The sequence below is a fragment of the Capsicum annuum genome, chromosome 7 (assembly GCF_002878395.1).
Source record: "Capsicum annuum cultivar UCD-10X-F1 chromosome 7, UCD10Xv1.1, whole genome shotgun sequence".
Taxonomy (NCBI): domain Eukaryota; kingdom Viridiplantae; phylum Streptophyta; class Magnoliopsida; order Solanales; family Solanaceae; genus Capsicum; species Capsicum annuum.
The window spans coordinates 143,770,496-143,914,674 of record NC_061117.1 but is presented as its reverse complement, the minus strand read 5'-3'; the positions used below and the strand labels follow the sequence as shown (position 1 = coordinate 143,914,674).

The 144,179-nt window shown below is 35.3% G+C and overlaps 1 protein-coding gene across 9 annotated transcripts in view; it reads right to left on the bottom strand.

Annotated features, from left to right (window-relative positions):
• The window catches only part of LOC107876454 (isoamylase 3, chloroplastic), a 128,619-nt gene extending 122,656 nt beyond the window's left edge, over window positions 1-5,963 (bottom strand). The window contains exons 1-4 of one of the 9 annotated variants that reach the window (XM_047393760.1): window positions 5,623-5,963; window positions 5,498-5,555; window positions 5,259-5,330; window positions 2,859-3,016 (exon numbers count right to left, since the gene is read on the bottom strand). In XM_047393760.1, the coding sequence (XP_047249716.1) occupies window positions 2,859-3,016; window positions 5,259-5,330; window positions 5,498-5,555; window positions 5,623-5,717 (383 nt within the window). In that variant the 5' untranslated portion in view covers window positions 5,718-5,963. The remainder of the gene's footprint in view (window positions 1-2,858; window positions 3,017-5,258; window positions 5,331-5,497; window positions 5,556-5,622) is intronic. The other 8 variants (XM_047393753.1, XM_047393754.1, XM_047393752.1 and 5 more) reach the window with 8 other exon arrangements.
• Window positions 5,964-144,179: the final 138,216 nt, after the last annotated feature.

Sequence of the window (144,179 nt, the reverse complement as noted above, 5' to 3'; positions counted from 1 at the left end):
ACAGGAATGATGAAATGTAAACCTGTTGACACCCCTATAAATCCAAATACTAAACTCCTGCCAGGATAAGAAAGCCCCACTCAATGATCCTAGCAGTAGGCGTCTGCGTGGTAAGTTGAATTATCTCATAGTGACCAGACCTGACATTTCCTATCATGTGAGTGTTGTAAGTCAATTTGTGGATTCTTCCTGTAATAGTCATTCAGATGCAGTTGTTCACATTGTGCGATACATTAAGTCAGCCTCAAGTAAAGGACTACTCTTTGAGGAACGAGGTCATAAGCAGACCATTGGATATACAGACGATGATTGGGATGGATCACATTATGATAGACATTCTACATTCGGATATTGTGTTTTAGTAGGAAGTAATTTGGTGTCTTAAAAGAATAAGAAATAGAGTGTGGCTACTCGATCTAGTGCAGAAGCAAAATATCGAACAATGGCACTAGCCACTTGTGAGTTAGGTTGGATCAAACAATTGTTGAGAGTTAAAATTTGGAGATATCGGTGAAATGGAACTTGTGTGACAACCAAGTAGCTCTTCATATCGCATCAAATCTGATATTTCATGAGCGGACTAAACACATTGAGATTGATTGCCACTTTGTGAGAGAAGAGATACTTTCCATAGATATTGTTACAAAGTTTGTGAGATCGAGTGATCAGCTTGCAGATATTTTCACCAAGTCCCTCACTAGTCCTCCTATTAATTACATTTGTAACAAGCTTGGTACATGTGACTTGTCAGGTTGATGGGAGTGTTAGAATATGAGTAGGACTAGGAATATTATATAGAATCCTAGTTGAAAAAGGAGACTAATATAGTGTCTATAAATAGGGTCTCAATGTAATAATTTAGATACAACAACAACAACAAGCCCAGTGTATTCCCATACAGTAGAGTCTGGGAAGGGTAAAATGTACGCAGTCCATACCGCTACCCCGAAGAAGTAGAAAATAATTTAGATACACAAGTCAATAATATTTTTCTTTAATCTCTCTCACAAAAGGCAAGTCCTACAGAGTGGTAGTCCGACCGGCTATGTTGTATGGAGTGGAGTATGGCCAGCTAAGAACTCCACATCCAAAAGTTGAAGGTGTCGGAATTGAGCATGTTGAGATGAATATGTGGATTACTAGGAGAGATATGGTTAGAAATGAGATTATTCGAGAGAAGATGGGAGTGGCTTAGAAGAAGACAAGATGCGGGAAGGTTGAGATAATTCGGCGGATGCCCCAGTACGGAGGTGTGAGAGGTTGGCTAGAGAAGGTTTCACGCGGGATAGATGTAGGCCGAAAAAATATTGGAAGAAGGTGATTAGACATAACATGGAGCAGTTACAGCTTACGGAGGACATGACCCTTGATAGGAAGGTGTAGAGAACGCGAATTAGCGTAGATGGTTAGCGGGTAGGAGTGTGTCCTTACTAGTAGTAAGGAGTGAATTGTTTGTAGCGGTGCTTGTAGTTGCAGTGTTATGCATATGGTGTAGTTTCTTGTTCGTGGTGTTTTGGGGATGTTTGTGATTGCGGATAGATAGTTTATAATAGTACTTTGGGGGTGTTTTGTTTCTTTAATTATTATCTAATGGTGTGTTATCCCATTTTGTTGTTTGTTTTTCTATTTGTATGTTCTTTATATTTTTATGTTTGTCATACTATTATTTGTCCTAGGCCGAGAGTTTATTGGAAACAGTCTCTCTACTTCATCTGAGGTAGTGGTATGGACTGCATATACCTTTACCCTCACAAAACCCCACTTTGTGGGAATATAGTGGGTATGTTGTTGTTGTTGTTGTAATTAGAAAAGACCAACATCCACGGCTCAATTCAAAACTCAAATTTGATGGGTAATAATCTCTTTTAAAGAAAAAAAATAGTTGAACAAATACAAATTCATTCAAAAAAAAACCGACCAAAATCTATATGCAAAGCTAAAATACTAAAAGCTTGATGAGTTTGAAAAAGTTATCACAAAATTTTTAACAACATATATATTTTTTAAATTGATTCATTAATTATTATTATTCAACCTTTCATATTCCTTATTGTAAACCAAACCATATATGCACGAACTGATTTTATATTCTTATTCCCCATTAAATGCATTTATTAAAGTAGATGATAATTTAACAAAGGGATTTGAACTGTAATGGCTCGATAAGGAGAAACTTTTTGAGTCTCTAATAAGAAAGAAGGAAAAGATTCAAAAATGCCCTTAGCGTATCACAAATGGTTTTAAAATGCCCCCACTCTAAGAAAAAAGGGTTTAAAAATGTCCTCCTTCCACCTATTAGATCAAAAATGCCCTCAACGTTTTTTTAGATCTAGAAATGCCCTTTTTAACACTAACATGGCAATTGATGAGTCAATTAATTAAATAAGTGGCTCCATCTTATTGATCCACATAATTTTTTAGATCCGATTTAAGTACCCGACCCGTCCAAGGTAAAAGTATATATAAAAAGAAAAAAGAAAAAAAAAACACCCAATATCCCATTTTTAAAATTAACTAAACATATACTTTACCTTATGAGTCTGATACCACATTGAACACTGGGAAAAGAATGAGAAGAAATGGAAAGCTTGATTATTCCTCAAGCTTTGGCTGGGATTATAGCTACTACACTGTATACATTTTTGGTTTGTGTATGGTTACAAAATCAAATCCTAATTACATATTCAATCCTAGTCATATAAAATCATTCTGATCATGCAAATCATATAGTATCTCAACATACACAAAATTTAATAGGTAGGATTAGCAATAGAAGAACTTAACAGCTTGAATTTGCAGCTATGACCAGAATTGAAGAAAACAAAATATATCATCCAAAAGCATGATTTCAGTCTAACCTCTTTGGAAGAATTATGCACAGTGTAACTGCAGAAGCATGCTGAGAAAAAATCGCAAAATTTATTCCACTTTCAACTTCTGATACTCCTAGTGGATGAGCCAGACCAGGGGAAAATTCGAATGAAGGGAAAGTGTCCAGCATTTGAGGAGCTTCTTCCTAAAATCACGAGCGCACACAAAGAAATCAAATATTTGAGTTCCAAAAGGACAGTAGTAATCTTGTTTGCTTTCAAGAACAAAGGTCGCCAGGAAAGGAAGCAAACAAAGAAAGCAAAATTGGCCATTGTGTGCTTCACAAAATTAGGATAAGTTAGGATATCCCATTTGTATTGTATAAGATCATAGGTGCGACACAGAAATTTTCTTCCAATGTTTGTCTCAACGTATTATGCAGTAAATAAATGACCATAGTAATTTTACATGCAAGATCTCATTCATCCGAATTTAACCACACGAACTATGCGACAAACCAGGGAAAGAATTACTAATTATACAATAATTCAGGGAAAACAACATACTTGGGGAGATTGGGGAGAGGGGAAGAGGAAGAAGAAGAAGATAGCCGTATAAATCCTGAGGGGAGGTGGTCATTTGTCTGGCCTCAGGTTCTAGCTTCTTAGAAAGAAAAGATATAGGAAGGGGAAAATGCGAGAACGACAAACCCTTCACCATAATACTTGAGGGGCTCATGTCCCTGCATAAAGGAAATGACAACTATGACAACTCTGCAGAGCGATTGGCTCCATCATTAATTCTTACATAACACTGTTGACGCTACCAGAAAAAATGAACATGACAAAAATTATAACAGACATGAATTGTGATTTCAGTTAGTAACAAGTACTGGATGTGTGTGGGGGTGTGCGCACTTGGGGGGCGGGTACCATGCCTTATAATTTAGAATATGAAATGTTAAAGTAGACCACTAACTTAAAGAAAGCACTGGCGTAGACCTTAGTGGCCCAACTACAACATTAAACAGGTGGAACTTTTTGTGTGCATGGTTAGAAAGGAAAGCTGTAGGAATCAAACCTCATCTCTGGAAAATTAAGTCCAGCAAGAGTGCAGGAAAATGGAAGGAAAGTCGTGACTAATAGCACATACATTGATCTTAGTCAACGGAGTCCTCCTTTTGATACTAAATAATAAGTGCTAACTTTCTTGTACTTCAACTTTCTAGGATTACATATGTAACTTTCTTTGAAACCAAAGAGAACTGCAGTGAATATGTGCATTTCATGCTTACAATCCCAACTTCAGAAGCTTAGACAGAATATTTTATGATCAGCAAGTAAAGAATTTGCAACAGATTTGTAAGTCCTTAAAACAAACGTCAACCAATTAGAATCAAACCTCATCTCTGGAAAATTAAGTCCAGCAAGAGTGCAGGAAAATGGAAGGAAAGTCATGACTAATAGCACATGCATTGATCATGACTAATAGCACATGCATTGATCTTTCTCAATGGAGTCCTCTTTTTGATACTAAATAATAAGTGCTAACTTTCTTGTACTTCAACTTTTTAGGATTACATTTGTAACTTTCTTTGAAACCAAAGAGAACTGCAGTGAATATGTGCATTTCATGCTTACAATCCCAACTTCAGAAGCTTAGACAGGATATTTTATGATCAGCAAGTAAAGAATTTGCAACAGATTTGTAAGTCCTTAAAACAAACGTCAACCAATTCACATTTCCTCTCATAAACCTTCCTAGTTGATACAGCATCTCTTGATTATTCAAAATTGGAGAGCCAAAAGTACAGCAATCTCATTTCCACGTCTAAACGGGGACCAAAATTAGCTCAAAGAAATCACAAACTTGATAGTAATAAATTAGATAACCACCATTAGATTGTTCAACGCAATTCCTTATAAAATGACATCTCTAATTACCAACAAAAGGACATCTCTAATTACCAACAATGAGTTACGAAACAAGGTACAAGAACTGATGGCCTTTCAATGCTTCCCGCTAGACACGCTACACTGGTATTAATAACTATTAATACAGGAGAAATTGAGCAGTCATTTATTGATCTCAAAAAGAGCATACCCGAATAAGCATACAAAATTAATATGACTGAGGGTGTGTTTGGTACGAAGGAAAATGTTTTCCATGAAAAATATTTTCTTAGAAAATGTTTTCCTGGAAAACAAGTTGATTTCTTACATGTTTTCTTTATGTTTCGTTGGTGAGTAAAAAATATTTTCCGAAAATGGTTTCTAGTGTTTGGTTGGTGGATGAAAAAATGTTTTTCAGAAAATATATTTTAGTGTTTAGCTAAAGAGTAAAAATACATTTTAGAAAAAAAAAAATTGACCCCGAAAAATACACACAATAATGAGAAGTTGTCGATGCACAACCATACGCACAGTAATGAGAAAAATAGAAAGTACCTGGATGACACGCTGCTCTTCAGCTCGAAGAGAGTAGACCTTGGCAGCTCTAATGTTATAACGCTCTCCTGCCTAACATAAAGCCAGGAAAGAGAATATAATGTAATGGTTGAGTTTTCAGCAATCAACATTTTAGAAAATTCCCATGATATTCTTAAGATCCCGTGAAATTCAAAGTAGCATTCTTCGAATTGACCATTGGGCACTATTGAACAGAACAAATAGGGTATCTTACCTACCTTACTTATACTTTTCTGGCCGAAGACTTCTGGAAGAGGTCTTCTACTCGAGTGCAATCTGTCATACAAGAAGAGTGATATTTTTGGAATTTAGAATTTGCTACAACAATGGCAATTACGATTACCTCAGTAAGGAAGACGAATACAATGATGTATAGAAGGAACTGTTGAAATTAGTTGATGAACTTTGAAGTATCGCCACCGCGGGCGATGCCGTCATCTTATATCTTTATTATACTCTAATAATTATAAGAGCAGGTATTGTATGTTTGTATGTATGTAAGGAAGAAGAATGTTTTTGTAAGGTGTTTTTGTAAGGAGAGTGGAAGTAGAAGTAGAAAAGGGCGGTGTCAGATGGACGGATGTAAGAGGAGAGAGGTCAGGTAATGTTTAATTTTGTCTGCCACATGAAAGGCAGGCAGCCGTAGCCCGTACGTAAACAGCCCGCATATCCCTCTTGGGCTTTAACTTCAAGTTAAAAACGGGTAATCTTACGAATAGACTGGGGACGATGTTGTCATGTTGCTGCAGTAGCCTTTTATCTATTAATTAATATTTTTCTGATGAAATTATCTCCGAATAAATGATACTATAACAACTTTATATTTATATTATTCAACATTTATTTTTTCTCTTTTTAATTTTATTTTTATTTTTTATTTTTCTCAACCCTTCACTTTTTTTTTCCTCTCTTCTTTTTTTTCTTTTTTATTTTACTTTGATTTTTTTTCCTCTTTTTTTTCTGTTCATTTTAGTTTTTCTCAACTCTTATTTTTTTCTTTACACCTCTCAACGTCTACTTTTATAAAATAAAAAAAATATACTTTTCTTTGAATTTTATTTTTAAAAAAAAAATTCTCGACCTTTATTTTTATTTAATTTTTTTTTATTTTTATCAACCTTTATTTTTTTTCATTCTCTCTCAATTTCTATATTTTCTTTAATTTTTATCTTTCTAATATTTTTCTCATTTTCTTCTTTTTCGTAATTTTTATTATTTTTGTTCTTTTCTTCGATTTCTTCCATTGAAGTTATATCTCATGAGTAAGAGTTGACACTATCATATTATAAAGGTAAGACATATGACTTTCAAACAACAAGCAACGTTTTCTGAGCTATATGACTTTCAAACAACAAGCAATGTTTTCTGAGCAAGAATTGACACTACCACATTGTAGAGGCAAGACTTATGACTTTCAAATAACAAGTTATGTTTCATGGACAAGAGTTGACACTACTCCATTATGTTTTCATTTATGAGATGTTCTACAATTATTGTCTTAGAGGCAAGACTTAGCTCAAGAAATTTCAAGCTACAAATTATGCCCACGGGCAAGAGTTAACTCTACCACGTTATGTTTTCATTTATGAGATGTTCTACAACTATAGCCTTAGAGGCAAGAATTAGCTCAAGGATTTTCAAACTACAAATTGTGCCCCACGGGCAAGAGTTGACTCTACCACATTATGTTTTGATTTGTGAGTTCTACAACTATTGCCTTAGAGGCAAGACTTAGCTCAAGGACTTTCAAACTACAAATTATGTCACTCGGGCAAGAGTTGACTCTACCACGTTATGTTTTCATTTGTGAGATGTTCTACAACTATTGCCTTAGAGGCAAGACTTAGCTCAAGGACTTTCAAACAACAAATTATGCCCCACAGGCAAGAGTTGACTCTACCACGTTATGTTTTCATTTATGAGATATTCTACAACTCTCGTCTTAGAGGCAAAGACTTAGCTTAAGGACTTTCAACCTACAAATTATGCTCCACGGGCAAGAGTTGACTCTACCACATTATATTTTTATTTATGAGATGTTCTACAACTATTGTCTTAGAAGCAAGACTTAGCTTAAGAACTTTTAAACTATAAATTATGCCCCACAGATAGGAATTGACTCTACCGCATTATGTTTTCATTTATGAGATGTTCTACAGCTATTGCATTAGAGGAAAAACTTGGCTCAAGGACTTTCAAACTATAAATTATGCCCCATGAAAAAGAGTTGACTCTACCCTATTATGTTTTCATTTATGAGATGTTCTACAAGTATTGCCTTAGAGGAAAGACTTGGCTCAAAGACTTAACAACAAATTATGACCCACGGGCATAAGTTGACTCTACCACGTTATGTTTTCATTTATGAGGTATTCTACAACTATTTTCATAAAGGCAAGACTTAGCTCAAGGACTTTCAAATTACAAATTATGTCCCACGGGCAAGAGTTAACACTACCACGTTATGGCTTCATTTATGAGATGTTCTACAACTCTTGTCTTAGAGGCAAGACTTAACTCAAGGACTTTCAAATAATAAATTATGCCTCACGGGCAAGAGTTGACACTACCACATTATGTCTTTATTTATGAGATGTTCTATAACTCTCGCCTTAGAGGCACGACTTATCCCAAGCATTTTCAAACAATTACATATATTGGGCAAGAGTTAACACTAACATATTGTGTTTTACTTATGAGATGCTCTATAACTCTTGTCTTAGAAGTAAGACCCATCCTAAGGACCATCAAACAATAAGTTATGTCCCACGGGCAAGAGTTGACACCACCACATTATGTATTAATTTATGAGATATTTTATAACTCTTCCCTTAGAGGCAATACTTAGACCAAGGACATTCAAGTAACAAGTTGTGCCCTATAGGCAAGAGTTGACATTACCACATTGTGTTTTGATTTATGACATGTTCTATAACTCTTGTTTTAGAGGCAAGACTTAACCCAAGGACTTTCAAATAACAAGTTATGTCTCATGGGTAAGAGTTGACACTATCATATTATATTTTGATTTATGGGATGTTCTATAACACTCGCTTTAGAGACAAGACTTAGCCCAAAGACTTTTAAACAACAAGTTACACTCCACGGACAAGATTTGACACTACTACATTGTGTCTTAATTTATGAGATGTGTTATAAATCAAGGACTTTTAAACAACAAGTTATGTCCTATGTGTAAGAGTTGACACTACCACATTATGTCTTGATTTGTGAGATGCTCTATAACTCTTGCATTAGAGGATCGAATTAGTCCAAGGACTTTTAGACAACAAGTTATGCCCCATGGGTCAGAGTTGATACTAACACATTGTATCTTGATTTATGAGATATTCTATAACTCTTGCCTTAAACGCAAGACTTAGCCGACAAGTTACGCCCCATGGACACGAGTTGACACTATCATATTGTGTCTTGATTTATATGATGCTCTATTAGTCTTGCCTCTAAGATAAAACTTAATCCAAGAACCTCCCAAAAGAACAAGTTACGCCCAATGAACAAGTGTTGACACTGCCACATTGTTTTTGATTTATGAGATGTTCTATAATTCTTGTCTTAGATGCAGGACTTAACTCAAGGATTTTCAAACAAGAAGTTATGCTCCACAAGCAAGACTTGACACTACCACATTGTGCCTTGATTTATGAGTTGTTCTATAATTTTTGTCTTAGAGGGAAAACTTATTCCAAAGAACTTACTAACAATAATTCATGCCCTTAGATTTGCTTTGATGTCAAAAAAAGATTCCTTTGCGGATTATCCATTTTTTTATTTATTAGCAAAATATAATAGAAGTTGAGAAAAAAAGAAAAAACGATCAAACAAAATAGAGAAATAAAAAAAGAGATTGAGAAAAAAAAGGCAAGAAAAAAAAATATATTAAGAAAAAAGTAAAGAATTAAAAAAATTGAGAAAAATAAAAATGAGAGGAAAAAATAAAAAAAAAGTTTGAGAAAAATGAGAGGAAAAAGAGAAATGATAAAAACCAAAAATAAAAAAAATAAAGGTTGAGGCAAATGAATTAAAAAAATTAAAAAAAAATAAAGAAATAGATAATGTTTGAGAAAAAAGAAAAAGGAAAAAAATAAAGATTGAGGCAGATGAATTAAAACATGAAAATAAAATTAAAGGAAAAATAAAAAAGTGAAATAATAAAATAAAAATAGAATTTGAGAGACAAATGAGTATGAAAAGTTTAAAAATATTTGAGGTGTAGAGGACAAAATTGTATTTGTACTATACTAAAAGAGAAGGAAGGCTAGTCTTTAAATACTTTTCTTATTGGGGTAAAAAATCTAAAGTCACCCACTATTGAGGCTATAACATGTAATTTCCTGGTTAAAAACCACGTATGACCATTCTGACAGTTCCATCAGATTTGAAATATCGATTTTAGGTTAGGAGGACCTTTGATTTGGATACTAAAGCTTTTAGACTCATTTCGAGCTAATAAGAATAAAAAATATATAACATTTATTTAAATTTTAATCATAATTAATTAATAAATTATGATTTTTCAAAATTACTTAATTTATGTTAGATTTTGAAAAATTCTGATGGGCCCACTACATTCAATGATATTTTCTCCATGAAGGGCATCATTTGTAATTTAAATAAAAAATAGTGGTCATTTTTAAAGGGCTTGATTTGTAATTTAAATGAGAAGGATGAGCATTTAATGGAAGTTGTTGTAAAGTACAAGTTTGAAAACATAAAAGACAATTCCATGTCAACTATAAATCATTTTAATGACTATAATACCCTCATTCTTTTGTTTAAATGGCCTTAAGCAGCCATGTTGAAGTGGTTCTTATAATATATAGAAATATATAGAATAATATAAAAAATATTATTAATTTTTTAATGTTTAGATGACCATAATAATTAATTAGGCGTGATATAGTAAAATTACGATTGAAGCAGTAAACCAGACATATCTTAAGTGACTTATAATAACTAATTAAAAGTGATATAGCAAAATTACTATAAAAAAATAATTGTAGAGAAAATTTAAGTGAGTTTCATATAAGATGTCAAGTTAATTTAAAACATCAAGAGATAATTTATCACTTTATGTCTATTTTATTTTTTTATTAAATATTATTAATTTTTAATAATTAGATAATTTATAATAATTAATTTAGGCTGATATAGTAAAATTACGATTGAAATAGTTGAAGCGGACATATCATAAAAGTCTATTTTACTTTTTTTATATTAAATATTATTAATTTTTTAATACATAAATAACTTATAATAATTAAATAGGGGTGATACAGTGAAAAATTACGATTAGTAATTAAAATAAATTATGATTTTTCATAATTATTTAATTTATGTTAGACTTAGAAAAGTTTTTATGGGGCCCACTGCATTCAATGATATTTTCTTCTCGGTATATATTGACTTGACACAAATCTTAAAAAAAGATTTATTAAAAATTTATTTTACTGATTAATTTTGTTAATTATACATTGAAAATTTAAATTAAGCAAAATTTTTGTACTTAATAATATTCACAAATAGTTCATTTGAGACTGTTATCAAACATATTGTGGACATAACAAAAATAGTATAAGAATGGAGAAGAATCTGTTCTGTTTTTAGTGTGTTCTAAAGTATGATAATATCTGAAATATTATAAAAGAAATTGCAACACGTATTTTATGTAAACATTTCTTAGAATTGATATAATATTATCTGCTGACATTCATTGCTCTAAATAATACTAAATAGTGCACTAGATTATATGTTGAGTTATTTACTTAGAAACAAGGATTAATTCTCACTTAAGTTTAGATTAGCCTCAAGGCATGGACTTTTATCAATAGTAAAAAATTCAAAGAGGAAAGTATAAGCCAATTGGGCTAAGATCTTACCTTATTAATTCCTCACAAGTATATAAGAAATATGAACCAGGAAGAAAATCAAATAAGATGTAAACATAATATTTATAGCACACCCTTTGATGGTGTACAAATAATGATGCTAAATTAATAGTACAAAATAAATGTAAGAAAGAAAGTGGAGTGTGTATACTCACACTACTTTCTTATCCACGTGATATTATTTTGAAATAGAAATGGTCCTATCAAATTATTTTACTTTAAAGTAACTTGATGATCTTGCACTTTGTTTTGCAGAACAATTAAATAAATTGCACCATTCTTGGCATATGGTCATGTTGGGAAGTTGCACCTTTCTTGGCAAGTTGCCTTAAACAAAGGGATCTTAGAGCAATATCAAATCTCTTAGAGTCAATACACCTTGACATGTTTCTTTTACTGTTACATCAGGAGTTACTTCATATCGCTTAACGTAAAATGGCTAGTGGATTCTTATTTGATGGTCTAGGTAGATGCTCGGGTGATATATCCATGTTGCTATTGAATAATTCTGAGCAACAGATTTTTTATCCTCATCCGTACCCTTCCTGTATTAGATTTTTAATGAACATTTAAAGAGTAACAGCTAGATAATCTCTCTTGTAGAGCTAACCGCAACATCAATTATATTCTAACATTGTCAAATTAATTGTATTTCAGAAAGCACTAAACAATTGACCAGTTCTCTCTCTATATAGTTATATTGAATATCAGACTCTTTACCTGATTATGAAACTGAAGATAACACACTTGGAATTAACATACAAAATAATGGTCAGATAGAATTTCTTGAAACACTTACTATAAGCATCAGGGTCTGGAGGAGATAAACTTCTTGAAATCGCCCTACGTGTAGTATGTGCTTGCTACCTTAAACTGGGGCCATAATCTAGTGTCTGCTTAAACTTCACCTCATTAAGTTTTTTATTCGAGTTTGTTAACCAAATTGAATGACTTAAAGGTGCCACCTGCAGTAATGAAACCATGGTTAGAAGATATTAGTGATAAAAATAAGATTACCCAAAATTTGAGGTTTCATTTTTCCTTTTCATAGATCGGATAACTCATCGAACACGTATTATTTAAATTATTTTAAAAAGTTTGTTTTGATTAGTATAGGATGCACGTGCGTTAGTGTCCAATGACTAATAAAATTAAAAAACGGAAGTACTAAATTCATTTGTACTCACATAAATTCATCTTTATCCTCACTGTTCTAAGAACACTTGAATAATTCCGAGCAACGGGTTCTTCATTCCCTTCAAAACCTTCTTGCATTAGATTTTGAGATAAGTATCTACTACCCTCCTCTCCCTAACTATGGCTAAAGTTGTTATGACACACTCTATCTTCACAGAGGTCTATTACCTCCCGAACTCAATTTTAGTATATTTTTGTTACCCTTTTGTGCTGATATGACACCTTTATTACATACAATATGGCCCACAACAAAGGTTTCATGTCGCTAAAAATTTGACAAAAGATGTCACGTCAGCTAAAAAGATTAACAAAAATACGCTTAAATTTAGTTCAGAGGGGTAATAGAACCCCGTGAAGTTAGAGTGTGCCATAGTAAATTTGTTCAGAGTTCAGGGGGTACTAGATGCTTTTTTCTTAGATTTTTAATGAGCTTCTTGTTTGTTGTTTCACAGATACCAAAACAAGAGTTGTTGCTAAATTATCAACAAATGTAGAAGATTAGCAGCAACAGTGCTTCAAAAGTACTAAAAAATTAACCATAACAGTTGTATATATGTATTCAAGATCAAGAATCCAATGTTATAATTCCATATTATGAAATCGATGATAAATTTTGCAAAGGAGACAGGGGATAAGAAAACAAAAGTTTAATATAATCATTTATTGATAAAAGTCAATGAGCAATAACATACTTACACATTATACTTATTGACAAACCAGAGACAATGCAGGTAGCAAACTTCAAAACAACATAACAACATAACTATTTGCATTAGGGTTCTAAAGGATATAGGCTTCCACTACTTTCTACATTGAGCTTAAAATCGCCATCTACATAGTATGTGTTTGTCAGTTTAGAGTTGGAACCACCTTTTAGTGACTGCTTAAACTTCACCTCATTAAGTTATTATTTTGACTTTGTCAATCATATTCTTATGGACACAAAGGTACTACTTGCAGAAAGAAATTAACCTTAAGAAAAGGCGATATTCTTAGCACCTTATTACCCTGGACTTATTCAATTCCCATCAATCAAGGTATTAATAGGCACAAGAGGATTTTTAATAACACCTACAGTTGCACATGAGCCTAAATGTTGTATAACATCACCTATATAAACATCTTGATTATTAAATACATCAGCCTTCAACACTAAACGCTTATCGATAGTTGATTCCACCAGCCTGCATGACAATTATAACTCCTTATAGGCAGAGATCCCATTTTTTTGTTGCATTGGATTTTCTCAATGACTTCAGTACCTTAAGAGCTTTCACATGTTTGTGATGATGGTATTTTCGAAAGACTTACAGAAGATTGAAAAAAACTGAGATATAGGATAACTTTCATAAAGTAAAGAGGTTGCCGACATTCTGTTTCACTTACTTTTTTCCCAATAGCAAAGAGTTGGAAACTCCATGTATGTTTCAAAAAGATACTTACAGTTGAAGTGGCTGGTGTTCGGTGGAAGAAAATTCTCAATGCAAGGCATAGCAGCGACACACCTACTAGGAGGTGAATTGAGCATGGAGGGGGAGATGAGGGCAGCAAGGAAGGGTTTTGCTTTTGACAGGGATAGATAATGTAGTGTGAAAGAAAGAAACTTTTATTATTTATGCTTCAGATTAAAAGTTCTTTAGATATACATATGGAAACAATATGAATGACTATTGTATGACGTACCGATAAGTTGTTTGCTTCCTCCTCTCTTTTCTCCATTTTCCCCTCTTTCCATGATTATACTTTCCAAAATAACTTTTCCTACCCTTCCTTTCTAGTAGTATTTCATAGAACAAATAAGGATGAAAGTAAATTATATTTTTGATATGAAATGTAAATAAAGAATAAATGTTTTAATTATTATTAATTATTACAATAAATTATTATTTTATTAATTAATTTATTTAAATATAATAAATTCAAAATAAATAAAGAATAATTTTCTTAATTATTAATTATTACAATAAATTATCATTTTATTAATTAATTTACTTAAATATAATAAATTCAAAATAATTTTATACAAATTTAAACAAAATAGTACTTAGGTACTTTGGAAATGAATCCAGGTGTGCTACTTTAACTTCGGAAATGAATAGAAGACTACAAGGAACCACATATTATGATATTTTGATTAAAAAAATTTATGGCAAGTCTTGTAATTAAATACAAAAGAATGGGCTTTTCTTTATGGCAAGTCTTGTAAGTAAATAAAAAAGAATGGAGTTTCCTTATAACTTTTAATGTGGTGAAATAACAAAGCACTAAAAAACAATCAAGTTAATCTTACAGTTTCTTTTAAGGACTTTAATACTCTCAAATTTAATTTTAATACCAAAAAATAACAATGTTGAAAGTGGCTCTTCTATAATATAATAATAATAATAATAATAATAATAATAATAATAATAATAATAATATATTCCTTTTGTTCACTTTTAACTGTAACTATTTTTTTAATTAAATTTTTGTTTTTATTTATTATTTTTGATATGTTAAGAAAACATTAAAAATATATTACTCTACATATTAATAATAAAATAATTATATCAATAATTATTTTTTTAAAATGTATCATATTAAAAAGTCAAACAAAAATATACGAATGATTTTTTTTATTTCTACTATATAAAAGCTGAGTGTGGAACGACCAAGGGCAAAATAGTCATTTTGCCCCATGGTAAAAGAGTTCCAGAACAATTTACCTCTTCAATCATCACTCTCACTCATCTTTCACTCTTTAATATTCATGGATGGCTTCTCATCTGGGTTAACGTTGTAGCTGGTAGATTATCATTGTATCTCGGTACGATTTACGACCTTCATGTTTTTTCTTCTTTCTTTTTTTTGCTTATTTATCTAACTTAACTGTTTATTTATCGAATCCTCCATTTTCCTTCTCAAGTTTTCATTCTCAGAAGCTAATCAAGCCCCCTAAAAAATTGTCTTGTATCTGTGATTTCCATGAACCCTAAAGGTACATTCATTAAAATTTCTTTCTAAAGGAACAATATCTTTTACTATTGTTTTGTTGAAGCTTTTTAATTAACTTTTCTGTTGTCAATCGCTTTGCTATTTTTTTTTATCTAGGCAAGGCTTAATGCTACTGATTCTTATTAATTTGCTCAAGAACATAATCTTGAATATTAGAGCATTTTTACTTCGATGAAAAGACCAAAAATTAGATACATTCACAGTAATACTTTGAAGCTGTCATTTGTTTCTGGAGGGAAAGAGTAAAAACATAAATCTTGTCAACATCTAATGAAGGTATTTTTATATGTGGAAGGAACAAGTGTTGTGCTTGTTTAAAGTAGTATAGGAAGAACTAAAAGGAACATCTTCTCCAACATATGAAGAACTATTATCATTTAGTTCATGACCCTAAAAGTGCTGTCTCTAATAAATATTGCTAATTGAATCACAAAAGGAGCACATTGCTCTTCAGTTGTTGTGCTTTGTGTATTGAAAGTAATGTTCTTTAGGTGTAAATGCTCTCTCTCTTGTCCTCCCTAACTTTTCTTCTTACTTTAATATTTAGGTCCATTCTCCTAAGTGAATCTATGTCGCTCGTACTATATAGAAGAGTGAGTATGGAGGACGATCAAGGGTAGTTTCGTCATTTCAAAAAAAGTTTACGTTATTAGCTTATGCTATAAGCTTTAAAATTTGTCCATAAACTTCTAATGACAATAAAATCAAGCTTCTTTCAACATATGCCAATTGTATCCTAAGTTGTAGATATCTTAGTGGACCCACGTTGTCCATTACAGTTCTCCACAAATGTTGTGTCAGTACTAAATAAATGATTGATCTATATTTAAGTAGAGTGTTTATAAGGTGAAAATACTATTCATTTCTATTCCCTTTTTGAGTGAAATTTTAATTTTATTTTATTCAAATAAAAATATTCACAAGAAAGTAAAATTATCCCCCCCCCCCCCCAAAACATTCGGGTACTGTATATAATAATTAATAGAGTAGGGTAATAAAAAACAAAAGAGACCTCATTACATCAACACTATTCGCAAGTAATTTTAGATTTAAGCTTTTCACAATGTCCACATACATTTTTTAAAATATAATTTGTTAAACTTTAAAAATTAAATTAAGTGATGAACTTTCTTCATATTTTATAATGATACTACAATCTGTATACTAATTGATGTGGAATTTAATTTAAGTAACATACAATGTGAAATACTTTTTGTATCCGTGTTTACTTATCCATTTTGACTTATTACTTTAAGAAATAATAAATAAAAGAATATTTTTACTATATTATTCATATTAATTATAAGTCATCTAAGTGTTGAAAAATGAATAGTATTTGATAATAAATATGCACAAAATGATAAATTATCTCTTGATTATTCAAAATGGACCAATAAAATTGAATAATTATTTTTAATATAGTAAGCAAAAAAAAAATGAATGGAGGGGGTAAAAATCTTTTTATTATCATGTTATATAAGAATATTTATAAGTAATAAAATTGAGATTTGTGGTTCTTAAATGAAAGCCTGACTACATGCTATAATAAATAAACGTTCCTGATGCTAAAAATTTATTTACACTAATAATACATGCACACACACATACATACATATATATATATATATATATATATATATATATATGTATATATATATATATATATTATATATATATAGCAAATTATAATCATTTATTTTTCTTAAACTTAAAGTATCGGGCCCGTAAACGAGCCCTTCAATATCTAGTATATAATATCTCGCGTGTGTCGGGAGACCATGCCCTCGTTCTCACCATATCATTCAATTTAATTTAACAAAATTATTTATTTTTATTTTACTTTAGTGAAATCACTTTACCTCTAAACACCTTTAGGGGTGTGCGAAAATCGAACCGACCGATAAACCAAACCGATAAAAATGTTATTGATTTATTATTATTGGGTTAATGATTTTGTTAATGGTTTTATAAGAAAAAAATTATTGGGTTATTGGTTCGATTCGATTTTTTCTTATTGGGTTATTGGGTAAAGCGATAATCCAATAAGAATATATATATATATATATATATATATATATATGTATATATATATATATATATATGTATATATATGACATTATATATTTCTCTTTAATTTTACCCATTAACAAACCTATTATTTCAATTATACAAACTCTTAATTTCTCCTAACAACATTTAGTTCAAACTTGAAGATTCTTATAAATTAAAACACATTATGTAGGATTTTTGGTTGCAACTAAGATTCGATTTTTTTTTCATGTTAGTTACTACTATTTCTATTTTATGAGTATTTTCTTATCGGTTAAACCAAAAACCGAACCATTAAGGACTAAAAATCGATAAATCGATAAAAAGTATCTTATTGGTTGATTATTGGTTTAGCATATTTAAAATCCGAAAACCGATAAACCAAACCGATAATATATAAAACCGAACCGAACCGACTGATGCACACCCCTAAACACCTTTGTCATTTTCTCTCTGTTGTATTAGTTTTCTCTTTTTTTTTTTGTTTTTAATTTTGATAGGTATTTTTGATATACGATTTGATTTCATGTATGTAATATAAAATTATGTGATAAAATTCGATTTTAACTGTGTGATTTTATCTCATAATTTTATTTGTTGACATTGAATTTCAAATCTAAATCTATATCTATTATATAATCTATATCTATGTTTATATCTATAATCTACATCTACATCTATATCTATATCTATATCTATATCTATATCTATATCTATATCTATATCTACATCTATATCTACATCTACATCTACATCGACATCCACATCCACATCCACATCCACATCCACATCTATATCTACATCTACATCTACATCTATATCTAAATCTACATCTACATCTACATCTACATCTACATCTACATCTATATCTATATCTATATTAAAAGTGTGAAGGACCTTAAAAATGTTGTTTGAACTTTTTAACCTTCATTAAAAGTCTTTGTTTTAGATAAAATCATATTTTCACTATTTTTTTTTAATATTTAGAAGTTGAAAATTAATTAAATATATTTATGGTAAAACCTTTTCTTATTAGAAATCATCAGAATTAGTGATTTTTCCTAATATTTAAGTGTTGAAAATTAATTAAATATGTTTATGATAAAATATTTCCTTATTAAAAGCCACCAGAATTAATGACAATTAAAAGTTTTTCCATTAATTTAAGAATTATCAATCAACTAAATTTGATTTTAAGAAGATTTGCAAAATCTAGAAATAACTATAAAAGTGTTAGAATTAATAAGAAAAAATTAATAAGTATCAAACTTTAAAAGTTTTAAGTACGTAATAAGAATGTAGGCAATGATTTTGTAAATATTTGACTTTAAAAACAAGAAAAAATTTTAAATATAGGAAAAAAGAAAAATAATCATACCACAAATATGAATTTTTCCTAGTATTTAAGTGTTGAAAATTAATTAAATATATTTATGATAAAACCTTTCCTTATTAGAAGTCATCAAAATTAATGACAACTAAAATTTTTTCATTAGTTTAAGAATTCTAAATCAACTAAATTTGATTTTAAGAAAATTTAAAAATTTAAAAATAAATATAAAAACTTTAGAATAAGAAAAATTTAAGAAGCGTCAAATTTTAAGGTTTTAAATACGTAATAAGAATGTAATGAATGATTTTTTAAAGATTTGACTTTAAAAACAAGAAAAGATTTTAAATGTACAAAAACAAAGAAAAATAATCGTACCACAAATATGGTTCAAATTGACGTGTCTCTCTTAGCACCCGGCAGCAAGGGAAAGAGGTACTGGATGACAAACGCAAAAGTGATGATTGATCAACCACTTAAAACTTTTGGTGGTAAAATATATATATGTGCTTACACTAAAATATATGTTTATGTTTACATTATTATATTAAAATACATAAGATATTTGAAAAGTGAGTTGAACTTTTTACACTTCACTAAAAATCTCTGCAATAGACAAAATCATTCAATTTTAAATAATCAAATGTTACATGTGCAAGGAACGTGCGGTTAAACTAGTTCTACAAAAAGCATGATTTGAAAATTTCAAATCATGATTTAGGATTTTCAAATACAAAAGTTAACTCACCAGTTTATATTTTTTTAAAAGAACCTCAATATTTATATTTACCAATCATTTATTTCATATGTAAATAAAATTTATAGTTCATATAATTACTTTTACCAATCTTTAAACCATGTATATTTCATTTAACTATTACTCTCACAAACATATAGCCTCATTTGGTTATTGAAAATATTCATTTTTTCAGAAAATCTTTTCATTTTATTGAAAAAATGATGTTTGGCCATAGAAACTCCAAATACAACTTGAAGTTCTATTTGGAAAAGTGAAAACAAGTCTCAACTTGTTTTCATTCTTTTTCTAATTTCAACTTCACCTTTGTAGTTAGAAAAAATATTTTCATAAGATTTGACCAAACACAACTACGACTCCAACTCCAATTACAACTTCAATTTTTTTTGCATGGTCAAATGCCTATAAAATTTATTATTACTTCAAATCAACTCCTACTTTATATTTATTATTCATCAAAGTTATCATTTGATTAATGAACGTATGTTTTTTAGAATTATTTTGTGATAGTATATTATGCTTTTGTTATGAACTTTTACTTATTTGGTAAAATTATAATTGGGGTAATTTTGACAGTTTTCACAACTGAATTTTTTTTGTATCGAAGAAAAACATACAACTTAAAATCTCAAATTGCATGTCCAAATAAAACTTCGAATTCATTTAATATAATTTCATATCATGATTTTATCTCACATGGTCACACGAACCCTTAGCTTTCCTTTTTCAGTTTTAGGTTGGGTCCATGTGGGCCCTACAATTTTTTTTTTAAACTCCTCTATATATTAGAAGAGCTAGATTTCAACATGTGTATTTCTTGGCAATCAAATTGCAATCAAGGACCTTTTAGTCATTTATTCATTAGCTTACGTAGTTTCATTCACTTACACGTCATTTGTTCCAACTGTCACTACATAGTTGTGTAGAGATTTCTTGTCTCTTCTTAAGATATATATAATTTGCCCTTCTAATTTGATACCGCTGCACAATTTTGTTTTGTGTTCTGGTAGAAATATTTGAAACAAAAAATTTATATTTCTAGAACTCAAATACTTTTTGAAACAATAAATTGGGTGTTGGCCAACCTTTTAAGGTAACCACTTATTTTAAAGAATTAAATTTTAGACTGAATCTCTGATTATAGTGATTCGAATATGCGTGTGTGGGGTTGAAAAATTATTTCTTCTTTCATCATAAAGAAAACAACAGAAGAAAAATCCTTGTCGCGAGGATAAGGGTATTAATTTGTGAATTTTATGATGGCGTTAATATATTGTCGTTTGGTGGTTCTTTCTAGCTAAATTTTTTCAAAAGAAAAAAAATCATGCTCTACTTTTTTTTCACAATTTCTTCAATTAAAACTCCAAAGTTATTTAAGTCTTTTTGAATATAAGCAAAGTTTGTCTTTAGCTTAGTTTATTTTCATGAATTTAGGGCAAAGCTTTATTTTTAATGATTTTACTCCATTGGAGGCTTGCATTCTAATTTTTAGTTTATGTTTTTTAAAATATGAAAGTTTGTTCATGGGTTTTCAACTTGTTGCCTATGTTTCTTTAATAGAAGGAAAGGAAAGTTGATCGTTTCGCACATTAAAGTTTCAGTAGTGTATATGGTAAATGCCAGTTAAAAATGTAATCCCTCTATTTTAATTTGTTTGGTCTAGGAAAATAAAGAAGATTTTTGAATTTAATAGGTTCCTTAAATTAAGGATCTGTCAAATGTATTTAAGTGCATTTTAATCTTGTCGTCCTAAACATGTCTGTGAAAACTTGAAATTAAAGTGTGGCTAAAAGAAGGAATGAGACATTCTTTTTGAAATAGATTAAAAGGAAAAGTAGGCCAAACAAAAAAATAGAGAGAATAAAATATACTGGAATGTAATGATTTGGAATCCTGTATGTGGGAGGTACAGGATATAGTCAATGAGGTAAACCTACCTGCTCTTTAATAATGTAATAGATAGAGCTTACTTATCAAGTCCAGAGTTTCTTTTATGTGCCACTGTATGCTCTATCAATTTCTTTCCCATGATTGGTTCATCTAGAATGTTGTTTGTTGCACATGCAATAGTCGCTCCTGACATGGATGTAGTGTGATCTAAATCATTTTATTCTTTTGCTTCAATATCAAACAAATATTTAATGGATAGGATAATCCTGAACTTCCAACTACTCCCGTCTACTCAAGTATCATGGTGGAGTTGTTAGTTTGATTTACGATGAAGTTGAGATTAAAGACTACCATCTTCTAGAAAACTATTCCTCTCATGAGAAACATTTGCTCATCCTTCCAATAATTCAGAGGCATGGCCATAATACGACGTGCAACTGTACCCGCCTTAATTCCTTTATTCAAGACAAATGAAAATAGATGGTAGCAGGTTATTGATCTATTCAAGTTGGTTGATTATTAATGATGATTATTTGTTAGTTGTGTAGCTTTCATTGTTAGACAACCCAGAGATTCGCATCTAGTTGAAAATTTTATTACCATATATATCAATATTGTTTAACTTTTTATGTAACTATTGTTAGAGCCATGAAGAAGAGTGATCAGTTCCAAAGAAGAGAAAGCAGCAGTAAAAAGGGAAATAATATTGAGGTATGTCACTAATGTGGAAGTACTGAGCATTTTACTAAGGACAGTCTAATGCATAAATTGGGTTATCAGGAATACCTCAAGACTGGAGGTGACAAAGGAAAAAACAGGGACCAGGTCCTTGAAAGTTTAAGAAGAAAGGTTACAGTTGATTATGTAGTAAAGCAAGCTCTGTTAGTATGGGGAGATTCTTCCAGTAAATCTGATGAAAATAAAAAATCTTGAGATGTGCCTATGCTAGCAGTGGAAGACAGTCCAGTTATCTATAATTCCTTGTTTGCATTCATGGAAAACACAGTAAAATAAAGAAGAAAAAGAGGTAACTCTTTCTGAAATTAAGGAAAACCTAGATAACTACTCTGTTAGGAATATAAAAAGGCTTGCAAGTGTGCTAATAGACTTTATGTGTGAACTAACTATTAAGAAAAATGCTTTAGAGGATAAAGTAGAGAATTAAGAACTTGAGTTGATTGCTTTAACTCTCCAAATATTTAAAACTGAAGAAATGGTCACTAAATTAAAATCTGAGAATCTAAGTTGCATGAGTCAAGTGGAAATTTAAATACTTTAGATGTAAAAGAAAGAAAGAAGCTTCAAGGCTTCAAATTAAACTTGAAGAGAAAATGAAGGACTTTCAAAAGCATCTTATATCTGCACTCCATAAGAATAAAGAGTTAGAAAGAGACTTGGTCCGTCTAAGAGAAGAGCTTAATAAATCTCTTAAATGGACTACATCTTTACAAATCCTTTCTAATGTAACTAGTCAAGGTGCTTATAATGGAAAACGTCTTAGTTATCAAGGAAAAGCCCAAGTTCTTGGGTCTCAAGGGAAGCCTGCTCATGATGCTAAGAACAAGGTCCACAAACCTTTATGCACTCACTATGGGAGAGATGGGCACATGAAGAAAAATTGTTAGAGTTGGATTAGAGCTAAAATGAATGGTTTCAGATATGTTCAGCAAGGGAATTCACATTCTAAGGGTTTCAAGCTTCTGAAAATTGTGAAAAGGAATTATCTACCTAGATTTCTTATCCAGGAACTCCCCATTCTCCGAAAAATTCAAAATTATCTGTAATTTCCCAATTCCCTTGTTCATCTGAAAAATCCAAAAAAGCTGAACCCTCTGAAATACAACAAGTACCTGATTCTCCTACTCTCTCAGTTTTAAACCCTATTTTGCTTAGTTATTTAGTGAAGAAATATCGGTAAAGAGGGTTGATCTTTCATGTAATGAGAGCTGGGTAGCTGAGAATTTACTTCTGCTTGTATATGATACCAAGAAAAGCTTAGTTAGCAGAGAAAAAAAGAAAGTAGGCGATAAAAATAAAGCGAATAAGAGTAAAGAAATGTTGATACATCTAAATGAGGAGGATAAAGATAATTACCCTTAACATAGAATGTAAAGAAAAAGAGGGGAAACAAAGGTAAGAAGAAAGTGGTGGACTCTGATGTAAAAGTGTCTAGATCTTATTCCATAAGAGGATATGAAAAAATTATTGTAAGATGCTATGAAGGCTAGCAAGTCTTCAACCATAAAAAGAAGAAGGCTCAAGAAAACTGTTACAGTAGAAGAGAAAGAAGATATTGTTGTTGTAGAGGTTGAAGGAGGGAAGGACATTGATTCAGAGGTTGCTGCTACAACTAAGAAAGGTTAAAAAGTTCATATTATTGAGGGGACCCGGTCCTCCAGTTTAAAGTCTTGTAGCCGTGGAGGAAAGAGAAGAAACAAATAGTTGTAAAGAAGAAGAAAGTCTCTAAGGGACCTGGTCCCAAGAAAAGAATAATTTGATTGAAGAAGTGTGTAGTAGTCCCAAGAAAAGCAGAAAGGAGAAAGAAATAAAGAATGTATCTAGAGAATGAAGGAATAAGGTACTGATGAACCAAAAGATTCTGTCAGGGAGAACTTTTGATCCTAAGATATATGACAAGTTCAGAATGATAGAGTTGGTCGAGTATGCTAGTCACCAAGGTTGGCTATTTCTATTTGAGTAATCAACTCCCATAGTTTTTGAGATTGATGTTAGAGAACTTTATTACACCATGGATTTCTCAGAAGATGGGTTAAGTTTGAATTCCCAAGTGAAAGGAAATCCTATCAAACTGGATGAAGAGACATTGGGAAAGATTTGGATGTACTTGTTGTAGGTGTAAGAACTGTAGTAAAGCAACCGCCAACAACTGCGTTTATGATTAATGTATCGAAGGTGGGAGGTACTTCAACAACTGCAGTGAAAAAGAAGTTTCTAGTAATTGATTTTCAGCAGGTATTTAAGTTTATTCACAAGGTCATGTTGCCAAGGTCTGAGAAAAGAATTATAACATCTGCTTTTGACCAATTTTTGATTGAATGCTTGAGCAAATTTGAACTAATAAGTATGCCTGCTCTAATGATAGAGCATATGCATAAGGTTCTTAATAAAAAGGTAGGAAAACATGGGATGCCATATAGATATTTCTTGAACAAAACATTTGAGCATTTTGGTGTGGTTGGAACTAACGAAATACCTAGAACTGTCAAGCAGATATTCAGTCTGACAACTCTGGTGGAAAATAAATGTATTGAAGGTAAGGTTGGAACAATGTCTAAAGTGTTAGAGTTGCTGAATATTCAAGAAAAATTAGGCTAGGAAATAAAAAAATTGAGGATCAAGTTAGCTACAAAAGATGCATAGATAATGCACTTAAAAGTGAAAAAACCAGCAGCTATCCTCTGAGGAACCAAGTGCCTTTGAAGCACTTATGACAGAAAATGCAAAGCTTTGTATGAAAGTAGCAGAACTGATTGGTGAAGTTCAATGACTAAATGCAAAAGTAAAAAATCTCACAAAGCAGTTGTTGGATGCTCATGCTGCTGAAAATACAAAAATAGAGATGTTGATTAAGTCCCTTTCCCCCAAATCTCCCTCTACCTGAATCTTTTTATCCCTATTCTCTCATCAACCTTGTGTCAATTTCATATCCTAATTATTATAGTGGCTTTTAAAGACAGTTGTTTTTATGTTGTTATTTTAGCTTGCTGTAATGGTACTGACTTTTATGGATGAACGAATCTTGTTTGGTGTGTTACATTTGTTCTTTTATTTTACAAACTGTTCTTCATATTACTGTTGCACCAGTGGCCATGAATTAACTAACCTTTGCTTATCTTACTTTTTATTTACTGTCTTTACTTTTCAATAATGCCAAAAGGGGAAATACTGATTTCATATGGTAGGGACCAGGTACCAAGTGTAAATGTTGAATATTGAAGATGTGATATTGCAGATTTGTATGACATGTTGATAAAGGAAAGTATGATGAGCCACAATGACAGGGGGAAGTGAGTATAGTGACAGGGGAAGACTGGTTGGTAATTTTTTATATGAATTAACAACAAGGGACCAGGTTCCTATGTTGCATAATGATGGAAGCATGATGATTGAATGATAGGGGGAACATTCATCTTCAGAAGCGGTAATCACTTTGATTCAATATGATGAATGAATAATGATGCTCAAAGCTTTCTGGTTGGTTTGTCATCATAAAAAAAGAGAAAATTTCTATATCTTGTTTTGATGATGAACAAGGCTAAAGTACAGTTGGCACGCGCCAGAAAAGTCTTGTCATCTAGTGTAACAAACTGTGCAGGTGCTGCTTAAACTATTTGGGACACCTGGTCGAAATGCATTTTAAACCTATTCATTACTCTACTATAATTGGTAAAGGATGCTTCTCAATTGGTAGTTTTTGCAAATTTAAAAGAGTAAATAGAGAAAAAGGCAAAAACTCAATATTCAACTTTGCTCAAGATCTTATTTCTTATGTCTGCTAAAATAACAAGTGTTCTTGAGTCCATCTTGAGTCTATAAATTGGATTACTCATTTTATAAGAGTAATTCTTTTTTTTTTTTTGCTCTAAGAGTGCTTAGGTAGAGTTTCCTAAGCTTGATACTGATTAGAGTTAATCAGTTTTGAGGTATTCTTGACAGAGTTGTTAAGGTAGGCTTGTAGTAGAGTTATTACAAGCAGGAGGAGCCTAGACTTAGGTTAAAGTTTGAGTATGTAATCAAGAGATTGATTATAGTGAACTTTTGAGAGCTTGTGAGGGCAAACCATGGTTTTTTCTACCTTGAGAAATGAGGTTTCCTTATTATTTTTGGTGTTTTTTACATTTCCTACACTATGTTGTGTTTCTGGTTGGTTTATAGTTTTATTACCTGTGACTGAATTTAAGGGACCTAGTCGTTCACTATATGGTGCAACCCCTAAAGTTTCAACAAGGACCTTTAGTTTGGGTACCAAGTATTGCAGACTCATTTTGGGCTATTGGTTGGAATTTGATAATAATAATCCTTATGTGTGGGGCCCACTTTTCATTGAAATAACCTCAAATGGAAATTTCAGCTATACCACTGAATCTAGAATGTCAAATTTGATAAGGTTGCATAATTCATTTGCATTCATGGAATTTTGAATGAATCCCTAGGGGTCGGTGGAAACTTGGAAAATTCAAAGTTTCAGTTGGTGCATCGACTAAATCTATCCTTTGGCCACTTTTGTGGAGGCCGCTTTAGCGGCCCTGGATTTACCAGTGAGCCATTTTAGCAATAGTCTGATTGTTAAAGTGGATGCCGCTTTAGCGATAGCCTATCCGCTTTAGCTGTATGCCAGGCCCCAGCGGGTATCGCTAAAGCGGTACTTGGCCGTTTAAACGGCACCTGTGAGGCCATTAAATGCCTCATTAACTCGATTTTCTCCCATTTTTCTCACCGGTCTCAAGAGTTATAACCCTAGAGAGTGTTAAAATTGGGAGAAACATTATTAGAAGATTTTGGGGTGTTTGTGAGATCGAATTAAACATTTCTTCATCAAAATCTTGGTAACCTTCCATTAAACTCTTTGTTAATTCTTCAATTTAATTCCTAAATTACTAGATTTTTATGAGTATATTGATGCATAGTTTGAGCTTATAATTTATTCATTATTGAGCATAAGAATCTCTAGAGCATAAAGAGACGCATTGACGGCTTTGAAAGTGCGATTCTATAGGTGGCCCCCACATAAGATTTTTATGTAATTTTAGGCCAGACGCATAAAAATATAATATGGGTATTGTTGTTCTCATATTGATGAGTAAATTTTTATTTTGATAGTGTGGCACCATGCAAAAGCTTCTTGAAAGGGGAAATCAATGATTTAATGGATTTTACTAGGCTTTCTTCGGTGTCCAGATAGGCTAGGTTTACCTTTCTCATGATTGGGATAAATTGTAGTATATTTATAGTGATGTGTGTCATGACCCAATTTCTCAAGTCATGATGACACCTACTATAACCCGTTTGTAGGAAAGCCAAACTCATAGTCTGGAACTGCTAGTAATAGACTACCAAAAGAATGAAGGGAGGAATGCAGAATAGATGTAATAAAAGACTAAAATACATAAGACAATCCCAAAACCTGGTGAAATCAATACAAAAGCTTCTAGCATAATTGGGATACAAATGAGGTACTAAATGAATATATAGAAACAACCATCTCTGAATACAACATATGGACTAGTCCAATACATAAGGGGAAGTAATACTCCAAATGTCAGGAGCTCTGATCTGAGGTGGATTTATGTACCTCAGTGTTGTTATCCGGGCTTATTTTGCTTAGTTTAAAGAACTTCTCTTGTTCTTAATGATTGATTCTTGTATAATTAAGCATATAAGTGATATTTAATGTAAATTTAATCTTCAAGGTGTGTGACTAGTAAATTTGTAGCTAAAACACCATGTTTAGAATCAAGGAACAAAAGCTAGTACACTTAGCTTGAGCTATGGCATTTACTAGTTCGTTGTCTTGAATTGTATGTGTTTGCTCTAATATGTGGTGTTTGATGTTTTACAAAGCTTTTTGAGTTGATCATGATGATATTTATTTGATGTACAAAATTGAAATTAAGTGGAAACAACATCACAATGCATGGAGTTAAAGGACAAAAACATGGGACAAGACTTTGTTAAAGTGGGGCATTTTGAAGTGCTTGGCGTGCCACACTACCTAGGTGCCACGATAAGGCTGTGGCATGCCCTTGAAAATATTTTGGATGTCAATTTTCAGTGATCTTCCACATTTTTGGCATGCCACGCTGCCTAGATAGCGCGATATTGGTGTGGCACGCCCTTAAGTTGAAATCTACAATTCTTGTCCTCCTATAAATAGGACACTTAGTTGTTGTGTTGAACACCTTGGATGACCTTGGGACTTGAAGGAAGGATATAGAACACTTCAATTAGGGTTCTTATTCCATTATTTTAGTTTTTTTTTTATGGATTTTAACATGTATTCATTCATTGTGATTACGGTTACATCCATGATCGGCTAAACATCCTTTTCGGGGTTAAGGCCAAGAACATGAGTATTATGGTTCTGAATTGATTTAGTTTGATTGTTTATGTATCCTTGTCATCACTATTTTAAGGATTTGTGACCCTTAGAATACATGTATAGTCATCTTGTGAACCCAGAAGGAGGAACAAAATGATAGAACGTGGGATGGAATATAATTGTAATCTTCCAATTAAATGAAGTTAAAATTAGCATTTAGGATAGGAATATACCTATGTGCTCTATTTGGTTTATGTACGATATACAATATAAACGTATTTAACTTAGTTCTCTCATCCGCTCTCAATGATGTAGTTGTAGGGCTAAGTTAGATAATTAATTAGAGGTTTGGAAGGCCATAGTTGTAGTATAGACCCCGTGAACCAACAACCAAGATAATTTACCAAACCAATGAAGTTATATAACATAGTATGATTGTTTATAGTAACTTAACTCTGGTTTCTCTCCATTGTTGTTCAAGAACCTTTAATTTACTGCGTTGTTAAGATTAATCTTAGTTTACTCACAAATAATCTTAAGGTTACGTTAGCACTGAGTTAATCTTAATAGTTGGACTAACCTAGAATGTTGTTAATACAAGTCTCTGAGGGATCGATACTTGGCTTGTAAAAGATCACTGTATTACTTGGTGGAGCACATACACTTGCATTGTGCAACAAGTTTTTAGTACCATTTTTGGGGACTTATCAATAGGCAACAGTCGTAGTTTTAGTTTTACTTTTTTGATTTCATTGGTGCTTTTCACTTAGTCTTAGATTTTGAATTTGTAGGAAACAGGTTAACAAGCTATTAGGATAGTAAGGGATTGGGAATTGGTTGAGATAACCCCGAGCCCAAGCAATGCTTTCATTAATAGAGGAGAGATGAAGTCATTCTCTACTATATCCCACAAATTCATAAGGAATAAGACATTCCTGCACTTATAGCTATGGATCCACCAGCCTATAAGACAGTTCACGAAGTGGCAATCCCACTTGCTACTAATATGACCTTCGCCATTTTTTAGAACAGATAGATTTGAACTGAAGCACAACATAGTGCAACTCTTATATTTTAGTGTACAGTTTATCGGGTTATCACTTGAAGATCCACAATTCCACTTGCAAAACTTTCTAGAGATTAGTGACACATTCATCCCAACAGGTGTGTTAAGTGATTTTGTGAGGCTGAGACTCTTCCCCTTCTCAATTTTAGGGGAAGGAAAGAAGTGGTTGAATACTGAGCTAACAACTTCTATCACAACTTGGGATGACTTAGCCCAGAAGTTCCTCATCTATTTTTTCCCATCTGGGAAGACTGCGAGACTTTGCAGTGAGGTTTTGAGCTTTAAGAACAAGCCAAATGAGAATATGTATCATGCTTGGGAAAGGTTTAAAGCTCTTTTTTGGGACTTTCATATCATAAACAGTCCAATGAGGTATTATCTCACACTTTTGTCGAGGCACTTGACCATAATATTAAGATTTGGTGAGATTCAATTGCAGTTGGTTAAGCTTTGGAAAAGACATGATGAGCTATACACCTTGTTGAACCTAATTGCCCAAGAAAATCTGGATTGGCATGGTGATATCTCTAGGAGATTGGAGAAAAAGTTTATAGGTCATGATTGAAGTTGATAGCATCACCGCTTTGGCTACCCAACTTTCAGCTACGCAGAATTAGATAATGACTTAATTCATCAAGTTGGGTGTGCAACAGACTTATGCATAGGTCAATGCAGTGTAGCAGACCCCATCATAGTTTGAGATTTGTAGCAATAGTTCCCACTCTATAGATATATGTGGTGCCAATCCTGAATCCATCAACTTTGTGGACAATACACCCAAACCAAATTATGGTAATGCCTATAATCAAAAGTGGCAGACTTAGTTAATATATCCTTGGGGCAACAACCAAAAATAACAGTTTCAATAGTACCAATGTAATACTCAGTCCAGTAATATACAAAAGACTTTGGAAAGGATTTTGGCAAACCAAGAACAGATGGCTGCTGAAATAAAAAATCAGCTAATTGCACAAAAATAGTTAGAGCAGCAAGTAGGGAAACTAGCACAGGTAGTTAGAGAAGCAAGTGGGGAAACTAGCGCAGGCACAAAATACCAGGCCTCAAGGTAGTTTTCTAAGTGATAATAAACCTCTGAAACAAGTAATGTCAATCACTTTGAGAAGTGGTAAAGAGTTGAATGAGATGCCTCCATAGACAAATAAGGTGATAGATGCATAGTTAGTTCCTTAACCGGTTTCTGACAAAATTGCTAAAAATTTGGGGAAGTCTGAGTACCCAAAAACAAAATATGTTTAGTAGAAAAGACCACCACCACCATTGAAGGGTGCATGCTTTAAAAGATTCTTTGACATATTTAGAGAACTTCACATTAACCTTCATATTTTAGATGTTTTGCAGGAAATGTCCAAGTATGCTAAGTACTTGAAGGGTGTGGTAACTAATAAGTTAAAGTTGCAAGATATAGCAAGGTGGAATTGACAGAGGAGTGGAGCTTTGTGGTAGTAAAAAAGATTCCCGAGAAGCTTAAGAACAGAGGGAGTTTCACCCTTTCCATATGGATTGGTGATAGTGAAGTAGTCCATTCCTTGAGTGGTTTAGGGGCAAGTATACAGTTAATGCCTCTGTCCATGTTCAAAACTCCTATGTTGGGCTTGACTAGACCATGCCTGTTGAGACTGTAATTGGAGGATAGGACCATAGTTAAACCCGATGGAATAATTCAGGACGTACTTGTAAAGGTTGGTAAGTTTGTAATTCCTGATGATTTTATTGTCTTAGATTATGATGTAGATTATAGGGTATCAATCTGTAATGCCTCGAGTCTGTACCCCAGATGCTACACTATGCTCATAATCCCGAAGGACCACAAGCCAACCTATGACTAGTACCTATTGCAATAACTAGGTAATAATACTATGATAATGCAAAAACTTGGTAGAAATTTGCCATACGGTTCAAAAACTAAAAATAAATACTGAATACTGAAAACTGAATGCTGGAATATCTGTCTAAACTACTCTAGTCTGAAAAACCTCTACTGTTTGAATGCTGGAGTTGATGGGACAAGTCACCAACTAACTTCGACTACTGAAATATACTACAATACTGAAATAATAATTGTGTCCTCAAACTATGAGGACTCACCACTAACTCTGAATGCTGAAAATCTGAGACTGCTAAGTACGATCGGGAGCCCATGTGTCTGAACCTATGATATAAAATATCATAGCACAAAGAAAAGTATGCATCAGTACTTTGAATGTACTGGTATGCTAAGTGAGGTAGGCTAAAATGCATAGGTTCATATGCATGAACAATACTAACTGAACGACATGAATATAACTGAACAAGAGTATATGCATGAGTACGTAAACTATGAATGAGGTCGTGATACACTGGATATTGAGTTCTAACTACTAATTAACCAATATCTTGGTTTACTGATACTGTATTACTGATAACTGAATGACTATATTTGACAGTCTTGATTCTGTGGAACTATGCTGAGTTTCGTACTGAGCAGAACGACTATGTTTGACAGTCCTGAATCTGTAGAGCTAAATTGAGTTCTATACTGAGACTGAATCTAAAACTGAGACTATGGGAGGTAATCATCTAACCGATATGCCCCAAATAAGATAACTGAGTTAGGGTCCAATCTGTAACCCCAATTAGAAGGGTGTCAGTATCGTGCCATGGGTAAAGACAACTAGCTGTAGGGTCAGTCCTAGTCTAGCGGGTGACCCTTGAGATCAGTCCTAAACTAGTGGGTGATCCCTGAGTATGCCAGTCCTATCTAATGAGTGACATCTCATAACTTATGCTGGCTACGTAGTTTTGGAACTGAGGAATTACTTTTAGGGACCTAGTCCTAGCTGACAGGTGAGCCCCCATCCCTAGGCTCACTCGATGTTGAGTCCTACTCCCAACTGAAAGACACTGAACTGATTCCTAGACTGTACTAGGCTTGACTGAACTATTACTAATTATATTATTTAATTGAACTGAACTGAGTTCACTAAGTTCCATTGACTGACGGAATACTATTGGATTCTATTAATTGACTAAATATAACTGAGTTCTGTTAGCTGACTGTGTTTACTGAGGTTGGAACTGAATACTGAATTGAACTCGACTGATTCTAAGATTCTTTGAGTACTAAACTGATTACTGACTGAATTCTGTGAATTGACTGAGTTTACTAAGTTCTGAACTGAATACTTATGTGTTCTAAATTGAATACTGAACTGAGACTGATTACTAAATACTACTAAATTTTCCTGAATTCTGTAACTGACTTAGAGTACTATTGATCATGACATGGCTGAGATTATTCTTTTACTGATACTGGCTCTAGGTAAACAGCTAAATTATCAGGTATAAATACCCCCAGGACTCGATTGCATGAAAACTAAAGCTTCACATGATCTTGCATAGGAAATACACACTTGTTCATAATGAATCTATAGAGGCATTTTATCAAACACTTGCATGGCATAAAACATTATACATACTAGCATGATATAATCTTATCATTACATTCACATGAGCAATTCATCAAACACTTGGATAGCATAATCTATGCACATGACACTAAAACAACATGTGAGCATCATGATTCAATTCCAAATTCACAATTCCATGGGTTTCAACATGACTTCACATGATAAATCACACATGTCAATTAATTCTACATCAATCTTATAATAAATCATGAAATAGAAAGCCAATTATAGAAACAATCATGAATACTCTTTGGTTTCAAATCATGGAAAGCATGAAATTAAGCTACTTGAAGTTTAAAAGAGTTTCTTGGACTCCAAGGTTGAAAGGAACCCTTGGATGAATACTTCACATACCTTGGCTGATTAATTTTTGAAGAACAATGGCAAAATCTTGAGCCTTGGCTTTGTAATTAAATCACCTAGGGTTCTTATTCTTGAGAAATTTGAGAAATAGTGAGTGTATGTTACTTAATGAGGGATGAATCTCGTGCTTTAGGGATGAATAGGGGTGGATAAAAAGACCCAAATACCCCTATGGATGCAACGTTTTTAATGACTGAAAACCAAACTGTCGACGCGCAGGCTGACACACCGTGTCATTGGCATCGATGGAATGGCCAACGTGCCACATCGAGTCCACGTCGGTTCCCTAGAATTTTCCACTGGGAGCTAAAAAAAATATTAATCGACACGATGGACAATCGCCGTGTTGAGATCGGGTTGATACATTGTTTTATGTTCCTAGACATGTGTCAAATGAGGTCTGAAAAATTCAAAACTCATCTGGGAACACCTATTGACATTCCTGATCATGATTTAACCTAAAGATTGATACCTTAAGGTCATAAGAGTAGTGAAATAGAGTTTTCAACTTACGAAGGCCAAAGTAATACTATCTGAATACTTAGCTAGAATTTTCTAAGTCTGAGACCCCTTAGCAAGCTTAAAAGACTGAGTTGAGCTTTGGATTTTACGGGGTCTTACATGATCATTCTTGGATGTCCATTCTTAGATGCGAGAGGAGCACTGATATATGTGAGAGAGGGCACTCTCAGAATGATTCATAGAAGATGTTCTTATCAAGGTTGGTAAGTTTATTATTCCTACTAATTTTATTGTTTTGGAATTTAAGGTAGATAAAAGAGTGCCAGTCATCTTGGAAAGCCCATTTTTAGCGATGAGAGAAGAATTGATAGATGTGAGAGAGGGAACACTGACAATGAGGCTGGATGATGAAGAAATAATTTTTAAAGTGTACAAACCAATCAAAACACTATCCCAGGACAAAGATTTTCTCATAATTACAGTGATTGAAAGGGATAAGCGTGGGGTGGTGGAGTTGATCTCACCAAAGACCTCTTTGAATTCCCTCATTGAGAAGCCCAAGCCACAAATACCAGATCCCAAACTGATGCGAATTCATAAGCCTAAAAAGTATATTAATGAGAAAGTTATTGACCTTGAGAGTTCATACTCAAGAGGTCAGAAATGAAGAAGAAGATGGCCTCTAAGTAGGAGGAAGATGATGAAGGAAAATGGATGAGTTGAAGATTTGGTTGTGCCGCAACACTAAATCAGGTGCTTCTTGGAAGGAAACCCAAGTTTTGGTAGATTTTATTTTCAATATGTTTAGTGTTTACTTCACTAGTTTTTGTTTGTGTTGAGTCACAGGTCGAATGGAAGTTTGAGTACTAGAAAACCTGTGCTATGAAGTATGGCGAAGACTAAGTGTGGGTTCCCCGGACCTGTTTGATGCATAAAGATGCTACTAGCCAGGCCTAGAGGCCTCAAAGAGTATTTCTATCTCTACTTTTAAGTATACTTTGAGGACAAAGTAGATTTTTAAGTGTGGGTATTCCCATTTTTAGGGTAATTTTAAAATTTTTCGCTTTGGGAATAAATGGGATGTTCTTGTTGGCGCTATATTTGATTATATGATTCAAGTGTTTTAGTTGTAAAAAATATGTGATTGTGTGAATTACTATATTTAGGACTCCTAGGCTCATGTTTTTGACTCTTGTACTTGTTGTCTTAATGTTGAATTCATGCTATTATTTATTTAAGAGTCTATAATGATCCTACTTAATTTGAGCATGTGCCATGTTTATGTAAGGTGTTTTTATATTCCATGTTTTATTTAATACTAGAACTTGCCTGGTGTGTGTGCGAAATAAAATAAAGAGTGTGGATTTAGGAGATGATATAAGCAATGCTTTGATAGCCCCTTTTCATACCCTCTTTTTACCTACCCTTGTGCATAATCCTTGTTAGCTATTTTGAGCCTTTAGCTTATTCTTTGGTAGCCTAATTTATAGCCTAATCCCTTCTTTGATTGACCTTAATTTGATCCAAATCTCCTAAGCACTTTAATGTAAAAGATTAATTAAGTTAAGGAGTTGAAAGTAAAGTAGGAGAAAGGTAAAAGTGAAGCTCCAAAGTAATAGTTGTTAATTTGTGAAATTTGTGTATTGTGGTTGGGAGTAAAAGAATAAAAGGTTGTTCAAATTAAATAATGTGTACTTTTAAAACAATCCCACCATAGTGTATGTGAATGAGCTAGATGAGATGGGGTAAAATAAAAGATGTGTGAAGGTAGTGGAGTTTGACGTTGGTTGTTTGAGATTGGTCTTAATTGTATAATGTGATGTATTAAAGTGCTTAGGGAAGATAGTCACTATTACTGGCCAGAATAGTTCCTACCCATCCCATAACCTACATTACAATCCTTAAATACCTATTTGATCCTAAGCTTCAACATTTTGATATTAGTTGAGTACTACACTAAGGGAAAACATATGGTTCATCTTGTGTAACTTGTGAATTCCTTGTGAGAGTGAGCACAATTTGATTCTAGTACCCATTCTATGATAAATTTCTTTTGTGTGAGTAATTATAGGTAACTCTCTTATTGTGACGGAACATGTTTGATGATGGTTGGGTGAATTGTACCATGTATTTTACAAACAAACATGCATGATTTTTCCAACTAGGTGAGTCAATTCTTGAGGCTAGGATGTTTTGAAGTAGTATTCTTGAACTATCAATTGTACATAACATGCTTAGTGTAGAAATTTGCATTTTATGTAGTCATTGTAGTACAAGCTTGGGTGTCTTAGTTTTAGTAGAATTGTGGAGTCACCTAAACTTAAGATGCTTAGAGTAAGGAGTGATTTGGGGATGAACAAGGCTTTAAGCGTGGGATGGTTATATGAGGTGCTTTTATGTACCTTAGTGTGGTTATCCTAGCTTATTTTGCCTTGTTCTAATGATTTCTGGTGTTCTTAATATGTTAATGATAATAAGATTGATCATACAAGTGTGTAAGTAGAAAATACAATGTTCATTTTGTCTTTCAAACAAGTTTGTATATAATTTGGTCACATAGAGTTCAAACTAGAAAACTAGTTTTACTAGATTGAGCCAGGTGTTTATCTAGTCTATCTTGATTGATTCTAATATGTTAAATGAGTTCCTAACATTAATATTATTTAATTATGTGTGAAAAAACTTGTTTACATTGTTCAAGGTGCAATTGAAAGAATCCAAGAGTCAAAATAATAAGTTGAAGCTCAATTGGGCAAAACTAGTCTTAACTTAAGTTTCTAGTTCGCCATTATGGATGTTGTGTTGATTTGAAAACTAATACAGGGGTTTTGATGTCATAGTAGGATTGGTGAGTCTCTTTTGATGATATATGGAGGATATACAAGCTTAAAATCAAGTGGAAACAACATTACAAGACTTGGGATGGAAGGATAGGTTCAAGGCAAAGTTTAAATACTAAAATGCAACTTCCAGGGAGGCTTCGCGATAGAGGAGTGCAGAAACCCCTACTTGACTTGAGAAGCCATTGTGATGAAACCCCCCACTCCACTTGACCTGCCAACGCAGTGCACCACCCATTCCACACACAACCAAAAACCTTGGCCTATAAATAGGACACTTAGACTTGTTGTTATTCACCTTGGGCGCCTGTGAACTTTGGAGAGGGTCTTCTAAACACTTTAATTAGTATTTATTTCTGTTTAATTTATATTTTTAATGGATTGTATCATGTATTCATTTACTTTTATTATGGTTATGTCTATTAGTGGCTAAATTCCCCCTTTCCGAGGTTAAGGCTAAGAACATGTTTACTTTTGCTTTGAATTGAGTTTGTTTGGATTGCTTATAGTGTTTGGTTATTTATTTATTGGTTATTTATTTATACTTTTTATCACTATTTTGAAGAATTTTGATCCTTAGAATATATCAATTTTTGACTTTGTGATCTCGAGAGGGGTAATTAAAAGATAAAACGTGGGGATAGGTAGAGTAAGGTTCTTATTCGTTTATAAAATAAAGAATTTGAATTAGCTACTAAGATAAAGATATACCTAGAAGTATTAATGTGTTCACTACATGATGAAATATAAATTCATTTAGCTTAGTTCCCACATCCTTGCTCAACGATGTAGTTGTGGGTCTAAGTTAGATAGGTTATTAGAGGCTCGAGAGACCATGATCATAATATCAACCTCGTGAATCAAGAACCAAGATAAGTAATCTCACAAATGAAGTTCAATAGCGTAGTATGATTGTTCGCAGTACCTTAACCCCGGTTTTTCATCCATTGATTGTCCAAAGTATTTACTTTTTTGGTAGTATTTTAGTTTACTTTTAGTTTATAAACTTTCAAAATTCTTTTGGTTACGTTGCACTAGTTAATCTCAATTGATAAAATAGAATTGGATAATTGCTTAACCCGAGTGTCTGAGGGATCGATATCCAGCTTTATATAAAGCCACTGTATTACTTGGTGAGACCAAGTACACCTGCGTGTGTGCTTGGGCACGATTATTGACCATATTCAAGAACGTCCTTACAAGGGAGTTTGAGAATAGGAAAAGGGGATTAAGATAATTATTTGAGATTCAGATCCATCTTATAATTCTATCTTATCTAATCAACTAGAAACTCAAAAGGTGATAATTGAACTGAGGTCATAGGCACGAGGCATTAAGGAGAGACCTTGAGACTTACTAGGTAAAGGGTGAGATTTATCAACACGTTTATAAGATGGTTGATAATACATAGCTTGTTGACTTTACACCTAGAACAATAGAGTAGGTAATTTGAACACGAGAAATTTACGATGTTGAGAAGCCAGGGGGAACACAGTCCTAGTGTTTGTTTTCTACTGTTTACAAACCCAAGAATTCAAGTTTTATTACTATTCACTTTTGACTTCAAATTCTCCCTATTTACTTTTATGTATTACTCGTGAATTTTGTCAAGTTTGAGATATTGTTCAATATTTTCCCTGTGGGTTCGACCCCAACCTATTTTGTGTTACTATATTTGACATCGTCTGTAGCATACTCTATTGGAGGCTAGTTTTTGGCGACGTCGAATTTTGGCATCATTGCCGGGGAGGATGGTGTGAATTATTTACTAAAGTTGGTAAAGTTCGTGGGTTTTATTTTGTTGCTTTTCATTTTGTATACACTGGTGTATGCAAAACACTAGGAGTAAAGAAAACCCCTTACTCCCATTGAATCTAGAGCACGAAAGTATTCTAGAAACACCATGAAAGATGTCTGAGCAAGTTTGTGATGGTGTTCTTGCTGGGGTTCAAGACCCTTAGATTTTAACTCCCCCCCACCTGTTGATCCATAGAATGTTGCAGATAGATAGACTAAGTACTTTTTAGGAGAGGTAGCTAAAGAGGCTAGATTAGCTGAGGAGGCTCGATTAACTGAAGAGGCTAGGTTAGCTCAGCAAATTGAACTAGCCAAGCCAAGACAAGTGGTAGACCGTCGAGATAGAGTTCAAAGAGACAGAGATCCAATAATTCCTAAATATCAGCATCTTTTACCATATGATGAAGATGAGGATATATGATATGTTGAGCCTATTGAGATAGGATCCATCATTCCTTATACTCTACCCCTAATGTTAAATTTGACATTACTAGTGCAATAATCCAATTGCTAAACTTGAAGGGCGAGTTTTCGGGATGGGTGACAGATGATGCGAACATGCATCTTGCTAATTTTATTAGGATTTGTACGTCATATACTATTTTTGGGGTGAACTAGGAAGCTTTAAGGTTGATGTTGTTCTTATTTTCATTTACCAAGAGTAGCATTACTATGGTTAGGGGAACTCCCGAGAGGTTTAATCACTACTTGGCATGAGTTGCGAAGATAATTTTTTAATAGGTTCTTTCCTCCTACAAGGATTCTATAGTCGAAAGATGAAATTTACACATTTAGATAGATACCTACAAAATCCATGTATGTGGCGTGGTTCAGGTTCCAAAAGAAGTTAAGCATAGTACCTAATCACAGAATAACAAGGTTTAATTTGTTGGAAATCTTCTACAGATCACTGAATATTAGTTCTAGAGCAATGGAAGATATAATTTCAGGAGGTGCATTTATGCGTCTTTGGTGGGACACTGCGCAAGATATGGTACATGATATTTTAATGACTAATTGAGGTTGGCATACTAAAGATATTGAGTGAGGTATAGGTTTATATATTTTTGGAGAAGCTAATGATTATGGTTATAATTTGGTAGCACAAGAGGTTGACTGACTTTGGACATACTTGGGCTTCACATAAAACAATTCCCAACAATAAGTGTTGAGAAAGTAAATGCAGTAAGGGCGCAAAGTTCTACTTCTAGAACTTACGAAATTGAGGCTGAAGAGGAAGTTAAGTAACTTGATCATCAGTTGGCAGATTTTTAAGCCCTGGTGTAAGGGAATCAAGGTCGAAACTATTACAATGATAGATACCAAGAGAAGAGCAGAGATCGAGATGGTGATTGGAGACACAAGGATGATTACAAAGAGAAAAGTGATAGATATATCCTACCAAGTAGCCAGGATACCGAGTCTAGAATAGAGGCAATGTTGTCAAAATTAGTCAAAGGCTAAGAAAGTCAAGATAACTGTCTTAAGGAGATTAAGGTAGACCTATCAGGGCTGAATCAGAAGGTTGAGTCATATGCTACCGTAATCAAACAACAGGAGAAGCAGTATGGCCAAATGCCAACCATATTAAATCAAAAGTAGCCTGTCACTCTTCCTAGTAATACGGTGCAGAACCCAAAGAATGATAGTAATTGCCATGCCATTACCACGTGGAGTGGAATAACCACCATGGATTTGCCCGTACCCACTGTGACCGAGTTAAATAATGATAATGATCTTTTTAATGTTGATAGTAGTAGAAAGCAAAATCAAGAAAAAGGCAAGGTTGAGGATCTTGTTTTAAAGACTATCCCAAGACCTCTCCCTTCTTTTCCTTAAATGTTAAAAAAGAACCAAGAAAAAGGTAAATATCAGAAGTTTCTATCTATGTAAAGGAGTTGTCTATTAATATTCCACTTATAGAGGCATTGGAACAAATGTCTGGCTATGCAAAGTTCATTAAGGATTTAGTCACCAAGAAGCGGACAGTTAGTTATGAGCTAGATGACAATGTTCACTACTTTTGTGTTATTTCTACTAGATTATTGGTAGAGAAGAAGTAGGATCATGGTGCTTTCACCATCCCTTGCACCGTTAGATCTTGTACGTTTACTTGTGCACTATATAATCTGGGAGCTTGTATCAATCTCATGCCACTAGTGGTGTTTAATTAGTTGGGATTGAGATCTCCCGAACCCACAACTATGAGACTAGTGAGGCAGACCGAACGGTGAAAAAGCCTTTTGGAATTATATGTGATGTATTATTGAAGGTGGGTTTTTTTATTTTTCCTGCTGATTTTGTGATATTGGATTATGAAGTGGACTTTCAAGTTCCAATTATTTTAGGCAGGCCATTCCTAGCTACAAGAAGGACTTTGATTGATATCGAGTTAGGACATTTGATGTTCAAACTAAAAAATGAGCAGGTGATATTCAACGTATGCCAGTCCATGTGACAACCAAATGAGTTAAGGGTAATATCTGTGATTGATGTGTTTGATGAGGAGATGGACTCATTGTAAGATATTGATATAGTGGCTATTTAGGATGATTATTCTATGGCTGTTCCAATTGAAGAAAGGATGGGTGTTGAAGCCTTAGCCAAAATAATTATGAACTTCGACATCGATGGTATTGATAACTATGATGAGATTGTATGTGCACTTTATGGGAAAGGTTCTTATAATTTTGCACCAAAGAAACTTGATCTGGATCTGAAGAATAGAACCACTCCACCGGCTAGCCCATCTATTGAGGAGCCACCTATTTTAGAGTTGAAGGCCCTCTCTTTTCATTTACAATATGCACTTTTGGGGGCTAACAACACTTTACCTATAATCATTGCAGTTGACTTGATGCAGGAAAAAATGGAAGCTTTTTTATCAGTGCTACATAGATTTAAGAGTGCCATTGGTTGGTCCATTGCAGATATTATAGGTACTCCGCCTGGTCTTTATACTCATAAGATTCAACATGAATCGGATTGTGTTCTGAGTACAAAACATTAGCATAAACTTAATCCTCCTATGTAGGAGGTGGTGAAGAAATAAATAATCAATTGGTTAGATATTGGTTTTGTATATCCCATTGCTGATAGCAAGTGGATCAGTATGGTACAATGTGTTTCAAAGAAGGGTGGTATTACCGTTATTCCTAATGAGAAGAATGAGCTAGTACCAATGAGACCCATCACAGGATAGAGAGTGTGCATAGATTACAAGAAATTGAATACATAGACCTAGAAGGACCACTTCCCTATGCCCTTTATGGACCAGATACTTGACAGACTTACGGTCAGACAGAGGTATTAATTTTTGATGATTATTCTGGTTACAACCAAATCACTATTGTACCCAAATACCTAGACAAGACAACCTTCACTTGTCCTTATGACACCTTTGCATTCAAATGTATGTCATTTGGGTTGTGTAATTCTCCAGCTACAGTTCAAAGATGTATGATGTAAATCTTCTCTAATAGGGTAGAAGACACCATTGAAGTATTTTTAGGGATGACTTTTTAGTAGTTGGTGATTATTTTTGATGACTTCTTGGTACACCTTGCAAACTCTCTTTGTAGGTTGAGGAATATAACTTGGTACTTAATTAGGAAATATGCCTTTTCATGGTTAAAGAAGGTATTGTCCTTGGGTACAAGATTTCAAAAAGGGGTATAGAGGTAGATAGAGCTAAAATCAAAGTGATAGAGAAATTACCTCCATAAATTTTTAAGAAGGGTATTCGAAGCTTTTTATGATATACGGGTTCAAAGATTTCTCAAAGATTGCCAATCCTCTTTTTAGGCTTCTTGAGGAAGAGGTGAATTTTGATTTTGATAAATCATGCTTGAAGGCTTTTGAATGTCTAAAAAAGAAGTTAATGACATCTCTTATCATTGTGCCCCTTGACTGGTCCTTGCCATTTGAGATTATGTGTGACGCAAGTAGAGAGGCTTTAGGTTCTGTCCTACCTCAAAGAAAAGAAAAGATCCTTCATCCCATATACTATAAGGACAAGGAACTAAACCCTGTTCAAAATAACTATAAAGTTACTGAAAAGGAGTTATTGGTAATGGTTTTTGCCTATGAGAACATTGAGGTACTTGATGGCATACAACATTGAGGTACTTGATGGCAAAGAAAGATGCAAAGCCTAGACTGATTAGGTGGGTTCTATTGATGCAAGAGTTGATTTTGAGGTCAAGAAAATAAAAGGTAGTGAAAATCAAGTTGCAGATCGCTTGTCTAGACTTGAGGAGGAAGTTATGCAAAAGACAGAAGATGGGCTCGAGATTGATGATAGTTTTCCAGATGAGCAGGTACTAGATGCGTCCTAAGATCTAATTCCATGGTTTGATGACTATGCAAATTACCTAGCAAGTTATCTAGTCCTAGAAGATCTTTTCTTCCAGAAGAGAAAGAAATTTATGCATAAGGTAAGGAAATTTTTCTAGGATGAACCTTACTTATCCTGAATCTCTGGGGATGGGTTTTTTTGTACATGCATCCCCGCAGTGGAGATGATGAGCATACTTGAGTCTTGTTGTTCTTTACCAGTTGGGGGTCACCTTGGAGAAACCTATATAACCCACAAAATCTTGCAATGTAAGTACTATTGACCTACAATATACAAGGACACTCATGACTTTGATGCAGCCTGTGACCAATGTCAATGTCAAGGTAACATATCTAGACTCCATAAACTCCCCATGACACCCATCTTAGAGTTAGAACTTTTTGTTGTATGGGGGTTGATTTCATGGTTCCATTTATGAGCTCCTTTGGTATGAAGTACATTCTTATGGAAGTAGATTATGTGTCAAAATGGGTGGAAGCAGTTGTGCTCCCCTATCATGAAGGAAGAAGTGTCACCACCTTCTTGAAGAAATATATCTTTTCTTAATTTGGCACACCACACGCGATCATTAGTTATGGGTGGGTCGTATTTCTACAATCGTCTATTTAAGATTTTGCTTGAGAAGTATGGAGTGAATCACAATGTGGCAACACCTTATCATTCGTAGACTAGTGGACAGGTTGAGGTGTCAAATAGATAAATTAAGTCCATTTTTGGCAAAGACGTTGAATGCCAATAGGGCTGACTGATCAAGATTGCTAGATGATGCATTATGGAATTAGCACACAGCTTTCAAGACTCCTATAGGAGCTTCTCCATATCAGTTGGTATATGGCAAGGCATGTCACTAGCCTATTAAACTTGAGCACAAAGCACTATAGGTGCTGATGAATTTGAATTTTGAGTGGCAGGATACAACAAAGTCAAGGATGAATAAGATGAATGAGTTGGATGAATTTTGACTCCGGGCTAATGAAAGTTTTGCACTTTACAAGGAGATTATGAAGCTGTATCATGAGCACAAAATTGAGAAAAGAATATTTAAGTAGGGTGACCAGGTAATACTATATAACTCATGACTTCGCTTGTTTCTAGGTAATATGAAGTCTAGGTATTATGGTCCATTTACCGTGACAAGAGTGTTTCCCAGTTGTGCTTTGTAATTAAAGCATGATGGAGAAACCCCATTCATAGTGAATAGGCAAAAGTTAAAGCACTATATGGGTAACACTGAGGAAATTAAGATGATTTTTCTGATGGACCTTGGTGAAGACTTAATAACCAAGGCAATTATGTAATGTCGTGATGCTATATCAAGGACTATATGGGAGGAAACCCAAGAGGCTAGTTGCTAAAGTCTGAGTATCCAACTTAGGCCCGTGATTTTGTGATGTTAAATGAACCACTGCGTGGGAGGTAACTAATGTTTTGTACCTAATAATTTATAGGGTAATATTTGTGTTCAGTGTGCAGGATTAAAGATTGCAGGGTTTACCAGAAATTCTAGATATCAGGTCATACATACTCTTCACAAGTCATAACCAATGTTTCTCGACTCATGAGAAAGAGTCATAAGGATGCAGGTAAGTGATCACTAGAGCCATTACGACTCTTAGAATGAATCGTAACCTATAGATATGACTCATTACCTTGAATCGTAACAACTCTAAAACCCAGGTAAGGTTCCATGTCCTTAAAGAGGGAGTAAAAGACCCATAAGTAATGGTTATGAGTCGTATGCATGACTCGTAACCAAACTTACCAGTTTGAATATTGCGGGTCAACCCAACCCAAATCACCTTTTAAGCAAAAGAGAGTCACCCGAATTGGGTACCCGACATTTCAAACAAAGTACTTCCTCTATTATTACCGATTTCCAAGATCTAATAACTCAAATTCACTCCAAAACATAGAACAATCAAGTGGGTCCTCCAAAAAATTCAAGCTTTATCAAGATTTAGGGTCGAAAAGGTATTGAACTCAAGAAATATAAAACATATAGAAATCAAGTAAGTTTTTGTGGTTAAAAGCTTTATGTTTCTAGTTAAATTCAAAAAATAAGAGGTTTAAGGATTTATTAAGTTGAAAATGTATGTATATGAATATTCAAGCCCTATTTCTTGAAATTTTTACTTCGAAGGATGTTAATGGGAGTAAACTCTAATTTTGTGCTTTAAATATGAGTTGTTTGATGAATGTGGGGTGGTGATAAAGTATGTTAAGGTTATAAATTATGGGGATTGAATATTGGAACCAACTCGAGCTAAACTCCTATGTTATAATGGATATGGGTCTCTAAAAAACTCATCATGACAAGTAATGAGTCGTTACCAGGCTCGTAACCACTGATAACATGGAGTATTAGATGAGTGTGGGTTCTTGTATTGGTACCACTCAACCATTCAAGTCGTAAGCATTCCTTATGACTCGTATATAGAAGTTGTAATGACTGGGGGTGCTTATGTACAGTACAACGTGTTTCTTGTTAGCTTATGAGTGTTGGTAATGAGTCATAAACTAACCTTACAACTTGTTAGGAGGACTTATAGCCTAACTAGTAAACTCAAACTTATCTAGTGATTATCTTATAACTCTTTCATACAAGTCGTACCCAGTGGTTACATTTCAGATCTCCCAATAGTAAGGAGTCCAGTAGTGGTGCATTGACACCAAAATTACTTGCTTTTCTTTTCTATTCCTTAGATATAACTAATTGGTCTTATGAAACAGGTACAAATGCCTCCTAAAGGTGACTCAATATCCAAGTAACCCCCAAAGAATAACACCAAGAAGAAACCAACCCCTAAGTCCGACTACCAACTGAGAATGAGAAAATCTATGAGTCAAGCAGCGACCTCGTAGAATACCCACTAAAAGGGAAGGCAAACCCCAGGAAAAAATGATCTTAGGGAAAAATTATAATCACAGAATAGGACACACCTCAAGAGGTCCCAGAAAGAAAAAATTGAGAACTTCCCCTCCATACTCCCCATCATCTTCTAAGGATGACGATGATGATGCAAAAGTAGAATCTGATGGTGATGTAGGTGCTGAAGACTCAAGCTCCTACAAGGTAGAATTAAAGAATACAAGTGAAACTGAGGAGGATGTGACTCCTATTGACATGCAGGACCCACCATAAATCCCTATCCATTAAACCTGCTTCAGTGCACATCTTTGAATAGTAGGGGTACCCCAATAAGCAAGACACCTACAATGATGGGATAAGGATAAACCCTTCTACGGGAAGAATAAAGAGGGGAATCTATCTATAAAGATGGTTAACTGTAGTAGGCATGTCTGAGATGCCTTAGTTCAAAGCCATATTTATACAATACAGATTCTAATGGATGACCTCAACATTGGGAAAATTTAGTCCTATATTGCTACGGGAAATCAATGCATACTACAAAGGAGTGTTGAAAAGACAATATCCGTAGAAAAATTTATAGAAAGCTGAGGATCCAATCACATCATTGACTATTCATGGAGTGCAGGAGAACATTTCCCGACAAACTATTTTGAGGTTCTTGAATAGAACAGATTTCTAGCCATCATGAACACAGCTGATGGGATCGGCAGACAAGATGATGTACTTCCGATGGATAGCAAATTTGATTGATTTAATTGGGGAAGTAGTTAGTTGGGTGGTAGGTGGCCAAGGAGTGAACGCACAACTGATTGTAAAGCAGACTTTGAATTTTGAGGCCAGGCATAGTGGACGTTGGCTTAACTTAGATTGTGTCCCACCATTGGGGACAATGTGCTCAATTCATTCCATGTGGCACTGATAGCAGGACTCATGATGGGTTATAAGTTGACATGGATCAGTTTATATCTAGAGAGATATGAGATCAAGCAGTGGGTATAGAAAAATTAGTTCACGCATTCCTAAGTTTAATAATTCAGATATGCTTGGAAGCAGAGGTTTCGAAACTACCCAAGATCGATCAGTTTATTGATCCAAAAAATACCACAAACTTAAGGCTGATTCAGGATGCAACTAATCCCATGACTAGGTGGGAAATGCAAGGTGCATAATTGCTAGCTTAGGCAATGCAGAGCAAGGAAAAAGTGCTGAAGCTGCTAGAGTAGATGATATCCTAGTTAAGGGTGGCCAATCTGAGCCTTAACTGTCAAATGCAACAGACCCATCCAGCACCCCGGTTGCACCACCTGCTGTAGCCTCACGACCTTCATCATCCAATTTCATACCACCAGGGTATGTGATTCTTTTTGAAGATAGTTAAATGAAATTATTAAAAGGTTGGGAACTATTAAAGCAAAGGTAAAATTGATGAAAAATGGTGTGCAACCCTGGGTTGAATTAAGGTGAAAGAACAAAGTAGGAGAATATAGGGAAGACTAGATGCTTTTGAGCAAAGAATTGCATGTCAGTTGGCAAGTAGCCAAACCCCTAACATTGCAGAGAGAAAAGATGAGGTAGCTGAGTTACAGAAGCTGGTTGATGATTTGTATGACAAGCCATTTGTCCCAACACCTATTATAAAGGAGGTAGAGCCTGAGGTAGAGGTTTAAAATGTTTGGAGTGTCCCAGTGAGAGAAAAAGGAAGAGAGAGAAAGAAAAGAAAATGCTATAGTACTAAAAAAAATATCTAAAAAAGGTAAAGAAATCAAGTATATAGAGTGAGAAGGACTAAAATGTGAGGGTCTGAGATATTTCAGCTGGTGCCGGTAGTTGAAGAATAACCACATATTTTGAGATAGGCAGTGACAAAACCCTAACAACAGACGTACCATTGATCACACCATCCAAAACCACTGCCACTACTACAAAGATAGTCCTGACAACTGATGGGATAACTATTGAGGAGAGTGGGCCCGATCTGAGGGTCTCTACGATGATTCAGTTTGAGCAGGCTCCTAAAGCACCCAGGTATGTCCTCGATCCATGTGTTTTATTGATAAATACACTAAGGAGAGTACATAGGTATTAGTTGGGGGTGGGGGTGTTCCATAGTCGCCACGGGTTATGCTTACTGTGTATCAAAACCCATAGGCCATAATCTAAAAAAGTCTGTGAACTGGAGTATTTTACATGATTGTGTTGTTTTGTGTGTATCGTTTGATGCTTAACTGAAAAAATTGATGAGTATTTGTAGTTTAGAACATGTGTGCAAAAAAATTTGAAAATTTACTAGATACCCCTCCTAAAACTTTTAGTGTAATATTGTGTGATCTGTGTGTGCGTGTAATGATTAAGAGTCCCTTAATGGCATTAGAATTTAAAACGAAATTAACTGTGGCATGTAGTTGTGTGAACTGGATGGGTAGTGACTAACATTGTGACCCTGTACCATATGTGTGTTAGTTATTACCTAGTTCCCAGTGAGTACGGAATCCACAATTTATGCGGTTGCTTTCGCCTAGAAAGTAGGATGGTTGGCTAGGAAATTATCATAGGCCATTTTTCAAACCAGTCCACTCAAGCCTAAATGCCAATCCAAATGAAATATGAATCCCTTTATCTAAAAGTGGAGCCTAATTGACCTATTTTTGTTATTTACACCAATTTCATCTTCTCGTTTAATTACAATGAACCTTTTTTTTGGCCCTGGCCTACTTGGACCCTCAACTCAGGCAAATCTTTTATGTTGAGGGTGGCTATTATAGGGGTGAGTACGGAAAAATTAGTATGGAGAAAGCAATCTAGAAAGAAATAGGAAATAGGACAGGTGCGGCAAAAAAAAGATTACAAAAAAAAAGAAATATTGCAAGAAAAAAGAAAATGAGAAAAGAAACCCGCACCTGCCCTACAAATAGGCATGAAAAGGAATAAAATGAAGAAACAAGGGTGAAGTCAATTAAAAGTTAGTAGAAAATGTGGACCCAAAAGAAAACATAGTGCCAATGAGGTTAAGACACTTAAATGATCCTTGATATACTGTAACTAGCCCCAAGCCTATGTTACAAGTCTAACAAAGTCCTTTACTAATCCTAGTCTGACCGTCTGAAAATTAAGGTAAATAGCATCTGGGCAAGCCTATGGCATTCTGTGTACATTGGTCGGAACTTCCTTGTGAGTGAGAGTGTCTCTAGACCATCCCTGAGATAATAAAATTAATCAAGCTGAGTAGTAGAGACTTCTTTTAATATGAGGGCGCATGGGTTATGATGTCAATTTACTTATCTATCTGGGTAGTGTGTATTGCTTGGGCCTAGTTGTTCATTTTTAATATAATGCCATCATTATATTCTTTGATGTTACTCTGTTGCACACGTCTTTATACATAGTGGTCTTTTGATCAACAAGATCGAAGGGGGGTAAAAAGGTGTTCTTGAGTTAAATAAGAAATCAACTGGCAAATATTTCACAGATTCTTCAATGTTAAGCATCGTGTCTTTGTGGGTATGAATTTTGGTTTGCCTGAGGACATGCAAAATTCTAAGTTGAGGGTGTTGATGTACCTAAGAAATATGGCACACTTGATGCTTAAAACAAGGAATTTATGCATAGACTTAGGTTGTTTTGATAACTATGATGTGGTTTTGTGTGTTGTGTAGGTAAAACGAGTTAACATTGCTCTTGGAATGGAAAGTAGTCAAAGTAGTACTGAAAATGGAGAAGACTTAACATCTTATGGGTCTGGCATACGAGTCGTCAAGTTATCATATGACTCGCAGCCTTACCCATAAGTAACACAACAACATAAGACAACCTGAAGAAGCTAAGTGAAGATTGACCAACACTCATTAGGAGTGATTACGAGTCGTGAGGAGTATTTGTAAAGATAGCAAAAGCCAAAGCAAAGACTCAGAGGTAAATTCCTAGAAGACTACGAGTCGTAAGACCTGAGTACGACTCGTAAGGATAAGCTGTGAAGAGAATAGTGTCTAAAGCCTCGAAAGACTAAGGCTCAAGTAATGAAAAGAATCATAGGACAATAGAAGATTGAAGCCATGAAGATCAATTATTGGAATGCTTATGACTAGCACCGTACGACTCATAAAAAGAACTTACGAGTGGATTACACGATTTATAACGTGTTATGACATACTTTTCCTATTCCATTTTTATTAGGATTCCTTTATTATTTTTAGACACTATAAGTACCTTAGGGTTATTACTTTATGATGTTATACACTTTTACATTACTTTACATACTTTTAGCATACTTGGATCATTTAGATTTTATTCTTGATATTTTAGGTTTTTATTAAATTGGAGACTTTGGACTTTCTTTCTCTCATTATTGTGCAATTATTATTATATATATATAATCATATCATAATAAATAATCGGATTTGAAAAGATATACACATAGGTACTTCAACATAATCATCCTCCAGCCTTGTCAGGTATCAAGATATATATATATAGGGATGCCGGTTAAAGCCCGTGTCACGACTTGATTTACGAGTCATGATGACACCCCTACTAAATCCTGCCAGTAGGTAAGTCAAACCATAACCCAGAGCTAATGTAATGGGTTAATTCGGTAGGATATGCCCAACATAGGCCAAATTTCAAGAACACAACATGCAAATAGACAAGTTTTCTAAATAGATAATATAGACAATATACGATACCAATCCCACGACCTGGTAGAGTCAGTATAAAAGAATCTAATGTTAAAAATACAACCCAAACAATATAGAATATAGTTAATATATTTGTCTCATTACAAAATACTAAATAACAATAAGATACAAAGAAATGGGTGACTCATGACTCCAAGAGCTCACTCTTTCTTCAAAAGATCAACTATGTACGAACAATTGTCAACAACGGTAACTAGTACTTGGATCTGCACAAAAAAGGTATAGAAGTGTAGTATGAGTACCAAAACAGTGGGTACTAAATAGGCATCATCGACTAACTGAGCTAAATCATGAAATAAGAATGATAAAATGCAAGATATCATAAACTAAGTCAAGGTACAGAAACAAACCTGTATCATCTCCAACATCAATGTAAATAATAAGTATTTAAACTTGAATAACAATATAACACGGGCATTAATTCATGCCAATATTTCCGTGCAAACATACATAAGTGATACGGAAAAATAAAGCATCAATAAGAATCATCACAAGAAAACATAACTACAAAATTTGCTCCCATAAGCCAATTGGGGTAGAAACATAAATAACTCATCACAGCCTCCCATATGACTGAAGAGTACACTGAAGAGAATAACAACACAATCAATCAACTCAATATTCAAGTTTCATCATCATTTCATCATCATTCCACAATTGTCATAAATATTACATTTACCAACATTATCACAACTCTTCAACCATTAGACAAAGTAATCACATTCCATAATACCATAATTATTTAACAATCTTAGCATCAATGCACACTAGTCACCACTTACTAGTTAACGATCTCTTATTAACTAATCTGTTCGCGCACTAGTGATCATAACTTCTACTCATCATTTAACAGCTAATTTCCACATAACCACCATACATTATTCATTAAGAAATCATTATTACTAAGATAACTTCATTTATTATTTGGTCCACATTTACCAACTAATCTTTGATTGTCAACAAGTCATTATTAGCCACTTAAACAGTATCCACCATGAATCATCATTTATCACTAATCCTCCATTATAATAAATCACTAATTATCTAATCATAAATCATCACTAATCACCAATTATACCTCTTTATAAATGTTTAAAAATCATGGGTTATAACTGGCATCACTAATATCAACAACATACTCGAATTTTATATAAGTAAATATAAACATATGATTGCCATACATTGGGTTAGTCGGACTCAAACCGATAGATATGCATGTAGGCACATCAATATAATAATCCTTCGGCCTTTTCGGGCACCATTATATCATCATAATATCCTTCGGCCTTTCCGAGCACCATAATATCATTATAATATCCTTCGGCCTTGCCAGGCATCAACATATCACCATAATATCCTTCGGCCTTGTCGAGCATCAACATATCATTAGAATTATAATCGATGGAAAAATCAATAGCATAAGCAATCATATAATGAAGTATCATGATCTTACACATAATGAGTGGCATGACTTCCTAAAATAATCAACAAGCATTATTTCTCACATGATTCATGGAACAATTGCTAACATCATCAGTAGGAATATGTTCAAAAATATTTTCTAGCGTAATTTCTTAGCATGATCATAATCATAAGCAATACCATGAGAAATCACTCATTAATATCCTATTCAATGGCCTACTATGAGCATAAATATAGCTTATCAATAGCTAATCCATGGCATAGCCAATAACTTTCAACATGGTCCATAACATAATTTATAGCTTCTCTAATATCATAGTATAGGGCTTATTCAATAGTACATTGAGTAGCTCAATTAATAGCTACAATAATAGCATAATCAATAGCTCCATAAGCTTAACCAATACATCATACATATGGCATAATCATTAGGTATTACTTCTAATGTCATTTATCATAACCAACAAGTACCAAGATTCCTCAATATTGCCTTATAAGGGCACTCTCTAAGCATATAACAAGCGTACAAAGGCTTTAAGAAAACTAACATCAATCTTGACTTAAGGTGGGTTAAAGAGCCCACTTTTAAATCCCCAAAATACATACTAAGTCAATTTCTACCCCAGACTAGGATAAGGTATCTGAATCCACTTTTAGATGTATAGTAAGATATGATTAGTCCTAAGGCAATGGTTCTTCTCAAACACAACCACTAAGCCAATATCACAACTAAAGCAACCATCCTTTGGTGTAAGAAACTAAGGACACTTTACCCTAAGCATGATTAACTAGACCAATTTAATTAATTTAAGAGTAAACCAAGGCATATCATGCTACACATGAGTAATGAAGTATAATGCACAAAGGTTCATGGAAACAAACTAAGTGTTTTAACTCTATGATTCCAATTTAGCCTAAATAATCCAACTAAATTCAAGTCTTGTATTTCATCAATCCAACACCTAAAACCCATCCCAAATCCAACACAATATCATAAGAATACTATGATAAGGGTCAATCTAACAAGGGATAAACCTAGCCAACCTCGAGGTTGAAGAAAGCTCACAAACCACTAAACCTCTGCTTTTTCCTTCCAAGAAGTCTCTTCTAGATGCCAAGATTTCAAAAATATATTCTACTCATCATTATGATAATATCGAAACCCATATTACACCATTGTGCTTTGGATCCAAAAACCATACCAAAAACCCCATGTGGGTCCAACTCACGAAAAATTGCATTCTGTGACCAACCCAACATGATATCAAGCTCACAAAATCAAAACCCTAAAAAATGGGTGGAAACCAAGAAAAGTTTCGGCTAAAATCAAGACCTAAATGATTTGAGGCCTTGGTCAAATAATCAAGAAATTCAAGCATGAATTTCAAGGATTCTTACCTTAAATCTGAAGATATTCATGAAAATATATGTTAATCAAGCTCCCAAGTCACCCTTAAGACTCAATTTAAAGTTATCACACTTTTTAGGATTTTTGCTCTCAAGAGAATGGGGGTGATGGGCAACTTCATGACCTAATGTCACGACCTGAGACTACCCATCAGTTGTAACGCAGTGCTTAGAACCACAAGTGATATTAAGCTAACCCATGTACTGGCATGATACTTGAGTAACTGATTTAATATATATATATATATATATATATATATATATATATATATATGATAAATCACTGAGCGGAAGCATAATCAACATGAGATAAGTTGTTTCAATACATAGCTGATCAATGTTTACAACACTAAAATCTGAGAGAGGGGAAAATAAAACTTCAAATACTAACTCTGACTGATCATCTATGAATACTCTACTATACTATCTATGGGTAGTTGGGACATGCCTCCAGCTATCCTAAATCAATACATACGGATAAGAAAAATACAATACAAGAACTACAACTAACTTGAGTCCCCAAAATAAGAGAACTCATCACCTGCTTGTTGAAAGTTACAATCTATCTGGCCCTGGTGTGTGGACTACATCTGGTACCTACATTATGAAGGAATATAGCCACAAATAAATATACATAGTCAGTATTTTGGAATATATTGAGTTTGTGGGACATGCAGTAAACCATGGAAATACATAATATATGCTTTAACACTGAGGACATAAGCTATTTGTTGAAACAAATATTCGAATCATAGTTGTATGAAAAAGTTGTTAGACTTAGTGACATTTCTAAATCATGAGCTAAAAATATTTCTGTTAGCTGGGAAGGGTAGAATCATGGATGCGATATGTAAATCTCAAATTAAAGATGAATAGATTGCAAAACTGTATTGATAATCATGTATGAATACAGAGCATGAATGCATAAATATGTAAAACAAATGCAAAACCATGTAAAACATGTATTGAAATAATCTGTAAAACAAACCGATTGAATAGTTGGTAAACTGAACACTTGGTCATGTAAACCTTAACTGATATAACTTGAATATTGAACTGAAACTGTGGGAGATATCATGTAACCAACATGACCCAATTTGAGCTAATCGGGGTCCAACCTATAACCCCAGTTGGAAAGGTGCTGGTACTTTGCCTAACATATGGCAGAATGTGTGGATACAGTAAAGATAATGTCCCAAAGGACTAGGGTGTCATGCCACAACTGGCGGCTGACCACTAAAAGTGTGACATTGCACTACTGGTGGATGATATCTCATAACCTATGTTGGATACCTAGTTCTGGAACTTAGGGATTAATAATAAAGGTCTCAGTCCTCTACTGGAGGGTGAGTATTCATTCCTAGGTTCGCTCGGTGCTAAGTCCTGCACCCAACTGAAAGACACTGAAATGCAACCTGGTATATGCACTGATAACAAATATGCTCAAGTCATGGTATTTTGAAAATTATAGTGCATACAGAGTCTGAAGTAATCATGAACGTGTAAATTAATTTATTTAGCATAATGTAATACTAGTGAGTGCTGATGATGACAATGTTATAAAATTTATGGGATAAATATGATATAATTAACTTGAAATCTTGAAAATTGTAACATGCAAGATCAACTAGGTATCGGATATTCATAACCCACCAACATGCAAGATAATATATATAAATATGATGATTTCATGGTGATTACGTGATAGGAAATTTCATGACTTAAACTCAAGAATCAAACAATTTCATCAATGTATCAAATCATCATGATTAGAGTACAAAGAAATACTTGAAATTATGAGGAAACATTATTTCATGGTAGAATTCAAGAATTACATGGAGTAATCATGGAATTTCTAATTATCATGGAACACTGAAAATCAAAATAAGATTAAACTTGAGGATTGAGAAATCTTAGAAACATGGAAATATCATTCATAACTTGATCGTATGTTTTAAATTTGAAATAGTAACACATAAATCATGCATGGACATGAGAATAGCATGAAAGATATATCATGTTCCTAAAAAGTCATGAATAATCATTAAAACATGCTTATAAGTGAATTTTATATCATAGGAGAATGAATTAAGGCTTGGAGTAATAATTGGTTAGAACCCTAGTTTATGGATTCATAAAATTCATGAATAAAATTGTAATTTTGGCATGAGGATGAAACGAGATCCTCATTGAATGCCCAAATACTTGAATTCCTTCTTGAATGGAACTTGGATTTTTGGATCTTGGGAGGTGAACTTGTGAAAAAAACCTTTTTTTCTTGTTCTTCAAAGCTTGGGAGGAATAGGGATTGAGTAATTGGGGTTATGGGAAGATCAATTCATGTTACTAATAGTTATAGGACATAAATGACGTGTTTACCCTTGAAAAACTGAAGAGAAACACGGGTTTTAGCGCCTATGAAAAAGGTACATACCAAGGTACGTATCTTGGAGCATAAGGTGCTTGCCACACTTCTTATCATGGAGCACAAGGTTTATGTCACACTGAAATCGCAGACCCTCACTAGTTTCTCACGAAAATGCTCATAAATTTTCGCTCGGGTATCGAATTAAGGTAAAATTGGATAAGTTGGAAAGAGGACTTAATTATCTATAATTTGGTGAGTATTAAGATAAAAAATTACTTATATTACTGAAGTTATACAAGCTCAAAGTTGACCCTTCTAGGATCAAATACCAAAATTTTGTCGAATCAAAAGCTCTTAACTCAACTTTGCTCTAAGTGTTTCCTATGAATATTTTTTACCTAATAAGTACTCTTCACAGTAGGATAATGATCATGCCACTTATATTCACATAGTAATAATTGGTTTTGAGTTAATACATGTAGAAGCGACAGTTCAAATTCTAGCTTGAAAATGCGGGGTGTTACGTTATCTCCCCCGTGAAATCATTCGTCCTCAAATGATGGGTAGGAACTTATAGAAGCTTTAGAAGTATGGAATAATATATGTAACTTCAAATTAGGGATTCTCCCTTAACAAAACACATATAAGACTCAAAATAAAAGGGCTTCATGGCATCACCAAGTATACTATGTAACCATGAATCATTAGACAAGGAAATTAAGGTCATACAAGGGGTATTACAATGTCTGAGCTGCAATACTTGGAAAAATGAGATCATGCTCTGAACACTTCTAAACTTAATCATGACTAAATATCTAAATCGGATACATGATGCATAGACTGAGCTAAATTCATAATTTGCATGGATGCAAATAAATTTCCTTTTGGAATAGCCATACTCATGAAACTTCAGATAGTAAGACTAGATGGAAAGATGGAAAACTGTAGGAGGTTATCTGTCTGATTACTAAATTGCATTGCGGGTTATAAGGACTGACTCATACTAAATGTTTTTAGTCAACTGAAGTATTTCTTCAAGACTTTTTCTAAAAAGTTCTAACAATATTATGGTGCAAAGAAATTTGGGCGTGATCTGAATAAGGAATCGAAACATGGCTACAACTCTATAACATGGAATATAGGCCTATAAAACATAAGCTGGGATAGAATTACTAGGGCATAGGCAAAGCAACTTCTAACTTTCAAGCTTAGGGCCCCTTCTCAAATACTCCCTCAACTATGATTTTCCTCTTAAATATTACCCTTCATTTGACACCACTTATAATCTTCACATGGGCATTGATAACTTCATATACTAAAGTATAAGATGAACTAAATTCTCTTACTATGTTCAAGCCTGCTCAAAGTCACAAGGTACCACTCATAACACTATAATACTAGTCTAAAGCACAGATTTAATATCCTATGTGTTTTCACCGCTCTCATCTCAAGAATACTACTCCTTACCACTTCAACAACCAACTTTAACCTCTTACTAGGAATTCACTAACCTAAAATACATTCATCCACTTTTATACAAAAGTTACTTTCAGGACTATTATTATAACCGCATATGAAATTCTAGGAAACCAACCCACCTAAAATTGTTTCCATGTTCTCTAGTACCTTTATCAATAACAACATTCTTGTACTATCACAAAGAAGACACAAATAGAATTCTCAACCAACTATGACATATACCAAAAACTTTACCTCAATCTTCCATCACACTTATAGCCTTAGATAAAATAAGCATACAACAATATTTTCCTAATAAGGAACATTTAATCTCTCCCAACTAAAAAATTGATCTTCTATTTTCATCACCACTATCCTTATATAAGGAGAGGTCACTAAAAACTTAGAACATGAGATCCTGAAGCATGAAAAAATACTATGCATTACTTTTCACTTAACTGGGGCCTGAGGAATAGAGTATCAAAGGCATGAATTCATTAAAGATATCTAAATTGAAAACATACATGACATAATGCAAATTTTCACTAGTCATTAAGGGTGCACCATGAATTATGGGAACTGAACATACTATAAAGCATGTGTAGATGAGTCATAAGCTGCATGACTTGAATTTTGGGGTTCATCAATTCATGGAATATGATTCTTACTTTTGAGTGAACTAATACTCCTTATACTAGGAACTTGGAGTATACATGATTCTATATAAAGTGCATGAATATTAGCTATGATCATAGAGTTGACTTGTAAAGCATGAGTAGAGGTCGTAATAAACAAAGTACAAAAGAAATTGTATCAAGATATGAATGAGTTGGGTACCTTCCTTCCCTACAGTTTTTCTAGAACTCACAAATATCACTACTAGAATCTAAAAACCTGACTTTGTTCCTTGTTCTATTAACTCCCTAATAGATTTAAGCCATTGTTATATGTCTTTGGACCCCTTTAATGAACTCTACACTGAACTACAACCACTCTACTCCGGAGTGTGAGATATTACAATACACGTAAATAATAAACTCACCCTATAAGACTATATCTTAAAGTGAAAAACTCATTTTTAGTACTTCTTTCTGAGATAGAAATTTTAACTTTCTATAGCCCAATACTCATCATATAGTAACTTAAACACTAACTAACTTAGAATCTTCAGGAGTATAACCATACCCTGAGTTCACACCATCTATAGTTTCAAAATCTTCTTTCTATTAGCTTAATCATAGACAATTCAATATTAGATTCTAACACTTAACATGGATATCCATAAATTTTTAATGAACTATTCTAACTTAGTACTACTGGATAGGAATCATGAAACACGAATCCACACCAAATTTTATTAACATACTCAACCTTAACAAGCTTCTCTATCATTGTGGTCACTGCTTACTCTCAATCTCGACTAAAGAATTAAAAAACTCTAAGTCTCCCATAACTGAGAAATATCCTTCAAAGTGTTATTAAACAAACTACACAACACTTTTTTGGCTCTATGGATACATAATCTACTAATTCATCCCCACTTTACTTATACTAAATCTAGGTTCATGTTTCTAACTCTAGATTATATGCATTCATAAGATTATGAGAACGCATCTGAAGGCACATTTGGCATTTCCACATTGCATGATTTTCATAAATAAGAATGAAATCCTTCAAACTTTTGAAATTAAAGGCACTGATAGGATCCTTTTGAGCTCACATACAATCTAATAACTGTATGTGGGGACTATCTGAGAAAACTTTATTGGTAGGAACTTAAGCTTGACTATTTTTGTTGCCTTAAAAATAAGGCAAAGTTGGCATGAATGGAGCAAGGAAGGAATCTATATAAGTTTCTTAGAGAACATCACTACATCTCGATCTAAGATATGAAAAAAGGGAAACATTTCCTAAATGTGCAGTAGTCTTTCGAAGAAAAGAACAAATGTCCTCGTACCGTTCCACAATACTCTACTATACGCAATATTATAGATATCCTATGACACTTGAATCTTGATCTCTGATACCAAGTTTGTCACGGTCTAAGACTACCCTTAGCCGTAACACGGTGTTTAGAACCACAAGAGATCCCAAGTTAACCTATGTACTAGCATGATACTTGAGCAACTGATTTTATATATTTATATATATACTAAATAATTGAGCAGAAGAATAATCAACATGAGATAAGTTATTTCAATACATAGCTGATCAAAGTTTACAACACGAAAACCTAAGAGAGAGAAAAACTTTAATTTTAAATACTTACTTTAAATGACCATCTATAAAGCCTCTACTATACTAACTATAGGTAGCTGGGATATGCCTCCAACTATCCCAAATTAATATATTAGGATAAGAAAAAAAGAATAGAAGAACTGCAACTAACTTGAGTCCACAAAATAAAAAAACTCATTACCTACTGGCTGGAAGCTACAATCTGTCTGACCAACATGTTTGGACTACATCTAGTACCTATATCATAAAGGAATGTATCCACAAATGCATATATGTGGTTAGTGATAACGCTCAAACTACGCTCTTGAATGGGTGTAAGTGATCGTTGTCAATATAAAACCCAACTAGGTTGGGGTCAAATCCCACAGGGAATAGGGTGTGAACTTCGATTTGTTTACAAAATGCTTTACTGGTAGTTTATTATTTTTGAAAATAGGGGTTTAAGTTTCACAGAGAGTCAATTGTCACTTTCAAATTTTAGTGTTTGTAACCAAGATAAATGAGAGACCAGAGTTATGTTCACCATGGGTTTTGGGAATTGACATATACTAGGTAATGCTTAAGACTCTTGGAGTAAGTAGAAACAACAGAATATCCCTAACGATGATACTATCTGACTTATATCTCGACCTTACCAGATAATTTATTATCTAATTCTCTCGAACTTAGATAACTTATCTATTTCTAATAGGTTCTTATCTCAGGTAGATTAATCCAGTTACGGCATCAATTATTAAAAAGAAGGTTGGTAGCTTCTGATTCCCTGTTGATAATTGACGTCCTTTAGTTTATTTCTCTATTAAAAATAAATAAGCCTAAGGCATAACCTATTGTTTGCAACTAATAGATTCAAGTTAAAGCAATAGAATTTCAAGATGTCCTACTACTCTTTGAATCTTTTAAATGCCTAGAATCATATCAAACCCTAATCCATGGATCCCATAACTCAGGCTAATAGAATTAGCCGCTCATGATTTGATGATCGAAATAACAAGTTGAATTCATGGTAATATGGATAAACTTACTGATGGATAAAACCCAATAAGTATTTCTTCAATTCAATCACAAGATGTAAACCCACAATAGTTGTTAAGTGTTTGGAAAAGAAAATAAGAAAAATATCTGACGAAAAAGATGAAGCAATTTTTTGTGCCACCCTCCCAGTTAATTCTCTGATAGCTTCTCAATCATAAAAATCCCAAAAAGAGATCCTCAATCATCAAAATCCCAACAAGAGATATTTTTTAAAAAACCCTAAAACAAGTCTTTAAATAGTTAATTCTAAATAAGGAAACAAAAATTAAGATTTCAGTTTTCTCTTTGGAATAGTCGACGGCAATCTTGATGGCGTGTCAGACGTCTGACGATGTGTGCATGATATTGTCACAGATTCCAGTTACTTTTTATCTTCTGAGTCTTCTTATGGCAAATCTGACGGCGTGTCAATTAAGTGACGGCGCATGAAAAATGTCATCACATCTTCATTGGAAATCATCATGTTCTGCTTTGAGTTGACGGTAATTTTGATGCCTTATCATAGTTGTGACGACGCTTCAAAAAGGTCATTACACGTCACTTCAATTCTTTAGATTCTTTCTATACTTAATGGTGACTTTGACAGCCTTTCACATATCTGACGACGCTTCGGAAATGTCGTCTGCTTTACTTCAACTTATTTGCACCAGATTCTAACTGATTTGTTCTTCTTTCCTATTGTTTCCTCCACTATCACTCACATTTGCATTAACACAATAAAAACAATCAAAACTAACAAAAGTTGCTTAAGACCTTGCAATTATTCTGAGTTAAATGCCTCAAATGTGTTAGCACCTGCTCACATATCAACACCCTCAACTTAAAACAATTGCTTGTCCTCAAGTAACCAAAATATAACTAGGAGTGTACAAATTACAATTCGGTAGCTAACTACTCTTATCTGGTCATAATACATGCACCATCCCATGATCAATCAAAGTAAAATCAACTGTGTCTAGTATTTTTAAATGACCATGTCACTCACAAATATCTAGATATGGCAAAAATCTCATCTATAACAACCTAACACATACTCAAATTACATTATCTGAACAAAGCAGTTATTACCAACATACCTCGTGTGCCCTCACAACAAAGGAATCCCTTTTTCACTCAGATTCACATGTATAGACATAGGGATGAACATAAGACTCTCTCTCAGAACGAAGTTCCAACATTACGCATCAAATGCCATAGGCTTGCCCTTATAGTTAGTACCTAAGTCTTCAGACAAGTCAGTTAAGATCATTATAGGGCTTTTCTTAAGATTGTAACGTAGGCTAGGGGCTGGTATGATATTCATGGGTATTTTATAGTGACTACACCTCCTTGGCACTACATTTAATCTTGGGGTTTCAACTTTTGACCTTCTTTTCCTCCCTCTTTTATTTGTCAAGCTTTCTTAAGATGGGTGCTGTTTGTTCAAACATTAGATTAATTTTTTTAGTTTTTCTCTTTTCCTATTTTCTTTGTCACTGCACCCAACTTGTTATTTATTTTTCTTCTTTTACCTTTCTTCATACTCATATTGCATCACGCACCCCTATAGTAGCCACCCTCAACTTAGGTTATTTGCTTAAGTCAAGGTGCACAGTGTCCAAGGAGGGCCAGGGCCAAAACAAGTTCATTGTGATGTAATGGGAAGGTGAAAGGTGTACAAAAAAGAACTAGGCTATTTAGGCTCAAAAAGAGATCAAGGGATATTATTCACAATTGGATGGTCAATTAAGCTAAAATAGGTTAACATGCAAAAACGGCATATGATCCTTTTTAACGCCTATCCTATGACTATGGCATGACTAACTAGGCAAATTCTGGATTCAACACACAACGGGAGCTGAGTAAGACCTTACACGCACATGGCACACAAGTACATCGCATATCATTACTCATTCGTTTTATGTATTTATTTTCTACATGTTATTCATTTTCCATATTAATGCCACAAACAAATACACAGTGGTCACAATGGATGCAATCCACACAGTACACAATAGATCAGACCACTAGAGAGGTACTCAAAAATCACAAAACAAGCTAACTACCTCAAGTACTTGTACTACTCCTAATTATCTACAGAACATGTTACAACAACAGTTTCCCTACACCCTCAACTCAAAATCAAGAAATAAAAAGCATTAAGGGTTAAGATATACCTGAAGACAGTAAAGCCTGTGGATCCTGGGTCTCCGACCCTGCTACTGTATTATCTGCTGCCTTTCCCCACTCATAGAATTTGCCTTTGCAGTGGCTGGAGCCTGGCTCGATGAAGCACCTGTAGCCCTAGCTCTGATGGCTGCTTCCTATTTCTTTGTGTCAGCCGGAGACTCCAATTTTGCCCTTTCCAAGTATTCCTTCTTTGCTTTTTTTAGCCTTTCTCTTCTCTTCACTATCCGGCTTATCTCTCTTGTTCTTGCCTTTGTTTTCCCCCCTTTTCTTCTTTTTCTTTGAGGAATTCGTAGTTAGATCAAGGATAGGAATTTCTTTCTCTATATCATGCATGGCTGATCCCATTGGCACCATAATTTGGTGCTGCTATAGCATCCCAATATTAGAGTTCACCTTGTCTAATGTAGCCCTGAAAGTGGCAAGATCAGCACTTGTCATCTCTCTTGCTCGGGCATCGAATCTGTTCTCTAGATCTGTCGCCTGCCCAGGCAAAGTCATGAAAGGTTCAAGTGCAGCCTTGATTCTTTTATCCACAACAGCATCAAACTATTTGGCAGAGGCCTGTAGTTGTATCTCGCACCAATTTGCTTACCTAGCCACCTTCCTGATATCAATCGACTGAAATGCAGATCCTGTTGCTGCTGGAGGAACTGAGGTAGTCGGCTCACTTTGAGGCACTAAGACTACCTGATCTGAATATAATGGTGGTGGTGGTACAGCTTCAGAACTTTGCATCCCTACATCTGGTGCTAAAATAGTCTCAGTGACTGGAGGATCTGCTTCGCCAACTGCATCTCGATCAAGTCGCAAGCCCGGCTAAATTTCATCTTTTTTGACAGAGTTGTGGGTCTTCCTTGCATGTAACTCAATATCAATACCTAAAATATCAGGTACATTAGCTGCTTCACTCAACCTAGTGATTAGACATGGGAATGGATATGCAGCATCGGGTCTTGCGAGCTGAATATTGATCTCTTCCGCTACAATTTCTCCAAAATCCAAGGGAGTTCTATCTATCAAGCTTGCAACCAATATTGCTTGATCATCCCCCAATATGTTTTTGCAACCAATATTGCTTGATCATCCCCCAATATGTTTTCTCCCTTGGTGGGTATCAGATGAATCTGTACTAAACCCCACCAAAATCTTGCCTCTGAATTTAAAGATGCTTTAGTTATCTTTTCTGTAGGATTATTCAGCTACTCAGGTTCCCCATTTGCTATGAGAGTCGCTAGCCATTTACACTGATTTTCTCAATGCTTCAATCGGGCATAGAAGGTAGGTGATATGACTCGTGAGATGAAGGCTGGTCCATGAAGAAACTTGTTTATGGTGGCGTCTGATACATCCACCCTTACTCCATGTACTACAACTTTGGTCAGTAGAGGCTTATCTGCAGTTCTATCCCCTTATTTGCACATATTTTCCACCGTAGGCTGGTAGTTCGCATAGAACTCCCGGACTAACGAAGGACAGTAAACTCCGGTTCCTCGATTAATCTACTCCAGGCCATAATCCTTGAGTTCTTGCATCACCTCAGGGTATCTGATCAACCCTATAGTGATAATCTTTTTCTCCTCTAAAATTGGCCTTCGAGCACTTCTTCAATCTATTTTGCGAAGTCCATCCCAAAAGATTGTTTAAGATTCAGGGATTTGCTATTTCACATTGTTCCTAATCTCGTGGTTTTTTCATTTCACTAAAGTTACCCGTACTGGAGAATCCTTATCACCTTGCACTCCGATGATAGTGATTTAGACTCAGTTTCTTCAGCTGCAAGCTTCACAGAACCCTTATTTTCAGATTCTTGTTCGGTGTCCTCTGACTCCTGCTCAGTGTGTTCTGATCCTTGTTCCTCCGATGCTTTCTCAGATGATATTGTTACCTCAGTATCATCAGTATCCTCTACCTCAATAGGCTTAACTGGAGGTGGTGTCTTTGGATCAACCCTTTTTCTAGTCTATATGAGCAATGGTTCGTCGTTTTCATAGTCAGAGTCCACATTGACAAGTTGCCGAGGTACACTCTCTTTAGCCACTTTCTTTGGTATAGTTGGATTCTTTTTCTTGGGTGCCATGCTCAGTTCTACAACAACATAGAAATCCTCAATTAGTGTCCATAATCAAACAAGAGAAGAAAAGGATCACCTTAGTTTAACCTCATTACTATTTTTAGTTTGAAGGTTTGACGACCTTTCTGATTTGCCGTCACAAGTGTGACGGTGCTTCAAAGGCGTCATCAACCTTATCCAGAATCTACAATATTTTCCAACTTTTGATGATATTTTTGAAAAATCCATCACACAGGTGCAAGGCCGTAAAAGTTGTCGTCAGACAAAATTACCACTTCCAATTCCTTTTTACTTAATTTTTCATCTACCATTATTCTTAATTTCAACTTAGGTTATGTGATTCAACTGAAATTTCAATGAATTGTACCGCATGACCCTACAAACCCTAGTTTTTAAAGGAGCTTGAAACATGTTGATGGGTTCATCTTATTCCTTTGAAACCAAGGTTTCTTGTAGATCAAATTTTCTCCAAAGAAAGATGAAGTTGAAGTTTTTCTCATACCTAAATGTCGACTCTTAGCTGATGTACTTCTAGCACTTAGAATTATGAGTGAGAAAAGACTGTAATGATAGAGAGGGAAGGTTTCTTGACTTAACTCTTAAGCTTCAACTTATGAGGAAAGTATTAAAATTTTGCCTTAGATGGAAATAGCTTTGAAAAAGAAAGGGAAATAATTCACTAAGGAAAGAAAACCAAAACTGAAAAAAAATATCTGTAGTACGCGGGAATGTGAACAGATGTTGCTGGGCCGGGCTAGCTCAAATTTTTAAACTGGGCCCAACTCATTTGACGGCAATTTTTATGGCCCATCAGAGATCGTACAGTGCTTCAAAATTGCCGTCAGCCTTAACAATATAAGGCTTTGACTTGATTTTTTTGACAATGTTTCTCACGACTTGTCATACTTGTGACAACCTGTCAAAATTAACGTCAACCTTCTCAAGATGACTGCAACTAGTTCACCTCCTTTGTACAACTCTTAGCTATACATATTAACAACACTAGTGTAACAAAATTAAAACTTTGGGTTGCCTCCCAAACAACGCCTGATTTAATGTCGTGGCACGACTTAGTTATATCACTACTCAGACTTCGTCAAGATACCATATCGATACCTCATTACTATTTTCCTAGAATACATCCACAACCGAGAAGATATTCATCTCCTCCACTTGCTTCATAGAAGGATGCATTTTTAATCTGGCCTCTCTTTTTTCATACCTTAACCTTAGGTCATTGAGCTCCATATCAACTAGTACTCTTCCCGTGGCTAACAGTGGTCTACCCAAAATAATGGGCACCTCAAAATCAACATCACAATCCAATATCACAAAATCTCCAGGCAGAATAAAGTCACCCACCTTTATCGGCACATCATGCAATATACCAACTAGTTGTTTCACTGATCTGTCTGCCATCATAAGATGCATCGTTGTAGGGGTAGGTTCCCCCGATCCAAGTTTATTATAGATATCAAGTGGCATCAGATTAATACTTACTCCTAAGTCACATAAAGCTTTGGTAAACTTCATAGACCCAACTGTGCATGGTATAGTAAATGCTCTAGGGTCAAGCTTTTTCTGCACTAAGGATTGTGAAAAAACAGAACTACAGTGGTGGATTTTGTCCACCAGCTCACAACTTACCTTTCGCTTCTTTGTTAACAATTCCTTCATAAATCTAGCATAGTTTGGCATTTGCTCAAGTGCCTCCATCAATGGAACATTCACTGTCAGTTGTTTCAGTATTTCCATGAATTTGCTAAATTTTTCGTTATCTACTTTCTTCCTCAATCTCTGAGGAAAGGGAGGTGGTGGTCTTGGCATTTCTTTCAATACCACTTCCCCTTCCTTCTCATCTTTTTTCTCTGAAATATCAACAAAACCATCCAGCTTCTCAGACTCCACTGGATTTCTTCCTTCTAATTCATCAAAACTTACCTCATTCCCCATAGATTTGCCCACAGGAAGGCCACATAACATCTTACCACTTCGAGTGGTAATCGCCATACAAGAGCCATCAGTTTGTGGGTTTTGAACCATATCACAAGGTAAAGTATGAGCTTTTCTCTGGTTTTGTATAGCAGAAAGTTGGCTCATCTGTTGCTCCAACTTCTTAATAGAAGCAGAGTGTGAGCTAATGAACTGACTAAGGGTAGAAAACTCACTCTTTATAGTAGTTACCCCCGAGTTGGTAGCTTCAACTCCCTTTAATAGCTTTTCCATCATGTCCTCCATGGACATCTTGCCAGAACTAGTTGTTACAGTATCCCGACTTCCAGAAGGAACATACAAACCACTCCTGTCATTATTGTTTCTCCAGTGTCCCTGCTCCCTATCTTTATAATCAGGATTGTCATACAAAGTACGAACTTGGTTCCCTTGGCTATTGCCTAGAAAATCCCCTTGATTACTCAGATAATTTGTCTCCTCTTCAGCACCTGTAGAAACAGTGCCTTGAGATTCCACCACTTTAACTATTTCAGTTTTACCGGATAGGAAGTGCTTGGATAGTAAGTCCATCTGCGTCTTCAAATAGGCCATGTACTAATCTCGCTCCTTATCCCTTCTATACTGCTCTACAGTTATACGACCAATAATAGTCGGTCTAGCCATTACAGAATCCCTAGTGTGCCAAGCCTAACTCTGTTTGGTCATTCTATTCAGCATGTCAGAAGCATCTAGAAAAGAGAGGTCAATAAACGAACCACCTGCAACGTTGTCAACAATTGTCTTTGTCACAGAGTTTAAAGCTCGGTTAAAAGTCTCCATCAAGTGCAAGTCCGTCATGTTGTGGTTCGAACATTGTGCAAGTTTCTTCTTAAATCTTTCCCAGGTTTTGTGTAATGCTTCAGTCGGGAGATGTCTGAAGTTACTAATTTTATCCCTCAACTGTACCCTTCTGAAGGTTGGAAAGAACCATTCTAGGAACGCATCTTTCAATATTCTATAGTTGGTTATAGAATCAGGTTCTAGTTCATTCAACCACATTGTTTCCTCTCCAGACAGAGACAACGGAAAGAACCTCAACCTGATCGCATTCTAGCTTACTCCCAGATTGTCAAAGAATTTACAAATGGTGATGAAGTTACCAAATGCATTTTCGGATCATCACCAGGCAAGACTCCAAATAACCCCTTCAGATTTAGGACTTGGATCATGGTACTTGTTATGCTGAATTTGGTACCTGGTGCCAACGATGGAGGAATGATAGCACCCATTGCACCGGCTCCATCCATTCCTTTATCATATTCATTAGCCTCATATTGAATAGGCTGTTGACCATATCTTCCTCTGACTGGATGGTTTCTATTGATGTTTCACTGCACTGGTGCAGTAACTTGCTCAGCTCTCCTTGGGTTTTGAGGATTCAGCAATTCCTTATCACCCAAGTCTTCATAATCAGGGTTCTGGTGACGTGCTTGTTGACCTAAATTCTACACATTCATCTGAGCCCTGGACAAAGTATCTAGTCTCTCTGCTTCCTGTTGTTCAGCTATTCTCCCTATCAGCTGAGGTTCTGGGTTGATTGGTAATAGCGGTTCTCCGAAACTTCTTGTTTTTTACATAAACAACACAACACATAAAATAGACAATAGCAAAAAATAAACGTAAATCAAGGAAACTTAACTATCAACAAATTTTCACGCACAACTTTTAGCCTACAATCGTATTCCCCGACAACGATGCCATTTTTGATAATGCTCAAACTACACTCTTGAATGGGTGTAAGCGATTGTTGTTAATATAAAATCCAACTAGGTTAGGGTCGAATCCCAAAGGGAATAGGGTGTGAACTTTAATTTGTTTACGAAATGCTTTGCTGGTAGTTTACTGTTTCCGAAAATAGGGGTTTAAGTTTCACAGAGAGTTAATTGTCACTTTCAATATTTTAGTGTTTGTAACCAGGATAAATGGGAGACTAGAATTATGTTCACCATGTGATTTGGGAATTGACAGATACTAGGTAATTCTTAAGACTCTTGAAGTAAGTAGAAACAACAGAATATCCCTGACGATGATACTATTTGACTTATCTCTTGACCTCACCAGACATTTTATTATCTAATTCTCTCAAACTTAGATGACTTATCTATTTCCAATAGGATCTTATCTCAGGTAAATTAATCCAGTTACGGCATCAATCATTAAACAGAAGGTTGGTAGTTTCTGAGTCCCTGTGGATAATTCACGTCCTCTAGTTTATTTCTCTATTAAAAACAAATAAGCCTAAGGCATAACCTATTGTTTGCAACCAATAGATTCAAGTTAAAGAAACAGAATTTCAAGATGTCCTACTACTCTTTGAATCCTTTAAATATCTAGTATTATATTAAACCCTAATCCATGGATCCCATAACTCGGGCTAATAGAATTAACTGCTCATGATTTGATGATTGAAATAACTAGTTGAATTCATGGTAATATGGATAAACTTACTGATGGATGAAACCCAATAAGTATTTCTTCAATTCAATCACAAGATGGAAACCCACAATAGTTGATAAGTGTTTGGAAAAGAAAACAAGAAAAATATCTGACAAAAAAGATGAAGCAATTTTACGTGCCACCCTCCCAGTTAATTATCTGATAGCTTCTCAATCATAAAAATCCCAAAAAGAGATCCTTGATCATCAAAATCCCAACAAGAGATATTTTTTAAAAAAACCCTAAAACAAGTCTTTAAGTAGTTAATTCTAAATAAGGAAACAAAAATTAAGATTTCAGTTTTCTCTTTGGAATAGTCGACGGCGATCTTGACGGCGTGTCAGACGTCTGATGATGTGTGCAAGATATCATCACAGATTCCAGTGAATTTTATCTTCTGAGTTTTCTGAAGGCAAATCTGAAGGCGTGTCAATTAAGTGACGGCGCATGAAAAATGTCATCACATCTTCATTGGAAATCATCATGTTCTGCTTTGAGTTGATGACAATTTTGATGCCTTATCATAGTTGTGACGATGCTTCAAAAAGGTCGTCACACGTCACTTAAATTCTTCAGATTTTGCCTACGCTTGACGGTGACTTTGATAGCCTTTCACATGTCTGACGACGCTCCAGAAATGTCATCAGCTTTACTTCAGCTTATTTGCACCAAATTCTAACTGATATGTTCTTCTTTCCTGTTGTTTCCTCTCCTATCACTCACATCTGCATTAACATAATAAAAACAATCAAAACTAACAAAAGTTGCTTAAGACTTTGCAATTATTCTGAGTTAAAAGCCTCAAATGTGTTAGCATCTGTTCACACATCAGTCAGTACTTTGGAATACACTGAGTATGTGAGACATGTAGTAAATCATGGAAATACTTAATATATGCTTTAAAACCGAGGACATAAGCTATTTGCTAAAATGTATATTTAAATCATGTCTATTCGTAAAATCTACAAGAGTTAGTGACATTTCTAAATCATGAGTTGGAAACATTTCTATAAGCTGAAAGTACTAGAAACATGGATGTTAAATGTAAATCTCAAATTAATTCATAATAGGTTGCAAAACCGTACTGAGGATCATGTATGAATACTGAGCATGACTGCATGAACATGCAAAATGAATGCAAGACCAAGTAAAGCATATACTTAAATTATCTTTAAAACTGATTGACAAAATAGTTGGTAAATTGAACAGTTAGTCATGCATACCTTAATTGATATAACCTGAGTACTGAACTAAAACTGTGGGATCTATCATGTGACCGACATGCCCTAATTAGAGCTAATCTGTTTGTAACCTATAACCCTAGTTGGAAAGGTAATGGTACCTTGCTAGGGGTACCAACACATGGCTAATGATGTGGATCCAAAAAAGCTGATGTCCCGAATGACTAAGGTGTTAGTCCTCTACTGTGGGTGACCCCTAAGAGAGTTACAGTCCTCTAATGGCGAGTGACATCTCATAACCTATGTTAGCTACGTGGTTATGAAACTTAGGGACTTCTACTAAAGGTGTCATTTATCTACTAGCGGGTGATCCTTCATCCCTAGGTTTGCTCGGTGCAAAGTCCCACTCCCAACTAAAAGACACTGAAGCATAAAATGGTATATGCTCTGATAACGGATATGCTCAAGTCATGGTGTTTTGAAAATAACAGTGCATGTAGAGTCTAAAGTAATCATAAGCATATAAACTGATGTATTTAGCATGATGTAATATTGGTGAGTGCTGATTATGACAATGTTATCAACTTTATGGGATAAACATGATATGATTAACTTGAAATCTTGAAAATTATAACATGCAAGATCAACTAGGTATCAGATGTTCATAACCTACATGCATGAAAGATAATATAATTAAAAATGATGATTTCATTGTAATGACATAATAGGAAATTTCATGACTTAAACTAAAGAATCCAACAATTTCATCAATTTATCGAATCATTATGATTAGAGTACGAAGGAATACTTGAAATTATGAGGGAACATTATTTCATGGTAGAATTAAAGAATTACATAGACGAATCATGGAGTTTATAATTTTCGTGGAACCCTTTAAAATCAAAATAGGATTAAACTTGAGGAATGAGAAATCTTAAAAACATGGCTGTATTATTCATAACTTGATCTTATGCTTTAAATTCTGAATAATAACACTTAAATCATGCATAGACATGAAAATAGCATGAAAGATATATCATGTGCCAAAGAAGTCGTGAATAATCATTAAAATATGCTTTTCAGTGAATTTTATATCATGGGAGATTGAATTCAAGCTTGGAGTAATAATTGGATAGAACCCTCATTTATGGAACTCATAAAATTCATGAATAAAATCGTAATTAGAGCATGAAGATGAAAAGAGATCCTCATTGAATACCCACATACCTGAATTCCTTGCTTCCTTGAATGGAACTTAGATTTTGGGACTTTGGGAGGTGAACTTGTGGAAGAAACACTTGTTTCTTCCTCTTATGAGCTTAGGAGGAATAGGGATCGTGTAATTGGGGTAATGGGAAGATCAATTCACATTACTAATAGTTATAGGATAGTTTAGGACATAAATGACATGTTTACCCTTGAAAAACTTAAGAGAAATGTAGGTTTTAGCATCTCTAAACAAGCTTCATGCCACAGTACTTATTGTAGAGCATAAGGTTTGTGCCACGCTGCTTATCATAGAGCACAAGGTCCATGCCTCACAAAAATGCTCATAATTTTTTGCTTGAATATCAGATTAAGGAAAAATTGGATCCCTTGGAAAGAGGACTAAATTATCTATAATATGGTGGGTATTAAGCTCCAAACTTCCATATATTCCAGAAGTTATATACGTTCAAATTTGACACTTGTAGGACCAAATAACAAAATTTCGTCGAATCAAAAGCTCTTAACTCAACTTTGCTCTAAGTCTTTCCTATGAACTTTTTTCACCTCATAAGCACTTTTCACACTAGGATAATGATTATGAGACATATTCACACAGGAATCATTGGTTATGAGTTAATACACATAGGTACGGTGGTTTGAATTTTAGTCGAAAAATGTGGGGGGCTACACCTATGTGGTCTATTTATACCTCTACGGTCTGTATAGGCCTTCTACCTATGCTAAGCCACTCTCAACCTATCCTGAATCACCCTGACTCTATCCAAAGACTCATGATGCATATCTATATAGCGAGGCCTAACCTCTAAAGTCTCAAACCATCCAATCGGAGAATGATATCTTTTACTATCCAAAGCCTGAAAAGGCATCATCTCAATGCTGTTATTATATGCAAACTCTGCCAAGCCTAAGTGCTACTCCCAATGGACCTTAAAATCCATAACATAGGCTCGGAGCATATACCCAATTACCTGAATAATCCACTCAAAATGACCATCGATACGTGGATGAAACGTTGTACTCAAATCCACCATAATGCCCAACTCCTCCTGAAATGCTCTCCAAAACCACAAGTGAACACAACATCATGATCTAAAATAATAGAAATGGGTACGCCATACAATTAGACTATCTCCCAAACATAAATATGGGATAATCTCTTAACACTCAAAGTGTCATGTGACGAATCAGGGCTTGGCCGTGACGGGTACCTCAAGTACCACGTGGACCAGAAATCACCCCCTTCACCTAACCATCATACCCCAAGGTCAGATGAATTTGAACATATAACAAGATAGTGTGCAATAGCTTATAAAAATTTTAATGTATGCCTATAACTGAAAATCGGGGACCGCCAACCAACCAAAATACACCGCCCAATAACCACAGTAATCTAAACAAAGCCTTCTAACAATGAACCCAAATTGAATATCCATAAAGTGTCGGGGCATGCTCCCGACTATTACCAAAACAAGTCTAAATAGTATGAGACATAAGAGACCAAACTATGAAATGTAGTCTTCCAATGTATTGAAGCTCACCACTTCAATGTCAACTCATGAGATAAGTCCGAATCCTAATTATTGAGTAGGTGGAGTTAAAGTACGATCAATTCCTGCATCGCATAGGGATACAGTATCCAAAGATGGTTAACGCTTGGAGCGCTAGCATAAAACTCAGCGATAAGGATAACATAATGACATGGTCAACAATTCAAAATCATTTAATGCGAATAAGCATAATCAAATTCATAAACATATTTTTATATATCACATGCCGGGATAGGGAACAAGGCTTAACATGTACTTTAAAAACTTTAGTATGGATTGTTTAGCTCAACCATTATAACATGTACCTACGGGATATATGGGCCACAACTATCACCCCTTGGTCGTGCCCTGGTGAGTTTATCCGCAAGAACTGGAGAATAATCTCATATATATGTATGGGGGAGTTGCACATCCCAATCATATACTAAAGTGACTTAAGCACCTGATCATGTGATAATTTATGGGGGACTCGAGCCTCCCTAATCATGAAATAATAGTAAGGAGGACTTGAACCTCCCAGGTCACTTAGACCCCCGCATCAACAAATGTGGTTTATAGTATTGGTCACTCGAACCTCCACTTCTATGACTTATCTACACAACCTTTATTAAATCCCAATAAAAATATGTATCACACAATCCTATTCATTGAACGACAATACATATTTAGGCATGCATTATTGGTATCGTCATACAAATTACACTTGCAAGGTAATAACAACATGCCAAAATAATTTCAACTAACTTGGGGAGAACAACTCCCTTTTTTCATTAATATTAAGTGGGGGAAACACCAACACCCTTTATTCATTAAATCAATACTGTTGTCTTTCAAATACTTCTTTAGATCATGAAATAGTTCAGGACTAGTTCAATTTTACAAATTCTCACATTTCTCATAGTAAAAAACTAATTTCACATTATGGGGTTGGGGTCATAACCATTTCAAAACCCACAGGTTTGGAAAAATTACAATTCCCTAGTTCATTCGCCATATCCATGCACCCACAAGTTCAAAACCATAATTAAAGCATGAAAATCATATAAAAACCATGAGAAACGTTGTTCAATTTGTTAACATTCAAAATCCCCAATCTTTGTTTCAAAACTATCATAAAGATCTCATGAACAACACTGTAAAACACATGCTTTTAACAAATTAATAATGAGAAAAGAGTAATATGCCTTAAACACAAAAAAATATTGAGAGAAATTGATCCTTAAGCCCTTAGATGACCAACTTGATGAAACCCTAACTTGACTTGTTTGAGGGTATTCAGAGTGCATTTTTTGGAGTGTTTGAGAAGTTACTTAGATTGTTTCTGAGTGCTAATGACACCCTAAAGGGTTTATAAGATGTGGGTTTTAATTTGGGTAACAGAGGAAATGTTCAGAATTCCCTTAACTTAAAAGTTAAAAAAGTATCACCCTTGACTATGAGTCAATCAGTGACTCATAGCCACTCCTTATGACTCATTACCACGAGTCATAACCAAGACAGTCTCTAGGACCCCCATACACTGTTGACCCTACGACTTACTGGCACCACTCATAATGAGACCCTATGACTCGTAGGGTCCAATCGCAGTCAACACAGAACCCAATTGGGTAAACACTGGACATTCTACGATTTGTACGCAACAACTATAACAAGTCTTTACGGCTCATAGTGAGCCACTCCTACTCAGTGCAGAACTTAGCCACTAAATTTCTAATTTAGTTATGATTCCCTCCCAACGAATTGTTATGAGTCTTTATGGCTCGTATCCCCAAGTCATACCCAAGACAGCAACTCATAAACCATTCATTGGAAACCTTATGACTAGGGTTACCTTACCCATCAAGACACATTATGACTCGTTAGATGAGTCGTTGCCAGGGCATAAAGCTTAAGACTTAGAAAATTTTTGAGGACCAAAAACCCGGGGCATTTCATACTCACTCCCATAGGATCATCCATCCTCGAATGATAGGACAAGGACTTTATTAGCATGATTTGACTTCACACACCTCTACTCTTACCTTTAACAAAGATAAAAAACAAAGATACTAAGGAAATCCTTCTTTCCTTTAACAAAGTCAGAAAACAAAGATATTAAGGAATGCACATATGTTAAGCACGATTATCCTAAACGGGAAACAAGAATGGATACTTGGACATTATGTCCTCCTTGGCTTCCCTTGTAGCTTCCTCAACCTTTTGGTTCTTCCAAAGAACCTTTACCGAAGACACATCCTTTGTCCGCAATCGATAGACTTGCTGATCCAAAATCTAAATTGGGATCTCCTCGTAGGACATGGAATCCAAAATATCTACTTCCTCCAAAGGAAAAACCATCAAAGGATCACCCATGCATTTCCTCAAAATTGAAACATGAAACACTGGATGAATGAGGCTCAAACTAGAAGGCAACTCTAATTCATAGGCAACATTACCAACCTTCTACAAAACCAAGTGCGAACCGACATAACGGGAACTGAGTTTCCACTTCTTACAAAACTACATCACTTTATTCATGGGAGACACCTTTAAGAACACCCAATCACCAACACTAAATTCCAACTCCCTTTACCTCATATCTGCATAGGACCTTTGGTGACTTTGGTCAGTCTTAAGTCTATCTCAAATCACCTTTACCTTCTCCATAGTTTGGTGAACCAAATCAAGGCTAAACAACTTATTTTCACCAAACTCAAACCACCTAATAGGAGACCTACACCTCCTACCATATAAGGCCTCAAATGGAGCCAATGATAGAATGATAACTATTTTTCTAGGCAAATTCTGTGAGATAAAAGTGGTCCACCCAACCACCCCTAAAATCAAATACACAAGCCTGAAGCATATCTTCCAAAACCTGAATTGTCCTTTCTGCTTGCCTATCCGCCTGCGGTGGGAAAATGGTACTAATGATCACTTTATTCCCCAAACCTTGCTGGAACGACCTTTAAAAGTGAGATGAGAACTGAGTACCCCAATCAGAATGATGGAAACTAGAGTACCATGCAATTTCACGATCTCTTCAATGTACAACTTGGCATTATCTTCAGAATAGAAGTTTGTCCTCACCGGCAAGAAGTAAGAGGACTTATTCATCCTATTCACGATGACCCAAATCGAATCAAATTACTGCTGAGACCGTGGAAATTCGATAATAAAATCCATATTGTTTATCTCCTATGTTCACACTGGTAGCTCAATCTCTTGGGTCAACCTGTGGGGCCTCAAGTTCTCTACCTTCACTTGTGACAACCATGCACTTAGCCAAAAAATTGGCCACATCTCGATTCATATTGTTCCACCAATAAATTTACTTGAGATCATGTTACATTTTTGTCAAACCAGGATGAATAGTATAACTCAACTCATGATCTTTGGCCAAAATTCTTTCTCGCAATCCATCAATGTCGGGAACACATAGTCTGCCTTGGTACCTCAACATACCATCACCACTAATTTTGAATTCCATCACTTTTTGCCAACCTACATCATTCTCGATTAGCATTAGAATAGGATCCAACACTTGCTTCTCCTTTGCTTCAGCACCAAAATATGACTTCGCAACCTCTTGAACAATAACATCACCATCCTCAGAATCCAAGAGATGAATTCTAAGATTAGCTAAACGGTGAAAATCTTCACCAAATGCCGCTTCTTCTTATCCACACGAGACAAGCTTTCCAAGGAAAACTTGCTAAGAGCATCAACAACCACGTTAGCTTTACCTAGATGACAGTAGAGACTCATGTCATAGTCCTTTAGAAATTCGAGCCACCTCCTTTTCCTGAGATTCCATTCCTTTTGGGTGAACACATATTACAGGATCTTATGATTAAAATAAATATCAACATAGACCCCATACAAATAGTTCTGCCAGATCTTTAATGCAAACACCACAACTAACAGTTCCAAATCATGGGTTGAATAATTCTTCTCATGAACCATCAATTGTATAAAGGCAAAAGCAACCACCTTGCTATGGTACATCAATACACAACCCAGTCCCACCCGGGATACCTTATAATAGATAACAAAACCTTCAGTGCCTTCAGGCAGAGTCAAGACCTGAGCCAGAGTCAAATTATTCTTCAGCTTCTCAAAACTACCTTCACAAGCATCAGACCACGAGAATTTCACCTTCTTCTAAGTCAACTTAGTCAATGGGGCTACAATAGAAGAGAAACTCTCCACAAGCTTCTATAGTAGCCGACTAAACCCAAAAAGCTCAAAATATCAAATGGAGTCATGGGTTTAGGACACTTCTTAACCACCTAAACCTTCTATGGACCCACCATGATTTCTTCACTAGAAACAACGTGACCCAGATATGTCATAACATTCAACAAGAACTCACACTTAGAAAATATTATATACAATCGCTGATCCTTTAGGATCTGGAACAAAAGGCAAAGGTGATTGGCATGATCAACCCCACTCTTTGAATATGCCAAAATATCATCAATAAAGACAATCATAAACAAATCTAAGAATTGATAGAAAACCTAATTCATAAGATTCATAAATACGACCGGGGCATTGGTCAAACCAAAGGATATCACTAAAAACTCAAAATGACCATACCGCATTCGAAAATCCCTCTTTGGGATATCTACCTCTCTAATCTTTAAATGATGGTACACAAACTGAAGATTAATTTTGGAAAAGAACTTAGCACCCTTAAGATGATCAAAGAGATCATTAATCCTAGGAAGTGGATAATTATTCTTCATGGTTACTTTATTTAGATGAAAGTAATCACTACACATCTGAAGGGAACCATCCTTCATACGCACGAAGAGAATAGAAGCACCCCATGGATACATACTACTACTGATAAAACCCTTTATCAAGAAGATCTTTCAACTGCTTCTTAAGTTCCTTCAACTTAGCTGAAGCCACCTTGTAAGGAGGAATAGAAATAGGATGAAGGAAAGGAAGAACATTAATCCCAAAATCAATTTCCCTATTAGGAGGGTGCCCCAGGAATATCATCGGGGAATACCTCGCGGTATTCATAGACCACAGGGATAGTCTGAAAAGAAGGACCTTCATATCTAAAATCCTTAACATGCACTAAGTTATAGAGGCGCCCTTTGGAAACCATTTTTTAGGTTCTATGATATGGTATAAACCTTCTATTACTTACTAGGGAACTATCCCCCCATTCAATTATCTGCTTATTTGGAAAAAGGAAACCAAACCTTTGACTCCAATAATCAAGAGATGTATAGCACGAATGCAACCAATCCATCCCCAAAATGTCATTTTAATATGTCCAATACTATTAGATCAACCATGGTCTCCTTGCCATGAACCAACATCACATAACCCCTATAGAATCTTCCAGCCACAATGGAGTCACCCACCAGGGTGGACAGAGAGAAATGGTCCAAAATACACTAAGGATCAAAACCAAAATGAATAGCCACATAAGAGGTCACATAAGAGAGAGTGGACCCGAGATCAAGTAGACAATGTATATCACGAGAAAAAAGTTTTAGCATACCAGTAACAACATCAGGGGAAGCCTAGAATACAACGATTGGAAATAGCATACAAATAGTTTCGACCAGTGTTGGAACCAGAAGTAGAGGTAGCAACAGTTTATATAGCAACAAATATAGTAGCAACAGGAATATTATTTTCCCCTGAAGCAACCTTAAAAGGACAATACCTCTGCAGATGACCAGTCTAACCACATTTAAAGAACTTATTCCTCCCTTCCTTGCAAAAACCATAATGGACTTGACCATAAAATCTGCAAGGAGGATATGACAGAGTAGAATGAGCCACACTAGCTTGCGACTAGGCTCCTTATGCTCTAAACCTACTATCATACTGAGAGCAATGATCACCCAACAACTATGGATAAGGAGTAGTTGCCGTAGAGTAAGAATCATAATTTCCCTACTTCTTCTTAGACCACTTTCCACCATCTCGACCACTTTGCTGCTGACCTCCATAATAATCTGAATAGCAAAACTTCTTATTCTGCCTTTTCCTCATCTCCGCTTACTTCTTATTTTCTATCTCCACTTATTGCATATATATCACAAGTGTAGAGATTTCTATTTCCTTATTCAACAAGGCAACCTTGCTTTCTCAGATCTACTCTCGGGACAACCCCGAAGTAAACTTCTCAAGGGCTCAACGCGATAACTGATGAAACTTAAAGGCATACTTATTTACTTGAATCCTGCCTTGCTTCAGATTCATAAATTCCTTGGCATTTGCCACCCTTGGCTCCCAAGAAAAGAAGCACTCAAGGAAAGTACTAGAAAAATCATCCTACAAAGCAGACTCAGCATCATCTTCCTCTGACTGGTCTCACTCCTCCTACCATTGGTATGCCTCATCATTTAATTGATAAGCTGCAAACTCTATACCCTTCACATTAGTAGCATGCATCACATAGAATATCTTTTCTATCTCATCAATAATGTTCAGAGGATCTTCCTTAATTTAGAGCCAGTGAAAATAGGAAGACTTAACATCATAAATTGGCCAAATCTAGTGGCCTCAGATGATGGAGAAACAGATGCAACACACTTAGTATGAGAGGACACCTACTAGGTAAGCAAATGAATCGACTAGGAAAACTTAGAATTAGATGCATCAGCTCAAAGTGCCTGAGGAGGGATAGGGGGAACTGGCGGAGCTCCCTCAGGGCTATCAGAAGTAGCGACCCTTGATCGGGTCTAAACTCCTAAGGTTGGATGAGCTCCATCCACATTATACTTAGATGGGACTGAAGAGTTTCCACGAGCATCAGATCTTCTGGAAGGCATGATCTGAAAAGCAAACACATAGAAATTTGAGAAGATTAAAGACCTTAGACTCTATAGGTTGAAATAGAAAAACAAGAAATTGAAACATTCCTAAATGCCTCATGCCTCTCCTTTATAAGTGTGATGTGCTACATACCCATAAATGAGACTTTACTCGACACAGCTTCGTTGCATACCCAATGACACCAAAGCTAGGCTCTGATACTAGCTTTGTCACTACTCAAACTGCAGACTAGCCGTGATGGGTTTCCCAAGTACTATATAGACCGGAGATCACCCGCTAAACCTAACCAAACAAAAAAGATCATACCAGGGTCAGATGAATTTCAAACATATAATAAGATAGCTTGCAATAGCTAAAGAAAGGTTTAAAGCAAATCTATAATCAAAAACCAAAGATCGTCCAACCAACCGATCAATACTACCCAATAACCATAGTAATCCAAACAAGGACTTCTAACAATAAACTAAAACTGAATATCCATAAAGTGTAGGGACATGACCTTGACTATAGACAAAACAAGTCTAAACAGTCTGAGACATAAGAAACCAAAACATGAAATGTAGTCTTTTAAAGTATGGAATCTCACCACTTCAATGTCAACTCACGAGATAATCCCGAATCCTAATAACTGAACAAAAGAAGTAGAAGTATGACTAATACCTAAATCACGTGGGGATATAGAGCCAAAAGATGATTAGCAGTTTGAGCGCTAGCATGAAACTCAAAGATAAGGATAACATAATGACATAGTCAACAGTTCCAAATAATTCAAAACCAATGTGCATAATCAAATGCATGAACACATTTATAAATACCACATGCCAGGAAAGGGTACAAGGCTTAATATGAGCTTTAAAAACTTTAGCCTAGATTGTGTAGATCAAACATTATAACATGTACCCATGGGATATATGGGCCCCAACTTTTACCCCCTGTTTGGGCCCTAGTGCGTGTATTCGTAGAAACTAGAAAATAATCTGATATATATGCATGGGGGACTCAAACCTCTCATATTTATATATATCATATGCGGGGATAGGGAATAAGGCTTAACATTCACTATAAAAACTTTATCCTGGATTGTGTAGCTCAACCATTATACTAGGTACCCACGAGTTATATGGGCCCCAACTCTCATTTTCTTATCGGGCCCCAGTGTGTGAGGCCATTCAAATCAGAGAATAATCTTATATATATTCCTTGGGGACTTGAACCTCCCAATCATATACTAAGGTGACTTAAGAACCTAATCATGTGATGATTTACGGGGGACTCGAACCTCTCTGATCATGAAATAATAATAAGGGGGGCTTAAACCTCCCTGGTCATTTTGACCCCCGCATTGGCAAATGAGGTTTTCAGTATCAATCACTTGGACATCCACTTTCATGGCTCAGCTACACAAACCCTATTAAAGCCTAGTTAAAACAATTACCACACAATCCCATTCATTGAAACACAATACACAATTAGGCAAACATTGTTGGTATCGTCATACTAAATACACTTGCAAGGTAATAATAACATTCCAAAACAATTTCCATTAAGTTGGGGAGAACAACTCCCCTTGTCATTAATACTAGGCGGGGGCAACACCGACTCCCTTTGTTCATTAAATCATACCATTTTATTTCAAATACCTCTTTATATCATGCAATAGTTCTAGACTAGTTCAATTTTATAGATTCCCACATTTCTCATAATTAAAAACAAATTTCATATTATGGGGTTGGGTCATAACCACTTAAAAAGCCATAAGTTTTGAAAAATCACAATTCATTAATTGATTCACCATGCTCATGCACTCACAAGTTCAAAACCATAATATAAAGCATAAAATCATATATAAACCATGAGAAACATTGTTCAATTCATGAACACTCAAAAACCCTAACCTTTATTTCAAAACCATCAGAAACATCTCATGAACAATAATTTAAAATATATGCTTTTACCAAATTAACAATGATGGAAGAGTAACATGCCTTAAACACCAAGAAATTTGGTGAGAAATGAACTCTTAAGCCCTTAGATGACCAACTTGATAAAACCCTAGCTTGACTTGCTTGAGTGAATTCAGAGAGCCTTTTTAGAGTGTTTGAGAAGATACTTAGATTGTTTTTGAGTGCTAATGACACCCTAAATGGGTTATAATAAGTGGATTTTAATTCGGGTAAAAGGAAAAATGTCCAGAATGCCCTTAATTTAAAAGATAAAAAAGTGTTACCCTTGACTATGGGTCAATTAGTGACTCGTAGCCACTCTTCACGACTCGTTACCATAAGTTGTAACCAAGACAGTCTCAAGGACCCCCACATACTATTGACCCTAGACTCACTGGTACCACTTGTAATAAGACCCTATGACTCATAGGTTCTAGTTATTATCAAAGCAGAACCAGTTACGTAAACACTGGAAATCCTACAATTTTCACCCAACATCTCGTAACAAGTCCTTACAGCTCATAGTAAGGCACTCATACTCTGAGTAGATCTTAGCTAATACATTTCTGATTTGGTTATGATTCCGTCCCAATGACTCGTTATCAATCTTTACGACTCTTATCCTCAAGTCATACCTAAGATAACAACTCATACACCATTCACTAGAAACCTTATGACTAGGGTCACCTGATCCATCAAGACATTACAACTCGTCAGATTAGTCATTGCTAGGGCAGAAGACTAAGGACTCAGAAAATCTTTTAGGACTAAAAACCCGATGTATTATAGAAAGTCGTCTGAATAGGAATGAAATATGCTGACTTGGTCAAGCGATCTACAATGACCCAAATACCATTGGAACCATGGGAAGTACAGGCAACCCACTAATAAAATCCATAGTAATTCATTCCCATTTTCACTTGGGGAATAGGTAACCTCCAATTCAATCCACTGGGCCGTTGATACTTGGCATTTACCTACTTATAACATAGGAAATAGGGTACAAAGTCTACCATATCTTTCTTCATACCACTCTACCAATAGTGTTGTTTCAAATCACTATACATCTTTGATGTACAGGGGTGAATAAAATATCTAGAGCTGAGAGACTCCTGCAAGATTATATAAGTTAATCCATCAATTTGAGGAACATAAATACGACCATCAAACCTTAAAATACCCTTAAAATCAATAGTGTGCCTCTCAGACTCACTACTTACACCTGATCTCGAAGAAAGTCAAGCTTCCTAGCCTCACACTGATGATCATGAATCTGCTCAAATAGTGAGGACCTCCCTCACACAAGCCAAAATCCTCCAAGGATTCAAAATATCAAGAAAAACTATCAAGTGAGCTAAGGACTGAATGTCCCATGCTAACGGCCTCTGAGAAATTGAAATACAAGCCAAACTACCCATACTCACTGCCTTGCAACTCACGACATCTATAATAATATTTGCCATGCTCGAATGATACAAGATTGAACTATCATAGTCCTTAAGAAACTCCATCAATCTATGCTGTCGAGCATTATACTCCGATTGGGTTATAAGATGTTGAAGACTGCAATGATCAGTGAAAATCTAATAATGCACACCAAAAAGATAATGCCTCCAAATCTTAAGCATGAAAACTACCATTGCTAACTACAAATCATGAGAAACGTAGTTGTGCTCTTGCACCTTAAGTTGTCTAGAAGCATAAGTAATAACACAACCCTGCTGCATTAATATGCAATGTAGTCCAACACTAGAAACAATCACAACACAGTGAATTCCTTACCATCAACAGAAAGAGATAACACAAGGGTTAATGTAAGAAAGTCTTTAAGCTTTCCAAAGCTTGATTCACACTCCTCAGACCATTAGAAAGGAATCTCCTTCCAATTCAATCTGGCCATAGGGGCTGAAATAGTAGAAAAATCTTCGATGAAGTTTCTATAAAAACTGGCTAAACTAATAAAGCTCTAAACCTCAGTTGGAGATGTAGGTCAGGCCTAATCATGAATTACCTCTATCCTTTCTAGGTCTACTATAATACCTTCCTTAGATGCCACATGCCCAAGGAATATCACTAACTCAAGCCAACTCCCACTTGGAGAACTTGGCAAAAAGCGTATGATCTCTCAAAGTCTGGAGCATGATCCTCAAATATTGTGCATGTTCCTCACTACTCCTTGAATACACAAGGATTCCATCTATGAACATAATCATGATAGAGTCCAAATAAAGACTAAATACTTGGTTCATCAAATCCATAAACGTGGTTGGGGTATTAGTGAAATGAAAAGGCATCACTAAGAACTCATAATGATCATAATGGGTCCTAAAAGCTATCTTTGGGACATCCTCATCCTGAATCCTCAACTGATGGTAACCAGACCTCAAATCAATCTTAGAAAATACTACCGCACCCTAAACCTGGTCAACCAAATCACTAATATGAGGCACAGGTTAATGGTTCTTCACCGTCACCTAATTAAGCTTCCTATAATCAATGAACATATGCATTGAACCATCTTTATTTTTCATAAATAATATAGAAGATCCCCACGATAACAGACTCGGTCTAATGAAACCCTTACTAAGAAGATCCTAAAGCTTTGAATTTAGCTCCTTAAGCTCGATAGGTGCCATAGAAATAGGTCGGGTTTTAGGCTTGAGGTCAATAGCAAACTCCACAGACTGGGGAATACCAGGCTAGTTGGCAGTGAACACATCAGGAAACTCGTAAATAATAAAAATATAGTTGAGCGATGGACTGTTCACACTAGTATCACAGATATAAGCGAGATAAGACTCCTAACCTCTTAAAATAAGTCTACTAGCACATATATAAGATATAATCCCAATGAGCTCGCGGCTAATAACTCCCTGCCACATGACTAGGGGTATACCGGGCATGGCTAAGTTAACGGTCTTGGCAATAAATTCCATGACCGCATGATAGTCGGATAACCAATCCATGCCTAAAATCACATTAAAATCAATATAAGTATCAACACTAGTAACTGTCACAACACAAGATCTCAAAATTCAATCCACTACTAAAGAATGAACCATGGGAATAGATATGCGTAATGGCACAGATAATAAATCACTAGTCATCTCCAATCGTGGATCACAATAAGCAAAAATATAAGAATAAGTGGATCCCAGATTAAATAAATCAGGGGATGATCAAAGACAACCAAAACTGTATCTGTAACTATAGCTTCCAAAGTCTTTGCCTCGGCTCTAGTAGGTACCGCATACAACTAAATACACCCACCACCTGGCTGGGCACCTGACCGACCTCTTATCCTACGTGCCTGAGAACTTTATTGAGTACCCTGGAAACTATCCCTGTAACCATGAGAAAGACTTCTAGCTGAGGGATAAACTGCTCTAATAGGGGGTACCCTCTGACCTGAAGCAACAATCGCCACACAGCTAGGGAAATTACATGAATATTGACCAGAAAGCCCACAAGTAAAATAGGAAATATGCACTAAACCATAACCAACAAATCTGGCTGACTCAGAGTAACCACAATGACTGGAGTAACCAAAAGATAAATCCCTTAAAGACTAACCACTGCCCTTACCAGGGTAATCACTAGAACTAGAATGACCTTCGTCAGTAATCTAAAGAGATACCTGAATCAGCTGACTAAGCTGACTCTAAGTCTGATAGGATAGGCATGGAAGATACCTACTCTAAGAACATTCATCTCTGGGTTGGGAAATATGATGGATCTCACTAAATCTTCCCTGAAACCTGAGCCTCTCATCACAGCCCTCACGACTCTCATGGTGCATCTCCTCCATTACTCTATCATGATTTGAAACATTAGCAAAAAGTATACACACAACAACTAAACTCTGAGTAGATGTATGAATAGGTAGTTTCAACCCACTAATAAAGCATCAAACCTTCTCATACTCAGTGTATAGAAACAGTCCCATGTTTAACCAACTCGTGAAAATGAGCATTATACTCTGCAAATATCATGGAGCGCTCCTTCAATCTAGAGAACTGATCCCTCAAACAATCTCTAAGGCTACAAGGCATACACTTCTCTAAAAATATCTTTGAGAACTGAGTTAATAATAAGAATGAATATCCAGATAGCCTAGAAACCATACACCCTCTCTACCAATGACGAGCAGATAAGTTCAGCTGATATATGGTGTAATCCACATTACGAGTCTCAAAAAGTCCTAAACCACGAAACCTATCCTCACAAGAAATCAAAAACTCATATGCATCCTTGATCGGTGCACTAGAAAACCTAGGCAGAGCCTTTCTCAAGAATCTGCCCAACATCTTCTGCTCCTAAGAAGACATATCAAGCTATGCAACCACTGGCAGAGAAACTATCGGCTGAGCAACTACTGATATAGGAGGAACCTCAACTCTACAAGCCGCAACTACAGGCTGTGCCCCCACTTCAGTAAAACTCCAATTAGTAGACCGTGCACCATTAAATGACGTACAACCAACTTTCCCCAAAAGTTAAATCAATGCATCTCTGAACAATGAAGAAGGAATAAACCTTAGTGAAGCCTGGGCTAGTCCCTGGCCTACTGCTTGCTGGGGCGGAATATCCTCTGGCTTAAAAGAGGGAATAGAACTTGGGGAAGGCGGCTTATCCTGGCCCCTAGCTGGGAACACATCACGAGGCTGTCCATGACCTCTAGTTTATCCATGAATAAGAGTAGGATCTCTAAGCCTGGTCTTAAGACCCTCATCTCATATAGCGGTAGCATGTGGCCTAGCTATCTATGAAAGAGTAAAGTCAAAGAAACACTCTACGAACCAACTTAGTCTCTTAGCAAGATATGAGTGAATTAAGTGAAGAACTCCTAAGAATGTCCCATAGCCTCCAGAAGATAGGAACCAAACATTAATATTTTGATCCACAGGACTCTACTAGATACTTGCTCTTGTACCAACAATATAAGTGAAACCTAAGCTCTGATACCAATTTGTCATAACCCAATTTATGAGTCATTATGACACCTTTTAAATCAGCTAGTAGGTAAGATAAACCATAACCAGGATCTAATACAACGGGTTAATTCAGTAGGAAATGCCCACTATAGGCTAAATTTTAAGAACACAACATGCAAATAGAAAAATATTCTAAATAGATAACACAGACAATACACGATACCAATCCCACGACCTGGTAGAGTCCGTACAAGAGAATATAATGTAAATAATACCACCCAAAAGACTTTAAATATAGTCAATACATATGTCTCAATACAAAAGACTGATTAACTATAAAATAAAAGGAAATAGGAAACTCAAAACTCCAAGAGCTTACCCAATCTCACAAATATCAACTCTGCACGTACAACAGTCAAAGGCGACATTTAGTACATGGATCAACACCACAAAGGTAAAGAAGTGTAGTATAAGTAACAAAACAATGGGTACTCAATAGGCATCATCGATCGACTGAGCTAAATCATGATATAAGAATGATAAAATGCAAGATAGCATAAACTAAGTCAAGGTACAAAAATAAACCTGAATCATCTCTAACATCGCTGTACATAATAGGCAATTAAACTCGAATAACAAGATAAAATAAGGCATCAACGCATGTCAATATCACTATGGAAACATACATAACCGATTTGAAAAACTAAAGCATCAATAAGCAACATCACAGGAAAATATAACTACAAAATTAGCTCCCATACCCCAGTTGGTGTAGAAAAGTAAAGAACTCATCACAACCTCCCATATGATCGGAGAGTACACTCAAGAGAAGAATAACACAATTAATCAACTCAATAGTCAACTTTCCTAGTCATTTGAGCATCATTCCACAATTATCATCAATATACTATTTACCAACATTATCACAACTCTTCAACCATTGGATAGAGTATTCACATTCCATAATACCAACATTATTTGACAATCATAGCATCAATGTACACTAGTAACCATTTACTAGTTAACCATTTTTTATTAACTAATCCATTCAAGCATTAGTCCTCATAAACTCTATTCATCATTGAACCACTAATTTAGACATAGCCACCAAACATTATTCATTAGAAAATTATCATTACTAAGATAACATCATTTATTATTTAGTGCACATTTAACAACTAATCTTCGATTGCCAACTAGGCATTATTAGCCAATTAAATGGTATCAACTACAAATCATCATTTATCCCTAATCCTACAACATCATAAATCATTAATTATCACTAATTATAAATCATCACAAATCACCTATTATACTTTTTATACACGTTTAATACTTATAGGCTATAACCAGCATCACTAATATCAACAACATAACCGAATTTCATATAATTGAATGTAAACATATGATTGCCATACATAGGGCTAGCATAACTCGAATCGATACATGTACACATAGGCATATCAATATATTCTTCCTACAGCCTTTTCGAGTATCAATATCATCATAATGTCCTCTGGACTTGTCGGGCATCATCATATCATCATAATATTATCTGGACTTTCTGGGCACTATTATATCATCATAGTATCTTCCAGCCTTGCCGAACATTAACATATCATCATATTAATAATTGGTGGTAAAATCAATAGAATAAGCAAACATATAATAAAGTATTATGATTTTACACATAATGAATGGAATGACTTCCCAAAATTTTAAACAAGCATGATTTCTCACAAGATTCATAGCACAGTTTCTAACACCATCATTAGGAATGTATTGTAGTATGTTTTCTAGCATAATTTCATAGCATGATCATAATCAAAAGCAATCACTCATTAATACCCATTGCAATGGCCTATCATTAGCATAAAGATACCTTTAATTGCTTGAGCGATAGATAATCAATGGAATAGTCCATAGATTATTCGTAGCATGGTCCATAACATAATTTATAGCTTCAAAAATATCATAGTCAAGGTCTCATTCAATAGTATATTCGGTAGCACAATCAATAGCCACAATAATAGCATACTTAATAACCCATCATAACCTTAAACAATACATCGTACATATGGCATAATCATTAGGCATTACTTGTAGTGTCATCATCATCACCAACAAGTACCAACATTCCTCAATATTGCCTTACAAGGGTATTGTCTAAGCATATAACAAACGTATAAAGGGTTCAAGACAACTAACATCAATCTTGACTTATTTTGGGTCAAAAAGACCATTTCTAAATCCACGAAATACATACTAAGTCAATTTCTGCCCCAGACTAGGCTAAGGTATCTAAATCCACTCTTTGATGTATGGAAAGCCATGATAAGTCCTAAGGTAAAGGTTCTTCTAAAACACATCCACTAAGCCAATATCACAACTAAGTCAACTTTTCTTTGGTGTAAGAAACTAAGAGCACTTCACCCAAAGCATGATTAACTAGAGTAATTTACTTAATTTAAGAGTAAACCAAGGGATTCTCATGCTAAATATAAGTAATGAGGTCTAATGCACTAAGGTTCAAGGAAAAAAGCTAAGTGTTTCAACTATATAATTACAATTTAGCCTAAACAATCCAACTAAAACCAAGCCTTTAATTTCATCAATCCAACTTGCCGTAAACACCATGAACAATAATTTAAAACTCATGATTTTAACAAATTAACAACGATGAAAGAGTAACATGCCTTAAACACTAAGAAATTTGGAGAGAAATTGACCCTTGAGCCCTTAGATGACCAACTTGATGAAACCCTAGCTTGACTTGCTTTAGGGAATTCAAAGAGCCTATTTTGTAGTGTTTTAGATGATACTTCAATTGTTTCTATGTACTAATAATACCCTAAGGGGTTATAAGACGTGGGTTTTAATTTGGGTAAAAGGGGAAATGTCCAGAATGTCTTTAACTTAAAAGCCACAAAGGTGTCACCCTTGACTACAGGTAAATCAGTGACTCATAGCCACTCCTTAAGATTTGTTACCATGAGTCGTAACCAAGATAGTCTCTACGACCCCCACATATTATTGACCCTATGAATTACTGGTACCATTCGTAATGAGACCCTATGAGTCGTAGTCAACCCAGAACCCAATTAGGTAAATAATAGAAATCCTACAGTTTGCACCCAACAACTCGTAACAAGTCATTACGGCTCATAGTAAGGCACTAGTACTTAGAGCAGACCTTAGCTACTAGATTTCTGATTTGATTACAATTCCCACCTAATGACTCATTATCGGTCCTTACAACTCTTATCCCCAAGTCGTACCCAAGACAACAACTCATACACTATTCACTAGACACCTTACGACTAGGGTTACCTGACCCTTCAAGACATGTTAAGACTCTTAAGATGAGTCATTGCCAGGGTGGAAAGCTCAAGACTCAGTAAATTTTTGAGGACCAAAAAATTGGGGTATTATAGATAGTCGTCTGAATAGGAATGAAATATGCTGACTTGGTCAAGCGATATACAATGATCCAAATACCATCAAAACCATGGGAAGTATGAACCGACCACGTTTCTATATTGCATCAACACATAACCAAATCCCACCCTAGATGCCTCATAATAGACAACAAAACCCTCAGTGTATTCAGGTAGAGTCAAGACCGATGCCGGAGTCAAATTATTCTTCAACTTCTCGAAACTACCTTTGCAAGCATTAGACCAGAGAATTTCAATATCATTTGAGTTAACCTAGTCAACAGGGCCGTAATAGAAGAGAAACTCTCCACAAACCTTCTATAGTAGTCGTCTAAACCCAAAAAGATCTGAATATCAGATGGAATCATAGTCTAGGCCACTTCTTAATCACCACAACCTTCTGTGGATCCACTATGATTCCTTTACTTAAAACAACATGACCCAGGTATGTCGTAGCATTTAACAAGAACTCAAAGTTAGAAAACTTTGCATACAACCACTGATCCTTTAGGGTCTGCAAACAAGGCGGAGGTAATCGAAATGATCTATCTTACTCTTATAATTTACCAAAATATCATCAATAAAGACAATCACAAACAAATTAAAGAACTGATGGAAAACCTAATTCATAAGATCCATAGACACAGCCATGACATTGGTCAAACCAAAGGACATTATCAAAAACTTAAAATAACCATATCGCATTTGAAAATCTATCTTAGGGATATCTACCTCCCTAATCTTCAACTGATGGTACACAAACAAAAGATCAATCTTGGAAAAGAACTTAGCACTCTAAAGCTGAGCAAAGAGATCATCAATCCTCAGAAGTGGATACTTATTCTTTATGGTTACTTTATTCAGTTGGCAGTAATTAATACACATCTAAAGTGAACCATCCTTCTTACACATGAAGAGAATAGGAGTAACCCATGGATACATACTAATATGGATAAAACCCTTATCAAATAGATCATTCAATTGCTCCTTGAGATCCTTCAACTTAAGCTAGAGCCATACTATAAGGAGGAATACAAATAGGACTAGTGTCCAAAATAAGATCAATCCAAAAATCAATTTTCCTAGTAGGAGGAACACTAAGAAGATCATCGAGGAACACCTCGCAGAATTCATAGACCACACAGACAATCTGGAAAGAATGACCTTCGGAACTAGAATCCTTAACATGCACTAAGTTATAGAGGCCTTTGGAAGCTAATTTCTGGGATCTAAGATATGATATAAACCTTCTCTTAGGCACTAGGGAACTACCTTACCATTCAATTATTGACTTATTTGAAAAAGAAAATTGAACCTTTAGGTCTGACAATCGAGAGATGCATAGCATGAATGCAACCAATCCATCCTAAAAATCACATTAAAATCTAAAATGTCCAATCTTATTAGATCAACCAAGGTCTTCATACCATGAACCGACATCACACAACCCCTATAAACTTATCTAGCTATAATAGAGTCACCCACTTGGGCGAACATAGAGAAATGGTCGAAAGGATCAAAACCAAAATAAATAGCCACATAAGGGGTCACATAAGAGAGAGTAGACCCAGGATCAAATAGAAAATATACATTACGAGAAAAAGGTTTAAGCGTACCAATAACAACATCGAGGGATACCTAGAATCCTTGCGAGTGGAAAGAACATACAGACAGTTCTGACCAGTGTTGGAGCCAGAAGTAGAGGTAGAAATATTTGGGTTAGGAGAAAATATAGTAGCAACAGGAATTTTATTTTCCAAAGAAACAACCTTAAAAGGACAATACCTCTGCAGTTGACCAGTCTGATCACATTTAAAGAACTAATTACTCTCTTTATCGCAAAACCCATGATGTACTTGACCATAACATCTGTAAGGAGGATATGACGGAGTTGAATGAGCAACACTAGCTTGTAACTAGGCTCCTGATACTCTGAACCCACTATCATAATGAGAACGACGATCACCCGACGGCTATGGATAAGGAGCAGTTGCCGTAGAGTAAGAATGACAATTTTCTCACTTCTTCTTAGACCACTTTCCATCGTCTCTACCTGTTTATTACTGACTTCCACATTAATCTGAATAGTAAAATTTCTTATTTTGCCTTTCACTCATCTCCGCTTGTTTCTTATTTACTATCTCCACTTGTTGCATATACATCACAAGTCTAGAGATGTCCATTTCCTTGTTTAACAGGTCTACCTTGCTTTCCAAGATCAACTCCTAGGAAAACCCTGAAGTAAACTTCTTAGGGGCACAACACGATAGGTGAGGACACTGCAAGGCATACTCGTTTACTAATATCCTACCTTATTTCAGATTCATAATTTCCTTGGTGTTTGCCTCCCTCAACTCTCAGGGAAAGAAACACTCAAGGAAAGTACTAGAAAAATTATTCTACAAAGCGGACACAGCATCATCACCCTCAGACAGGTCTCACTCCTTATACCATTCGTCTGCCTCATCCTTTAATTAATAAGCAACAAACTCCACACCCTCCACATTATAGTATGCATCACACAGAAGACCTTTTCCATCTCATCAATAAAGTTTAAAGGATCTTCCTCAACTTTAGAGCCAGTGAAAATAGGACTCAACATCATGAATTGGCCAAACTTAGTGGCCTCAGATGATGGGGGAATAGAAGCAACACACTCAATCTGAGAGGCCACCAACTAGGTAAGCAAATGAATCGACTGGTAAAACTAATAATTAGACACATTAGCTCCCTCAGGGCTATTAGAAATAGTGACCCTAGACCGGGTCTAAACTCCTGTGGTTGGACGATCTCTATCCATATTGTCCTTAGATGGGACTGAAGAGTTTCCAAAAGCATATGATCTTTGGGAAGGCAAGATCTGAAAAGCAAACTTACAGAAATTCAAAAAGATTCAAGACCTTAGACTCTATAGGTTGAAATAGAAAAATAAGAAACAGAAACATTCCTAAATGCCTCATGCCTCTCCCTTATAAGTGTGATGCGCTACATACCCATAAATGACACTCTACTTGACATGACTTCATTGCATACCCAATATAATGGGTATCTCAAGTCCCATATAGACCGAAGATCACCCCATGTACCTAAAAGAACAAAAAATATATCAATAAACGACAACTGATGATCGGCCAACCAACCGACTAACACCACTCAATAACCATAGTAATCCGAACAAAGACTTCTACCAATAGACCAAAACTTAATATCCATAAAGTGTCAAGACATGCCCCCGACTATAGAAAAAACGTCTAAATAGTTTGAGACAAAAACATAAAATGTATTCTTTCGAAGTATGGAAGCTCACCACTTCAATATCAACGTATGAACTGATCCCAAATCCCAATAACTGAGCAGAAGGAGTGCAAGTATGACCAATTTTTGCATCGTGTTAGGATACAGTGCCCAAAGATGATTAGCAGTTTGAGCGCTAGCATGAAACTCAAGGATAGGATAACATAATGACATAGTTAACAGTTCTAAATAATTCAAAACCAATACGCATAATTGAATGCATAAACATATTTATAAATATCATATGTTAGGAAAAAGAATAGGGCTTAGTATGCACTTTAAAAACTTTAACCTAGATTGTGTAGCTTAACTGTCATAACATGTACCCATGGGATATATGCGCCCTAACTCTTACCCCCTAGTCGGGCCCTAGTGTGTGTAGCTGCATAAACTTGAGAATAATCTTATATATATGCATGGGGACTCGACCTCTCATATTTATATATATATATATATATATATTATATATCGGGATAGGGAACAGGGTTTAACATTCACTTTAAAAGCTTTAGCCTGGATTGTGTAACTCAACCGTTATAATATGTACCCAGGGCTATTGGGCCCCAGCTCTTGCCCTCTAGTCGGGCCCCAGTGCGTGTAGCCATACAAATTGGAGAATAATCTCATATATCTTCCTAGGGGATTCGAACCTCCCAATCATATACTAAGGTGACTTAAGAACCCGATCATGTGATAATTTATGAGGGACTCGAACCTCTCTAATCATGAGATAATAATGAGGACTCAAACCTCCCTGGTCATTTTGACCCTTGCATCGTCAAATGTGGTTTCCAGTATTGATCACTCGGACCTCAACTTTTATGACTTAGCTACACAACCCTTATTAAAGCCTAATTAAAACATTTATCACACAATCCCATTCATTAAACCAAAATACACATTTAGGCATACATTATTGGTATCATCATACCAAGTACACATGGAAGGTAATAATAACATGCCTAAACAATTTCCATTAACTTGGGGAGAACAACTCCCTTTGTCATTAATACTAGGTGAGGGAAACACCGATTCTCTTTGATCATTAAATCATACCATTTTATTTCAAATACCTCTTTATATCATGAAATAGTTCAAGACTAGTTCAATTTTACAAATTCCCATATTTCTCATAATTAAAAACAAATTTCACATTATGGGGTTAGGGTCTTAACCACTTAAATGTAATAAGTTTGGGAAAATCACTATTCCCTAGTTCATTCATCGTGCCCATGCACTCACAAGTTCAAAACCATAATTAAAACATGAAAATAATATATAAACTATGAGAAACATTGTTTAATTCATAAACACTCAAAAACCCCAACCTTTGTTTCAAAACCATCATAAACATCTCATGAACAATGATTTAAAACAAATGATTTAAAACAAATGATTTTAACAAATTAACAATGATGGAAGAGTAACATGCCTTAAACACCAAAAAATTTGGAGAGAAATTAACTATTGAGACCTTAGATGACCAACTTGATGAAAGCCTAGCTCGACTTGCTTGAGGGAATTTTTAGAGCCTTTTTGGAGTGTTTGAGAAGATACTTAGATTGTTTTTGAGTGCTAATGACACCCTAAAGAGGTCATAAGACGTGGGTTTTTAATTTGGATAAAAAGAGTAATATCCTGAATGCTCTTACTTAAAAGCTAAAAATGTGTCGCCCTTGACTACTGGTCAATTATTGACTCATAGCCACCCCTTACGACTCGTTACCATGAGTCGTAACCAAGATGGTATCAAGGACCCCCTACACACTGTTGACCCTATGACTCACTGGTACCACTTGTAATAAGACCCTAATACTTATAGGTTCTAGTTATAGACAACATAGCACCTACTTGGGTAAACACCTACAATTTGCACCTAGTAACTCATAACAAGTACTTACAGCTCATATTGAGGCACTCGTACTCAAAGCAGATCTTAACTACTATATTTATTATTTGGTTATGATTCCCTCCCAATGACTCATTATTAGTCATTACGATTCTTATCCTCAAGTCATACCCAAGACAACAAATCATACACCATTCACTAGACACCTTATGACTAGGGTCACCTAACCCATCAATACATGTTATGAATAGTTAGATTAGTCGTTTCCAGGGCAGATAACTCAGGATTCAAAAAACTTTTGAGGACCAAAATCAAAGGTATTATAGAAAGTCATCTGAATAGGAATGAAATGTGCTGACTTGGTCCAGCGATCTACAATGACACAAATACTATCGAACCATGGGAAGTATGAGGCAACCCACTAAGAAAATCCATAGTAATCTGTTACCATTTTCACTTGGGGAATAAGTAACCTCTAAGTCAATCCACCTGCCCGTTGATGCTAGGCCTTTACCTACTTTCTATATAGGAAAAAAATACAAAGTCTAGCATATCTCTATTCATACAACTCCACAAATAGTGTTATTTCAAATCTCTATACATCTTTGATGTACCGAGGTGAGTAGAATATCTAAAGCTGTGAGACTCCTGTAAGATTATCTGAGTCAATCCATTAATCTGAGGAGCACAAACACGACCATCAAACCTCAAAATACCCTCAAAATAAATAGTGTGCCTCTCAGACTCACCACTCACACCTGATCTCAAGGAAAGTGGAGCGTGCTAGCCTCATACTAATGATCATAAATCTGCTAAAATAGTGAGGACGTCACCTTCACACTAGCCCAAATCCTCTTAGGATCCAAAATATTAAGAAAAACTATCAAGTTAGCTAAGGACTGAATGTCCTATACTAACGGCCTCTGAGAAACTAAAATACAAGCCAAGCTCCCGTACTTACTTCCTTACAACTCAAGGCATATATAACAATATTTGCCATTCCGAGATGACATAATATGGAAATATCATAGTCCTTAAGAAACTCCATCTATCTACGCTTTCGAGCATTATACTCCCATAGGGTCATAAGATGCTGAAGACTATAATGATCAGTGAAAATCTCATAATGCACACCATAAAGATAATGCCTCTAAATCTTAAGTGTGAAAACTACCATCACTAACTCCAAATCATGAGTGGCATAGTTGTGCTCTCTCACCTTAAGTTGTCTAGAAGCATAAGCAATAACACGACCCTACTGCATTAATATGTAACCTAGGCCAATAGTAAAAGTATCACAACACGGTGAATTCCTCACCCTCAACAGAAAGAGCTAAAGTAAGGGTTCATATAAGAAAGTCCTTGAGCTTTCTAAAGCTTGACTCACACTCCTCAGACTATTAGAAAAGAATCTCCTTCCGATTTAATCTGTTCATAGAGGTTAAAATAGTTGCAAAACCCTCGACGAAGTTTCTATTAAAAATGGCTACACCAATGAAGCTCTAAACCTCAGTTGGAGATGTAGGTCAGGCCCAATCATGAATTACCTCAATCTTGTCTGGGTCTACCATAATAACTTCCTTAGACACCACATGCCCAATGAATGTCAAGCCAAAACTCACACTTGGAGAACTTTGCAAAAGATGTATGATCTCTCAAAGTCTGGAGCACGATCCTCAAATGTTGTGCATACTCCTCGAATACAAAAAGATTCCATCAATGAACACAATCATGATAGAGTTAAAATAAGGCCTAAAAACTCAGTTCATCAAATTTATGAATGCGGCTGGGGCATTAGTCAAACCAAAGGCATCACCAAGAACTAATAATTATCATAACGGGTCCTAAAAGATATCTTTGGGACATCCTCAGCCTGAATCCTCAAGTGATTGTAACCAGACCTTAAATGAATCTTAGAAAACACTGCCGTACCCTTAATCTGGTCAACTAAATCATTAATACGAGGCACAGGTTAACGGTTCTTCACCGTCACCTTATTAAGATTCCTATAATCAATAAACATATTCCTTAAAATATCTTTCTTCTTAATAAATAATATAGTATCTCCCCATGATAGTAGACTCGTTCTAATAACACCCATACCAAAAAGATCCTTATAATACCCCATACTTCTACCTTGCTTAAAATCAGTCCAAGTATGTTAGAAACTTACTTTGAAAGATGAATCCACTTTTATATATGTGGAATTTTTAATATTTTCACTTTTTTTCATGTGGGAAATTGAATTAGCTTTCCAACGATACAAATTTTATCCAAATTTGGTATCGGGAAAAAAAGTTATGGCCGTTTTACGTAAAGCAGTCAAAACTGCCCAGGTGCGACGATAAGGACCGATGGACCATCGAGCTAGCGACGGAATGTCTCCCAAACCATCGTAGCGGAGGCAGTGAGACCACCTTCTGCCTAAGGGTGATGGTTCAGGATGACGAACCATCGAACTAGTGACGGACCATCGCCTAAGCCGTTGTAGCAGAGATAGTGAACCCCTATTCTGCCCAGGTGTGATGGTCAGGACCAATGGAACGTCAACCCAGTGATGGAACGTCGCACCCACCATCACATAGTTCGTTCAGTCATTTTTAAAAGGGGCTTTTTGGGTTTTTTCCGCCGGTTTTAACCCCTAATTATATCAAACCAAGGCTTATAAGTTCATTATCCATCTACAATATCAAATTAGGGTTTTCTCTCAAAGATAATCCCCAAGAAAAAAGATACAAATCTTCTTTAAGAAACTAAGAGATTCAAGTTATTCAAGTCCAAGAAGTTCAACAAACTCATAACCCAGGTATGTCATGTGTTGATTCATAAATCCCTTTCACCCATGAAGCTCAAGAATCTCTTTTTAAAATCCAAGATTTATGTATTTATGAATGTTCATGATTTAAATTGAATTGAAATTTGTGTTAATGATGTTGTGGGGGTTTTGATTCATGTTTGAAACTGCATACTCCAATTATTGACCCTAGGATGTGGTGATTTGCATAATAATCATGATGAACCCTTAAATTTACACATTGATTGATGTATCCATGATTATCATATGTGTTGATGATTGTATAACCAAAGCATGCTCCCCATGTGTTTGATTAAATGCCTATGTGAAGGAAAAGTGCCATACTAGTATAATAATATGAAGTCTCTATTCATGTACAAGTTCATACATGTCAAGTGTTTGATGAAATGCCTTAGTCAATGAATTAAGGATATATGTGTAACCTTTGTGGTGCATTAGAACTTCTACTTCATGAAATCTCCAACTTATTGTATTATAGATTTTGATGTTGGTCATGCTATTGAGTCCTGGGGGTACTTGTACCCGACAATTAGCTGTGTGCCTAGAGCAAGTGTCCTATTTTTAAAATACTCTCAGTCGAGCCATGTTCATAGAAATTCAGTCAGTCATGTGACTTAGGAAAACTCAGTAAACTCAGTATTCTCAGAAATCTCAAAAATTTTGTAATCTCAGTAGTATACCGTCAGTCAATGGAACTCAGTTAACTCAGTCCAGTTCAGTGTAGTAAATCATGTTCAGTGTCTATTTAGATGGGAGTAGAAAATTAGCACCGAATGAACCTAAGGATGGGAGTCCACCTTTTATATGAGGGTGTGATTCTTAGAAGCAATCCTTGTATTCCAGAACTAAGTAGCCAATGTAGGTTGAGACATCTTAGCCTGTTATATGAGGGTATATAAGGTGGCTTAAACTTTTTTATGAGGTGTCCCACCATTTTTATTAGAGTTACCTGTTATATGAAGGTTACTCACAGATTGTCCTTACCAGTGGTGCGGTATTGACACCCTTCCAATTGGGGTTACAGATTGGACCCCAACTCAGCTATATTGCATTATTTGGGGCATGTCTATTAGATGAATACTTCTCGCAGTTTCAGTTATAGATCAGGACTGTCGGATACAATCATTCAATCTCAGTAATAGAATACAGTTATTAGTATCTCATGTTATCAGTACTCAAATTCAGTAATCATGTTATCACGAACTCAATTATAGTGATTATGTATTCATGTATGTATTCTCACGTTCATGTTATTCAATCAGTTAGTATAGTTCATGCATGTGAACCCTTTGCATTCAACCTACCTCACATGCATACCAGTACATTTAAATGTACTGACACATTTATGATATGGTGTTTTATACCATAGGTTCAGAAGCACGAGCTCTAGAGCATCAGTAATATTCCAGTCTCGTAGAGTTAGCAGTGAGTCCTCATCCTTCGAGGACATGACCATTACTTTATTATTTCATTAAATAATTTATTTCAGTAGTTGGAGTTAGTTGGGGACATGTCCTATCAACTCCTTATTTAGACAGTTCATTCAGTTAGAGGCTTTTCAGACTAGCATGTTCAGATAGTTATTTCAGTTGTCTTGGGTATTTTATACCCCTTCCAGATATTATATTTTATCAGTTATGTTATAGTTTTGAACCTTATAGCCTTTCATCCTTTGTTTTCATATTTATACAGTATATTATGCAGTGTCCAGGTACAGATATCAGTCATGGATTAGCTTGTGGTCCTTTGGGGTCATGAGCACCGTGTTGCGTTCTGAGTACCAGAGGGGGCGTTATAATCCTAAAGCTGAGAATTTAGCTCCTTAAGCTCGATAGGAGCAATACCATAAGGTGCCATAGAAATAGGCCAGGTTCCAGGCTTGAGGTTAATAGGAAACTCACTCTTACGGATTAGGGGAATACCAGGCAAGCCGGTAGGAAACACATCAAGAAACTCACAAATAATAGAAATATAGTCGAGCGATGGACTCTTTACACTAGTGTCATAGATATAAGCGAGATAAGACTCACAAGCTTTCAAAATAAGTCTACTAGCACACATATAGGATATAATCCCCATCAGCTCGTGGATAACGACTCCCTGCCATATGACTAGGGGTATACCAGGCATGGTTAAGTTAATGGTCTTGGCAATAAAATCCATGATCGCATGATAGTAGGATAACTAGTCCATGCCTGGAATCACATCAAGCTCTACCATGTCTAGAATAATAAGATCATAAGTATCAACATCAGTAATAGTCACAACACATTATCTCAAAACCCAATCCACTACTAAAAAATGAACCACCAGAGTAGATATGAGCAATGACACAGATAATAAATCATTAGTCATCTCCAATCGTGGTTCACAGTAAGCAAAATGATAGGAATAAGTGGATCCCATATTAAATAACTCAAGGAAAGACTGGAGGCAACCAAAATTATACCTGTAACAATAGTATCCAAAGTCTCCGCCTCCAATTTAGTAGGTACTGCATACAACTAAACACACCTACCAACTAGTTGGGCACCTGACCGACCTCTTATTTTTTCTTCCTGAGAACCTCATTAAGTACCCTGGGAACTATCCCTGCGACCATAAGAACCTCTTCTAGTTGAGGGACGAACTTCTCAAATAGGGGGTACCCTCTGAGCGGAAGCAACAATCGCCGTACAACTAGGGCAATCAAGTGAATATTAACCAGAAAGCCCAAAAGTAAAATAGGAAACATGCACTAAACCAGAACCAACAAATTTGGCTGAATCGGAGTATCAACCATGACTAGAGTAACCTAAAGATAAACCCCTCAAAGACTAACCACTACCCTTATTAGGGAGATCACTATCACTAGATTGACCTTCGACAGTATTCTGAAGAGCTGCCTAAATCGGTCGACTAGGCTGACTCTGAGTTTGATAGGATGGGCATGGAGGATACCTACTCTAAGAACATCCATCTATAGGTCGAGAAATATGTGTATCCCACTAAATCTTTCCTAAAAACTGGGCCTCACATCAGGCCCTCATGACTTTTATGGTGCATCTTCTCCATCACTCTATCATGATTTGAAACATTGGTAAAAACCCTACTCGCAGCAACTTAACTCTGCGTAGACATACGAGTAGGGAGTCTCAACCCTCTAATAAAGCAACAAACCCTCTCATACTCAGTGTGTAGAAAAAAGTCCCATGTTTAGCCAACTCATGAGAATGAGCCTCTTACTCTGCAAATGTCATGCAGCCCTGCTCCAATCTAAAAAATTGATCCCTCAAACAATCTCTAAGGCTGCAAGACATATACTTCTCTAAAAATATCTTGGAGAACTGAGTCCATGATAAGGATAAAGATCCAGCTGACCTAGAATCCATATAATCTCTCCACCAATGACGAGCAGACAAGTCCAGCTGAAATATGGTGTAATCCACACTACGAGTCTAAAAAAGGCACAAACCACAAAACCTATCCTCACAAGAAATCAAAAACTCATATGCATACTTGCTCTGTGCACTAGAAAACCTAGGCAGAGCCAATCTCAAGAATTTTCCCAATATCTTCTACTTCTAAGAAGACAGAGCAAGCTAAGAAACCACTGGCAGAGCAACTACCGTCTAAGAAACTATCGATATAGGAGGAACCTCAACTCTGCGAGATTCAGCTATAGGCTGTTCCCCCATCTCAGTACCACTTCGATTAGTAGACTGTGTATTATCAAATGGTGTACAACCAACTATCCGCAAAAGTTGAATTAATGCATCTCTAAGCAATGTAGAAGGAATAAACCTTGGTGAAGCCTGGGCTGGTCCCTGGCTTACCGCTGGTTGGGGCGGAATATCCTCTAGCTCAAAAGCGAGAATAGGACCTGTGAAGGTGGCCTATCCTGGCCCCTAGCTGGGAACACATCATGAGGCAATTCCTAGGCTTAGTCTTAAGACCCTCATCTTATATTGCGGTAGCATGTGTCCTAGCTATCCGTGAAAGAGTAAAGTCAAAGGAATACTCTACGAACCAACTTAGACTCTTAGCAAGATATGAGTGAAAGAACTGAAGAACTCCTATAAATGTCCCATAGCCTCTCGAATAGGAACCAAACATCAATGTTTTGATCCGCAGGACTCAACTAGACACTTGCTCTTATACCAACAATACAGGTGAGTAATTATGGCACATACTAAATCTGCTAGTAGGTGAGATAAACCATAACTAGGAACTAATGCAACGGGTTGATTTGGTAGGAAATGCCTAACATAGGCCAAATTTCAAGATAACAACATGCAAATAGACAAGTGTTCTAAATAGATAACATACACAATACACGATCGACATCTAGCACATGGATCAATACCATAAAGGTAAAAAAGTGTAGTATAAGTAACAAAACAATGGGTACTCAACAGGCATCATTGATCGACTGAGCTAAATCATGATATAAGAATGATAAAATACAAGATAGCATAAACTAAGTCAAGGTACAGAAATAAACTTGAATCATCTCCAACATCACTATACATAATAAAAAATTAAATACAAATAACAATATAACATAAGGCATCAGTGCATGCCAATATCACTATGGAAACATACATAAATGATTTGAAAAGCTAAAACATCTATAAGCATCATCACATGCAAATCTAACTACAAAAATTAGCTCCCATACGCCAATTGGTGTAGAAAAGTAAAGAACTCATCACAACCTCCCATACGACACGATAGTACATTCAAGAGAAGAATAACACAATTAATTAACTCAATAGACAAGTTTCCTAGTTCTTTGATCATCATTCCACAATTATCATCAATATGTATTTACCAACATTATCACAACTCTTCAACCATTAGATAGAGCATTCACATTCCATAATACCATCATTATTTAACAATTATAGCATCAATGTACACTAGTCACCATTTACTAGTTAACCATCTTTTATTAACTAATCCATTTGAGCACTAGTCTCATAACCTCTATTGATCATTTTACAACTAATTTAGACATAGCCACCAAACATTATTCATTAGGAAATCATCATTACTAAGATAACATCATTTATTCTCTATTGCATATTTAACAACTAATCCTCGATTGTCATCTAATCATTATTAGCCACTTAAATGGTATCCACCATAAATCATCATTTATCACTAATCCTCCATTATCATAAATCATTAATTATCACTAATCATAAATCATCATAAATCCCCTATTATACTTTTTATACACGTTTAACACTTATAGGCTATAACCAACATCACTGATATCAATAACATAACCAAATTTCATATAAATAGATATAAACATATGATTGCCATACATAGGGCTAGTCGAACTCGAATCGATAGATGTACACATAGGAATACCAATATATTCTTCTTACAATATTTTTGGGTATCAATATCATAACAATGCCCTCCAGCCTTACCAGGCATCATCAGGTTGCCATAATATCATTTGGACATTCTGGGCACCATCTTATCATTATAATATCCTCCAGCCTTCTTTTATATCAACATATCATCATAATAATAATTGGTGGAAAAATCAATAGAATAAGAAATCATATAATGAAGTATCATGATTTTACATATAATGAATGGTATGACTTACCAAAATGATCAACAAGCATGATTTCTCACAGGATTCACAACAAAATTTCTAATACCATCATTAGGAATATGTTGTAGCATATTTTCCAGCATAATTTCTTAGTATGATCAGAATTATAAGCAATATCATGAGTAATCACTCATTAATAACCAATCCAATGGCCTATCATTAGCATAAAGATACCTGATCAATTGCTTGAACAATAGCTAATCAATGGCATAGTCCATAGATTATTCGTAGCATGGTCCATAACATAATTTATGGTTTCGATAATGTCATAGTCAAGGTCTCATTCACTAGTATATTCGGTAGCCCAATCAATAGCCACAATAATAGCATAATCAATAGCCCACCATAAACTTAACCAATATATCATATATATGGCATAATCATTAGGCATTAGTTGTAACATCATCATCATAACCAACAGGTACCTACATTCCTCAATATTGCCTCACAAGGGCACTGTCTAAGCATATAACAAATGTATAAAGGGTTCAAGATAACTAACATCAACCTTGACTTATGGTGGGTCAAAGAGCCCATTTCTAAATTAACCAAATACATACTAAGTAAATGTTTACCCTAGACTAGGCTAAGATATCTAAATCCACTCTTAGATGTATGGCAAGCCATGATAAGTCCTAAGGTAAAGGTTCTTTTAAAACACAACCACTAAGACAATATCACAACTAAGACAACCTTTATTTGGTGTAAGAAACTAAGGTCACTTCAACCTAAGCATGATTAACTAGAGAAATTTACATAATTTTAGAGAAAATCAAGGCATTCTCATGCTATACATGAGTAATGAAGTCTAATGCACTAAGGTTCAAGGGAAAAATCTAAGTGTTTCAACTATATGATTACAATTTAGCCTAAACAATCCAACAAAAACCAAGTATTTAATTTCATCAATCCAATATATCCTGAATCCAACACAATATCATAAGAATACTATGACAAAGCTCAATCTAACAAGGGATACACCTAACCGACTTTGATGCCAAAGAAAGCTCACAAACTACCAAACCATCATTTTTCCCTTACAAGAATTCTCTTAAAGATGCTAAGCTATCAAAAACACATTCTACTCATTAATATGATAATATTAATACCCATATTGCACTATTAAGCTTCGGGTTCAAAAATTATGCCAAAACCCATGTGGATCCCACTCAAGGAAAATCATATTCCAAGACCAACCTAACATGATATCAAGCTCACTAAATTGAAACCCTCAAAAATTAATTAAAACCAAACAAATATTGGGCTAAAATTTAGCCCTAAAAGATTTGGGGCTTTGGTCAAATAATCAAGAAATTCAAGCATGAATTTCAAGGATTCTTACCTTAAATCCAAAGATATTCATGAAAATATCTGTTAATCAAGTTCCCAAGTCACCCCAAGACTCAATTTAAAGTTATCACTCTTTTTAGGGTTTTTACTCTAATGAGAATAGGCGGAAATAGGCAAATTCACGACCTAAGGGGTCTATTTATACCCCGTGCGATATTCAGGTGTTGCAATTACACAACCAGGTATACGATCGCATAACCTAGCCACAAAAGTATCTATGGAAATCACCATACTTTTTAGTGTGATTGAACTACCCCCGCACATCATGTGCGATCACGGGCCACACCAAATGATTACTGAAATATGGATTTTTTCCAAGTTTTTGCTAAAGCCTTAGATTCATTTGGAATATGATATAGTCAAATAAATATGTAACCATACTAAATTCAATATTCTAGATGCAATGGCAAAGTTGGATTTAACATACGAGGTCGTTTCAACCAAATTTGGGTCCCATGACCATATTTTTAATTTTTTAACTTTCCAGCCAATAGGTCAAAATGAGCTCGAGTGCATCGGGACCCAAACCAAGGCTCTACCAAGCCTAAAATTGATATTTTGGAGCTTTGGTGTAGTCAAAATTTTCATCCAAGATGTTTTAACTAAATTTTTTGTTCGGTGGCCATTTGGAACAAACAAAGACTTCAAAATAGGAAATTGGATTTAAAAACAAAATGAATTCCTCGGTAACGGAACTGTCAGTCCCAACAAGTTATAATTTACTTGAGGCATCTATAGAAAATCTCTAACAACAAAAGTAAGCAAAATATGGAAAATAGCCTGAAGGGTCATTACAGTTCGATAGTGATAAATGATTATAAGGTGGTATAGTTGATGATTAGGGATAAATAAAGATTAGTGGTAGATATTGTTTAAGTGGATAATAATGACTAGTTGATAAACGAGGATTAGTTGAAAAAGGATGATTTGTTAATAAATGATGTTGGTTTATAAATGATGGTTATCTAATAAATGGTGATTAGTAGGTAGGTGGTGAAGAGTGTTAAATGATGACTTGAGGTTATACAATGACTAGTAATCAAATGAATGAGTTAATAAGATATGGTTGGATAATAATTGGTGACTAGTGAGTAACGATGATGAGGTTTTTAAATAATGCTAATATTATGGAATATGGGTACTTTGTCAAATATTGGAAAATTATGGAATGATGGGTAAATAATGAGTTGGTTATTTGAAAGCGATGAATGGTTTCTTTATTCTATCTTTGAGGTACTCTGTAGGTATATGAAAGTCTGTGTTGAGTTATTTACTTTTCCCATCAATTAGCATATGGGAGCCAATTTTGTAGTTCGTGATTGCTTATGTGATGTCGTGTGATGTTATTATTTCGATTTATTTACTTATATTGCACGGTGATGTAGGCATGTGTTCATTCCTTGTGTTATATTGTTATTCTAGTTAAATTAATTATTTTGTATAGTGGTATTGGAGATGATTAATGTTCATTTCTATATCTTGACTTAGTTATGATATCTTGCATTTTATCATACTTATTTCATGAATTAGTTTAGTCGGCTGATGATGCCTAATGAGTACCCATTGTTTTTGTACTCATACTACACTTCTTACCTTTTTGGTGTAGATCCAAATACTAGCTGTCTCTATTGATCATTTATCGTGTTGTATTGATATCCATAGATAGCATAAGATCTTAGAGTCAGAGTCACCTATTTCCTTTTATCTTTTGATATTTAGTCTTTAGTTATCGAGACAGATGTTGTTGACTATTCTATGTCATAAGTTGTATTATTTTTAGATGATCTTGTACTGGCTCTATTAGGTCGTAGGATGGTATCTTGTATTGACTATGTTTATCTATGTCAAATGTTTTACCTATTTATCAATTGTGTTGTTGATTTTCACCTAAGTTGGGCATTTTTCACCAAGTAAACCCATTGCATTTATCTCCAGGTTATGATTTGTCTTACCTACTAGCTGGACGGAATAGGTGCCATCATGACTCTTAAATTGGGTCGTGATAGCTAAATTTATGGAAAAAGCATAAAATCCAGAAAATTTGCATGTAAAGATTTACAACAATAATTCAAGTAAGAAAAATAGTTTGAAAAATAGATAAATAACAACAACATCCGCGACCTAGTAGTGTCGATACAAAAGCCACTAGCAAAAAGGAACATAAGTAATATAATAGTCAATACACATTATTCTCAAATCATGAAAGACTAAGTAAGACCAGAAGAAGGAGAAAAGGGAAACTCCGACTTTGAGAGCTCACCCTGCCTCCGAACTCTAAGAAGTATGATCGTAACGTCAGCAGTGTCTACTAGTATTTGCCTCAAAAAGGAAAAAAAGTCTAGTATGACTACCAAAACCACATGCACTCAATAGGCATCATTGTCTCACTGGATAAATCATAATATAAGTACGATAAAGATGCAAGATAAATCAGCGAAGTTAAGGCAAAAGGAAAAATATGGAAAAATGCTCCAACACTATAAATACATAAACAAAATGGATATAATATGAAAGAAATTATAATTAATACTACAAGACTATCCCTCATAAGCCAGTAAGTACATAAAAGTAAATAACCCAATGCGAGCCCCCATAAGTGTGGAGGGTCCGATCCAAGAAAGTAAATAACTAGAATTTCATTAATAAACCATAACTCAAGCCATAACCATGAATACATCCAAGCCATAACATAAAATAAATAAACTTTTTATGCCATACTCAAACTGGAACTCAATATGATCAACATTTGTTGGACTTGAATGAACTCATATCGTAAATTATTGGACTTGAACCGGAACTCAATTTCAATGAAACGCCGGACTCCATTTGAAACTAACACCAACTACCAAGTACCAATATTGAATAAACATCAATAAACTAGGCTCCTCAACTCTAAAATATACAATTTAAAGGAATAACATGTATAAAAAGTCTACAAGGAGCTAACAAAAGTCTTGGCGTAAGGTGGGCCAGGGGAGCCTACTTATAATCCCTAAAATCCATTTTAGGCAAATTTTACCCAGGACTAGGCTAAGGTATCTTTATCTACTTCTCGATGTTAAATAAGCCACAATTAGCCCTAAGATAGCAATTCTACGTAAACATGAATAACTAAGTCAATTATGCCTAATTTATGGTTCCACAATAGTCTAAACAATCTAAATAATACTTATTATACCTATTATACCTCCAAAACCTAATTCCCTTCCCATATCTAGCATAATATCATAAATATACTAAGAATTAGCTCAATCTATGAGGAAGGTAAACCTAACCTACTTGGACGCCGAAGAAAAGCGGGGTGAAATTTGCTAAATCATTGGTTTCCATTTCCTTGAAACTTTTGTAAGATACCACGCTATCAAAATCATAATCTACTCACCAATATAAAAACAATTGTACCCTTATTGCATTTCATGCTTTAGATCCAAAATTACGTGATGTCCCATGTGAGGCCTGCTTATGGAATCACACTTTTGAAACTGTCAATGAATCCCTCAATGTTGAAGGAACACTTACCCACCAATATTCTAGGAATTTTGGGAAAATTTAGATTTGATGAAAACTTACCAACAATTCGTAGAAGAAATGAGTAATTTAAGATCATAAACTCCCCAAAATCTCGTAGAAATGTTTCCATATGTTTTAGGGTTTTCCACTCTTGAATTTGTTTAAAAATAGGAAAAAACTAGGCTAAGGAGTATTTAAGGCTACTCAGGTGCTATTTAAGCGGACATTAGACCTCTTAAGTAGTCACTACTTTTGTGGCCAAGTGATGATTTAGCGGTACCCACTGCCTGAACGTCTCGCTTAAGAGTGCTCCATGCAACTTAAGTTGTGATGGCTTCACCTTAGCAACCCTCAACTAGGAAAGCCTGGTCTCTTAACCGACAGGTTGGTCACTTTAGTGCCCCTTCGCTTAAGCGACCCAATGGGTGCTTAAGCAGGTACACCAATTGAGTGCAGCAATTGGAGACTTTGTATTTTTCCATGTCTCCACTGACCCCTCGAGATTCTTTTGGAATCCCTATAAGCAAACTAAATTTTCTACCCTAACAAATTCGACATTTTTACTCAATGGCGTAGTTGAAATTTCTATCCGCGGTTTTTTTTAGCGAAAAGTGGGTCTCACACCCAAGTACCATTTATCTTAAGTTTTGGCCTGTGGCTAGGAATGATTCCGGAAGCCTTAGGACCAAAACCAAAGGTCCACCTAGCCTGCAATCAATGTTTTGGAGCTGTTGTAACTATAAAAATTAGCATAGGTTGTTTGACTGAATTTTTACCAATGAAGACTTCAAAATAAGGCATTGGCTCTAAAAACCAAACTAACTGTCCGATAACCGAATTGTCAACTTCAACAAGACATAAATGACTTGGGGAAGCAACAGAAAGTCTCAAAATAGGGAAAATGAGCAGAAATGTAGAAATTGACCTATAGGGTCATTACAACATCTACTATTAAAAGAACTTTCATCCGTAAAAGTAAAGGGTTATGATATACCTGAAGCCTTAAACATGTGGGGATATTCGGCTCGCATTTCTCTCTCGATCTCCTAAGTAGCCTTCTCTACTGGGCAGTGTCTTCTTTGAACCTTAACTACTGGAATCTCTCTAGTGCGTAACTGGCTAACATTATTGGCCAATGTGAGCACCGGGTCCTCTATGAATGTCAACCACTCATCAAACTAAATTGAGTTTCATATCAGGACATGAGATATATCTGGAATGTACCATCACAACAAAAAAACATGGATAACCGAATGATGAACAACAAAATCTGGGGGTAAGGCTAACTCATAAGCCACCTTACTCCCTTCATAGGTGATACACGAGGGAATACGCGATCACCAGCTCCAAACCTCAAGGCACAAAGTCTACGATCCACATCAGCCTTCTACCTACTTTGATCTACCCTCAATCTATGCTGAATCAGCCTGACTCTATCCAATGACTCTTGAAGCAAGTCAGTACCACAGGTCTAATCTCAGATATCTTAGATAACCCAAATAGAGTCGCCTACCATACAAAGCCTTGAAGGGTTCCATATTAATACTCGAATGGTAGCTATTATTATAGACGAACTCTGGAAAGAAAAGTGTTTCTCCCACTAACCTCCAAAATCCATAACATAGGCTCAAAGCATATTCTTGAAACCTTAAATAGTCTACTCTAACTACCTATCGGTCTGAGGGTTGAAGGTTGTACAAAGATCCAGTTGAGTACCCAGCCCTCCTGAAAACCTCTTAAAAATCTAAAAGTGAATATTATACCTCAATCTGAAATGATGTATATAGGTACACCATGCAAATGAACTATCTCATGAACATAGATACGGGCTAACCTCTCGGTATTAAGGACATCTAAATAGAAATAAAATATGTCAATTTGGTCAACTGATCCATAATGACCCAAATACCATCAAAACTATAGGAAGTGCAAGGCAAACCACTAACAAGTTCCATGGTAATCCGCTCTCACTTCCAATCGAGAATGGGCAACCTCTAAATCAAGCCACCTTGTCTCTAATGCTCGACCTTCACCTACTTAAAAAATAGGCAACGAGCTACAAATATCTATACATCTTAGTTGCACCTGAGTAAATATAATATATGGAGTTGTGATCCTCTTGCAAAGTTGACTGGATCAAGTCATCAACCTTTGGAACACCAATGTCATCAAATTTTAGAAGACCCTCAAAATCTATGGTATCCCTCTTGGACTCACCACTCAACACATAATCATGGATTATGCAAAGTCTCATATCCTCAAACTAACGACTCTTAATCTGCTAAAATAAGGTAGACCTTGCCTCAACACTAGCAAAAATCCTCCTGGGATCTGAAATGTCAAGTTCAACCAGCAAGGAGTTTAAAGTCTGGATGTTCCATGCTTTTGACCTTTGACAAATTAACATAGAAGCCAAGCTACTTATACTCACCATGGTCTAGCTCAATGCATCTTCTACCACGTTTGGCTTGCCCAGATGATACAAAATAGAGATATCATAATCCTTAAGCAACTCCATCCATCTAAGCTGCCTAGAATTAAGCTCTCTCTAGGTCATAAGATGTTGAAGACTATGATCACTTGTGAAAATCTCACAATGTACACCATAATGATAATGCCTCCAAATCTTATGCAAAAAAACTATTGCTACCAACTCTAAAATATATGTGGGGTAGTTGTTATCGTGCACCTTCAACTACCTTAACACATAAGCAATAGCTCAACCCTGTTCCATTAACAAACTACCCTAACCTACACCGAAAGCACCATAATATACGGTGAATCCCCCACTCTTTATAGAAAAAGACAACTGAGGAGATAAAGTGAGAAATCCTTTGATCATACCATAATATATGGTGAATCCCCCACTTTTTATAGAAAAAGACAATTGAGGAGATAAAGTGAGAAATCCTTCGATCATCCTTAATCTCAACTCATACTCCTTAGACCACTAAAACGAAACCTCCTTCCGAGTTAATCTGGTCATCGATGCTGCAAACATGGCAAAATCCTCAATGAACTATCTATAGTAATTGGCCAAACTAATGAATCTACAAACCTCATATGGAGATGTAGGTTTGGCCCAATCATGAATAGCTTCAATCTTCACAAAGTCCACCATGATCCCATCCTTAGACACCACATGTCCAAGAATTTCACTGACTCAAGCCAAAACTCACAATTTGAGAATTTGGAAAAAAGCTTATGATCTCTTAAAGTCTAGAGCACAATCCTAAAATGCTACATATGTTCCTCTCTACTCCTAAAATAGATAAGGATCTCGTTGATGAACTCAATAACAAAAGAACCCAAATAAGGCATGAACATCTGGTTCATTAAATCCATTACTTTTTTGGGGAATTGTCAATACAAAAGACATTAAAAATAACTTATAATGACCATATCGGGTCCTAAAGGCTGTCTTTGGGATGTCCTCAGCCCGAATCCTCAACTGATGGTAACCATACCTTAAGTCAATTTTAGAGGATGCCATTGTTCCCTGAAGTTGTTCAAATAAATCATCAATGCAAGGCATAGGATACATATTCTTCACCATCACCTTATTAAGATACATATAGTCAATACACATATGCAAGGAACCATCCTTTTTCTTTTTCTTCACAAATACGTTAGGAGCACCCCAAGGAGGCAAACTCGGCCTAATAAAACCATTACCAAGAATATCTTGAAATTGAGAATTTATCACCTTAAGCTCGGTAGGATCCATATGGTAAGGTTTCAAAGAAATAGGTCGGCTGCCCGACTTAAGATCAATAACAAATTTAATATCACGCTTAGGAGGAAGACCAGGTAAATTAGTATGAAAAACATAAGAAAATTCACGATCTATAGGAACAGAGTCAAAGGATGAAATCTCTACACTAACATCATGAATATAACTAAGAAAAGACTCACAACACCTCAAACGAATCCTCCTAGCCCGAATATAACAAATAATCTTTGATGGCTCACGATTAATAGACCCCTGCCATACTATCGGGGGTATGCCGGGTATCAATAAGGTAACGGTCTTGGTAACAAAATCTAAGACCACATGATAGTGGGATAACAATTCCATGCACAAAATCACATCAAAATCTACTATATCTAACCCAATAAGACCAGACTGAGTATCAAACTCTTGAGTAGTCATAATACATGATCTATAAACTTGATCAACTTCTAAAGAATAACCCAGATGAGTAGATTCACATAATAACACAGATAAAGAATCCCAAGATAACTCAACTTGTGGGGCATAATAAGAAGACACATAAGAATAAGTGGATCCCAAATCAAAAGAAAAATTAATGTAATGTCATACAAAAATCATACCTATAATAATAATATCTGAAGACTTAACATTGGTTCAAGAAAGGATGGCATACAACTGATCAAGCCTACCACCTAGCTGGGCTCCTTACAGATCTCCTATCCAACCTATCGGAGGACCTCTATAAGCACCTTGGGGACCACCTCAATGACCATTTATACTATCTCTAGCTGGGGGCAGAACTGCGCTAATTGGTGGAACACTCTAAGTAGAAGGAACCATCGCTCCATGACTGGGGCACTCTCTTGAAAAATGGCCAAAGACCCCATAACAATAACATTTATAGGTACTTTAATTAAATTAGAAGATTTGGCTGACCTGGAATAACCATCATGACTAGAATGAAAAAAATATGAACCCCTCAGAGGCTGACCACTACCCAGTCCATAATAGTTACTGAAACTAAACAATCCTTCATCGATAATCTAAAGTGCAGAATGAAAAGGCCTATAAATTAAACCTAATGCCGATAAGGCTGACATGAAGAGTACATACCCTAAGAACAACTACCTCTAAAACATGACCCACTATAGTTCTTATTAAACTACCCTGATATCACAACCTCTTATTGCTTCCCCTTGGGCCTCGTGATGTATCTCCTTCATAACCTGAGCATGATTACAAACCTAAAAAAAACTCACCGCAACAACAAAACTTTGTGTAGACATGTGTAAAGGGAGTCTCAATCCCTGAACAAAACGCAAAACCCGTTCAAACTCCATAGTCAAAATAGATGTAGCATGTTTAGAAAATAAATAAAATTGAGCCTCATACCTCCATAAGAGTCTTAGTGAACTATTCTAACCTTAAAAACTAATCCCTCAATCTATCTCTAAGACATTGAGGCATATCTTTATCCATGAAGACCTCAAACAACTAAGTCCATATCAATAGAGGAGATCCAGCTAGCGTGGAATCAAGATAAGATCTCCTCCAGTGTCAAGCTACCAAGTTTAACTAAAAATTATTGTAAGATATACGACAAGACTTAAACATGCACAAATTACAAAGCCTACCCAAATAAGTAATCAAGAATGCATAAGCATCCTTTTCAGTACATTCAAAAACCTAAGCAGAGCCAATATCAAGAATTGACCCAGTATCTTCTGCTCCTCAAAAAACACATCAAGATGGACAACCACCAAATAAGTAACTACTAGTTGAGCAACCACTAATGCATAAGGGAACTTAACTCCAAAAGTCGCAACTATCGGCTACGCCCTTACCTCAGTACTATTCAGATTTGCATATTGTACACCATAAGATGATGCACCATCAACAAGTCTTAAGAGCTAAACCAATGTATCCGTATTCACTAAAGATGAGATAAACCTCAGTGGAGCCTAGGTTGGTCCCTGACCCACCGCTGGCTGAAGTAGATGAATCTCTGTATCAAGAGCAGGAATAGGGTTTGGTGAAGGCCCCAAATCTTGATACCTTATTAAGGATGCATATATAGGTTGTCCTTGACCTCTAGGTAATCTAAAAATTATGACAGGATCCTTAGTTGAGAACTAAGGGTCCTTATCTCATATAGTAGTAGCACGTGTCCTAGCCATTGATGAAAGAGTTAAACCAAAGGAATGCTTAGAAATCAACCCAGACTCTGAGCATGAAATAAGTGAAAGAAGTGAAGAACTCCTAAGAATGTCCAATAGCCTCCAAAATTCATAAATAAATGTCATTATTTTGATTCGAGGGACTCTACTAGACATTTGCTCATGCACCAATTACTGCTGAACATAGCACTCTCATAATAATTTGTCCTGACCAAATTTATGAGTCATGATGACACCTACTTTATCCAGCCAGTAGGTAAGTCAAACCATAGCTCAAAGCTAGAAATAATGGGCTAATTTCCTAGAAAAGGTATAAAAGCCAAAAATTTTCATTTAAAGATTTACAACAATAATTCAAGTAATAATAATAGTCTAAAATATAGATAAATAGGAACAACATCCCATGACCAATTAGTGTCTATACAAGAGACAATATTAAAAAAGAAAATAAGTATTGTAATAGTTAATATACATCAGGCTCGAATAATAGAAGACTAAGTAAGAGCAGAAGAAGGAGAAAAAGGCAACTCCAGCTTTGAGAGCTCACCCCACCTCTAAACTTTAAGCAACATGATCTTCACATTAGCAGCGACCACTAGTACTCAGATATCTACCAAAGAGGTATAAGAGTGTAGTATGAGTACTAAAACCATGGATACTCAGTAGGCATTATTGGCCGACTATCAGAATCAAAATATAAGTATGATAAAGATGCAAGGTAAATAAACTAAGTTAAGGTAAAAGGGAAAACTTGAAAAAAATACTTAACATTGTAAATACATAACAAAAATGGATATAATATGAAATAAAGCATAATTAATACTACAATACTGGACCCTAAAAACAAGTGAGGAAAAGTAAATAGCCCAATGCGGCCCCCATAAGCCCGAAGGGTGGATCCAAGAAAGTAAATAATCAAAATTTCATTAATTAACCATAACTTAAGCCATAAGCATAAATCTATCCATGCCATATCATACCATAAATAAACTCTCAATTCCAGACTTATCAAAACTCAATATCATCATCATTTGAAGGATTTGAACCTGTACTCGTATCATAAATAGTTAGACTTTAACCAAAACTTAATATCAGTAAAATGAACTCAATTCAAAACTAGAAAAACTCCCAAGTACCAATATATTATAATAATTAAGTATCTAGTTTCTTCAACTCTTCTAAAATATACAATTTAAAGCTATAACAAAAGTCTTGGCGTAAGGTGAGACAAAGGGGGGGGGGGGGGCAACTTTTAATCCCCTAAATCCATTCCAAGGCAAATTCTACCTAGACTAGGCTAAGGTACATAAATTTACTTATAGATGTTAATAAGCCACAATTAACAATTCTACCTAAACCTGAATCACTAAGTTAATTGTGCCTAAATTACGGTTCCATAATAGTCCAAACAATGTAAATAATACTAACTATACCAATTATACCTCTAAGACTAAATTCCCATCCCATATCTAGCGTAATATCATAAATATACTACTAATTAGCTTAATCTGTGAGGAAAGTAAACCTAGCCTACCTGGATGCTGAAGAAAAGCCTGATGAAATCCACTAAATATTAATTTCCCCTTTTAAGAACTTTTGCAAGATACCATTCTATTAAAATAATAATCTACTCATCAATATGAGAACAAAGTACCCATATTGAATTTTCATACTTCAGGTCCAAAATTATGTAAAAGTCTAATATGGGGCCAACTTATGGAATCATACTTTTAAAACTATCAATTCATCCCTCCATACCAAATAAACACTTACCGTTAAGAATGGCTAAATTTGAGCTCACATGGTGCTACAATCAACCCACTAGAATTCTAGCAAAATTGGGGAAATTATAAGAAATTAACCATAGAAGTGATGAAAACTTACCAAGAATTTAGAGAATAAATGAGTAATTTAAGCTTACAAACAACCCAGAATGTCCTATCCATATTTCTCCCAAGTTCCAATATGTTCTAGGGGTTTTCTCTCTTGAATTTATATGAAAAATAGGAGAAAATTAGGCTAAGGGGTATTTAAGTCTACCTAGGTGCCACTTAAGCAGATACTAGGATGTTTATGCCATTACCGCTTTGCATCCAGGTGCTGCTTTAGTGGTACCCACTGCTTACATACCACGTGCTTAAGCAACCTCGGCTAGGCAAGCATAGTCACTTAAGTAACTGGCTGGCCACTTTAGCGCCCCTTTGCTTAAGCAACCTAGAAGGCTCTTACGAGGGGTACAGCAACTACGAGCACTAGCTGGAGACTTGGTAATTTTTGAATTCTCCACCAACCCATCAGGATTCATTCAGAATCCTGTATAGATAAATGAACTATGATAACCTATTGAATTCGATGTTTTAGACTCAATGGAACAGTTAAAATTTCCTTCCATGGTTGGTAAAAAATATGTCCCACACCCAAGAGCCATTTTTAAAAAGTTTTGGCCAATGACCCAAAATAATTACGGAAGACTTGGGACCCAAACCAAATGTCCACCTAGCCTAAAATCAATATTTTGAATCTATTATAACTGTTAGAATTAGAATATAAGGTTGTTTTACTGAAGTTTATGTCCTGTAGCCTATTCTTACCAACAAATACTTCAAACTAAGGAATTGACTTTAAAAATAGAAGACCCTCAGTTTGGCCTTGGAAAAATTCTTGAGTTTCAAACTCACTGCTCTTCTAATGACTTACCATATGAGTCGTATGGTGTAGGTATAGGTCAAGGGACCCTAGTCATATGTTTATCTGTATGTTACCGACCAAGTTTTGTCCTTGGTACGGTAGGCTCCATATGAGTCATATGTTGATGTAATGAGAGGGTTGAGTCTAATAGTATGTTTTCCAGTGTCTATCCCTTGATGTTCTTCTTAGGTATGACTAGATAGTACTAGTCGTATGGTATGGTGACGGGTAGGGCAAGGGAGTCGTATGTTGGACAAAATATGGTGTCCAACTTTCTTACCTAGTGATGGATTGAGGGTACCACTTTTATATTGTAGTGACATATTAGAGGGTCCACCCGTACCCACCTATGAGTTTTCTAAAATTTTATGTTGGGGGTATTTTAGATATTTCCCCTCTTAAATCTATTTGACCCTATGACATAAAACACCTTTAGGGATACATTAACTTATTAGTCTCATTCAAACACTCTTAAAATCTCTCTCAAGCTCTTTGTTAAAGAAAAGACTAGGGTTTCTACAAGGCAATCAATTAGAAAATTTCAAGAGTGAATCTCTCTATCTTCCTTAGTATCTAAGGCATGTAACTCATCCCTCATTATTATTTCTACTAAAAGCATATTTTAATGTATGGTTTTCATGGTATTAATGTGGACTTATTTTGGTTTTGCAAAAGATATTGGGGGGTTTTGGTTGTTTATGGTTGGATAATGTTTCCCATTGTTTACTTATGGTCTTTAATGTTATAATTATGGTTTGAACACATTAATGAATGAGAATTATCAATTTATATTTGGTTTTGGTTTTGGAAGTCATATGCCATCAACTTGTTTGTTAAAATGCCAATGAGAATGATCTTGTCATATAGTTTGACTATTCTTGAAACTTTTGCATTGCATAATATGGTAATGGAACCTAAATTGGTTTGATTGGTTTTGAATGGTTTGAAAGGTCCTTAATGGTCATGATTTTAGTTTAATTGGAAATTTTGTAGTCAACTTGGTTTAATGGCTTTGGTATGGCAAATAAAAGGATAAAATTGCAAGCTCTAATTTTAGTATGACAATACCAATGGTTAATGCCTAATTAAAAAGATTCCTCAATTAATGGTTGGTTATGTGTGAATAGTTTTAATATGGGCTTAAAGAGGTTATGTTAGCGAAGCCATGGAAGGTGGATTTCCTGGGGGAACCAAAACTGGAAACTCAGGTTTGTTGATGTGAGGTTTGGTCTTGTTCACTGAGTGCATTATGTCACACTTTATACTTTGGGAGATGTTCTAGGCATCTCAGGTTTTTCTTTGATTTGTGCGACTAACACGCGCTAGGGCCTTTTCATTATAGGGAGGTGAACCCATATAGACCGTGGGTGGATTTAGGATAGTAGAGCTATACAACCCAGGTTAAAGGTTTTAAATAAATGCTAAACCCATTTCCCTATCCTGACACGTTATGTATATATGTATGTATATTATTACATATGGTTATTTACCTTGGTTTTAAATTATTGGCATTATTTTATCTTATTCCTAAGTACATGCTAGTGTTCACTCCACTAACTATCTTTAGGCGTTGTATCCCCATGTGATACATGAACTTTCCATACTACCATTCCTCCTGCTCAGTGACTTGGATTCAGGGATAGCTTTGAGTTAGACTAAAGTGGTGAGCTTCCATACTTCGAAAGAATTCATTGCATGCTATGGACATCTTTTATTTTTGTTATTTCTTTAGTTTGGTTTTGACTATTATCGGGGGCATGTCCTAACCGAATGTTATTGATCTGGATAGAGGCTTTGTCAGACAACTATGGGCATGGGTGATGTCAGTGTTAGTGTCCGCCTTGGTATAAGTATTAGCTTTGAGGTTAGCACCAATTAGATATTTGATTAAGGTTGTTAGATTATCATTATAAACTTTGTTTAATGTCTTTGATATACTATTGTTTTCTCTTGTTATATGTTCGAAATTCATCTAACATAGGATGTAGGGAAATTATGATTGGGTATTGGGGTGGTCTCTGCTCCTGGTTAAACTTGAGATGCCTGAAATGACTAGGACTTAGTTTGAGTCATGTCAGATTTGTTATCAGAGTCCTAGGTTCATGGTCAAATGGAGTGTCTAACAAAGCCATGTCGAGTAGAGTCTTTTTTAAGGGTTTGTAGCATGCCACACTCATAAGGGAGAGGCTACAAGACATTTAAGAATGTTTCTCTTTCTTGTGTTTTAAGTTTAAGTTGTTGAGTCTAAGGTCCTAATTGTTCACTAATTCCTGTTTGTTCACTTTTCAGATCATGCCCCCTCAATAATCTGAAACTCAGGAAAACTCTTTTATCTCACCTGAGTATAATGTTGATGGGGCCTATTCTACTTATTGGGTCCAGACTCGATCTAGGGATCCAGTTCTTGATTTTTATCCTGGAGTTCCTCTGGTTCCCTCTAGTCCTTTTCGAGCTCCTTAGGCTGGTGTGAAAAATACTGAGTTTCGTTAGTCTATCCATATGTTGGCACAGTTGGTAGATTCTTTGCCTGAGCATGGTACTTCTGTTACACTACCTTTTGAATCCACAAGGGTTGGCCAGTTTATGTTGTTGAACCCCTCTGTGTTCTTTAGTTTTAAGGTCGAGAAGAAACCTCCATTCCACCAATATGGAGGGTGTGGAATTTTCTACCTATTAAATAAAAGATGTAGCATACTAATGGTATGAGGAATGAGGGCAGTCAAGGGGTGATGATGTCGAGTCATCCCTATGGGATGGTATCTCTAGTACTTTTCTGGATTGCTTTTTTCCTTAGGAGTTGAGGGAAGTAAAGTTAGAATATTTTCTTAACCTAAAGCAAGGCAAGATATCTATCAAGAAGTATTCTTTAAAGTTTCACCAGTTATCTCGGCATGCTCCAGAGTTGGTTTCTAGCTTGAGGGCTAGAATGAGAAAGTTCACTTTTAGGTTGTATCGTGACTTGATTCTAAGAGTAAGGATGCCTTGTTGAATAAGGACATGGATATTTCTAGGTTAGTTATGTACATGCAGCAGGTTAAAAAAAATGAAAAAGCAGGTAGAGATAGGGGAGAGGTAAAGCATGAAGTTTAGATTTTCTAAGTAGGGTGGTGACTAATAAAAGAGTGGCAGGGATGGTGGGAAGTGGCCTAAGAAGAAGTGTGGTAACTATGGATTATGCTCGATAGTTAATGCTTACTACCCAAAGCCATCGAGTGACCGACATTTTCAGAGTGGCAATAACTATAGGGAAAGGGGTGCCTAATCTCAGGCTAGTGGGGCTTAGTCAGCTTCATCATTCCCCCTTTGTAGATTTTATAGCCGTATGCATTGGTGTTTCTGTGATGAAGTAAGGGACATGTGCTTCAACTATGGTCAAATAGGGCATATACTTAGAAACTGTCATGTTGTTAAGGTTTCCTATTGGTAAAAAAAGGTTTATGTTGCCTCCTCTTCAACTCCGACATAAAAAGGTGCACCATCTAGTTCCGACATTCTTTAAAACCATGTATATGATCTCATCACTCGCTAGGAGTTTAAGGAATCGCCTTATGTCATGACTAGTATGTTGAAACTCTTTTCTCATGATAAGTATTGTTTACTTGATCTGAGGTCCACTCTTTATTATGTGAACCTTATGGCTATGCATTTTGGTTTTGGTCCTGAGTGTGTTTCAGATCTTTTTTCTATTTCTCCCCCAGTGGGTGATTCTATGGTAGCCAGTAAAGTTTATATGGGTTGTGTGGTATCTGTGGGTGGTCGGGAGACTTTGGTGGATTTGTTTGAAATAGATATGGTTAATTTTGATGTTATATTGGGGATGGATTGGTTATACTCTTGCTATGCTTGTCTACTCTGTTGGACCTATAAAGTCATCTTTAAATTCCCTAATAAGCTGGTTATTAAGTAGGAGAGTGGTTCCCTACCTCCTAAGGGGAAGTTCATATCATATCTTAGAGCTCAGATATTAATCTCCAAGGGGTTTCTCTATCATTTAGTTTGGGTTAAAGATTCTAACTTGGAGGGTCCTTCTTTGCATTTTGTCTTGGTGGTGAATTAATTTCTTGAGGTCTTTCCTGATGAACTTCCGGGTGTTTCTCCTGATAGGGGGATTGATATTGGGATATATATTGTTTTGGACACTCATTCTATTTTTATTCCCCTGTATGTAATGGCCCCAACTGAATTGAAAGAGCTTAAGAAGAAATTAAAGGTCTTTTAGACAAGGAAATCATCTATCCTAGTGTGTCCCTATGGGGTGCACCGATGTTATTTGTGTGTAAGAAGGATGGTTCCCTTTAGATGTACATTGACTACCGACTGTTGAATAAGGTGATGGTAAAAAATAAGTATCCTCTTCCAAGGATAGATGATTTATTTGATCAGCTGCAGGGTGCTATGTCTAGTTATCATCATTTAAAGATTAGGGAGTTTGATATCCTTAAAATAGCCTTATGCATTCGGTATGGGTATTTTGAGGTTTTGATTATGTATTTTAGGTTGACCAATGCCTCGACGACAGTCATGGATTTGATGAATAGGGTTTTACATCAATTTTTAGATTTGTTAGTCATTGTGTTCATAGATGATATTCTGGTGTACTCGAAGAGTGAGGTAGATCATGCTAATTACCTTCATATAGTGTTGCAGACCCTGAAAGAGCAGTAGTTGTATGCCAAATTTTTGAAATATGAGTTCTGGTTGAGCGTTGTTACTTTTTAGGGTCAGGTCATTTCTAGTAAAGGGATCATGATGGATCCACAGAAATTTGCAGTGGTTAAAAGATGGCTTAGACCCACAACTCCAACTAATATTCGGAGCTTCTTGGGTTTAGCTGGTTACTATAGGAGGTTTATGGATAGTTTTTCTTCTATAGCTTCCCTGTTGACTAAGTTGACTTAGAAAAAGGTAAAGTTCTTATCGTCGAATGCTTGTGAGGGTAGTTTCAAAAAGCTGAAGGATAAGCTAACTTCAGCTCTGATCTTGACGATTCCCAAAGGCACGGATGGATTTATGGCATATTGTGATGCATCCCGTGTGGGGCTTGGTTGTGTCTTGATACAACATGGCAAGGTGAAAGCTTATGCCTCTAGAAAGTTGAAGGTTCATGAGAAGGATTATTCGACTCATGACTTGGAATTGTTGGTTATGGTATTTGCATTGAAGATACAACATCACTACCTCTATGGCATGCATATGGACATTTATTTGACCATAAGAGCCTGCAGTATGTGTTTAATTAGAAAGATCTTAACCTTCAATAAAAGAGATGGCTATGCTCAAAGATTATGACATGAGTCTTCGCTACCATCCAAGAAAAGGTAATATAATTGTTGATGCTCTTAGAAGGTTATCCATAGGAAGTTTGGCTCATGTGGATGAAGTAAAATGGGTGTTGGTGAAGGATATTCATCTTTTGGCTAACCTTGGAGTTCTTCTCTTGGACTTTGAGGATAATGGCGTGGTTGTACAAGAAGTAGTGCGGTCATCTCTTACTGCTGAAATGAAGGAAAAGTAGAGGTTAGATCCTATCTAGATGAGGATTAAGGATGATGTAGGTAGGCATAAAGTGATGGCTTTTGAATTAGTAGTGATGGTACTTTATGGTACAAAGAGAGATTATGTGTTCCTGATATAGATGGGTTATAAGAGAGGATCTTGGCTGAGGCACATGAGTCACTCTATATTGTTCATCCTCGTTCAATGGAGATGTATCATGACCTTAAGGATATGTATTAGTGGAACAATATAAAGTAGGATATGGCTAGTTTTGTAGCTAAGTGCATGGTGTGCCAATAGGTAAAAATTAAGCACATGATGCACGAAGGACTGTATTAAGAAATTGAGTATCCAGAGTAAAACTAGGAAGTGATCAACATGGATTTCATTACGGATCTTCCATGGTCTCGAAATCAATTTGATTCAATTTGGGTCATCGTGGATAGAATGACAAAGTCTACTTATTTCTTGTTTGTGCAGACAAATTTCTCAGATGAGGATTATTCAAGGTTGAACCTCCATGAGATTGTGAAGTTGCTCGGTGTAACTGTTTCTATAATCTCAAATTGTGGTATGTAGTTTTCATCTCACCTTTGGTGGTCGTTTCAGAAAGGTTTGGGGACCAAGGTGAGTCCTAGTACTGCTTTCCCCCCACAGTCAGATGGGCAAGCAGAAAGGACTATTCAGTCAATGGAAGACATGCTTAGAGCTTGTGTGATTGACTATGGTGGTAGTTGGGTTGAGCATTTGCTTCTTTTAGAGTTTGCCTATAATAATAGCTATCACTCTAGCATTGGAATGGCTCTGTTTGAGGTGTTGTATAATAGGTGGTTTAGATCTCCTATTGGGTGGTTCGTAGTTGGTGAGGTGGAGATATTTCACCCAGACTTGGTTCACTAAGATATGGAGAAACTAAAGGTGATTTTGGATATGTTCAAGGCTTCCCAAAGCCTCCAAAGTTCCTATACAGATGTGAGGCATAGGAAGTTAGAGTTTGAGTTTGGGGATAGGGTGTTCCTAAAGGTATATCCTATGAAGGGAGTGATGTGGTTTGGGAAGAAAGGGAAGCTAAATCTCAAATAGGTTGGTCCGTACTTGATTTTGAGATGGGTTGGAAATATTTCTTATGAGTTGGAGTTTCCTTCTAGTTTGAGCTCTATTCACTCGGTATTCCACGTTTCTGTGTTACAGAAGTGTGGGATGATTCATCACAAATTGTGACTATCAAGGATATTGGTATTTTGAATTCTTTGTCTAATAAAAAGGTCCTTGTGGAGATTTTAGATCAGCATGTTCATCGGTTTCGGACCAAGGATGTAGCTTCAGTGAAGGATTTTAAATTCATGCTAAATCCGACTCCCTATCCTGGCATGATATATATATATATTACTAGCATTATTTTATCTTATCCCTGAGTACATGCTAAATCCGGCTCCCTATCCTGGTTATTTACCTTGGTTTTAAATTACTGGCATTATTTTATCTTATCCCTGAGCATATGCTAGCATTTACTCTGCTAACTATGTTCGGGCATTGTATCCGCATGTGATGTAGGAACCAACCATGCTACCATTTTTTCTGCTCAGTGACTTGGGTTCAGGGATAGATTTGAGTCACACTGAAGTGGAGAGCTTCCATACTCTAGAAAGCTCCATTTTATGCTATAAACTTCTTTTATTTTAGTTATTTCTTTGGTTTTTTTGGCTATGGTTGGGGGCATGTCCCAATCGGATGTTATTGATTCTGGATAGAGGCTTGGTCAGAAAACTATGGTCATGGGCAGTGTTAGTATTGGTGTCAGCCTTGGTATTGGTATTGACATTATGGTTGTCACCAGTTGGATATTTGATTAAGGTTGTTGGATTATGATTATAGACTTTGTTTAATGTCCTTAAAATACTATTATTTTCTCTTGTTATATGTTCGGTGTTCATCTAAAATAGGGTATATGCTGCTTATGGTTAGGTATTAGGGTGGTCTCCGATCCTGGTTGGACTTGAGATACCCGACACAACCAGTCCCTGATTTGGGTTGTACAAAAAAACCAAATGAACGGCCCAGTAGCCAAACTGTCAGTTCAAGCAAGTCATAAATGACTTTGGGTGACTATAGGAAAGCTCTAAATGGAAAAAAAATAGCAGAAATGCAGAAAATGACCTAGGGGGTCATTTCAATACATTGGACTAAACAATCCCATATACTATTAATAATTGGGTAGACAACATCCATATCAAGCCATTTGATAATCTCCATCTTAAACACCTCTTGCATTGGTAAATTAAGCCTTAATTCATCTTCCATACTAGGAACATGATCAACCTCTAACTTCATTTTGTGGGAGTAAATTCTAGGAGCAAGACCTATGATGTCCGATATGGTCCACCAAATAGCACGTACACGCTTTTTCACAATAGTCTTTAAGGGCTCCACTTACCAAGGCAATAGATCTTCTGGAACAATGATTGGCAATGTATTATTCTCAACCAAGAAGATATAAAAAAGATGTGAAGTCAAGTCTACAGTTCAAGTTGAGGTAGTTCAACAATAGAAGGTTTGACAGGTGGGCTTTCTCGATTCTGCATATAAAGATCCAATTTACAAAGATTTTTAATGTATGAGACAAGACCGGTGAAGGAAGAAACCACCTCATCATGTTCTTCAATCTCCTTGAACCCTATGTTCCACAAGACACCCACCAAGGGGTCATTCATTAGATCCACCTCCATGGTGTTGGTCACTTTATCACCAATCATATTGATCACTGAAACAACTTGTAAATTCATAGGTTGTTTCATGGACTTACTCACATTGAAATACACCTCTTCATTATTTACTGGGAACTTTATTTTCAATATTCAACATCAACTAAGTCTCGTGATATAGCCAAAAATGGCTTACCAATAATGATATGGACCTTATAATCAATTTTAGAATCTAGAACGACAAAGTCGGCTAGAAAAATAAAATGGTCCATCTTCACAAATACCTCATACAACACACCCATGGGATTTATAATCGATCGGTCATTAAAAGCCTCATTAAAGTTATATTGGGAGCACCCAAACCAAGATTCTGAAACATAGCAAATCCCATCAAATTAATATGTGCCCCAGAATCACACAATGCTTTTTCAAATTTGTACACCCCAATAGTGCAAAGAATAGTGGATAACCCCGGATCTTCCTTTTTCAAAACTATTTTGCTAGACATTATGGAAATACAATTGTATGTCACCTTAATATTTTTTAAATCCATGACTCATTTCTTTTTTACCAAGTCATTCATGAATTTAGAATACCCGAGCATCTCTTGTAGAGCTTCAAAAAATGGTACATTCACCGATAAGTTGCTAAATTCAGCTATGAATTTCTTGAACTTTGAATGATCTTCCTTCTTCTTGGGTCATTATTGAAATGGGGGAGGAATTTTAATTTGAGGCATTGAGACAAATGGAATTTCTTTTAGTTTTTAAGCATTACAGTCAACTGCTTATAGTACTTTTTCACTTTCAACCTTTTCTTCAACTACTCTTGGCTTTTCAATAATTGGCTCATTAAGATTTGGAACATCATTAGTTAAATTTTCTAGTCACTTTCTTTTTTCATTAGCTGGTTCATCACTTCCCCTTTCATTGGAGTCTTCATCAAAATTAACAACATCCTTACCAAGTGTTAACCACTGCTAGTGACAATAACCATGATGTAAGCATCAATTTTTGGATTAGCCACCATGTCACTAGGTAGTCCACCTTTTGGACTTGTATTGAGATGAGCTGACATTTGTCCCAACTGAGTTTCAAGTTTCTTGATAGAGACATAATAAGAGAAAACTGTCATATTGAATTGGAAAAATCACTCTTCATCTCTTTGAACATCCTATCACCCCTTTCAATATTCATAGTGATATGAGTAAGGAAATCTTCATTCTTGAACTTCTCTAAATCAATAGAGCTCATCTCTTTACCCTTAGATAGATCATATAGAGGAATGTACTAATTATGGCCTTTATCCTTATATTTCCAATAACACGCTCTATCATGATCCTTATCATGCCAATCTCTATCACAATGATGGAACTTCCATTCACAATCTTTCCATTCATGGTCTTTCCATTCATGATTCCTTTCTTCACAACCTTGATTCCCATCTTGCCTTTGATAGGTAGGAAGGGAAACCCCTCTTTAGGTTTGACATGAACTAAATTTCCTCATTAATAGATTCCATATCATCATCATCATCATAAGCTTTAACAAGTTTAAGAGAAATGACATTGACCGCCTTTGAAGGAGCTCCCATTGGATATTTGGTGAGAAGATCTATTTGAGTCATCACTTTGTCCGTATTCTCATCTCTTTCTTTATCCTTTTTCTTTTGTTTTTATCTTAAAAAAGATACAGAGGGAGCCTCCATGTCCACATCACATATCTTGTATGCCATCCTTGACTTTGCTTTGTCACATTATCTAGAAACACTACCGTAACACTATAAGATTATTTTATAATTAACCCTCCGGCTGCATTATCAACTACCATCTTGTTCAATTGGTCCAATAACCTATAGAAGATCTAGAGAGTCATTTTTTATTGGACCTCATGATTTGGGAATTGCAATAGCTTCTTATTAAATCATTGTCAAGCCTCGTCTAATGGTTTACCATTTAGTTGGAGAAAGTTAATAATTTCATCCCTTAGTTGCAACATCCATGATGGAGGAAAAACCCGATCCAAGAATGATTTGTTTAATTCAACTCATGAAGTGGTCGATCCCACTGACAACACCCACAACCATCAATGAGAATAAGAAAATATACAAGCTAATTGATTATTCAGATATGTGGATGATATAAAATGAAAGAAACAAATCAACGAAAATTTTCAAATGTAGATTGACTCCTTTATGGGCTTGGCCCCTCAATAATCCCTTCATTTGTGGAAAATTAAGCATCAAGCTAGTAATGTGAAACACTCTATTCCATTTCGTCGATCATATACGAATGGAACTAACTCGGCTTGTATCTCTTAGGTGATCCTCATCTTTGAGAAGCGCATCAAAAGTTGCGGGATTGCTAACATTTTGGCTCATGGTATCATGTAGACTATGATCATCATGTGAGAAAGAACAAAAACAACAAATAATATAATATAAACACTACGACTAACTCAAAGTAACTAGTAACACTAAAACAATGAAAACTATTTTTCACTCCCCTGCAATGGTGCCAAAATTTGATAATGCTCAAATTACACCTTGAAGGTATAAGTAATCATCATCAATATAGTTAACCCAACAAGAGTTGAGACTGAACCTCGAGGAATGAGAACAAATAATTCAATCTCAAGTATTTGGAGTGACTAAAAGTTGACTCCTAATGTGATGTACATAAAAAAAAATGTAAAATTGAGGGAGTGCCCCAAGTATCACGCCTTTAGTCAATAATTTTCAAATCTAAAATGACTAGAGTTGAAACCAATTATGGATTGATACTTGGGGTTATACTCTTGTAAGTGTGGGTTCACACATGCGTAATTGAACATTTGTCTAAATTTAAATAAGAGTCATGGGTGGGCTATATTATAAGTAATTATATCAATTTGTTAGTCAAACACCAAAATTTCACAAATCCGTTCTTTCAAAGACCTCACAAGTATATCTATTTGAGCAATATATAGCCTCAAATAGTATCCTTATGTCTAAGAGATACTATTAAATAATGCGAATCAAGTTATTATTTTTCTCCCATTCCTCACCCCCATCCCCTTTGTCAAGGATGATAAGGGTTCAAGGGTAAACTAGAGTTTACAACATCTAATTATCAATTAAAACATGGAATAGGAATGAAACCCATGTATATTAGCAAATTAGAAAGACAAATAAATGACAGCCATACAATAATCGCAACTTATTCAAGCATAACCCCAAACAAAGAAATTAGCTACTCATAGAGAGAGAAAGAGAAACTTTACCCAATTTCTTAGCTTATTATTCTATTAAATTAAAGATCAATATAATAATAGAGATCCAAATTTAATAAAACATGAGGGAAAATCACTAGTTTCACAGTTGAGGTATCAATCTAAGTTTTCAAGCTTTAAAAACAGAAAATACCTTTTTAAGCCCCAAAATCACGTTTCACAACATTTATAAAACTGCCACCACACTGGTTTCCTTTTGGTGCATGTGACAACATATGTGAGGGACCTGTACGTGCAGGTCACTTTCTTAAGTGCTACTGGAATATCAAATTAAGCTATTTGTATGCGTAGGTCAGGCCTCTGCGTGAGCAAGTGGCTCCCAAATTACCCAAATAAATTTTCTATCTCCTTTCATCACTTCTCGTACTTTAATTAACTTGTATAGCTAGCTCAACCTCATTTTCAATCCTTACCAGTATAAAATGATCATTATAAAATGATAATTACCTCAAATAAATGAATAAACATGATAATTCAAGTTAAAGAAGAGCCTACAAGTACTTAATTTGCCAACTTATTATTCAACATCTACAAACAAGAGTGAATTAGGTTAGATACTAATTTGGATCGCCAACTACCATTGGAATCAAGTCATAACATAAAAGAAAGAAAGAAAGGAATTTATTCCCAAAGTTTTATATTCTCCCATATGAAATTACCAATATCTCTGTACCGTTCAGTAGGAATCTACTAGACATATTCTTATACGATGAGATATACGAACCTAGTGCTCTGATTCCATCTTTGTGATGAACCAACCCGGTCATGATTGGAAATCACCCTAACCTATAAAAGGAGAACAATACTAATATTACTCTTTCTAACTCAAGTGTTACTTTTATATTTGCTTTACAATATTTAACTATAAATTATTCTAGCTAATATTTTACTATAAATTATTTAATATTTAAGTTCCTCACCTCAGTTGCTATAGTAGGTGGTAGGCTACACTATTATAGCAGGAATTTTTCTGCCATACAAGAGTCGACTTTGGTCAATTCCTCCATATGTTAGATTTTGATATAACGAGATTTTGCTACACTAATCAATACGAAAAATACCCCAAAAATATTATTTTTATTCTACTTTTATTTTAGGGATAGTTGTGGCAATTTAGGGTGAATTCAACTAATTTTCCATCAAAACTCTTTGTAAAGGTAAGTTAATCCATAACATTAACTAGTTTTTCGATTATTAATTCATAGAATCACTAGTTTTTTGGGTTCAGAGAGGATTTAAATTTCCCTACTAAATTTTGCTAGTTCTTGGGAAGAAAACCCTTGGATTTTGGTTAAAAGTTGTTAAATTATCCTTGTGTATCTATAATTCACCATTGTAACCATCATATTAGTAGGATTACGATGGAATGATAGTAGAAAACCTTATAATGGGAGGAATGCTCATGAATTTGGGCTTGGGGTTTTGGAATTATGTTATAATCCTTGAAATTGTTAGGTTATTTGGTTGATTATATGTTCTATTGATATTTTAAAACCATAATTTAGATAAGGTTGCAAGAAAAGGCAAGACTCAAGTTTATTAGATCATTTAAGGGATTGGATTGAGGAAGGTGATGATTTAACGTGGTTGAAACCCAACTTGATTTATGTGTACACTATTTCTTGATATGTTTATTGTAATACTTATACAAGGAAAGTTAATGGATAGTTGATATCCTAAGTGTTAATCACATTCAATGAGATTATATTAAATTTTCATTAGTTTACAAAGTGTGATTATTGCTATCATTGTGGTTGTGATTCTTGTAATATGTATTAATTATCATAGGATATACCAATATTTGGAAATCTATACGAGATTGGTAATATAAGGTTGACGGAAACTAGATGTTTAAGTTTTGATATACGGATAAGATCTTATCCCCTATAGGTCATGGCTAGTGGGATACCATAAGACCATTTAGAATGTCATACAAGGTATATGTGAGTATGAAAGTTCCTTGAGTGAATCGAGCTTATGGATTTACTTTTTATATTTAGTTTCTTGAGTGAATCAGGGTTATGTGTTGACTTATAATATTTGATTCCCTAACTGAATTAGGCTTATGAGTTGACTTATAATATTTGATTCCCTGACTGAATTAGGCTTATGAGTTGACTTGCTATATTTTATGTCTTTAGTAAATTGAAATTCAATATTTATTCACATGGTTATTATTGGAAGGTATCCTTGAGTGGTTCAAGTTAAATTACAAAATGATTGGCATAACTATTTATTGATTATTTACTTATGTAGTTGGGACATGGTTAGTATATTGCTGTTGAATCATGGTTGTTGACTTGACTTCTTATTGGTAGTTAAGTTCTTCAGTTGAGTTGTTGTCCCTTTTGACTTGTACTTGATGAAATTCTATGGTGTCGTTCAACAAGGTTAAGGGTCCTAAGCTTAAGGTAAAGTTACAAAGTAGGTGCTCATGGTTGATATTGTTTTACTAAGTTATGGTTTCTTGTCCATATAACTTATTTTGGGTTGGTCGATGACCCTACTAGTACACCATTATTTCTTATTTTAATGACCCTTTAGGTCATTACCTCAATTTTCATGCATTTCCAACATTTTAAACTTACATAGTGGCCATAAGTCATTTATTACTTACTGGAACTATCATTTTGGTTATCGAGCAGTTTGTTTGAGTTTTAGACTCATTTTCATATTTTGGAGCTATTACTATTAAGAAATGGCCTCAAACTAAAACTCCTATAAACAACCTTGGATGAGAATTTTGACAGTGTCATCATCTATAGAATATTGATTATAGGCTAGGAAGACACTTCATTTATGTCCCAATGCTTTCAAACTCATTTTGGGCTATTGGGTGGATTCTATAAAGAATAAAACTATAGGTGTGAGCCCTACACTAAGTCAACACGATCTTGATGAAAGTTTCAATAAATCCATTGAGTTTAGAATGTCGAATTTGGTACCGTAGCATAGTTTATTTGCGCTATAGGGTTTCGAATAAATTTTGAGCACCCGATCTGAGTCCATTTAGAGTTAGAAAAATCTGATGCCTTAAGTTACTAGTGCAATTGCTTAAGCAGCCAAATGACTGCTTAAGCGATAGTCACTTCAGCAATATTGATCCGCTTTATCGATCTTACCTATTGGGCTTAGGATCGCTTAAGCACTCTTTGTTTGCTTTAGCGGCCAAAATGTCACTTTAACAACGCCCAAATTCACTTGCCTGATCTCTTTAGCGGACTTGTGCTTCTTAAGTGATAGTCGCTTAAGTGACCAATTGAACACTTTAGCAGAACCTGGGTGGATTCACCTCATCTTCTTAATCCCTTTTTACCATTTTTGAGATTTTAAAGTGTGGAAAGTGTGGGGAAGCATCCACTGAAGTTAAGTTAAGTTATTCCAACACTCCTTACTCGTTTCCTATTATTTTTCTAGTCAAATTTCATCATTTTTCATTGTAAATTCATAGAAATTAGATATTTAAATCCCTAGACTTTAAGGGTTGATTTGGGCCCCGATTCATTTCCCATTTATGCTCAACTTTTGAGCATACATTTCTTATCCTTTGAGGGACCTCCTCACGAATTCAATAATAATTTTGTTTGTAAGCCCTGCGGGCTCATTCTTGACCTGAATTTCCCTTGTCTTTTTATTTAGCAATATGGGTCTTATTTTAGTTGTAATGACGTGTAGATTATTATTTTGATATCTGGCAATGATTAAGGATCATAAAACAAAGATGAGCAATTTATGGATAATTCTAAAATTATCGTTCAATATAGAGGTAGGCTTCGGTCTACTCTTCTCTATGAGATGGTGTATGACTCTTCTCTATGAGATGGTGTATGTATAGTTTCATGTTAGGTAGGGATTGTAGGATTTAATTATAACTAGAATATCATAGCTTTTTCTAACTTGGGAGTTTAGGGATAGACTAGTGAACCGACCCTTAAAGTAAAATGCTTGTTATAGCTATAGAATCCTGTTACCTAGGTTATAGGCATGTTAACTTAGTTCGATGTTAAGGATGATTTAGTATAAGGTTTACTATTTGACTTAGTAAATTTTATCATAGTTTCCTAGATTGTGGTGCTATCTTTATGCCAGTTATATACTGTTGGACCTAGGTAGTGAGTATGATACCTACTGGACTCTAGGTGAGTATTCTAGCATTAAAAAGGATATGATCCTAGTAATGGACATTTAGGAACCTATTGCTGTATCATTTGGATACTGGTGATGGCATGTATACTATTATGTGTGTTTCATGCTCACTTAGTGGTACGATTCAAATCTAAACCATGATGCACTATTGTTTTCTAAAAAATGATTTATTTCCACTTTTCACTATTAAAATAGATTCTTTTATAACAAGAATCATACCACCTTATTTAATGAAATTACGAGCTTTTAAAATGAAATATGATATTTGAAAATTAGATCAAGATTGATTCCAGTCCATGATTTATCCATTCATTTTACTACCACAATTTACTTTGATTATGAGAGAATCTGACCCTTTCTACTCTTTTATGTTGATTTAGTTCTGAAGTTGATCTCAAGCAATAAATTTATAGGCTTACACTCTTTTAGTCACTGTTTGATCCTATGCACTTATTATACATATATGTGTATATGTATATATGTATATATATATGTATATATATATCTGGTGCTGGATCGAGTAGATTAATGATGATGATTATTAGTAATCCTTGATAAAGAACAGGTAGTGTATACGGATATTCTCGAATCCCCTAGGGGTACCTTCATCTGTGAGCCACAATGCACAAGAAAAGATGACACTGTAAGTCCTATCTTTGTGAGCTGTCTATATAGAGAATGTGTATTCACTTAGTATAGTATGGAACTTAGATCAAATATGATACTATTGATTTACCTTGCATTCATTCATTAATATATATTGCCTATTTCAAATATGTTATTTGGTGCTTATATTTATTGGTCTTATGCGGGGTTATATAGGTATAGGTTATAATTGTTTAATTATCGAGTGTTGATTAAACCTTCCAAGATTATGGGGAATTGGTTAGGTATTGGTTATTTAGACTATGTGATTAATTTATTATTGTTATTATGGTTAGTTCATGGCATGTTTATTATAGATGGTACTCGAGGTTATCGGTATGATCCTGATTCCTTTCTTTCTTAAGGTAATTTATATTACTGATAGATAACTCATGGTTAGACATAATGATTAGGGACCCCAACTATGCCAAGACTATCTTTCCTACTTAGTTATGATGCCTTGAGATATTAGTTCGGTTACTTTAGGGCATTACCTTGAGTAGCCCTATATATATGTGTGTGTATATTACTGTGTATCACTTTCTTTATTACCTATTCATGCCGTATATGTATTCTTGGTCTTGTACATTATTATATTACTTTCTTTCACTCTTTCTTTGGATATTGATTAGTAATATACGATATTACACTTTAGACCCCAATTATTATTAGGACAAATGAGTTTAACCTTATTTCTCTTTTATCATTATCATGTTTTGTTTCTTGGATGGATATCTATAGTTTATATTTTTGCTTTACATATTATTTATGCTTACATTATCTTCAGATCTTAGTTGGTCATTGCATATTGAGTACCACGTGTTTGGTACTCATACTATACTTCTGCAACATGTAGATCATAGTACGAGTCCTTGGCATTGTCGCGTGCTTCATACAAAGAAGCTTTGGGTCAGAGTTCTGGTGTGAGCTCCAAGCATTTGGAGTATTACTACTCTTCATCTTGTTGATTAGACTGGTCTCAACATTGTATTCAGAGATGACTTGTACTTATATTTGCTCTGTATTACTCTTGGTACTTTTATTATATTAGAAGCTCTTATATTGATTTCACAAGGTTTTGGGCTGCTTTATATGTATTCGTCTTTAATCATATTATTTTGTTGTTTTCTTTAATTTCTCTTAGTAATCTATTACTAGTTGTATCAAACAATGGGTTGGCTTACCTACTGGTGGGTTATATTAGGTTCCATAATGACCTGAGAAACTGGTACGTGACACTTATGTACTGATATTACACTTGTTATTCTTTTGTTGAGTGGAAAATTTTTTTAGTGACTATGTTAAGACCTTAACTATAGAGCGAATCAAATTCGAACTCAAGGGTGAGCTATATCTTCCAGGATTCCATGAGTTCTTCACTTTATTCCTATCCATTTTTTTTAACTTGGATGTTTTATTTATATTTTGGTTGAACCCATGTTATTAACCATTATCTTGTTTTGGTACAATGACTTTCAGATTATAGGGGATTATTTTATGTATTCATTTAATTTTGCATGGGTATTTCATTTAATATATTGAAGATATTGTTTAGATTAACAGTAAATAACTAGTTTGCCTTATATTGGCTAAGTGTTGGGTTGAATAGTTAGGTTATTTAGTTTTCCCATCAGAGGGTTAGTGTGGGTGCCACTCACAATGGGTTTAGGTTATGACAAAATTGGTATCAGTTCCCGAGATTCATTGATCTCATATTACCAAAATAGTTCCAGTAGAGTCTTATAGGATGGTATGAAGAAGTATGTACTTTTCTTTGAAAGGTTGTAGGACTTTACAAATCTTTCATTTTCTTTCTTCTCTCTTATTTTTCTCTCTTGTTTATGGGTTTCCAAACTTGGGTAGATTTAATGATCTTGAGTATGCTTGATTTTGATATCATCATGGGTATTACTTGGATATCTACCATGATGTTTTAAATTATAACACTAAGACAGTGACTACAGAGTTTCCTAGATAAATAAGTTAGAGTGGAAAGGTTGTATAAGCCAAACCCTATGAAAATTATATCTTTTTTTAGGGAAATTAGTTAGTTGGGAGAGGGAGTTCTGCCTTTCTAATAAATCTCTAGATGTTAGTGTGGAGTCCTTTTTTGTTGAGTCAGTTCTCATGGTGCTAGTATTTAGGAAGTGTTTCCTACAGATTTACTTAATATGCCTCCAGTCTGAGATATTGAATTTTTCATTAACTTGGAGCCAGACACTCGCCTCATTTCTATTCCTCCCTTTGAAATGCTTCTGACTGAGTTGAGTGAACTCAACACTCAGTTGTAGTAGCTACTTGATAAGGGATTCATTCATCCCAGTGTTTTGTCTTTGGATGCTCCAGTTTTGTTCATTAAAAAAAAGGATGGTAGCATGAGAATGTGTACTACAAATAGTTTAATAAGGTTACCATCAGGAATAAGTACCTTTTGCCCTAGATAGATGATATTTTTGACCAGTTGTAGGGTGCTTTAATTTTCTCCAAGATAGACTTGAGGTTAGGTTATAACCATTTAGAAGTTTAGCCTGAGGATGTACGAAGTTGACTTTTAAGACTCATGATAGGCATTACAAGTTCTTGGTGATGTCATTTGGGTAGACTAATCCGCCAACAACTTTTACGAGCTTCATGAATGGTGTATTTAATTCTGTCTTGAAATCTTTGTGATTGTCTTTACTAATGATACTTTGGCTTACTCTAAGATTAAGGAGGAATGTGTAGGTTATCTTCACATTATTTTGGGGATCTTAAATGAGAAGCAGTTACATATTAAGTTTTGAAAATGAAAATTTTATTGTCTTCTGTTTGCCCTTTAGGGTGCGTAGTTTTGAAAAAGGGATGATGGTATATTTTCATAAGATTGTGGCTGTCAAGATTGGGTTTCACCTAACTCTATGACCGAGTGTAGGGGTCTTGGTAGTTATTATTAAAGGTTTATCAATAATTTTACTCCATTGCTACTCACTTAATAAGGTTGAATTGGAAGGTGGTGCCATTTACATGATTTGACTAGTGTGAGTAGAGCTTCCAAGAGCTCAAGACACTTTCTACCATATCTAACATTCCCATTCTTTCCTTGCCAATTGAAGGTAAGGTTTTATTGTATTATATGATGCTTCATACTCTTGTTTGGGTTTTGTGTTAATACAAGATAGAAAGGTGATTACCTATGCTTTAAGGTAATTGAAGCCTCATGGAAATAGTTATCGAACCCATGATTTAGAGTTGGCAATAGTGGATTTCGCACTTAAGATTTAGAGACATTACCTCTATGGTATCAAGTGTGAAGTGTTCATGGATCATCATATTTTGCAACATGTTTTCACCTAAAGGGAATTGAATTTGAGGTAGAAAATATCAATATAATTGTTTAAGGATTATGACGTGACCATCCAATAAAATCAAGGTAAGGCTAATGTTATAGAAGATGCATTGAGCCAAAAATCTGTAAGTATGGGTACTCTGGCTCGCTTGAGGGTAAAGGCAACCCTTATCTAAAGGGATTTAGACTCCAGCATCACAATTTATGCAGTTTGGTATTTCTTAAATGGGTGGAGTATTGGTTAGTGTGGAGGTATGGTAAACATTTCTTAAGCAGATCAAGGCTAGATAGTTTGAAGATGTAAAGTTGAATAAGCTTCGAAATAAGGTAATGTGCAGTGAGGCTCATGCCACACTTGATGCATGTGGAGTATTGGTGATGAGAGGACGTGTGTGTATGCTTTGGTTTGGTAACTTTATTCCATGTTTACTTGCAAAAGCTCATGGTTCTCGATACTCTATTCATCCAGGTGCATCCAAGATGTACCGCGACATTAGACAACTCTACTGGTGGCCCAAGATGAAGAGCGATATAGTTGAGTGTGTGTATAAATGCCACAATTGTCAGTAGCTGAATACAAGCATGAAAGGACTGCAGGTTTATGTTAGGTGATGCCCATTCTTAAGTGGAAATAAGTGAGGATAGCGTTGGACTTTATAGTGACTCTTCCTAATACCTTTGGGTAACATATCCTTTTTTGGGTAATAGTAGATAGGCTGACCAACTTAGCTTATTTCACCCCAGTTAGAGTGAATAACGACTCAAAGCAGTTGGCCAAGATTTATATCAAGGAGATATTGAGGATTCATGGGGTGGTAATTTCCATATTTTTGATAGAGTTATGCAATTCACCTCTAAGTTTTGGGATAGGGTACATGATGAGTTAGGCACTAAGCTTGACTTCAGCACTACTTTCCATTCTCATATTGACGGGTAGTCAGATAGGACTATTTAGGTGAATGAGTGTCACACCAAATTTACAATTCATAATGGTACCTACTTTGTCCCTCTAGTAGATAAGCAAAATCGTAGCCTGGAGCTAAAAACAACAGGCTAATTTGGTGGGAAAATGTCATAAATACCTGAAGCATGTAAGTGAAGGCTTTCAAGCAATAAATCATAGAATAATAATAAAACAAAAGATAATGAAGAGAAATAATAACATCCCATGACCTAGTAGTATCGTTACAAGAGAAACTAATTCAAAAATATGAATACTATACTAGTCAAAAATACACCAGCCTCAAAATTGGATAGACTAAGCATAAATAGAAAAAAAGAGAAAATGCCAACTCCTGCTCTAAGAGATCACCCTATCTCCAAACTCTAGCTCGCATGATCACAACATCAATAACAACAACTAGTACAAATATTACACCAAAAAGGTACAGAAGTGTAGTATGAGAACCAAAGCCATGGGTACTCAGGAGTCATCATCAGCCGACTGAGCTAAATCATAATATAAATATAATAAACATGAGAGATAAATAATGCTAAGTCAAAGTAAGAGGGAAAACCTAAAATAATGCTCCAATACTAGAAATACAAAACTGGAACACTAATAATGTGAAGAAACATAACTATTACTATAAAACTGGCCCCATAAGCTAGTGAGTGTGGAAAAGTAAATAACTCAATGTGGTCCCTCATAAGCCTAGAGGGTACAATCAAAAAGAGGAAATAACCAAAATTATGTGAATTAATCGTATCTCTAAGCCATAATAATAAATCCTTCTATACCGAAAACACCAAACTTAACCTAGTTCCATAACATTCAAAAGTAACCTCTAAATTTTTGAATTGAACCGAAAATCATATCATCATTTTCCGAACTTGTATCAGAACTCATATCACTATTTGCTGGACTTGAATTGGAACTCAACATCATAAATCGCCGAACTTGAACCAGAACTAATATCATCTCCCAAGTATCAATATAGAGTAAAGCATTATATATATATATATATATATATATATATATATATATATATATCCTTCTCAAGCTCTAAAGTATACATATAGAATATGTAACACACCTATAAAGTCTACAAGGAGCTAATAATAGTTTGGGCCTAAGGTGGGCTGAAGGGGCCCACTTTTAATCTCCAAAATCCATTCTAAGGTAAATTATTTCCGGACTAGGCTAAGGTATTTAAATTCACTTCTAGATATTAATTATGCAATACTTTAGTCCTAAGATAACAGTTCCACCTAAAGGATGAGTAACTAAGTCAATTATGTCTAATTACAGTTCCTTAAAGGCTAAAAGATCTAAATTTTACTAAATGTACTCCCAAGAACTAATTTCCAACCCAAATCTAGCACATTATCATAAATATGCTACAATTTAGCTCAATATATGAGAAAGGTAAATCGAGCCTACCTGGACGTCAAAGAAAGCCCGATAAAATTTGTAAAATAAAGCTTTTTCCTTTTAAGAAGATTCTGCACGATGCCACACTATTAAAATGATAGTTTATTCATAACTATGAGAAAAACAATACCTATGTTGCATTTTTATGCTTTAAATCTATAATTACATAAAATCTCATGTGAGGCCCGCTTACGAAATTGCACTTTTGAAACTGCCAACACATCCCTCTATGCTCAATAAATTAACCTTAAGAATGGATAAATTCTGAGTTCAAATGGTGTTGAAATCATCCCAATAATAACATAGGGATTTTGGGAAATAATTGAGAAATTAACCATGAAATTAATGCAAACTTTTCAAGATTTTGATGAAGAAATGGGAAGCCCAAGCTAAAAATCACACCAAAATCACATAATAATGTTTCTCTCAATTTCCCAAACTCTCTAGGGTTTTCACTCTTGAGACTTGGGGGAAAATGGGGAGAAAATCGGGTATATGGGGGATTTAATGCCTCTTATATGTTGCTTGAGCAGACACTTGTCCATTTAAGTAATTGCTACTAAAGTGTCCAAGTGCTACTAAAGCAATACCCATCAAGTTCCTAGCATACATCTTAAACGGATAAGATTATGCTAAAGCGGCATGCGCTTTAGTGGCCAACTTGCTTCTAAAGTGGATCACTGAGGCAGGTTAGGGCCACTTAAGGTCCTGGCTGGCTGTATAATCAGCCTCCACTAAAGTGCCCAAAGGGCCACTTTAGAAGATTCACCAGCTGAGACTTGGAATACCGACCCCTTGAGATTTGTTCAAAATCTCATATATGCAAAAAAAAAAACTATGCTACTCTATCCAATTTGACATTCCAAACTCAATGACATAGTCCAAATTTCAATCTAAGGTGTTTTTAATAAAAAGTGGGCCCCACACCCATGGGCTATTTTTACAAATTTATGTCCAATAGCCCAGAATGAATCCTAAAGCCTTGGGACCTGAATGAAATGTCACTCTAGACTTATTCGACGTTTTAGAGCTAATGAAACTGTCAGAATTGAGATATTAGGCCATTTGGCTGAAGTTTTTGCCTAATAGCATATTCCTACTAATAAAGACATCAAAATAGGTAATTTTCTCTAAAAATAAAATAAACTGCTCGATAACAAAACTGCCATATCCAGTAAATCATGTATGACTTAGGAAAGCTCTAAATAGCAAAAATAAGCTAAAAGGTAGAAATGACCTAGAGGGTCATTATAATATCCACTACTAGAAGAACTTTAATTTGTTAATGCAAAGGGTTAGTACGTACCTAAAGGCTCTAACAGGTGAGAATACTAGGCCCATATCCCGCTGTCAATATCCTAAGTAGCTTCCTCTACTGGGAAATATCTCCCTTGAACCCTAACCACTAGAATTTCTTTAGAGCACAACCGCCTGATGATGAGTGGTAAATTTACCACTCATTTACATTAAAATTTATGCATACTCCTATGGTTAAATGGTGTTAATGAGACAACTCAGTCATTTGAATGCACTAATTCCCATGTTTTCTAGGTTCATAGGTAAATGGAAAAAAACTAGTGAAGTGTAATACCCTATATTTTTCTTATCTCAATTCAGCTTATAGTGCATGTACAAGGGGCTTAGAACCTAAAAATTTAGCTAAGTGTAGGAGACTTAGTTTTATTTTTTGCCTCTTAACTTTGATGATTTTAAAGTGAGATTCTCAACCTTGAGACGTAATTTTTGAGTTGATTCATGTTCAGGGGTGTAATAGCATATCTTGGGTAGGTTTCATATTTTTTGGATGAGGTTTGGAACACGTTTGGATTTCTAAAATAGCAAGTCAATGTAATTGTGGCGCATCATGGTGGAATAGCGATGGAGGCCTTAGTACATTGTGGTGAGATCAATCAGCGTTCTAGTTACAAATTTTAATTTTAGATGGGTAGTCTAGTCTTTTTCCATGGCCCTAATTCATAAAAACACAGGATTTATCATCAAATAAGGCATTATATGCCCTATTTCCACAATTTCTCTTTAAAATAAACCCTATCCATCACCTAAACTCATCAAGTTCAACCATTATTTATTTAAGAAAACTTAAGAATTCAAGCTTTACCACCCAAGAATGATCAAGAACGTCAATTCTCTTGCAAGATTAAAGCCATAAGGTATGTTATATGTTCATCCATGGGCCCTTTTCACTCATGGAGTCCAAGTACCTATTTCTTTGTTCAAAATCATGAATTCATATGTTTACAATGAGTTAATTTCATGAAGTTTTTTGGAATTTCAATTATGCATGATGTTTACAAGTGTTTTTAGTTGGAAAGTAGCCTTTACACGTTTAAAGCATAAAATTCCATGTTGAATCTGCAAATGTATGGTCTTAGTGTTATGATTATGTTATTCCCAAATGTGTCAGTTATTTCCATGCCTAAGATCATGAATTTCAAGTGTTTGATGAAATGCCTAAGAGATGAATTTTGAGCAATGACTACTTATTATGCCTTTGAAGCTTTGGTATGCTTTAACTGTAAATGTTATCGAGTCCTGGGGGTTATGAATACCCAGTTGGGAGTAGGATTTAGCACCGAGCAAACCTAGGGGTCTCACCTGCTAGTTGAGGGTGTGATCTTTAGTAGCAGTCCCTGCATTCCAGAACTACATATCCAGGATAGGTTAGAGAGGTTAACCTACCAGTTGAGGGTTGAAATATATCTCACTAGAGCACCTGCCAGTAGAGGGTAAGTCTTCAGTCCTTAGGGACTTTATTTCAATGGATCCACACAACCAATTTTAGTACTCGTGGCATGTTACTGATACCCTTCCAACTAGGGTAACATGTTGGACCCTAGTTAGCTCTTATTAGGGAATGTCGGTTAGATGATAGGTCGCACAGTCTCAGTTTAATATTTAGTTTAGAGTTTACTTTCAAGCTTGCTTAACCATGGCATACAGTTATTAGCTGTTCAGTATCAGTAATTCAATATTTCAATTTACAGACTATCCTAATATCATGTCATATTCTTGGTCTTGCATTCTCAGATTTTACATCTTCCTAGCATACTATACATCAGTTATCTCATGCTATTTATTCAATCATTTATTATTCATGCATATGAGCCATGTATATCAGCCTAACCTTATTTAGCATACTAGTACATTCAAAGTACTAACCACATATTCATTTCTTGTACTATGATGTCTCATATTATATGTTCGAACGCTCAGGTTTCTAACCGTACTTAGACATCCCAGTGCACCTGCAGTAGCAGTAGTGGTGAGTCCTCATATTCTGAGGACTATTTATATTTACTTTAGTGTTTCAATTTAGTAGTCAGCCGGAGTTAGTTGGGGACTTGTCCCATCTACTCTACAGTCAGCCAGTTAGAGGCTTTCAGGCACTTGCAGATAGTTAGTCAGTTATCAGTTGTTATTGGCAGTTTTATAGTATTATTTTTAGACATTGGTTTTTCAGGCATGTTATTTTAGAGATTTTTTTAATTGTTTAAACCTCATGCTATTTCCATCTTTGTTTTCCATACATGTTTACCCTTTATTATCAGTTTGTACAGTGCTCGCAGCAGGTCTTAGTACATAGGTTAGCTTGTGGTAACTTATGATTGTAAGCATTGTGTGTCATCGAGTTGTTTAAACCTCATGCTATTTCCATCTTTGTTTTCCACACCTGTTTACCCTTTATTATCAGTTTGTACAGTGCTCGCAGCAGGTCTCAGTACATGGGTTAGCTTGTGGTAACTTATGATTGTAAGCACCGTGTGGCATCGAAGGTGTACTCCTGGGGATTTTCAAACTTGGTATCAGATTCTAATGTTTTAAAGTGTTCTACGGATTCTAAAAGCCGCATTGAGTTACATCTTATGCAAGGGTGTGAAGAACGCCACACTTATGGACAAGAGGCTATAAGACGTTTTTAGAAAAGTTTCCATTCTTTCAGTATTCATGTCGTGTGAGTGAGCATGAGCTCAATTTAAAAACTATTTCTAATTCAGTCTTCTTTTTGTTTATAGAAAATGCCTCCTAGAAATAATAATGAAAGGAGAAATGGGAAGCAACCCACACCTCCATCTATTTAAGAAGATCCCCTGAATGAGCATGTATCCCATGCCAAATTCAGAGTTGCATTCACTACTTTATCCCACTCAGTAGCATCCCAAAATAATTAGTCGGCTACCGTCCCAGCTATTTTGGTGGCTAATACTACCACAGCTAGGATTTGAGACTTCATCGGATGAACCCTCTCCTATTTTTGGGATCTAAGTTTGATGTTTATCCATAGGAGTTCCTTGAAATGGTTCAGAAGGTAACTAATATTATGGGTATGAATTCTAGTGAGAGTTTAAAGTTTGGTGCTTACCAATTGCAGGATGTTTCTCATACCTGGTATAAGCAGTAGAAGGGAGATAAATGGGCAGATGTAGGGACTATTGAATAGAAAGAGTTTACAACGACCTTTTTAGATAGGTTATTTTCTTTGGAGTTAAGGAAAGCTAAGGTGTAGGAGTTTATTAATTTGAGTTAGGGAAACATGAGTGTAAAGGAGTATTCTCTTAAGTTTACTGGCTTGGCAGTTATGCTCCTAATGTGGTGTTTGATGACAGGTCTAGGATGCGTAAGTTTGTCTCTGGTATCGCTAAGAGCATGGTCAAGGAGTGCAGGAGCACGATGTTGATTAAAAAGATGGGCTTGTCTAGGTTGATGGTCCATGCTCAACAGATTGAGGAACAAAAGTTTAAGGAGAAAAAAAGGAGAATAAGAGGGATAGAATAGGTAGCTTTAATTTTGCTCAGCAAAGGTTGGAGGGTCGTAACCGTCCTCAATTCTGTTAGAAATCTTTAGCCCAGCTCTATCTTCTACTAGTGCGCCAGTGCTGAAGTTAAAAAATAATAATCGGGATAGGGCACCAGGTCCTAAGCCCTAGGGAAGTGTGAACAGTGGTTGCACAAATTCTCTTTGCTAGAAATATGGTAGAAACCATCATGGTATATGTAGATATGGTAGCAATGTATGCTTTTAGTATGGCAAGCCAGGCCATAGGATCACGAATTACCCATAGAGTGGTCAGCAGGGTCAGTCCAATCGTCGCCAGTTCCATCTGGTAGCTCAAATCAGTAGGGTGTTACTTTCAGTGCCACCAGTGGTC